The sequence below is a fragment of the Harpia harpyja genome, chromosome 18 (genome assembly GCF_026419915.1).
Source record: "Harpia harpyja isolate bHarHar1 chromosome 18, bHarHar1 primary haplotype, whole genome shotgun sequence".
In the NCBI taxonomy this organism is placed as follows: domain Eukaryota; kingdom Metazoa; phylum Chordata; class Aves; order Accipitriformes; family Accipitridae; genus Harpia; species Harpia harpyja.
Window position 1 is genome coordinate 24286837 of NC_068957.1, and position 143253 is coordinate 24430089.

General features: G+C 44.3%; 2 protein-coding genes and 1 long non-coding RNA gene across 5 annotated transcripts; 2 read left to right on the forward strand and 1 right to left on the reverse strand.

The window, feature by feature from the left end:
- The first annotated feature begins 1921 nt into the window (after positions 1 to 1921).
- On the forward strand, positions 1922 to 11363 carry HMGN5 (high mobility group nucleosome binding domain 5). Of its 2 annotated transcripts, XM_052813870.1 has the most exons (6): positions 1922 to 2187; positions 3649 to 3678; positions 4201 to 4230; positions 5165 to 5215; positions 9227 to 9370; positions 10680 to 11363. In XM_052813870.1, the coding sequence occupies exons 1-6, from the start codon at positions 2173 to 2175 to the stop codon at positions 10725 to 10727; spliced, it is 318 nt and encodes a 105-aa protein (XP_052669830.1). In that variant the 5' UTR covers positions 1922 to 2172; the 3' UTR covers positions 10728 to 11363. The 2 variants fall into 2 exon arrangements, with proteins under 2 accessions (XP_052669830.1, XP_052669829.1); XM_052813869.1 differs by lacking the exon at positions 1922 to 2187 and having other exon boundaries at positions 3607 to 3678.
- Positions 11364 to 35003: 23640 nt separating this feature from the next.
- On the reverse strand, positions 35004 to 40085 carry LOC128154057 (uncharacterized). Its single transcript, XR_008239224.1, has 2 exons — positions 39986 to 40085; positions 35004 to 37246 (listed from the first exon to the last, which is right to left on the reverse strand). It is a non-coding gene; the product is annotated as an uncharacterized LOC128154057 (long non-coding RNA).
- On the forward strand, positions 39949 to 104107 carry BRWD3 (bromodomain and WD repeat domain containing 3). Of its 2 annotated transcripts, XM_052814112.1 has the most exons (40): positions 39949 to 40182; positions 40315 to 40373; positions 40518 to 40547; positions 40900 to 40959; positions 49804 to 49954; positions 52420 to 52518; positions 59617 to 59777; positions 61613 to 61834; positions 63464 to 63564; positions 64276 to 64346; positions 65506 to 65606; positions 67428 to 67468; positions 71551 to 71655; positions 73777 to 73930; positions 74458 to 74592; positions 75455 to 75583; positions 75984 to 76209; positions 76898 to 77068; positions 78910 to 79093; positions 79612 to 79705; positions 80401 to 80550; positions 81376 to 81452; positions 82485 to 82662; positions 83262 to 83378; positions 83833 to 83940; positions 85269 to 85393; positions 85627 to 85709; positions 86129 to 86240; positions 86595 to 86656; positions 86747 to 86902; positions 87594 to 87714; positions 88500 to 88625; positions 88717 to 88795; positions 90393 to 90449; positions 90981 to 91121; positions 91384 to 91536; positions 94416 to 94579; positions 95146 to 95243; positions 95737 to 95895; positions 97168 to 104107. In XM_052814112.1, the coding sequence occupies exons 1-40, from the start codon at positions 40146 to 40148 to the stop codon at positions 97953 to 97955; spliced, it is 5385 nt and encodes a 1794-aa protein (XP_052670072.1). In that variant the 5' UTR covers positions 39949 to 40145; the 3' UTR covers positions 97956 to 104107. The 2 variants fall into 2 exon arrangements, with proteins under 2 accessions (XP_052670072.1, XP_052670073.1); XM_052814113.1 differs by lacking the exon at positions 40900 to 40959.
- The last annotated feature ends 39146 nt before the right edge of the window (positions 104108 to 143253 follow it).

Genomic DNA, 143253 nt, shown 5'->3' on the forward strand with positions numbered 1-143253 from the left:
CACTGCGGTCGGCAGTGCCTGGAAAATGCACCCCCCAGTATTTAGGAGGCCAGTCACAGACATTTTTGAATTTTATCAGCAAAATATCGTGGCATTTGATGGTTCTACATTGACCTGATGGAGGAAGGGGGAGAAAGGTGAACCTGTGGGTAGAAAACTGCTCAGCTTAATTCCAAAGCCCAGGAAGATAATAAACTATTGAAATCTAAGCACTTTGAGAATGAGGCAACGTAAAAAGTGACAAATCAAGAAGTCACTGTGAATTTGTCAAGAATAGGAGGAACAGCTGTTCAGAGAGCAGCACTGAAAGGGATCCAGGGATTACAAGGGATCAGAAAAAGAATCTGAACCAACATGGTGATGCTATCGCAAAGTCGGCAAATGCCACGCTGAGATAGGTTACCTAATTAACCTGATTATTGGATATAGATGTAAGGAAGAATGCGAGGTCGAAGAGTCCGGGGCAGCCTAAAAATGGTAAAAGGTTTAGAAAACACAGCCTATGAGATCATGAGGCCTATGAGAATTTGTTTAGTCTAGAAAAACGAAGTTTAAGAGAGAATATGATAATATTATGCAAAGTGATACAGTATCTAAAAATGTTAGCGTAAATTGATGCTTATGAATTGCTTTTTGTATCTGCTAGACACTGGGCAAAGGAACTTTAATTAGCAGCCGAAGTATGGTTTAGATGCTGGGGAAAACTTTGTGGTTTTAAGGAGAGCTGAGTGCTGCAACAGGCTGTCTAGGAAGACTGCAGAATCTCCTTTATCGTAGGTTTTTATAAAGAGATTAGACCGGCTTTTGGCAGGAATAGTCACACCTCAGAGCAGCAGCAAGTCTCAGTTGCAAAGTGCTTTGGTCCTACAGGTGGTATTAACGCACGCCTTGTGCTTTCCCCAGAGAAACAAGACGAAATGGATGGCGGACACCCCGGCAGAAATCCCAGCTAGCGAGGACGGACACACCGGCACGTTTCCCTCAACCCCTGCACAAGTCTCCAGAGTTCACCTTCGGGCCTACCTCAAACTCACAGGCCCACCGCCGGCAAAGATCTCCCACGCTTCGGCTGAGCTCCAACAGCCCAAACGGCCACCTGGTCCCCAAAATCCCCACCCGGCCCCCCCCCGGGGCAGTTTTACACCCTACGGGCACCCCGTTTTTACCCCCGGGAGGGGGGGGGGGGAGGCCGAGGCGGACAAAGGCCGCAGCCCCCTCGGCCGGCTGAGGTAACCCGCGGCGGTTAACGGCCCTTTCCAACAGGTACCGCAAAGGCGGGACGTGGCGGCCGCCTCAGCTCCCCCCCCCCCGCCCCCGACCCCAGCCCCTCCACCGGCGTCCCGGCCTCTCCCCGCCGCCCGCCATCGGCTGCCAGGCCGCAACGCCCCGCGGCATGGCGGCCTCCCCCCCCCCCCCCTCCTCCCCTGCAGCCCGAGAGCCGGAGAGCCGCCGCCGTAGGCGGCCATGTTGTCGTCCTGCGGCCCTGTGGTAACTTTCGGGGAAGTTTCTTTCCCGGCCCCTGGTGGTGGTGGGGGGGGGGGTAACGCGGGGAAGGAGGGCGGTGGAAGGGGAGGGAGCGATCTGCGGCCGCCGGGGCAGGACGCGGCCAAGGCGGAGGAGCTCGGAGAAGCGGCGGGCCGGCGGCTTGCCGCCCCCCCCCCCCCCCCCCCGGCTCCGCGTCGCCCGCCCGCCGCGGAGCCGCGCTCGGGCCGCCGGCTGCGCCCTCCCCGCGGCGGCGGCGCCGTATTCACCGCGCGCTTTAGGCCGGCTCCGCTGCGCAGACAGCGTAAAGCCGCCGTCCCTCCGTCTGCGAGCGTCTCTCGCGCTACGGCCGCCGCCCCGCCCCCCCTCCGCCCACGCCCCGCCTCCCGAGGCTCTGCCCGCCGTCTCATTGGCCGCCGCGGCCGTCACTCGGCGGCTGGGCCCATCTCGCGCTCCCCATTCATGCAGTTTGGTTGCGTGTTGGTGTATTTTACTGTTTGCAATAAAGAGGGGGGGATTTTTTTTTGTTCAGTTTCTGCTGCAATTAACTCTTGGTCCCTTATACATCTTTCTTTTTTTTTTTTTTTTTTTTTGCAATTTTGCAGAAGGGTTGAAACAGTTTTTTGGTGGTTACATTTATTTTTTATATATATATCTATATATTTTGCAATCAACTATTAAGGTGCAACTATGCCCAAAAGAAAGGTAAGTGCAAAAAAAAAAAAAATAGGGGAGACAGATGGGGAACGACGGGGAGAGATCAAAGCGGCATTCGCAGAATTATCTGTAAATTTTTTGCGCGCGCGCGCGCGTGTGTGTGGTGTGTGTGTGTGTGGAGTTTTTTTTTTTTTTTTTTTTTTTTTGCATTTTTAATTTTTTGTCCGTGTCCTAAAAGCGGAGCCGGGACTGGAGGGGTAGAGGGCTAGGGCGTGTGTTTTTTAGGGGTTGCTCGGCGCGGGCAGGGGAGCCTGTGAGTTCACTTTGGGCTGTTTTGTTTGCGAGGAGAAGGGCTGAGCAGTGTCTCCATGCTGGATTACAAACAGCCATAGTGCTGCTGCTGCCCCTATGGAGAACACAGGCAGGCAGCGCTAGGCACGGAGGGCTCTGCCGCTCGCCCAGCGCCCAAAACCCCGGGGCCGAACGGCTCCAACCCTCCCGGTTACCTCCGGGAGCATTTGAAGGCGGATCGGGCCATTCCCCGGGAGGATTTGGGTCTAAACGGTGCCTCTTTCTCCTGCGTTTGCCTTTGTTCTCCTTTTTTTTTTTTTTTTTTTTTTTTTTTTCCCCTCTCCCACTTCTTGTCATACCAGATGGTTGTGCAATGGTAATTTGGAGCCATTAGGCGGCGCAGAATTTGAAACTGTCCTTGAAGGGAAAAAAAAAAAAAAAAAAAAAAAAAGACCGGGGAAGGGATTCACCACCATAATTAGGAACTTTAGCTCGGCGGGCTTCCAACACCCCCCCCCCCCCCAACACCTCAAGCCCCGACCCCGCCACCCGCGGCCACCGAGACCGCAACCGGCCTCCGCGGGTCCTTCGAGGCTCGGCACGGCCGCGCTCCCGGCTACCCCGCGGCTGAGGAGGAGGAAGAGGAGGAGGAGGAGGCGGCGACGCGGCCGTCACCCCCCCTCCTTCCTCGCCAAACCCCCCCACCGGCCGCCCGCGGGGCTTCGGACCGGCCCCGCCGCCCCCGGCCCCGCCGACGGCGGGGCCGGGGGCGGCGGGGCCGGTCCGAAGCCCCGCGGGCGGCCGTTGCCGTGACGGGGCCGGGTCTCCCGTCATTGTCCTTGCGCCGGGCCGGCGACGACCTTGTTGTGGCAGGTAAATTGGCGGGAACTTTTTAAACGGCGGCGACGGCCGGGCGCGGTGACGTCGCTTCGGCTGCCCCGAGGCATTGTGGGAGTTGTAGTCCGTGAGGCGATGGCGGGGTGGGTTGGGGTTGGGGGTGATGCCGCCATGGATCTCCCCTCTCCATCCTGGCCCGCTGGGCCGTCAGGGGGAGCGGGGAAGAAGGGAAGCGGGGCGGTGCGGCTTTAGTCGGCCGGGTGGTGGTGGGGGTTCTCTGGCCGCCCCCCCCCCCCCCCCCCGGGCTCCCCTCAGGCAGGGCTCCAGAGCGGGCAGGGGATGGCGTCGCCTTCTCACCTCAGTCTCTGGCTTTCCTTGCAGGCTCCAGCTGAAGGCGAGGCAAAGGAGGAGGTAGGTGCCGGTCCCCCACTCCTCCCGAGAACTTTTAGGGTGCTCCACATAAATGTCTGCGGCCCCCCGGGGGTGGGTGCCGGCTCGGGCCCTGCGCCTGGGTTGGGGGTGCTCGGGCCCGGCCCTCGGCCTGTTCGCCTGAGGTGGGTGCTGGGGGTCCCGGCTGGAGGCAGCAGTTCCGCCACGCTGAGGCCATCGGATCCAACGGGAACGTGTCCCCTTGAGCCTCGCAGGCAGCGGCTCGGTGGCAGAGCCTTAATGGCACAACTCCTGGAAGTAAAAGAAACTTATATCGCTTGCCACCTCACTGGGGTAAAAGGGCGGCAGCGTAGGGTGGGAACTGTGGAACAAAGCTGCACTTCCAGGAAGTCATCGCCATAATGCCTGTAATTTCGTAAATCCTCGAATTTGTATGGGGCTTCATGGCGTAGTGCATGTGCCGTGTTATTCTGGGTTGCGGTTCTGGGAAAGCACTGCTTTACATGCTCTCTGAATTTTAGTGACACATCTTTCTTTACGTAGCCAAAGAGAAGGTCAGCTAGACTATCTGCTGTAAGTATCTTTATTTACTCTTTTAATATTACATCACGTGGGGTGTTACGGTCTAGGGGACAGTTACGGAGAAACTATTTGGTTTTTTCCCATCGGTATTGTGAAAGGCATAGCTAGAGTATTGGCAATATTTAAAAGTAAAATTCCCATTCTATGCTTCCGGTCCTTGAGTATCAACACATGACAGGCTTACTTTTAGACGTTTCACGTGAGATGCAACAGCTGTGTTAGTTAACGTGCGGTCTGGACGCATGAGTATCCAGAGTCAAGGAATATTGATTTCAAGATGCATTTGTTCTCTGTAGGTCTTCTCCGTACAAGTACCTGCTCATAGGTCTATAAGTGGCCTGCTCTCTCCTTATACTTGTAATTTGCCCATTGATTTTGCCGGCCCAACTGTTGGGTAAACTGAGACCTAGAGGGTGTAAAATCTGTGTCGTGCAGTAGGGTTCAGCCCAAAGTCGCAGCCTTAAACAGGCTCTTGGCATCCTTTTCTACAGACACATAGTGCACCCAGCCCTTTTTTAAGCCATCTTGGAAATGCCAAGTGGATAACGGTTGCTATTTAAAAAAGAAAGTACTTAATTTTAGTGAAAGCTAAGATGTGTATTCATATGTAGAGTTATGTCCAAATGTTAATACCTTTCATTTCTGACACACGCTTGCCTTCACAGCAGACAGTAACACCCAGACACAGTAATGATCCACTTACTACTCCTATCAGCATCTGTGCCACTGTAACATACGTGAGGAAACGCGGGTTTGGATAATGAAACATGCTGATCTGTCTCTGACGTTTACTCCTTTATACTACAGAATGAAGCAGACAGCTCTAAACTATTTTTTGTTGGAATAGTTTTCAAAAGTTAACAGCATATTGCTAAAACATTTATAGCATTCATCTGACTCTGTTTCTTATGTATGTTTTGTACAGAAACCTGCTCCGCCTAAACCGGAGCCAAAGCCCAAAAAGGCAGCACCTAAGGTAAGTCTTCGAGATCTCTTGAACTGAAGTTATACTTTTCTTTCTCAAGGTGTTTATAGGGGGAAAAAACCATCCACAACTAACGATTTTGGGTTTTCATCATTTTCTTGAAAGGGTTAAGATTGAATTATGTGAGTTAAAAGAACTTGAAAGATGTAAAGATCATTTTATCCAATGCCTAGTGAAGGAATGCGGGAAACTGAACAGATTTTAAATCAGTTGTGGTGAGGCTTTACTGCTTGCCTTGCAAGGCCATTCTGAAGTTTCGTGTAGTGCATTGTTGGGAAAACGATGCTTTGAATAGAGATCAGAGACTCAGAGACAGTATTGAAAATCATGCTTTTAATTACAGTTTCTTACTATTTTTTCATTCAAAGGCACTCTTTTCAGCTAGTAATCAGTTTATCAAATTTTAATCACTGGAGATAAAGTTCTACGTACCCATTTTCTTAAGCTGGATATTTTTGGAAATGCCAGAAATCTTGGCATACCTGACAGTATAGTTAAAAAAGAAACTATTTAAAGCTCCTTTTTGCTTTGGAGTAACAGTCTGAAATTTAAAAGGGGACAGTTCTGCAATCCATATGTGGTATTTCTTTATACCCCTTTCCTGTCACAGACTGCCCCAGCGGTCACAGTTTGCAGTGCTTTTTTTAGATGTCTCTGTAAATACTCAGATTGTATTAGGATTTTGCAGCTGGGGAGAAAAACAACAACAACAACAAAACTTTAGCGTTCTTTTTAACCTGTTCCCATCGTACATTTTCTTTTGTGGTTTTGGGTGGTCGTATGGACAAAGCACAGGTGCGAGAGATGCTTTAGTTGCAGAAGGGGATGACAGGCTGGGATCCAGGAGCTCTTTTCTGTATGTTTAAAAGGCCTTGCAGTTGCATATGGCACCGCAGATTTCCAGATGATGAAAACTATTCTACCTCCAAGTCCTTCTATATGGAGCATCAGAGATGTCATGAGAAATGGACAAGAAGGAGAACCCTGCTTGTCGGTTTGGGGATCCCGCATCTCAGCTCTGTAATTGCAGTGGTGTGCAGAGCAAGTTTTTTGCATCTGCATCTTGGCCGTGCAGCCAGATTTCTAGATCCCATTCCGGAGCGGCAGGGGAACCTTGGAACCCTGCTGCTCCACATTCCTGTGGTGCTCGCGCGGCTCGCACACTCTGGATTGCATCTCCTTCTGGTGTCTGCTGGTCCCCCGGGAGGAGGAGAGCCTACCGCTGGTGGTTGCTCTTCCAGCCCAAGTGGCAGAGAGCTGTCTTGGGGATCTAAAAGTCCTGGGTTCGGCCTCTGCTGATGACCCATGCAGAGGTCAGTGCAGTTGCATACGATGCACGTTGTTGGTATTTTCTTTTTTTTCAAGTTTGCTTTTTTATTTTTATGGAAACATCTCGGGCTTTATACACGGAAGCTGCGTTAACCGAATCTTAAAAGTTGTGAAAATAAACATTCAAAAGTTAAGGACTGTAAGTGATTGTCAAAACTTAGTTTGCTCCCTTCCTGCACAAGCTGTATGGTGCGGCCTCCCTCTGGGATCATACACGGTTTAGTTCTGCTGGGAGTGGTGCCTTGGTCATTGCCCCGCACATTGCCCCGCAGTTGGACTTGGAAAGCGTTGGTCCTCTGGCTTCTGTGGTACTAGTTTGAAGCCAGGATACTTGAGCTGCATTTTTGGCTCTCTAGAGCTCCTAATACTGGATCAATATCTGTGCAAAGGGGGATATAATAAGAATTGTGCAGGCATCTTTAATTCTGGTTTCCCTCAAATACGTAACCTTCAGGTTCTTCAAATGTTTTTTTGTGTGTCAGAATAGATTTCACCTTCTAAACTTGGCCATACTGAAAAACATAGAGCTGGGAAAAAAGTTTTATCACTTTATAAAACACACAACCTTATTACTGAATTGATGTTGCCATCTGTATAGAAAAATTATTCAGGAAAATTAATACAATGGTATTAGCTCAGAACTAGCTGAGAGGATGGAAGAAGCTTGGACATTGAAAAATAACGTCGTCTCCTTGGCTATTTTTTTTCCTGGACTCACTTGGTTGTGGAAGGGGGCTTGATCCCTTACAGAATAGCCGTTCGCTTGTCCCCAGAAGCCACGGATCTTGCAGAACAGAGCAGAGATCCCGGGATCCTCACTCACAGCTGTGTGCTGCGAGACACTTTCTCTCCGGTCAGCCCAGCCATGGAAGCCAGTTTCTGTGGATTCTCCTCAAAAGCTTTCTTAAGAGAGGCTTTACCAGCAAAGAGTGGGCTACAGAGAATTACAGTTTTAGCTCTGTTAATACTTTATTGACTTTTTTTTAATGGGGTAAAGGGAAAAGATACCCTTCTTCAAACAACCCCAAATCTTTAAAAATCCTTTATGGCTTACATTGGAAGAGCAAGTGACTAACACGCCTGTGCTCGTGAGTTTGGAGCATACTAGTGCTGCTGGAGGAGCCCTTCACAGTGGTCTACTTACATGTGCTTCAAAGGTCTGATGAGATCTGTTCAAGTGACAGAGAGCAAATCAGTACCATAGTAGTATTGCAATTCTAAATCTTACTGCCAAACAGTACCAGAATACTTGGGTGCTGATGTTACTGTGATGTTTATCTTTTTGCTGCCTCTCTTGAAAGTTGGAGGACTGTTCAGCCAACAGAGGGGGAAAAGAGCGAGTGGAGGCTTACTCTTCCCTTTCCTCCTCTGGTGACTCTCTTCTATTGGAAAGAGCCACTACATATCTCTGACAAGTCAGTCCCCAGAGAGGAGGAGAGGCTTGTCGAGAGTGGGCACAGCCCAGGAGAAGGGGGCTGCTAACACCATGTGGTAGTGGAGTTTCCCAGCTGGGCTGAAATCCCTCAGCAAGGTCAGACTGGGGAGTGGGAGGTTAGAGAGGAAAGAGACCCTCACCCACCTGAGTGCTACTAACCTCCTGCCTTAAATTTTCTGCATTGTTATAGGAGTTGGTGTTAATTTTGGTGAATTTTTAATCATCAGTATCATTGAAGAATCAGGTGACTTTGCCCCTTATACTCTATTTGAGTTTACCCTGAGCTAGCAGCTCATTTTTAATGTGAATTAATTTTGTACACTAATAAGCGAGGTGTTGAAATAAAGTATACTTTTTGTAACTTCTAGTCACTGAGACAGCTCCATCTTCTGAGTAGAGAGAGAGAGATATATCTTCAGTAATTACCTGTTTATCTTCACTTACCTGTGAGTAGTAATTTTGCAGATATTTATGGTTCCTTTGTTGGAACTAGGTTAATCAAGTGAGGAACTAAGCTAGTTTGCCTAGTGCACTTACTTATTGGCAGCAAGAGGCAGATCCTCGGAAGTGAAACTAATGAGAGTCATGCTTGTTACTGTATGGGGTTCTGACCTTGCCATATAGAAAACTATTACTACAGAAGTTGTAGCATCAAGTTTTGTTTTGGTTTAGCCTGATCCACATATAAAAAACTGCGCTTAAATAATACATGCAAAGTTCTCGTTGTTACTGAAGTGATGCTGTTGAGCCCCCAACTTGTCTATCACACAAATGGTTTATTATAGTAAGGAATATTTCTGGCAGGGAAGGGGGAAAGTCCTTTGACTACAGCTTTGTTACAGTTTTCTAAATAGGCATTAATAGCACATCTGAAGTATTCTGCTATTTCCACTAGCTGTACATGTTCTTTTTGTTCTGTGGTATGCCTTTCAGCAGCACAGCAGAAATACAGGCCAGTTCAACATTTTTTAGCTAATTTAATTGAATGCCTATTTAAAATAGGAATTCTTTTAACCCCAGCCATGGCTGCTTTTATATTATGCACTTCCCAGTAGCACATTCAGGACAGAATAGAAGGAAAGCACTTCTCCCTGGAAACTTTCCTCTCATCTTTGTCAATAGGAAGTTCAGCGTGTAGAAGCAGGTTGCGTAGACGGTTTTAGAGTTGAGTATGTCCGTGTGCAGATGTACGAGGTGGAAATTAGCATTTACCATATCACGGTCTGTTTTCTTAACAGAAAGAAAAGGCAGCAAATGATAAAAAGGAGGACAAAAAGGCAGCAACAAAAGGGAAGAAAGGAGCCAAAGGCAAAGATGAAACTAAACAAGAGGATGCTAAAGAAGAAAACCACTCTGAAAACGGAGATACCAAAACTAATGAGGTACTTTAGCTACAGTAAACATGGGAATAAACACAGATGTATTGGTAATACATCCGCAGGAGCCAACGATTGGGCCTCCTTGTCAGAAGGTGGTGTGTTTCACTGCCATCCTGTAAAGACAGACCAGCCGCAGTACCTGCACAGGGCAACTCCCAGGGAGAGCCTGAAAGAATAGCATTGTCCTTCAAACTCATTCCTGCTATGTGATAGAGCCCTTCCACAGGTGGTCTGTGCTATCGTAATGTCCCTCTCAGGGTTGGCACAAGAGCAATGCAGAATATTTGGGGAACAATAGAGCTCAGTAAGATTGCTATCCAACCCTGAGCTGACTTTGCATATCCTCTCTGGACTGCTGGATTGCCTCTTCTGCTCAGCACGGGTTGGTACTGTGCCAGAAATCTGGTTTTAAGTTTTACACAATTCTTTAAAACAATTCGTCGCCTCAGAACAGTTCAACAAGACATCTGCAAAATAAACTTGGTCTTGTCTCTTGATCTGCAAGCCTCTTTCTTACAGGTTCTTACTGTATCAGCTACTTACCTAAGAGCTGCCATTTTCTAGGACTAGCTACAAGCTTCAGTCAGCTCCCGATGGCCTTTTCCTAGCAGTTTTCTTGCTGGTAGTAGAAACGCAACGTTTGCTACGGGCTCCCTTTGCCCCTGTAGGCACAGACTAGCCTGTTGTGTTCTCTGTTACTTTTGATTTACGGCGATCTCTCTTCATGTGTTGACTATCATTATCCAGTTAATGGGTCGTTTATTCCTTCATTTTTAAAAGTAATTCAGGAGCTTCTTTGCTAAAAATTAATATGGGGCTAGTGTACTTCAAAGGATCTTTGATAGAAGCTTTGCAATTTTGATGTGTTGACTTAAAAAGTAATAGCGGACCTTTTTATAGAAAACAGGTGAGAACCAATTTCCCTGAAGTTTGGACAGTAGACCAGTATCGCGCTTTTATGTGTAATTCTTACACTTCCCTGTGACTTACGAAGATGAGGACTTGAACTTTCCCTAGCTTATGATTGATCCTAATCTAAAACACGTTCTAAACTTCTGCCTCTTTGGAGGCACTTAACATTCCAAAATTAACTCGGTCATCAATTAATACTCATCTGTGTTTGAATTTTTAGAATTACCAGCCGACATGCTGTTGTGTTGATATTTTCTGTAGTAGCTGTGCATTCTTGTCCATCTACACAAAATGTTGTCCATGTCTGTGCTAACAAACTAGTCTCTCTTTGATGCTTGTTGGAATGGAATCCGATTAGCATTACGAATAATATTTCTATTCTTCCCAAACACTTTTATAGGCACCAGCTGCTGAAGCATCTGATGATAAGGAAGCCAAGTCCGAGTAATGTTAACCCTGCCCTATATCTCCATCATTTGGTATCCGTACCTCCATGCTGTATTGTTAACAGAGAGGAATATTTTTATCAACTATTTTATAAATGCAGGTTTTTTTAGCATGAATTTAATTATGGAACATCTTCATCTCGGTTACTTGGGAATTAAATCCCTAACAAACAAAACAAAAAAAAAATCATTGTTTTTAAATTTTGTGATTGTAATAGTTTGTATGGTACATGGAAAGAATAAGTGGTGGTAGCTTTTGACTTCTGTCAGTGTGTCCCTTTTTGTGTAAGTCATGCTTACAGACTTCAGATTTTAATTTTACCCTTGTATGTGTTGTATGGTTTCTTAAAGTGGGGAGGTCTCAAAACAAATAACCGTGTTAAACATTCCAGTGGTTCTGTGGGTTGCTTTTATAAAGAAGGTGAGCTATTTTCATGAAAAACCTAAGAGCTGGAAATCTGTTGTTTCCCAAATGTAATTTTATTTTGTCAGTTTTGAAAAAATAAATAAATAAAAGTGTAATCATGTTTTTAAATGAAATACAAACATTTCTTTTAAAAGGGCAGGTTGGTTGTATGTACCCACTGTTAGGAATTTTGCTGGATTTATCTTAATAAAAAAGACTCCTCAAAAGCTGATTGTGGTTTGTTGCTTGTGCTGCAAACGTACTACTGGAAAGCTACCAAATTCCAGAACAGTTGCAGTAGTTCAGGGCCTCAGGCGGAGAGAACCTATGCAGCTAGGAAGCTTTGGGCCATAGCATGATTAGGGCTTGAGCCCCTGTCGTCTTCAGTTGTGTAAACAAAAATGACTTTATGGGCCAGCCTCTCGGCAGCCGAAATGGGAGTAGATGATTTCAGAGGAAACGTGCTGGCTTACACCCACTGGGAACTTCAGCCAACACTTTCAGATGAAGGCTGACCTTGTAAACTCTCGTTACTTACTCAAGTAAAGGTGGGATACTTGGTGTTGTCCAGTATGCCTCAAGTGTTATAGATGTTGTTATAAATTCTGAAGGGCATGGTCTGGTTTTCTTTTATGTGCCTATTAATTGATAATGATTTGGAGGGGGGTTCTTCCCTCTTAGAAATATTGCAGAGGCTTAGAGACTGCCACGTTTGCATCGAACCCTTAATAGTATAAAATAGTTTTCTGTTGGTGTAGGGATGTTTGTAGTCCTGGTTAAAGTGCATACTTCCATAACTGTTGTTTATAGTTTTCTTCTTTAAACGTGTATTACTCACAAAATGTTTTCTTGGACTCGCTTAGCTTCTTCGAGAATGATAACATGTATGTGTACAGAAGTGCTTTCCGTTAATGCAAGCTTTGTTATTCTGGGAAATGACAGCTAGACCAGACGGTAGTTAAATGGGGGTTTAGTACTGGTTTTACCGAGCCTCATTTTTGTTGCTACAGCTATTCTATGCAGCTTTATCAAGGACACTTCAAGTTTTCTTCTTAAAGCTTCCTTTTGTATAAAGTCTCTTCACATTCATGAGCAAATACATTATATATTTAATAAGAAGAAAAATGTCTGCAATGCAGAAACCTTATCTTTTGCATTAAATTGTTTCGCAGCCCAGAAATGTGAAATTCCAAGAGCTTGCATATTTTATCTCATATCCAAAACCTAACTCAGCATCTCAATGCATCGTGTCTTGTATTAAATGTGTGTTTCAGGATCAGTACCCCAGGGCACTGGCCACCAGATGATGTTTAATGTGGATTTAATTTTCAAGGCCTAAAGCGCCGGGGATTTTTTATTCCTGCTGCACCACCTTTCTGTAGAGCTGCTCTATAAAAGCATGAGGGTTAACTGGGCTAGGTCTTCCTCAGCAGTAAAGGTGAGAGAGTATTTAGGGGCCTTTTCCTTTGCAGTATATTCCCTTATTCCAACACAGCCTCGATACAGTGACTTTGGGGCATACTCTATAGTCTCTCCTGCAGTGAAAACTGATGGAGAGAAGTAGCTGGAATCCCTTGCCTGGTGGAAGTGTGGTGAGGTGGGGGTAAAACCAGAGATTCTGAATGCCCCAGTTTGAAGAGGATCCAACAATAGTTCAAATGTCATCCTGACACATGTAAAAATTATTTACTGAATTTAGCCTGCTTTTGAATAATGAAAGATGACTAGCAAGCACAGCAGCGTGCTTTGGACGCACGGTACAATCATTTTTAGGGTCTGACTGAATGCTGCTTGAAGTCGATGAGAAATACCAGTGGGCCTGTACTGCTTCAGGGAGGAAATGCATATTGGAATGAAATGTTTTATACTTGCATATTCCCCCCGCCCCCCCAGTTTCTGTAAAAGGGCTTAAAATAGCAAATCTAGTTCTGCAGGGAAGGTGAGCTCCTTCTCCGAATCTTGGTACCATTTGAACCATTTCTCTTTGGCTTCAGCCTCTAGTCACTGAGTGTTTCAAGCATTGTTATTTAAATAACAGCAGCCACTATGAATATGGTTGATATTTTCTTCTTAGCAAAGGGTTCATCCATATGCCAAGGTATAATCAGCCCGTCGTATGCTAATTGGGGTCATACTGTATGTCAAGTCATGTTTCTCCATTTTAATACGGAGGTCGTTAGACAGAAACATACAATTGAGTGTTTGGTTTTGTTTATTTCTTCCTCTTCTAGTGCCAGGGCGAGAGTTGTTCTTAATTCTATAACTATTGTTATAATCGGATTCCTGTTTCAAATAAGTACAGAAAATTGCTTAAGAACTTTTCAGACAAACCTCCTTGCTCAAATTCATAACTTTTCTGAGCAATGGGGTATTGAGCGAGTTGCACAACTAAATAGATTGCCTGCCTTCTGCCAAATCCTCCTCATCTGTTGGTCCTGATGTCTAGACACTGAATCAAAGGCTAGCTCCACGTCAGCTCACAAGCTTTGCTTAGTTCATGGTTGTCCAAAAAGTAGAGCTTTCGAAGGGAGAAAACTTTCTCGGTGACTGGTCAGTTGGGTATACCTGCTTCCAGGTTTAGTTGGAATAGGTGGAGAAACTGCCTTCACTGAGATCCTTGGCTGGCTGTTCAGCGGTGCTCTGGGTGCAAGCAGTACGTGTTTGCCTATTCTGATACTGGTTGTGAAAGATCTGTAGAATTGCTAGGCAGGCAAAATGGGCTGCGGGAGTTTGATTATCATTATTAATCATAACAATTACAGACCTTAGAAGATGCGACGTGGCAAACAGATTCATGAGTCTAAAGATAGTGATGGTTCTGAGGTGGTGTAATGGTATTTTTAGCTAGGGGAAGAGATTTAAAGTGAGGTTGGCAGCAACTTGCAATGGTGAGATGCCCACATAGCTCGTCAGTTACTGGACAACATACATGTACAACTGTTGACTGGGATTTTGCAGTGAAACCTGGTGAAAGGAGGCAATATTGCTGGTCATAATGTTTTAGATACTCATCATTGTTTGAGGTAGTTTGACAAACCTTACATCCTGTTTAACAAGCAGACTGTGAGCACTACTGATGCTGTTACCTGCTAAGCAGGAACCCTGCAAATCATTAAATCTTGCACGCAAAGAAAACCTGTGTGTCAAGGTGAGCGCAGTCTGTGGGTATGTCCTGCTGTGCTGAGTAGTGTTGGGCATTTGAGTGACCGGGGCCAGGCCCAGAAGGTGTGGTGGTGTCAAGAGGATAGCAGAGTGGTTCGGGTGGGAATCAGTGTCTGGGGCCACGTTATCCTGTCCAAATAGAAACACTGATAGCGTACAGCTGTAGAGTCAAGGTTAATATAGTGAGATGACAGTGAACAACAACCCAATTTTAGTGCAACGCTGAAGAAGGGATCATGTTAATGCTTCAGACCTGTCTTATTGCTAAGGAGGTTCATCATAATGATTTTATTTAGTAGCAATCATTGGACAAAGCAAGGCTCTTCACCAGGATTTTTGTTTTGTCATTCTTGCCAGGCTTGGTGCATTAAGATGACTCATGATGTAACTTTGGGTGCAAGCTCCTGGCGCAGCATGGAGCTGAGGTAACTTTAGGATGCCTTTAAAGTTTCAGAGAAAGTACTGAGACTTCCCATTCCTTGCAATAATGCATGTTCTTACAGGACCTCCAATAGAACTTGAGCGAGCATTTACTTCTTGCTTTGTCAGAACGATGAAAAGCTTAGAAAAACACCGCTCACCATCCTGGAAAGTGAGGTTTGAAATAAGAGGAAGCACCTCTAGACTTCTTCCTGGTGTCCATCATCATCATCAATGTGCTGGAGCAGCACGGGGGGGAGGAACGGGAGAGAAAAAGCATAGCTGCCATCAGCAAGCAGAAAATGAAAATCACAGTGAGGTCCTTGGAATTTAAAAAAAAAGGGTCAACAGGGGAAAGAACCCCCCACCCCCCAAACCACATACAAGGAGGGCTTTTGTCGGTACATCCTACATCCACCTTTGCTCCTGTGAATGAAGTGACTGCACGCAAAAGCCAGAAAATCCGACGGGTCTGATTTTCAGATCAAGAGCAACTCCCTGGTAGTTAATGGAGTTACATTGGTGTTAATCTGATGAAGTAGAAAGAAAATTGAATCCCCTGAATAGAAACGGATGGCTCTTCTTTCTAATTGTCCCAGTGGTGATGTTCCTTCCCCATGCAGCTGGCGTGGGAGCCCCTGCTCTGAAACCTGATGCCCTGGACGGGCTCCAGAGAGCCGAGAACACCCCTCGGGCCCCGCCGCTGCGTGGCTTTCAAGGAGCCTCTCATTTTGAGAGAACAATGTTAACGTGGCTTCTGGCCAGAGACCGTCCAGTGCCCGAAAGAGAGGGGAGCTGGTCGCAAGCGAGCGTGAAGGTGGGTGACAGAAGTCATTGGTGTCTCATTTGGCCACCGTCCCCTGCTTTTGAAGGAGCGCGATGAAGATTGGGCTTGGGCTGACTCGAGGGGATGGGGAGAGGACCAGTGTGCTGCTCCCACACCCTTCATCTGCCCCAATTTAGCTACCTCTGCCAACGCTGCTGGAAGAGGACAGCGAGGGGCCGGCGGGAGAGGATCTCGGAGGAATGAAACGCCGCCTTCCTCCTGTGGCACCAGCAGGGGAATTGCGTGAAACGTGTCAAATGGAAATATGTAAGTGATGTCCGAATGCATTAGCGTGAACTTCAGATTGACGTAACACCTGAAAGCAGTGAAATGAAGTAGGTGCTTATGTGATATAAAAGGAATAAAATCACAAATTGGAAAGCCCTGTTTCTAAAAGAGTGGAAATCAAATTGACACCATAAAGCTCTCAAAGGCATGTTAATACAATTGGACACATCTTAAACATTTCCAGACGTTCTTAAAAGAAGGGGGGAAGCATAAATAACACAGGCAAGAACACTGCACTGAAACCTAAAAATAGAGCGGTCAAGACCGCTTCTCCCAGCGTTGGCGTCCCCAGCGCGCAGCCGGCGGGTGCCAGTACCCGCCTGCAGTCCCGGGGCACGGCTTTTTGGTTTGCCGTTTGGAAATGCCTGCCTCCCAGCCAAGCGAGGTGCGTTGCTTTCATTAGGGATGAAGGGTAGCACAAGCCTGGAATTCGCAGTCAAAGCTGCTTGTGAGTTATCTGAGAGCCAAAACCCAGAAAAATCGCCGGGGTTTTGTTTGTTTAACATTAACAATTCGGGGAGGGGGTGGAAGTACATTTCTTGGAGCTAAAACCAGATGTGAGACATCTTAGCCACAAAGCTTTCTGGTTCTCTTCTGTTTGTTTTTCCCCCAGTAAGATAAAAGAAACTGCAGAGAAGGTTTAGATTGCGGCAACTCTCGGATTTCTTCCTGGCTATGAGGGTGCTGGCAGATGCTGCTCTGCGAGACCACAAATGATCTTTTTTGTTTTACCGATATGGGGGCCGCCGTTCCCCTAGGCCCACGCCTTGTAGTTAGAGGTAGGCTGTCCCTAAGCCTAGGACTGAGCCTCAGCTTTCCAGCCGGGCTGAAAGTTTGCTTGATTTGATTTCTTCCTTCACATAACCGTCTCTACCGTCACAGAGGTGCCAGCCGTAACTACATCGCCAAGTTGTGGTTCCATTTTGCACGGAAAGCATCATCTCTGCTCAGGAGGGAAAGGCTGGAGTCGCGTCTCCAAGCCTCAACAGCCCAGTCCAGGGGAAATCCTGCAGGATCTGCCTTCCCCTAAGGCCGCCTCCTATAAATCTTTCCATGCCACAAACAGAAATTTGCAAATCTAGGCCAAGCCTTCCCTGCTCCGGTTTCACCACCCATGCTGTTATAGACCGGTTATATCAACGTGGCTCTTTGGAGTAAACACTGACTTTTCTGCTCTTGTGTTTATGCCTCTGTAGCCCAGTGGGATCCTCCTCTGTACCTGGAGCATTACCCTGGGAGTAATTAAAATAATTAACAAGTGTAATTAACTGTTGGAGGGTAAAGGAGAGTTTTAGCACATTATATCAGCAACAATTACATAAATTACTCTTTTTGTCTTGCGAAGAATTGACAGACAGGGGAAAAAAGGAGAAGGGAGATGTATAGACTCACGCAGTGACACGGAGAAAGTGAATAGGGGTCGATGGCTCTTGTGTTGGAAGACAAAGCAAACAAAGAGGCACCAAATGAAATTACCAAGTGGCAGATGCAAAACGAACATATTTCACACAACGTGTAATTAAGCGGCAGAACTCATTGCCCAAATGGATCCCAAAAATCGTAACGGTTTAGTAAGTGATTAGCCAAATTCTTGGAAGACGACCCAGTGGGGCTGTCGAACACAAAGACATGTCCCCGGTGCAGGACGAGCCGAAGCCGCAAACCGTGGGAGGCTGGGAGAGGACCTGGAGCCGTCCCTTGGCTCTGCCCTTCCCCGTCACCTCCGGCCGGAGCTGGAGGCAAGGGGACACGGGCTTCTACGTACCTTTGGTCCGAGCCCCTCTGACCACGCTCGTGGCACTTCGAAAGGAGAAAAACTTGCCCGCTGTCAAACTGCACGTGTCTCTGGCTGTTGGTGGGGACAGACACACAGCGGTGACTTCAGCGTGGACGTAACCGAGGTACCGTGGACTGGTGAGCTGCTCTCTGTGCGTCCCTGCCGAGCCCCGTGCTGCTGGACCTTGGCTTCTCAGCAGCCGAAGCCGAGGAATGTGGCTGCTGCATGCGTGCCCCCGTGCAAGAAAAGGGCACCGCATTCTTCTGCTCTTTGCAAAACTCCTTCCCTAAACGCATTCCCCCAGGGCGGCAGGTTTGCTTGGTGCTGCCGTTGGCTGCTCTTGCGTAGGCTGAAGTTGAGGTGAGGACCACCGCTGGGTTGGAGGAAGGTGGTCCGGATACCCAGCTCTCATTGTTGCTCGATTCGGGCTCATGAAATATTGCCAACCCCCTTTTTGGCCCATCTTGGCTATAAATCTTTCTAGCTTCATTTAGTGCTCTAGCCTCTAGGTGGTGGTCATGTCTGAGTATTCTTGTGTAACTGCACTGCAAAACATAACTTGATCGTTAGGGAGGACCCTGTCAGTTTGAGGTTAACCGGCTGGCCGGGGGGGGGGACGGCACCGGGAGCGGGAGCGCGTACCGCAGCTCCTGCGGGGTGACGGGTGCTCGTCCCTGCCTGCCCCGCCGCCTCTTCGGCGAGGAAGCTTGGGGTCTGCGTGTCCCCATCCTCCGGTCCCCACCGTCAGGGACCAGAGGCCGAGTTTTGGGCAGCCAGCCTGCTTTCCCACGGGATGCAGCAGAACCTGCGGGTACCCGGCGGGATGCTCACGCTTTCCTGCTGCCGCGGTGATGGGGACGGTGGCTCGTGCCAGTCCTGCGGTGGATGAGAAGCAAGCAAGTAATCTTGTTTCATTTTGCACGTCCTACTTACTGAAGTATGTGAGCTTGGAGGAAAGGAAACAGCAGTTTGTAGAAATCCAAGTGGATATGAAGATGAGATCATTGCTCTGCTGCAGTCGACAGAAGTTTCTCCATCAAGTTTATGAAGGTGAGGATTTCATTTGCTAAAACTTTGCTAAAAATTTAATGTGCTGGATAAATAGTGATAGTTATAATTTATAATGAGAACTATGGAAAACCAGACCAGCTGACCAGTGAGGCGGCAGGGTCATCCCTGGAGGATATGGAAGTCAAAGCACAGCAAAGCCCTCCTGGTGCCCTGCTCTTCTTCCAGAGGTTTTCCACGCAGCACCTAGAACTTGCTCTTAGTTGTAATGTAGGCAGCATCGTACGGCATCGTCCTACATCTACCGGTTCTGCCTCAAGCGTGGCAGTTCGGCTCTGCTGCCTTTTTGGATTGAACTCCAATACCTTTCATACGGTCCAGGTCTCATAAATAGATGTGTTTTAATTTATTCCTTGGACTTTTCAGTCAATGGGCAGCTGTAACGACAACGGCAAGGCAGAAAGCTCGGTCTTGCCCTGGCTGGTTAAACTTGGGTAGCACCGTACCCTCTGCCATCCCCAGGGCTCTGGCTGCAGAGCTGGGGGCCAGTTCATTATAACACAGCCACTACAGCACTCACTGATTTATTTTTATTTAGTATAGCTCCTATTTATCTTCTAGGATTTGCATAAAAGAAACTTCTCTAATAAAACAGAGAGACCATACAGGAGCTGAAAGAGAAAAACCTAAGAAAAAAGGCTGTTGTAGAAAGGTCTCTTGCACGTCCAGCCCCACTGCCTCCTGTGTCACGGGAAATTCTGCGATCTGACATGAAAACGGTTGGAATCATTCAAAGGAGAGCCTATAGCTCATCTAGCATTAGCAATTTATTTTAAAGATCCCTATCTTGGCCTTAAATGGACTGCAGGTGCCAACTTGCTGCGCTGTCCTTTGATCTTGGGAGTCAAATTCATCCCATTTTCTGGCGAAGGAGCGTCTATTTTCATGTCCACGGTGAACAGTCGGGACACACACACAAGTATGCGGGCACTGAGCTCCCTAACTGGAGATGCACGGTCTGGTATCTGAGCCTTCAAAGCTGTAATTAATGGGTTTTCTTGCACCAAGAAGAGCCTGACGTTACATAAACCGGCCTGGAAACGATCTGCGCTGCAATACCACGAGAACACGGTCCTGCAAGCACAGCCTAATGAAACCCAGAGCAGTAAGCACTGGGAGTCCTAGTGCTCTTAGCTACGAACAACCGAAACAAAACAACCATCTTTTTTTCATAACTCTGTCGGCGTGCAGCTGCGAGCCCGGCGGTGAATTCGGGGCAGACGGCGTCCTGCCGGCGTTGGGCTGCCGTGAGCCGGGTCCGAGCCGCCGCTGCGGTCTGTACCAACGTGGGGCAGAAACGTTACGCAGAAACAAGCGGTTTAAAGTCGTTGGGAGACACATGCTGATGACTGGAAGACGTCTTGCTCGGTGTTTGCAGAAGGGGGCCCGGTTTGCGCAGAGGTCGGTGGCGGTTGCTTGCGTGCCGTGGTCGGCCCCTGGGGATGTCGGCGATGGCCGCGGTGCCAATCGATAAATTAAAACGGGTCTACGAAGGCAACTCACCGGCACGTTTTCTAAAAGCCAAATATATTTTACAGAGCGGATAATAATTGCTCCATATATCTTTTACAAGCCATGGGGTAGGCGATGCATGTTTTAAAAATGATCCAAACACATGTTTGGACAGCCAGCAGCGCGAATTGGCTTCGAGCCATCGCAGGACATGAGACGAGGAATATGTGCTGTAGAAGTTCCCCAATTAGTGCACTTGTTGGTTAGAGCGAGTAGTTGTAATCTACGGGGCCGATATGCCTCATTTCCAGCGGCTCCGGCTTTGCAGCGGGGTTTATGCCAGGGATGGAGATATGCCTGGAGAGCCTCGCGCGGCGTCACAAACCCCTCGGTGTTACGTGGATTGGCAATGCTTCGCCTTTTATCCCTAGAAAGCTCCAGACCTAACTTAAAATTACTTTATAAATATGATTCAGCACTATCGCCCCTGGTTTTGACCCGGGAGATGTACCCGCACGCTGCACAAGTCGGGAGCTGCCTGGGCTGCGCGCTGAGCACCTCGGGCGCTCGCTGACCATTTTCCATTGAACTTGTTTAGGCAGACTTTTTGTTGGGCGAAAAAAGAATAAAATTGCCTTTTCAATTTCCTCTCCCGCGTTGCAGAGCATCACGTTTCCGTGTTCCCTGCTTGGCCTCGGCTCATCCCATCAGGAACATCAGCACCGCGGGAACAGCAAACCCCCCTCCAGCCACGTGGGCTCCCAGCCCTGGTTCTCCTTCCCAACCCTGTCCCTGACGGATCGCTGTGCCTTGCCGGGTGCTCCCCTCGCTCCCCGTGGCTGGCACCCGTCTTCTCCCCAGCCAGGACCCGAGCCAAGCCGGGATGTCCAGCGCCGGCTGCAAAGTCTCCCGACGTCAGCATCCCGGGACGTCCTTGGGAGAGCAACAATGTGCCCATCGGTACAGCAGCAATGGGTGTTATTTACAATATTTTATTTAATATGTAAGATCTAAAAAATATTTTATAAATATAATATATTAAATATACATATAGATATAAAAATATTTTATAAATATAATATATTAAATACACATATAGATATATGTATATAGTGGTTGTAGGTCACATTTTTTAAAAAAGGAGTGACTCCGTGGTGGATGCTGAAGGCCCTATTTGATGTCCCAGCACCCAGGTGCCCCCAGGGGCTGTGCCCCCCCTCGGCGGGTGCCCCCGGGTGCCCCCGCAGCCGCCGCTGCGTCGGCCTCTGCCCCGCGCCGGTTCTCCTCTCCCTCGGCGAGGTCGGTTATTGGTTTTGGTTATTGCCTGGTCCGAGCCCTCGATTCTCCGTCTTGCTTCAATCAAGATCTGCGTGACAAAACCATCGGCTCGAGCTCATTTTGGTGATCGCTTGCACCAGGAACCTTACCAGTTTCATCAAAAGCTTGGATGATTTTAGGGTCTAGGTTTTTATTCATTACAGCATTGGCCGACAAAGCCCATTACATCATCCGTTTGGAAGAGAAATTCTCCGCAGCTGCTTGTGTGGTGCGGGGAGGGGGGGGTCGTTTAAAAAATAAGACAGATTTTTATTTCTTTCTTTCAGGGCAATTTTCCTCCCAATTGCTGGAAAACTGTATGCTAAAAGGCTTAAAAAGTGGAAAAGGGCAGCACACAGCAGTTTGAACCATTCTTTTTTTTTTTTTTTTTTTATTATTTCCTTTCCAAAGACCTAGGGGGGGAAAAATAGCCCCATTACCCCGCGCACCCAGCCAGGCGTGAAAAGCAAAGCCAGTGTCATGGCAATGGCAGATGGCACGAAGCGGGAGGGAGGGCTCCGTCCCCGACCTCCGGACGGACCGCGCTCCTAATTAGCTCTGGAGCAGACAGTAATTAAACCTGGTGGTAAGGCAAGTGATTACTTTTCCTGGATGGGTGCTTGCAGGGGAGAGCGGGCAGGGATGGGGTGCGGGAGCGGGGCTGCCCCGGAGCTGGAGCCGGAGCTGGAGCTGGAGCTGGAACCAGTTCTGACCCCACATCAATGCTGGGAAATCATTTTCATCTCGCTCAGCCCTCCTGCGCTGCCGGGGAGCAGGGAAACTACGGCAGCTACTCCTTCGTGTTCTCCAAATGACCACAGGCTGCATAAAATGAAATAAAATGTGGCGTTGCCAGGAAATACTGATGGAAAGGAGAGAGGCAGCGCCTGGACTCTGTGCCGATGACATTAAAACGTGACATACTCAATTATTTAGCATTGTTGCGGCACCTAACTATTCAATGCACCTCCTTGAACTAGCCCAATGTCAGAGCCGTACCTTGTCTTTCCTCCTCAGTTGTTTTGGAGTACTTTGTTATGCTAGATAACCTCATTTCTTTTAATCCACGTTCCTTGGTTTGCTATGAAAGAAGCAGCTGGAAGTAAATTATTTTTGTTGCTGTCGAAATGGGTGCAAAGCTCTCACAAAGCGGGATTTATAGAGTGAAATGCACACGCAGTAGTATGAAAAAATATTTAAAAGTTCTTCATTCACTGTAATCAAAAGAGTACTCGGGGAAAAATCCATAACTTGATAGCTGTGTGTCGCTGGATATCGCCACTTCGAAAAACGCAGCATCCCCGCATCCCGGGCTGCGGAGCATCGCAGAGCCGCTGCTCCCCATCACGGTGACCCCGGAGCGGGGTGGACAAGCGACGTGGTCCCACATCCAGCCCCTGCCAAGCCCAACAAAGTATTTTCTCTGGTGTCATTCTCGGGAACAGCTTTTTTTTTGCAGCAGCACCAGCAGAGCCTACAGCAGCTGCGCGGTCCCCGGGCTTTGCAAACCCTGGATGGAGCAGGGGCTCGGTGCGGCTCCGAGGATGCGCTGAGGATGAGGAGGGTGGCCGGGGAGGGTGGCAGCGGGAAGGCGATGCTCTTCCTCGGTACAGCTGCACCCGGCGAGGGACGAGGTGTTAATGCTGCCAAGGACCCGGCTGCAGGGTCCCTCACCCCCCCTGCCCCAGTTCGGTACCACCTGCCAAAGCTCAGGGAGGTTCTTGCTTAAGGATATCTGGTTCCATTTGAAAAAGGCACTGTGGTTACAGTCCTCTTGCTTTCCGTGGAAAATCTGGCAACAGAGTATACCCAAAGCTCAGGAAGCAAATAAAAAAGGGAATTTGACTTTTTTTCCTTTTTTTTTTTTTTCTCTTCCAAAGTATGACTTAAAATCCACGATTGGAGGGAGCTCACGATTTGGCTCCGAATGCCGGGGCTGGTCTAGCGGAGCGGGAATGCTCCAGCTGGGCAGGTCCCGCATGGAGCCGGGGCTGCTGCCGGACACAGCTGGGGATCCCGCACGGAGATGCTCCATGGCCGCATCCTGCTGGGGCTGCTGCAGCCTGCCTTCCGCTGTGCAGCCCCCGTTCTGGGCGGGGGAAAGGGCTTTTCCACAGAAATTATTGGTGTGCTTTAAAAAAAAAAACATCAGGGTATGTGCTCGGGAGTAGAGTCATTTGTATTCCAGAATAAAAGTGCGAATTGTGGTAGAGGAGTCAAAGGGGAAGAGTTTTTCTGCAGCCCCCGGCGCCCCAAGCCCTAACTTCAGCCGCACGCCTTCCCCAGAGATCAAACCAGCTCATTTGGAAAATTCTCTTTCCAAAAGTGCCTGGAGCCCGGCTGGGGAAGCTGGGTGTCCCGGAGCGGCCGCGGACAGACGGGGAAAAAAGGACGGACTTGTTTGGGAGACCTAAATGCCAGCTGGGAAAAAGCCTGACGCTCCAGTTTCCCGCTCTAGGTTAGTCCCGGTCCCCCCGCCGCCGCGGTCCGACCTTGGGAGATGCTCCTGCCCGGAGCTCACACCAATCCTTCAAAAGGCAGGAGCTGGGCTGCTCCAGCGAGCACCCGTGGGGTTGGAAACTCCTGGGTGTTCAGGGCGATGGGACCCATCCTGCACCCACCCGTGCTCGTGCCTGGGGAGCTGCGAGGAGAGAACCCCCCGAGGCGGGAGGGGAGGCCGGTGGAAGGGGAAGGATCGCAGCGAGCTCCGCAAAGGAGCTGGATCTACCTGGGGAGGAGGACGGGAAAGCGGGGAAGAGCGGTGGCTTTTTGGGGAGGGAGAGATGACGGGAGGAGTCCTCTTATTCTCCCCTGGGAGAAGCCGAGTGAAGCAGCAGAGCATCGAGGAAGCGCTTTATTATTTTAAATATATTTATTTTTGCAGCGGCACATCACCGCAAAAACTCAAAGTCCAGGCTTGCTCACGCGGCCACATCTGCCGGCGATTCCTGCTGGGGTGTGCTGGGGTTTCCTCGGTTTTTATGAACGGGCTGAACTTTGCCAAACAAATGGGAAAAATCGTGGCTCTGCGGAGCCTTCGGCACTTTTTTACGCATTTCCAGTCAGATGCTCTGTACCCAACGCACACCCAGAACGCTTGGGTTTTGCGTAACGCTGGCTGCCTTTTTGCTTGGCTTAAAATAGCTCCGGATCTCCCATCACCCGCTGGAGCACCAGGTACTTCTCTCCATCTGAATCATTACCAAAGTCCCTGGGGATAAGTATGATTTTCAGAATAACATCCACCTCTTGCAGCGTATCATCTGGATCATCTCAAAATCAAATGTCGCCAGATCTCTGCTTCCTAGCTGAAATGCCGGACAATTTTTATTTCATTTTTTTGTACCGGCTTAGTCAAGGCTTGCTGCAGGGCTGACACAGGGGTGCTGTGCTTTCCCGTGGCCTTGCGTTTTACCCTATAAATGCTTTTTGCCTTTGACAAGCAGGAGAGGAGCCCGCCAGGACAACTCCTGTTTGCTGCCAGGGTTTGACCCACCAAGGAGGTGCCGGTGCTGCTCCAGCTCGGCGCGGCGCGCAGCCGTGCCCGCACCACGGCACGTTTCCCATGGAGGTTTCCCTGACATTGCGACGGTCAGAGTTATTCGCTCCAGTTTAAAAAGCGGCCAGGATTATGAGAAAACTTGGGAACATTTCACCAGCAGCGCTGTGGCTAAACCACCGTGGTCCCAACCTGGCTGGGATGCTTGTGGGATGAAAAGAGCCAGGGAGAGTTTGGCATGCCCAGATAAACCACTGGATTTCCACCCGTTGCTCCTATTTAATGCAGAAACGATGGCAAAACAAACCTGGCTGGAGCGAACAAACATAGAAACGGCGTTAGGGACTGTTTGAAAGAGATCAACACTATGTCCGTGAAAATTATTTAGCAATCATTAGTCCCTGCTCATTGCCTTGAACTTCAGATATTAATACTCAGGATCTCACGTCTGTCAGAATAACTTTTAGTTACCAGCAACTACAGGGTTTTCCCGCTCTGTAGCAAATGCATATTAACTTCTGTCTTTAATGGGGATTTTTTAATACAGGAGAATAAAGACAGAGCTGATGGGCAGCGGCAGCGAGGGCCGGGGCTGAGCATGCTACGGCAGATGGGGGGAGCCAGCGGCAGCTCCTCGCTATCCCCAAAGCAGCCTACATCTGCTCCTAATGATGGTTTTAATAGCCCGATTTATTTCAGTTACTAGAGTAGAGAATCTTAGCAAATTATGTCAGATGAGTGGGCTCTTTCTTTTCCTGAAAAATAACCCCCCCCCCAAAAAGGAGGGGGGCAGGCAAGCTGATTGGCACCACCGCACTAAGCCTATTTACTATACAAAGGGGATTTAACTCCAAATTTCAAGCGTGATTTAAGGCTAACGCTAAACATGAAAATGGTGCTAGCATCACGCTATTCAGAAATGGGTATAAAATGCGTTGGAAGGCTAAGTCACTGATTTCTTGTCCGTCCTTACACTGAAAAAACTGCCCTGTAATGGTAATGTGCACGAGGTTATTTTTTTAAAAATCCAAACAAATAAGAAAAGACCCAGAAAACTGAGGCAGAGCTCAGCTGCCAGCCTGGCCCTCGCAGTCAGATCAGGTGTGCTCTACGATGAAGACGGGCAGCATCCACCACAGAAATGTCCATGAAAGAGAAGAAACCTCCAGCGAGCGCAGCGGGGGATGCTGCCGGCCGGGGAGGACCCACAACTTGTTCCTGGCTCTCCTCGCTTCTTGCAGTTGCACCAGCAAAGCCAGGAAAGCAATTAGTTTAATCATCTCCTTTTGGGGTTTAGAGATCAGGGGCAGTTCCACACTAAATTCCTAATGATGATATTAATTTTTTGTTGAACGTGGTGCTTCTGCCACTCGCCTTTCCTTTAGGAAAGGCATAAAACAGCAATTGGGTTTCTCTACGGGATCGGCTCGCCCTGAGATGGGGCCGAGAGCCCCTCTGCCTCTCGGGGAAGTTGCAGAAGGAAGGCAGAGCCGGGGAAGGACAAGCAGAAATGTTTGCAAAGAAAGCGTGGGCTTGAAAAGAGATGCTTAGCAGAGATGCTCATCGAGGGATGTCGGACTTCGGGCGTCGGACCTCACGCAGCCCATGCAGCATCTGTCCCACTTTCTTCCCCCGATGTAAGAAACCCTCGGGACTCGATTGCTCACATCGGGAAGGGACACAGCTGGTGTCAGCAAGGGAATCCCATCTGCAGGGGGGACCGGCCGAGCGAGCTGCCCGACGGCAGCAGGATGACCTGAAGGATTGCAGAGGTAAAGGGAAACACGTGCCGGCTCCTTTCCAGAAGGAATGCAGGGGAGGCTTCCCAAACTGGGATGAGAGATGTCCCATGAGGGAGATTAAAATCTCAGCTGGAGCAGAGACTACAAAGATGAGGGCAAATCAGGAGATGCAGCTGCAACACCTCCACCTGGGACCAGCGGGACCACGGGAAGCGGAGAGCATCGCCGCCCGGACAGGGACATCCCTATGGTGATCATCCGCGATAACCTGAAGGTGACAAGGAGGCCCCAGGGGCTCGGACGGACAGACACAGCACCCGTCTTCAAAACCGAGGAGCGGGGAACTACAGAGCAGTCAGCCTAACTCCGATACCTGGGAAGGTAGTGGGAAAAAAATATTAAACAGTCAACTTACAGAGATCCTGGAGATTAATAAAATGACAAAATAGCAGGCAGTGTGGATTTGTCGGGAATAAATACTGTCAAAGCAAACTAATTCATTTTTTGACAAGATAGCTGGCCCAGTAGTGAAGGGAGAAGCAGTGAGTGTATTGTGTCTTTTGAATGGTTTCTGACAGCATCTTACACAGCATTCTGATAAGCAAAGTAAAGACAGAGCATATATTTATATATAAATACACAGGGCATATCTTGTAAATACACAGAACATACATTTATAAAGAGGTGACGGGTCAAGAAGGAGAAAATCACTGAAGTCGGCGCAACGTGCTCCTCTGAGGAGGAAAAAACGCAAGGGGCACGGACTGAGCCGCTGCGGTGACGTTGCGGTGACATTGTGGTGATGCTGCGGTGATGCTGCGGTGACGTTGCGGTGACATTGCGGTGACGTTGCGGTGATGCTGCGGTGACGTTGTGGTGATGTTGCAGTGACGTTGCGGTGACGTTGTGGTGATGCTGAGGTGATGCTGAAGTGATGCTGCGGTGATGCTGCGGTAATGCTGAGGTGATGCTGCAGGGATGCTACGGGGATGCTGCGGTGACGCTGCGGTGATGCTGTGGGGATGCTGTGGGGATGCTGTGGTGGTGGAGCACGTTTCCAGGAGCTGAAGATGTCTGTGCTGGGTCTCCAACCAGCCGAGGCCGTGATTGACCACCGAGAAGAGGAGCATGCCTCTCGGTTGTACTCCGGGGCTGGAAACTCTGCGTTTGCAGTGAATTCACAAAAAACCTTACATCTGCTCTTTTTTATTCCCCGGCTTATCAGGTACCTTTGGCAAGTTGGCTTTGTACAACATGCTCTACACAAGTAAGATCAGCCTCTTCTGAGCCGTAAAGACACCAACCCGCTACCACGTGTTGAACACCAAAATGCACGGGCACAAAGCTTGGGTTGAGCTAGATGCCAAGATGGGACTTTGGTGCGGTTCTTTTGGGTTTGGAAGAGTTACACCATGTCATACAAACTGTAGACCTGGTATTTCTAACACAATCAAGGCCCGCCCTGGCATAAGAAGCTGAATTTAATAGCCCATGGGCTGCTCAATGGCAGCAGGACGTTATCCTCCATCACCTGCGGGTCCTCAGCATCACCTGCCTTGGCACCTCCCTGGTGGGGCCACGTCTCTGACCGGGGGGGTCACGATTTCACCCCCAGAAACAGCCCTTTCCACTTCAGAGTGAAGATAACGTAACGAGGCAATGCTGCTAGGTACGGCCATGAGGTCGTGCAACCGCTAACCCCAGGAAAATGCTATTTCTTGCGGTGCCGAGTGTCTGTCTCCCACGCTCACCTTCCTTGTTAACTGTGGCTCTCACCGAGTGCGCTCAAGATACTCGTATTTTGGGTTGCTACAATAATTATGGCTGTTGTATTGGCACATCTATTCCCTATTCCCTCTCTGTTGCTACAAAGATCTGTGCTGGTGAGCCTTCATACCATATCGGTTTCCCAGAGAGTTTTTGAGACAAAAAAAATGGGTAATTGGATTGTTTCATGAATTTCCATGAACTTTATTTATTTACATTTAATCCATCGAAACCAAATATGAAATGATAGAAACTTCATTTGATTTTGGCTTTCTTCCTCACTGGCGAAGTTCATCGGAGAACCCAAGTTTGCTTCGTCTATCCGCTGCTCTTCAAAGCCCAACATCTTCTGCACGTGATCCGTGGGCGACTACAGTTTGGTCCGGAGCGCTGGCACAAGGGTGCACCCAGGGATGGGCTGGTGGCTGTCTCCTGCCCGCGGTGGGACCCTGGGGCTCAGCTCAGCGCAGGGGATGCGCGGAGGCCGCTCTCTGTCCTGCTGCGACACTGTCATCTGCTCCATTACCTCCTTAAAACCTCAGGTGAGGGAAAGAGCGAAAAGAAAACTCCGTGTCCAGCGTCGCTAGATGGAAGAAGATATTATCCTTCCCATATGCAAGGAAAGTTCATTTAAAGACAAAAAAGAAAGTGCTCGGATACACTCTTGTGTCCACTTATTAAAAAAACCCAGGGATTTCCTTCATTTCATCTTAACTGAAAATCATCCACATCAGCAAGCGAGGGGATCTTCTACACCAGCCTGGGAGGAAAATTCCTCATTAGTGGGTTTGCTCTCATTCCGGCTTTATTTCAGCCCAGAACAACACACTCTTCCTGATACAGTGACGACCTCAGGCCGTTAACCATCTCCCGCAGACGTGCTTTACTAGAAGATCGGCCGAGGCAATGCTTTGTTCCTTCAGGGATGCCCGGGTGTCGCAGCCAGCCCTGCTCTGGGATGGAGCCGAGCCGAGGTGGGACACGCTCACCCCCTGAACGTGAAGCTAAAGGGCAGTTCGGGCATCGGGGGGTTATAAACTAACCCAGTTTATAACACTGGTGGCATCCCCTGGGGAGTTTCTTGTAGTGCTGGAGATTTGGTTGTGTTCAGTTTCGTTTCATTGCTGATTGATAGAAACTGGATTTCTTTTTTACATCTGCATCAGCGTCTGGTAATAGGTCAAGAGTTCAGGAAGCTAAAAAAAAAAATATAAAAAATACAGGGTCTTTCTTTATCTGTTCCCTGAGCGCGTAAGGTTGCTTTCCAAAGCACATTTTATTTAAAGGTGAGTTATTTTGTTGCCATAGTAATATCAGTCAGGTTTTGAACCACTGCCGTTTTGGTTTTCTTCCAGGCTAGACTTGTCACAAACGGTCAGCATCCCAAGCCCCTTCCCGGCCAGCGGCTTCCCACGGTGGTGCAAAATACCTTGAAACTTCAGCTCCAATCTGCACGACGAAGCATCACTGCTCTCTGCTAAGACACGGGGAGGGGGGACACGGGACCCCAGACGGTCAGAGGGAAGAGCCGCGCGGGGCGAGGATGGCCGGGACCAGGGCAAATCGTGGACCAAAAAAAGGTTCCTCTGCTCATTTCTTAGCCTTCCTCCCCAGCCCTCGCAATAAGACTTTGAGAAGGTCAAATATAACCCGGTGGCTTTACTAATTAGCACTTATTAACAACACTCATCTGGCTGTGGTGCCGCTGTGCTCGGCGGTCCTCCTCCGGGCTCTGACGCGGGCAAGAACAAACCCGTGTTTGCCCCAAAGTGCTTAAAATCTCTGCAAATCCTATTTGTTGCTACCCAGGTGTCTCATTTCTTTACCCCAAGCCTGATAAATATATTTATTTACTAAGAGAGCTGTACTGAAATAAAGACTTTAAACACGAGGGTCTGTAATGATGTTAAGAAAGATGTAAAGAAAAGGGGTTCCCTGGTAAGGAAATATTACTGTGGTCATTTGGGTGAAACGGGTTCTGTAAATGTATTGGAAATTAATATTTAATTTTATATATTTATGTATTAAATATTTAAACAAATCATATCATTAACATATTAAAATTTTTAAATTTAAATTGGAAATGCTTTTTTTGCTATAATTCATTTAATTAAAGCAGGCACAGTGTGCCACATATTAGCCTAAAACCTATTACATGGGTGCCAGACCATATATGTGACTGAGAGCCTGGGCGCTTGTTCCACTGCACAGTCAAAGCCGTTCAAGCAAAGCAGTCTGAAAGGATTGTTTGGTTTTTTTTTTTCTTTGTTTTAATTTTGAATAAACCATTTCCAGATTAACAAATCAAGGCTACGTGCACGTAGAAGACCTGAGACCCATGTAAGACTTCCAGAGATTGATGCATCTGGATAAATCCAGCACAGATTAAAGCAAAGCTTTCATCGCACAAACTCTCTCCGAAACGAGCAGGATGCTCGTGACGCTGCTGTCCCCGGGAAAAGGACGGAGCCGGGAATAGCGGGCAGTAAATAACGAGTGCCAAAGTCAGGCAGAACGATTTGGTGGCGGCGGCGCGGAGGCAACGGTCCTGCGCTGTACACGGTTATGTTGCATCTCTCTTTCGCAGGGGGAATTACCGAAGCCGAGCCATTCCGGGAGCATTAGAGCCGCGGCAGTTTCTGCGGTTCATAAGATTACCCACGGCTCCGCCGCTCCCCGATAGAAAACCCTCTGAAACACAACGCTGTGCCTAAACACAATAGCAGTCAAGAATAAAGCAACAGCCTTAACAATGAGTTTCTTTGCTTTTATAGGTTTTAGCGAAGCCCATTGTGTTGTTTTAACACCCTTTTTTGTATTTAGATTTCTAATGTCTTTGACTGGGGGAAGGGTGGAAGGGGCAACCAATTTAATTCGATAATCCCCCTAAGCCTTGCTTAACGCAGTCACTCTGGTTTGCGTCTGTGAATTTTATAGTGGTATTTTGGGTGGTTGCAGCATTGCACTGGAAAAGGTCCCATCATTTATTTTGCAGCTATTCGAGGGAAATGGTTCCCAGTGCCGGGCAGCCTGTTCATTAAATCCATATTGTCAAACGAAACAAACTCTGTCCCCCCAGATGGGGCTGGACCTCAGGGCTGCCATAGAGATTCCTGGATAAGGTAGTTCCTCAGAGTCTGGGTGCAAATTGCCAAATTTAATATTGAACCACGAGCAGGAGACTTTAGCAGTTGGTGAAAAATCTCATTTTTGGCTGAGGAGGCGGGTGGGGCTGCAGGGAACAAAGCAAAGTCCCCAGCTCAGGGATGCCTGCGTCCCCGTGGGACGGTGCTGATGCAGCAGGACGGGTCCTCCTCGCTCCCCAAACACGACCGTGGCTCACGCCGTTTGCCCTCAGGGTGGACGGGAGGAAAGTTCCAGCAAGAGTTTTTGTCCTGTTGCTTTCTTCTCCCGACAGGGAGGGAGTGCTGCAGCGTGGGTTGTTTTTCCACATGCTGATAAGAAAGACAAGACTCTTAAAGGGTAGCGAAGCATCTCACGAGCCTCTGTTCTCCTTAAATTCCTGCGCCGGTGCTCAGCTCCCGGCGTCTCTCTGATGTTTGCTCGAACCTGATGCATTCAGCCAGCAGTGAATAAAAACCTGTGCCGAGAGGTTAGCATCGCTCCCGATAGGATTTTTCCCATTTAAGGGTGCACTGTATCTCCCAAGGAAATGTTCCTCAGCTGCTCTAGAAGTATCTCAGAAAGAGTCAGCAAAGACAAAAAGCACGAATACAAGGGCACGGGGAGCTGGTATAGTTGATAAGCAGCAGCAACAAAGTCAAGGTGGGAAGAAGGGTTTGGAAGAAAGGTCAAGGTCTGAAAGATGTTACGTTTAGGAAACGAAGTCACCCAAAGAGGAGAAAGGAGCCAAGAAAGGGAAAAAAAAAAAAGAGACTGAGATCTACTAGACTGCCACAGAAACCGAAGAGAGAAAGTTGTCCAGAGAGGCGTCAGAAAACACGTGGAGAGAAGAGGATCCTCAACAGGAGAACGGCAGGATCCTTTAGACTTAATGGAGAATGTGGAGAATAAACAGGAGATGCCTTTTTTCACCTCTATGGTCTGCACAATTGCCTTCCACACTTATCTCATTACAATCCAGCGATAAGAATGAAAGACCATGGGAAAATAAAGACCGATGACAGAGTTCTGTCTTTATGGCCACCATTTGCCTTCACAGCTTCACCTCACGTCTACTGGCCTTGCGTGTTATTTTCCATCAGATACCAGCCCAGCACTCTGCCACACAGAACTCGGGGAGTTCACAAACTCTGAAGAAAAACTCTTTTATTGGTGTAAAAGAAACGAAAGGGAACAGCCGAAAGGGCAAGTACTTGCAGGTGTTGAAAAACACTTCACCAGAGATTAAATTAAATTAGACCTTCTATCAAGAAAAGCTTTAAGGGACCTTCCAAGAATATAAGTCATCTCCAAATGGAGATGACAGAGAAAACATATTCTAGCAGGCTACATCTCAAGCCCTAAAAAGTTAAGGCCAAAAAAATAAGAAAGGGGAGATTCTGAAAATTGAACTCCTGAGGATATCAGAGGGAAGGCTTTTCCCAAAGATAAGAAGCTGGAAGGCTACAGGAGAACGTGTATGTCCACTAAATGATGGAAGTACGAGCACTAAATGAAATATGTGGGTCACCGTTTACTACAGAGGAATTTATGGAGGTTTCCACATTAAAGCCTTTCTTTATGAGGTATAAGATGGAGAAGTCATCTCAAGCTGAAGATCACTAGAAGATGCTTTAAACTGAACAAATAAAAATAACGGGAACAAAATTCCTGTATGGGACAGCATTTTGAGAGTTCCGGAAAAGTGCTCAAACGTGAAATGGTCAGCCTACTTAACCCTAGTTTGAAACCCCTTGTCTAAATCAGGCCTGAGATTTAAGGACTAGAAGGACAAACGAAACTAAACTTTGATGGACGCAAAGTCATGCGAATCACTACAAGCACATAGGAACGGGCTCTGACCCACTATCGCTTGCTGAGAAGATCTTGGCATTGCTGCGCTGACGTTTTCATAGAGCTACGCACAGCACTCGAGGCAGCTGGAAGGCAAACAGACCATAAGGAATTATGAGGGAGGACACAGAGAACAAATAAAAACAAGCGTTGTTATGGCACTGCACGAGCCCGTGGTGTGCCCACGTGTTTCCACCCTCTCTTCGCAGGATGGATACCCAGAAAAGGTGGAAAAAACACAAGGGGAGGGAGTAGTGGTCTGCAAAAATCACCTTGTGGGGTTGAATAGAGTAGGGCTTTCTTATTTGGAAGAGATGCCTGAAAGAGAATATGAGAGGGGTACCTAAAGAGCACGGTGAAGGGGGACGACTTCTCCTTGATTTGGTTTTAGTTTTGTCATCTTGGTGTTACTGCGTGACTCACAGAGCCCATTTCGTTTCCCTATCATCAAACTGGAGCATTAGTTTTATTAGTGACTTAGAAAGTTTATTATAAACTCACACTCCTGTGGGCAAACTTACACAAGATAGTTTTCTAATCCCTCACCTCATGCAGTAATTCATATTTCATTTCTATTTTTTATAAGACTGTATTTAAAAAGTATTAATGAGCTTATTTACACTGTCTACATGTTATAGATATCAATAATTATAAAAAATACCTCAAACCGTTTTTAGACTTCTTTTTATTTCAAAAAAGCAGCACTTTTAAAAACTCTTGCAAACCCTGCACGCTCCTTCACAAAAATAGCAAATATTTTTGTAAAACTGACAGACAGAATTAAAACATATAAAGCCCCTCACAACTTAACAGAGAAAGGGTATGGGATACACAGGGACGTAATTCTATTTAAATGATACACTTAGCTGAGGGAGTTCCAGTAAAATTTGCACGTCCAGCTATGCGGGGAGAGAGGTGATGAATTCCCAGTCGCAGTCGGACACTCTGTGCCCAGGCTGCGAGGCTACCGGACGCTTCTAGGAGAAGTGAAAAATGCAGGACTGGGCCTTAAAATCCCCCCAAATCACAAACCAAACATCAAAGGATTATTTTAAAAAATTTAGCAAGATTTGAAGTTGCTGAATTAGCCCCACTAGGAAATATCAGGTGGCATTTCTGGGGCGAGAGCCCCTTTGTGCATGGCGGCCCCCCAGCCCGGCAGCAGCCGTGGCCATCTCACGCCAAGGGCTCTGCTCGGCAGCTGGAAAAGGTTGGGAACAGGGAACTCGATCCCAACCAGGGGGCTCCTGGGGACACAGGGTCAGAATCGGGCCCTTCGACAGGGATGTAGCCGCCCGCAATTGTAATACCAACAATAACAAAAACTACCTTGTCACTTACAACTACTAGTAATTTTCCTGCTTATACAACTCGTGGGGTTACAAGCACTTTCAGGTATAATGTTGAAATTCAGTGATGCTGAATATATGCTGGAATACCGACATTATTTACCTGGTCCTTCTGCTTACAGAGCTATGGGTGTATAGGTACACAGATCACTGTTGCCCATTTTCATATGCATTTCATACATATTTGAAATTTTGCATTTCTATGCAAAATAGAGACACAGATAAATGTTTACACAATACTCAGAGTTAATTTATTTGAAAACTAGGCAAATAATCGGTTCCCACAATTGCAGCAGTGATGTACATACCGTCTAGCCGATCAACAGCTAACACCAGTTAATGGCTGCCATAAGAAATATGAGATATGGATCGGTCCACGGAGTAACAGATGATACTGTTCCAGGCAGGTGGCATTTTAGGCTCTAGTGAATGCATTTTAAGATTCTCAAGAGGAAGAAACACCGTATTTACATCATGCAGAACACATAATCTATCAACTTAGATGAACTATTGTAAGAGAGAATTTAGAAACAAAGGAGAGCGGCGTCCTGACTATTTCTCGATAGCCTTTCATATGGGATAGTATTGCACCCAACTCTTGGGTAGCGGGCACCATCTAGAGGAAAGATTGGTATGATGCAGCAGGCAAATTACTAAATTTTTAAAAATAGCAAAAAACCTAGAGCAGATCTTGCGGAATATCTAACAGCTATTTAATTATTATTCAACAGCTCTCATCAAGGGGGGGAGAACTGCAGGAAGGAGTGGAAATTTGGAGATTTGTCCCACAAGACAGGATGTTGATTTGCACGCAGGAGCTCTGTGCTCAAGCAAAACCCATGACTGTAATTATTGCTAATTATTTTGCACCTCGTATTTTTTTTTAGAATAAATAAGCTATGATACAAAGATTTAATTTTGAGGTTGCTGTATTTAGATATCATCTTAAGGTAAACCTTGACTTTTGCTTACAACTGCGTAGCACAAGGCACCGATTCCTAAGTTCCTTCTAAATAGCACTTATTTTTCTATCAGTTAAACAAAACACTGGATTTAATTTCTGCAACAATTTCTATCCTTGTTCACCATTTAGCTCCATATGAAAGGCCCAAGATGAGCAGGATGTACAGGGAAATGTGCATGGAAAAGACTCAAAAAAAAAAAGCTGAAAATGCATAACTTGCTCTAGTGTTTAAATCCAAATGGATTCAGACATACGTATTCCCATCTGCGTTTACTGAAAAGGAAAGGTACAATCCAGGTACAACCCAGCACACCTGCACAATTCTACTCTAAACTGTCTTTTTTTGATTTGCAACTGTACATTTCTGTCTGGCTGTGAAAAACTGCGATCATGTTTTCACACTGTGTTAAAGCAGAAGTCAGAATTTGACTCATCAGGACAGCATAACGATAAATAAAATGACACACACACATTTACCTGGTGTTTCAAGCTGACTATGGGGAAGTTCATTTACTTCTGTAGTCAGATTAAACAGGGGTGAACTCTGCTGGCTTGCATTTACTCTCAACTACAGCAATAGGATGTGATGGACCATTTCGCAGAGGAGGTACAGGCTGCCAGTGACCCAGGTAAGAAAAGCGCCCTGAGTGCAAGCACTGGTGCAGCCCTGGGCGAACCAGAAAGAGGCAAAAAGCTGAAAAATGGTTTACTGTTAACTGCCGAGAGGTTTCTACAACACCAAGTGGGTGGAAGCGATGGGTATTTGAGTATCACCGGTTTCTACTCCTAAAATCCTGGAAAGGCTTTCATTTTTACTTATTTGTTTCTTAAAGAGCAGTATGGAAAGAAACTGTTACAATCCAGCTTCTTCCTTAGAGCATCTCTGCTTCTGAATACCTCTGTTGTTCATTAGTGAAGATTAGCACACCAGTTTGTACGTTCTTCAGTACTCGGTGCCACTGCTTCTGTTGGCATTTACATAATAGAGTTCTGCTTTGCAGAAAGATGAATAAGCACAACCATAAAATCCTGCTTTCACCAGGAGATTTACTATCATCCCCCAGCATGCTGCTTCTTGGATGCAGAGGATCCAGAAAGAGATGAGTCACGGAGCTGCAAGATCTGCCTGTGGCTGCAGTGTGCTGTGGAAACGGAGCTCCCGGGAAATGAAAGCTACGCTCGAGGACGGGCATTACCCACCAGACAGGTGACTCCTTAAGGGGAAAACCCGGGAGAAGCGGGAAGAGGTATCGATCGCAGTCCTTATAGCAGCCTTAGGGAGTAACAAAGCAACTGGGAAAATGTTAACCATAGGAAGCTGAGCTGCCAGGGAACCAGCAACATGGGAAGAGGCTGGGGAGTCACCGCAGAGCAGTAAACCACAGCCACGATCCGGCTGGCGGAGCCTGGCCAAGGGAAGCGTTACGCAACGGCTGTTTCGGGCATGAGTAATGCTCTGTTTGTACCTGACCCGAAGGCAGGATGCCGTAGCCTTCGTACCTGTACTCTGCAACACATACATAACAAATAGTTGGGTGATTACTAACGCGCGCCTCTCTTGTCGATGCATGAACCTATCGGAGCTGCGATGAGGGTGCAACACGGAGCGCTTCTGAGCGTTGAGCTGCAAGGTTGCGTATTTCTAAGCACGTAGGCAAACAGCACGGGGCGAGGCTTCCAGTCGGAATGGTGTGGGAAGGACACAAGCGAGGGACAGATAAGCTTACTTTGGGAGCATTTGCTATCCCAGGCTTTCCATTTGAGAGCCCATTTTAGTTACTGTAGAAATTCCCATCGGCTCTAGATAGGCCCTAAAAGAATAATCCTGCCTATTGCGGTGGTGCAGCTTCACGTGTTGCCACCCCCAAGCTCAAATAAAAGCAAATCACGAGTAGAGAGATTCAGTAAGGCACCGACCCAAACGTGCCAAGGAAACACACTGTATTCATAAAGAAATACATTAGGTAACTGTTAGCACTAGAATGCACCAGGATGTGGTGCTATATGCAGTATTTATGGTGATGTGTCCTCTTTTGACACAGAATTCTATTCAGCTCAGAAAGACTGATACGTACTTTCAGGGCATATTATAAAACATCACCCGTGGTTTTTTCTTTGCATTCCCGTCATGCATAAAAAGATGAGCTTGCAATACTCAGTTCTGAAGACAGGTGGGAGAAACATTACCTCTAAGGGTAGTGAATATCAGCATGCTCTTCTCCTAGCTGCTAATTTATTTTGAGAAGTGCAGTTTTACACCGTATCTCTCACAGGAAGCACCCGTGCTGCAACTTCAGGGGCTCCCGCGTAATGCTGGAAAGGTGGGAGAGTTGTTACTATCAAAAAGCCACTAGAACTGAGGTTCGCAGCTTGGTAAGGCAGCACCTCGCGTCTCTGCTAGTGACGAACCGATCAATGAACCTGCCTTAAAAAAGATTCCAAGAGCTACCCTGGTGAGTGATTTTTTTTTTTTTTAATACATTTAAACTCTCGTTAGCAGCTTGAGAACTTTAGAGAATGAAGAAGAAACAAGGTCTACACATCACCCAGCTAATCCGAGCTCCTGGCACAAAATAAACAACTTCCACAGCCGTACAAAGGGGCAGGTGAATGCAGGTGAATTATGTGGAGCAGCTGAACGTCAAGTACCCGACTCCTTCTCCAGAGAGCTACTGGCGCTTGGTCGGGTACCTTGAAGCATCCTGAGAAGAGGCTGCCAGCAGAAAGAACTCTGAAACAGCACTTCACAGAAAGCCTAGTCATGAGTAGGTGCACGGATTTATTCTTAATGTTTCAACGACATCGATTTACGATGATTCAGCTCTCGGTATTCAAAGCACGAAGACAAGTGGTCTTTTTTTTATTTTCCAGTTATGACAGTGATTGGCACACTGCCAAGGCTCAGGGAGTTCCAATACCGAGCGCCAGGTATTTATGGTGGCGAAACACAGTTTTACACTAAAGAATGCCGTCAACTCACTTAGTATGTTCTAGCAACTTATTGCTAAGGTGACGTGAATTTCTGGAGCTTTGACAGGGCGCTTCCCAAGAAAAAAAAAATTTGTTTCCCTTAAGAATATCTACAGTGACTGACATTGAACCCTTTTTTCCTTGAAGAGGACAGGTCCCCTAGCAACCGTATATTCATTTCCTGGACACTGGGAGCAAACAATTTTAATTTGGCTCCGGAAGGCACCCAGCGCCCTCCCTTCTGTAACCCTGGCAGGACTACAGCCCTTGGGGCAAATCGCCGACTGTACATGCCGAGGCGAGGACACACTGGTAACAGCCCACTTCAGGCCAGATGCGCAACGGCTCCTTTAGTTATCGAGACACTTCTCAAGCTTCCCAGCGCCAGGTGTCCGTATCTCGACGCTCTGTCCTGAGCACCTCTGTCTGCGTTCATGGCGGGTTACACGGTTTCACGAACACCGCCAAGGAAACGCGTTTTTCTGTGCCTCCAGCAGATCACCGCACCGCTGTCCCGTACCTAGTAACGCCTCCTCGGACCATTTTCCTACAGCTAGGCCCTTCTTAAGGGAAGCCAGCCAGGCCTTCACGGAGAGCAGCCCTGCGTGGCCTCCGTACCCCTACCCCCCCCCGACAAGCAGCTCCAAGATTCCCGAATCCCTGCCTTTTCTTTTCAAAAAAAAAAACAACCCAAAAAACTTAATTCTCCTCCGGGCCTCCATTTCCCAGTCGCTGCCGGTCAGCAGGCCGCCTGGAGGCCTTCACAGCTCCCACGCAGGGGGCCGGGAGGGCTGAGGCACGGAGCCGGGAGGGCTGAGGTACGGGCGGACCACGGACAGGCCCGCCCGCCCCCGTCACGGCGATCGCGGCGAGAGGAGGGTGACAAGGCCCCGCCGCCATCCCCAGCCACTACCCGGAAGTGTCGCTCTTGAGGCGTCAGCACCGCCCACCACCCTCTGCCGCTCAGGCCGCTGCGTCACCGCCCCTCCCTTTCCGGCCGGCAGCTTCCGCCCCGTCCCCTTCCTCGCGCCTCCCGCCGCCGCTTTCCTCTCTTCCCCCCCCTCCCCCGCCCCCCCCCCCCCCCACTTCCACTTCCCGGCCCCGACCTCGCGCGAAGCCGCGCACCGCCCCCGTGCGGCGGGCGGCGCGCGCTGCACCCCCCCGCACACCACCACCACCACCACCACCACCCCCCCACACCCCCCCCCCCCACCCCCCCCCGTTCGGCGGCTTTGACTCTCCCGGGCCGGGATATCTATGAGGCGAACGACGATACCATGAAAGCCGGGCGGGTGGTGGATCGGGGTCAACGCCGCGTAGGGGGAACGGGGGTTTTCTCTATGGGGGTTCGGCCGTAGTAAAGAGCGGCGTCTCCCCGGGGCGCGATCCGCCACCACCACCTCCTCCTCCCTCCCCCTCGGGGCCTCCTGAGGAGGATGGCGACGGCGGCCGCCCCGACCCAGCTCGAAGCCGGTGGGTATCGCCAGAGCGGCGGAGGGGGGGGGACGGGACACGGAAGGACGGACGGACGGGGACGCGACTGCCCTCCGCCCCGCCGGCCGCCCCCCCCCCCCCCTCGCGTAACCGTGTCTCCTTCTCCCGCAGAGCTCTACTACCTGATCGCCCGGTTCCTGCAGTCCGGACCCTGCAAGAAATCCGCCCAGGTGAGCGGGGAGACGGGGGGCTCCGGGACCGGGGACGGGACGGGGCAGGAGGGCGGCGGGGGGGGGGGGGGGGGGGGGAAGCGGGTGCGCTGCGGACGCCGGACTCACGTCCTTTGTGTGTCTGTGTGTCCGTCTCTCCTCCAGGTGCTGGTGGAGGAGCTGGAGGAGCACCAGGTAAGCGCCTGCCCCGGCAAGGACGGGGGAAGCCCTCGGGACGGGGGGTGTGTGGTGGTCGTGGTGGTGGTCGGGGGGGGGTGGGGTGGTGTCGGGGGTTGCCCTGTCCCCGTCTAACGCGGCCCATCTCCTCCCGGGGCTCCGGGAGACCCTGCGGGAATGCGCGGGTGCCCCCGCTGTGGGGGGCAGCGGTGGAGGGGCTCCTCCCCGGGGCGGGCTGGCACCGGCGGCGGCGGGCTGGGGGGGGGGGGGGGGTTCCCCTCGCCCAGCCCGGGGAGGGGTCGCTCCGCGTCGGGCCGGCCCGGGGGGGTCTGACGGCCGCCTCCCGTCCCCTCCCTCCTCCCTCCCGCAGCTGATCCCCCGCCGCCTGGACTGGCAGGGCAAGGAGCACCGCCGGAGCTTCGAGGACCTGGTGAGCCAAGTTTCACTCACGACTTCCCCGACAAGTTCCCCCACCCCCGCCGCCGCCCCGGGCGCCGCTCCCCGTCCGTCCCGTCCCGTGGGGTGTCCCCCTCCTCTTCGTCCTCGTCCTCGTCCTCCTCCTCCTCCTCACGCCCGTCCTCCCTCACGGGGCTGCGGGCTGAGCCCCGCCGAGGCCGCGACTGCCGCCGGGCCGCGGGGGGTGCGGGCCGGGCCGGACCGGGGGTGACACGACACGGACACACACACACACCGGGACGGGACTGGGGGGGGGGGTATGGCGGCGGCGGGGGGGGGGCTGCTTGGTGCCGTGACTGACTGCGACGTGCTATTGTGGGGCCGGGAGGGTTATCTGAGGGCACGTACCGGGACCCAGCCCGGCGAATGGCGCCGCGTCTTACAAGCCGAAGAGCGGCGGGAGGCGATGGAAGGCGGTAGTTGATTGGCTGCGACGCCGCGGAGGAACTGGCAGGGATGGACGGGATGGGGCGGGGGGCCGGTTCCCCGCGTCCCTCGCCGGCCGCCGCTCCTCAGCCGGGGCGGGGGCGGCTCTCCGCCCCCCCCCCCCCGCCGTGGCCTGACGGGCCTCCCCCTCCCGGGGATGTCGGGGCGCTCCGGCCGGCTTCTGGCAACCCCCGTGCCCCCGCCGCCTCACCGACAGGGTGTCGTGTGTCCCCCCCCCACTACCCCACCCCGCTCCGGGCTGCCGGCGAGCGGCGCCGACAGGGCCTCGGGGCTGACAAGGCCTCGGTATCCCCCCCCCCCCCCACCGCCTCCCACCCGCCCACGCCCGAGGGGGAAGCGTCGGCGTGGCCAAAACACAGCGGGCACCCGTGGGCTGGAAGAAGGCCGCCGGGATCGGGTTCCTGTCATCGCCCGGCCCCGGGGGGCGGCGGGCAGCGCCGGGGCCTGGGCCGGGCCAGGCCGGGCCGGGCCGGGCCGGGCTGGGGGGGGGGGGGGGGGGGGGCGGATTACATGTCGACGTGCGGCCGGGCCCGTCGCCGGTCAGAGCTGCTGGTCTGGTTCAGGGATTCCTGGCCTGCGGCGGCAGGCTCTGGTGCAACCCTGCTCCTCACCGGGGCGGCTGGGCCTGCTTTAATATACCTTAAAAAAAAAAAAGGGGGGGGGGGGGATTTTTAGGAAATGTGACGTTGAAACTATTAAACGCCTGTGAAATATGTGGAGTGGCTGCGTTTGCTAGATACAAACCATAGGAATATCTGTCATTGAGAAAGGTCAGCTTCCCTCCGTGCTGCCAAGGGGCCGGCTGCGTGGGGATGGCCCTTCTCCCGTGGGGGGGCCCGGAGATGCGCGTGTTCTTACCGGCCTCCGCGTGAAAGCAGCGGGACTGAAAAGTCATTTCGATTTGTTTCCGAAGGGTGCGGATGGCCTTGTTTTCATTTCTAGGAGCTCTGGGTAATAACGTATGGCGGTGATTTAGCAGTTGGGCTGCTGTAAACTTACTAATAGCTTTTATAATATTGATAAACCACATACATTTGATCATCACTGTCTCCCCACCTGGAAGGAATTGAAAGTACCATCTCGCACAGTGCAATGGTGATGTGGGATTTTGACATCACTGTTGCTCAAACTGCTTTGTAGCTTGCTCAAGAGTCAGTTTTCCACTCTAGCAATATTGTAGGAGCTCAGATGCAGATGGGAGAGCTCCTTGCGTCAAGATGAGACGTTTGTACCTGCTGGCTTTTCCTTTCCAAAGTGTATTAAGAATTTAAGAAGAATGTTATGCTTCATCATACCTCTTGTGGATAATTCTGGGACTGTATATTGAGTGAACAGACACGGAGTAAGTACTGCATTCAATAAATTTTAATGCTGTACGGTCTTCCTTGAGAACCTGAAATCTAACTGTAGGCTGTTTCAGGCTTAGCTTGTGACTGCACCCGGTACCCGAGAGGAATATTAACAGTGGCAGCATGAAGTCTGGTTTCAGACATACTGGTTTTGCTTAATCAGTTACATTAATGTATATGTTTTTTCCTTTCATTCTATGGGGCACGAATAGAAAAGCCTTAAACCCTTCTTTTTGTGTATTAGATAGCATTGTTGAAGCTGTGTCCTTTTCTTTGAAATTTCAGAAACGGGAAACAAACTGGTGTAAAGCGAGTCTTGGAATTAATGGGAAATTGCTTCTCGCTGTATAGAATTATCAAAAATAAGTATAAGATTTTTTTTTCTTCCATCTTAAACTAATCAACAGTGATCAGTCCTTTAAGATTGCCTTTTTTTTCTGGTATTATTTAACTGTTTAACATGATTTACAGTAAGGAACAGGACTCTAAAGGAATCGTTACAGTGAGACAGGTTGGTGCTGGGTAGGATGAACTGAGCTTCTCTCTATTAATCCTCAGACTGAAGCTTTCACTGTTGAGGATGTTGAAGAAAGGCCTTTTTTCCTCTCCTTGTTTAGGGTCTCTGATGAATTTGGAATTTGGACCTTGGGTGCAGATGATTGTATATTAACCCGAACTACTCGACTTCAGGGCTAGCTAGATGTCTGAATGTCTGGTTTAGAACAAGGCCAGGGTTGTGAAGAACACAAATAACTCTGACCTTCATTTCGGTTATCTCAGTCACATAATGAACCAAAAATAAATTACAGATGCTAGCAATTGAAGATAAAGTGTTTTTCTACCCGTTTCTCCTTTTTCAACACTTACAGACAGAAAACCAACTTCAGTTACAATCTCTGCCTAGTGTTGCAACTACACTGGTCAGGCAGGCCTGAGATAATCGAACCCAATGAGAGTTGAAAAACCCAGAGGAGTCTGATTTTTTTTCTTTGTTTGTTTGCCCAGTATTCTGCTTTGGCCAATCTGACAAAGTATTCCTTGTTCTAATTGCTGAGGTTTCAACTTTATTTTCCATTCTCAGTTTGACTGTTCAGGTTAGCGTTGGTATTTTTCAGAAAATAGACCGATACTCTTGCTATTGAGTATGTTGTTATTGCTCTTGGGGCTTTTGGAAACGATAAAGATGTAACAACCAAATCGCCTACTAGGTGACTTTTATCTAGGGAATGTTTACTCCCACTTCACTCGAGCTTTTAGTCAAGATCTGAAAACTCTCTGTTGAGATTTCTTTTTCTTTTTTGATTTGAATTTGGTCTTTGACTTTAAATGTCAGGTACCGCAAGGCAGAAGAGTAATTTAAGACACACTAATAAGAATCGTACCTAGCGAGCAAAACCACGCAGAGAATACTAGTTTATGTGCATTTGTGTTCCCTTTGTCTTTTCCGCTTATTTCTACTTTGGAGTACTTTTTATTTGCAACATGTGGCTGCCTGTCTAGGTAATTGTCCAGGTGTACTCCAGAGCGGTTTTTACTTTGTTACTGACTGCCGGTGGTCTTGAGACATGAAACGTGTTTGTAAAGGGGAGGGTTCTCGCTCTACTTATGAAGGCCTGAAGTATGTCAAACTTGCACGCAGTTAGTACTCCTATTTTAAATTAACTGTAGCAGTTCAGTGCGGAGTCAGCAGTTGTACAGACGAGTCAAGCTGAACCGACTCAGATTATCAGAACAGTCTCCAGTGGCCTGCTCTTTGAAATTATCTTTCTTTGTTCCTGATAAAGATGACTGCCTCTGGTCTGGTTTTCAAGAACTTTTTGATGGGCTGTCTCTTCTGGCTCAGCCCGCTTTGGTCTTGGTGCTGAAGATAAGTGTAATTTCAGGAAAAACAGAAAATCAGCTATTGTTGGACAGTGGAGAATTTGCATCCGTGAACGGCTGTGCTGGTGTGGAACAGCTTATTGGCTTTGGCTTTGAGTTTCTGCCTTGCCCATCTGCATTGATCTAAAACTAGCTATGAGTCTGAGGTGCTGTTATTTATAGATATTGCCAATCCCAGCATTAGCAGCAGAGAGATGTTACGGTTTTGTCACCTCAGGAAAATGTCATCTGGTAGCATGGTAGTTCCAACCTGTTCTCTCTGGGGAAACCGAGTGGATAATGGCATTTTAAATTAATGTGTATTTGCATACTGTTGGCATCTTGTGCAAGTCCGGTATCTGAGCTTTCTTTTGCTGAGATTCCATATTTGAGGTGTTGAGTAATTTCCTGCTTGCTCAGCTGCCTTGGTCCTCTTGGTCTCCTCTGGTGCTTCTTGATACAGTTGTCAATTGATTCTTAATTGATTGTTATTTTGGCAAATGAGAGAAGTGTCATACAACTGCCTAGAGGTTAGAAATCTGCTGCTGATGCACAACTGCCTGCCTGCCCACATGGGACTGGGTACGAAGGCGTCTTCGAAGGTCTGTGTTGCTGCCTGCGTTGCTTCCATTATGCAGCTCTTGCATCAAGTTTAGTCTGTGTTTTGAAGCAATGTTTCGCTGGGCTTCCCAAAAGAGGTGTTTCAGAGCTATCTGGTTCCGATCCCTGGGAAGACAGACTTCTTATAATAAGTAGTAATCACAAAGAGTCTTTTTGTTTGTTTGTTTCCTGTTTATTGAAACCTTCCTTGGAGGAGAAATTGTTGGCAGTCATACCAGGGAATTTTGCTTGTTTGCTTCAGGGATCAACAAGCTTCTTGCCTGTGGTCTTAGCTGCCCAGTGAGGACCCTTTGCTCAGTAGTCTTTGAGATTACATGGTAATGCTTCCAACAACAGAAGCATAAACAGGTTTTGGAGTATGACTTTCTCCTAGCCCTGGCGTGACTTCACTAATAGTTCTTTATTTGCAGCTGCTTATCACTGTAGCGACTTATTTGCATATACCAGTTCAAGCAGTCATGACTGCGTTACATTCACCCATGGTTGTTTACGTAGATTTTTTTTTTTTTTTTAAAAGAAGGGATTCGCTTTGCCCAATTCTTGAAAGTTTTTAGATCCATAAGACCTGTATGGTTACTGCATCAGAGGACTCTTCTGTGGTGCTGTGGCGTTCTTGTGTTCTCACATTTTAACCTTTACAGGGTCCTTCACATCTTAAGGCAACGAAACATTTTTCTCTTAATAGTTTATCCCAGGGTGCAGAACTTGCTCTCTCTTAGAACTTTTCAGCTCTTCTGCGTTATTTTAACATGCTCTTTTAAAAGCTCTTGTTAAGCATGGTTTTGGCCTGTATTACTTGTCTCTAATTTTTTCTAATTTTCTAATAATTTTCTAAAATATTTTCTAATATTCTAAAAATATTTTCTAATATATTTGAGGAGGTGATAATACACTTGCCGTTGGTTAATTTTGCCATATGGGGTTTGGACTAGCATACACTAAGAGGCATGGCTATAACTGATGCTGAGCTTTGCCTTTTCCCATCCTTCGTTTAATGAAAATCTGTTTTGGGAGACTTTGTTTTTCTCAGCTGCACGTTTGCAGCTTCATGTTTTGGAAGGATACTTAAAATCCATTTACAGCTATCTCACGCAGAGGTGAAAGGAAGGATTTTTGTTTGAAGTTCTTTTGGGAACCTGAAAATAGAATTGCTTGTTTTGCTCTGGGCTGCAGTTTAAGCATTTTATCTCCAAGTTATGGAAAAAAAATCTCCAGGAGAATTTGCTGCTATTACTGCCTGCCTATGTAGCTATTTGGTGATAGCAACAGCGATAATATTCAGATTAAGGGCCACTTATTTGGGCTGTTCTGTCTTGTAGAAACATGAAAGTGTGCAGGGAAAGAAGTATGGTACAGCCTTTCTTCTGTAGTATGGCGTGGTTCTGATTGCAGGTGGCAAATCTGGTGAGTAGGCCATGTTAGTAAAGCGAATGGTCACTTTGATACGTGCCTGGTCTGTGTGATATGCTCCATGTTAAATGTCGCTTAGAAAAGTTTACAATCTAATAAAACCATGTGCTAAAATCTAGATGCTTCAGCAGCTCACTTGTGCCGATTTAACTCTGGCTCCATGACGGATTTGCCAATTTTTCTGGTCTGGGCAGCGATCAAGCAGATGTCTGGTACCCTGAGCTGCTTAAGGTCTGGATGTCCCAGGCAAACTGCCACCAGGCATGTGCAGATAACTGCCACGTGCTCCGTGAGTCTGGCGCATACATCTTTCATCTTTGAATGTTGGCCGGTCCGCACAGGTGTTGATGGTCGGTCTCTTTGCTATTCTTTATAAAACTGTGGCTTAATTTGCGGATCTTTAAGCAACAAAATGTCTTTCCGTTTCTGAGTAGATGCACTGAATTACTCAGCACTGCTTGTTGAATAACTTGTGCTCTGTCTCCACAGTAGGATATTTGCTGCCAGGCTTAATTCAGCACCTCTCTCTAGACATAGAATAGCGGCGATACTTCAACACTAGCGAGCTCCCGAGTGAAAAGGGAAGTGCTTTGCTGTATTACACTAGGAGAACGGTTTGGACTTTCTGTGAAATTTTATATTTCCAGAGAGTGATATGGTTTAGGTTTTTTCCTACCCTAGAAGCAAAATGTAAAATTCCACAGCTTCTGGATTGGTTACTCTTTTTAATCTTTTAATCTTAAGCTTGATAAATTGCTAGAATTGGCAGTTGTTGACCGAGAAGCATGTTACTAATTATCAGAGATGTAAAAAAAGAATTTCGTACTCAGATTTTATTAAATTACAGATTCTCTCTTTAGAATTGCCTTTGCTTCTGATCCTCTCAGATCCCTTACATACTGAAGGGAGGCTAGTGCAGGATAATAAAATAATCTGTAGCTTTAACACACTTATAATATTTCAGGAATAAGTAAGAACAATAGGCAAATACAAAAGTTCGGATAATCCTTTTATCTCATTTTGACTTCTGTTATATCATGTAATTTACAATGAAAGACAATTCATGCTTATACACCAAACTTCACTGGCTGTACAATTAGGAAGGTACTAATATAATTTTGGAACTCTATGATTTTGGGGCAGGGTCGGGGAGAAGTTAGAATGGCTGGAGAAACCAGCCAGTGCAAGAGAGCAATCATGGGGTCATTCCTTGACGCTCACAGTATGAAAAGTCATGGAATGGGACCATGTTAATGCAGTCATCAGGTTTATCTTTCCTGCAGAGGTACGATTCTTCTGTTTCCATCAAAAGGCCAGAGCCATATCTTTAACATGCAGTGACTGAAAGGATGTGTGGGGAAGCCTGTCTCTCTTCTGTAAGAGATGCCATTCGGATTGGAAGAGTTTTGTGGTTGGGTTTAGTTAAATGATAATTTGTATATATCATTAGAAAAGCCTTTCCTTTTTTTTTTTTTTTTTTTTTTTTAATTTAAAATCTTATTTGTGGGATGGTGTTGATCCTGCTTGAGATGCAGGTGATTACATTATACAACACATGACTCACTGCCTTGAGCCCCGTAGCACCACTGCTGTTGCCCAATTGGAACGAACGATTTCCCAATGACAAGTAGTAATAATCTGTTTGATGACATAGTTCAGCGAACAATGTTTTGGCAGCAGGTCTGAGTGAAGTACTTACCTTTTCCTCCTTCCCGATGCGTGCCACTCCCTCTGGTGTGCTGGGGCAGGAGCTGGGCATATCCTTGGGGTCTGGGTAGGCAGGATACCTGGGCCTATCAGATGATGCTCTGCTGTTGAAAGAAGTGGTCCTGTTCCTTCCTTTCCACCAGCTCTGACGCTTCCCTGAATCACAGTCAGCTTTGCTAAACCTGGCAGAAAACCTTTCCCTTCTTTTGCTGGGTGAGCGTTCCTAGCCAGGGGAGCTGAAACAGCTCCCTCCGCAGTAGATGAGTGCCGGAGCTGATGCAGAGGGGAGCTTGGTTGTGGTTTTAGCCAGGCTGGGGAATCATTCTGGCTCACTGCAGCTGCACAAAAACTTGTCCTAGCCATCCAGGAGGGAACTGCCCTGTCACTGGACACATATGAAGTGGTCATGCAGGAGAGAGGGGTGTGCGCAGGCACATGCCTGCTATTATTTCTTTACAATGAGCGCTGTTCTGGCCCTTTCAGGTCAGCTTTAGTATTATTTGGCATTAGTTTGTGGCTTGGTAAAACAAAAAAACTGGTTTATGACGAACTCTTTCTTCATAATATTGCAACAGATACAAAAGTTGTAAATAGTTCTAATGCAACTATTCTTTCCATCGTCCATCACAGGTAGTTAAGAGCTGAGTGACGTGTTACTGTCGATCTTTAAAAAGGAGATGGGTGTAGCTGTATGTCCTGTGTCGAAGGGGCTAAGTAAGCTCTGATGTTGGGTTTTTGATGCCAGCTAGTAAATATAGTAGAAGTCAGGCAAGTGCAGGACATTCTGGATGATGAGGCACAGTTTAGTTGCTATTTGAACAGACTGTCAGAAAAACTATTGTCTCTCCATAGTTAACAGTCTTGGTCTAAAGGGAAAAAAGAAGAATGTTTTCTTGACGTGACAAATTAGGAGCCTACATGTGTGGGTCTTCAAGATACCTACTCCCAGGAGCTAAAAACTGGAGACTGGGTATTGCTTTTAGGATAATGTTTAGGGTTTTTAGGCTTTAGCACGTGTGCTTCTTACAGTAATGTGAGTGTCTGGCAAGGGTGTTTCAGCTAAGCAAGAAATGTGAAAAGAATGAACTGAAGGGTAAAAAAGGCTTAAAAAAACTCCCCAGGCAGTACTTTGTTTGATCAGAGTACTGCACTGGGAACTCTTGAGTTTCAGGGGTTTTTGTTTGTTATTAAGGGGTATCCTAAATCACGACTGTAGCTACTACCGCCTGAAATTTCTGGTCTGACTTTTTCAACACTCCATGTCACTTTAAAAGACATCTTTGGTGTAATTAATTTTGAGGGGGTTTTCAGGGGTTTTAGACTTGATTTCAGTAACTTTAACACTTGAATATGAGCCAAACAGAGAAATACCAGTAGAAGCAAGAATAAAACAATATTCAAACATCTGCGTTATTTATGTTTAGGTGGCTGTCAATGCACACATCCCTCCGGATTATCTTCTTAGGATCTGTGAGAGACTTGGACCCCTTTTAGACAAGGAAATCCCACAGAGTGTCCTAGGTGTGCAGACTTTGCTAGGTGTCGGGCGCCAGTCTCTATTAAGGGCCGCAAAAGGTAAGATTCTCAATTTATGTGTGATTGACTTTTATTTTAATGATCAAACCCCCTTTTGTTTCGATTCATATTGTGGTGTCTGTGTATGTCTGCATGAACCCTGGTTTGTCTCCTATGCTTGTCAGCTTTCTTGTTGCAGTCTTGCTAAAATGCAGTTATTGCTGGCTCTGTTACATACATGTTTCCTTGGTTGAAAATGCCATCTTAAGCAGTTCTTGCCTACAGTTGCTTGATCTTGCTACTTGCTTCCTCTACCTCTCCTCCCCAGTGTGCTGGACTGGTGTTTGTGTAAATGGTGTGATAAACTGGATTAGAGATTTGATCCATCTGAAGTACAGCCATTTTTTTCATTTACATATGCCTGTGTCTAAAATAACCCAGCAGTCTGTATATTTTGCTGGGCTGTTTTTCAGGCTGATTTGTTCCATTTGTTCTGTTATTTGATTCCCTGGCCACGCAGGCAGCTGTGTCGGCTTCAAGGGCAGGGTGGCATTTGGGGCAGCAGTTAGAGGGTGGGAGAAGGCGAGACTGATTCTTCCGTGGTAATTCCTGTTTGTCCTTGCTTCAAGTTAATTTGAATGAAAGCCCCCTTTCCTTTCATGAATAGAGCACCAGTCCTACTCCTTTTGAAAAACTGCTCTGCTTCAGATAATGATCCTGAGAGCACAGTTTTGTGTTAAAACTAAACAGATCTGAGAGCCATCTGCTATTGAAAAGAGTGGTTCCTCCCTTTCCTCCTCACTCCACGTCCCTGCCACTTCGTCCCTGTAGGAGCCAGAACTTACTTGATCCTGTGATGTGCTGATTCAGAGAGCTAAAATGTTGCAAAATTTGTTATTGCTGTTGTAGTGAATTAAATTAGCTCTTGGAAGGATCAGAGTGCTGGAGGTGGCACAGGCAGCCGGAGCATCGTTCTGGGAGAGGAGCAGGGATGGGAGAGCAGGACCTTCCTGTTTCAGTGGCAGTTGAGCACTTAATTTACTGCATGCTGTGAAGTCACACTCTGATGCTAACAAGGACTGTAGCATTCTGCTGATCCACTGGATATCACCTGGAGGGATGTGCTGTTTGCAAACACATTTCCTTACGCAAAGTTTTGGGGCTGAGTCTTGTTTGGCCTGTGCTTTGCTGTAACAGGGTGGAGAACTTGAGGTTTGCAGGGAGGTCTGCAGAGAAACATTTCTTCATTTCACATTCAGTTTGCATCTTAGAAGAAAACAGCAACAAAACGTAAAGAGAAAATAAACATTTTTGTGCAGGGAAACAGAAGTTTCTTAGGCGAATTAGGGGACAGAGGCTAGATGAATCACTGAAAGATGCAGTGCTTCCTAAGCCGTGTGATAAATTCATTGCAAAGAGATTTCTACTAGATTAATGGTGCAGCTTTTTCCCCTTCAGAAAAAGGTGCTGCGATGTTGTGCCATTTGGTGTGTAAACCACGCTCGCTAATATGAAACAGCATACCTTTTTCAAAGTTGAAATACATGGATTTCCGCTCCCTCTAGTTGTGCATCAGTATGAAGTTTCCATTTACTGTTAGTATTTATAGGTATTTTGATCTATTTTAGAGAGCATCAGTGCTGTTTTTAATGTGTATGGTTGTAATACTCTGTGGTACAGTTTGGATTTTAATCAGAAGGTGCTCTCGGGAGTCTCTTTGAGTCACGTAAGCTTGTGCACTTCATATTCAGAGATCTAAAGGGTGATACACAGATCCACCAATCTGTGGCACTATCCTTCTGTTTCAGTCCTTATTCACCATGGAAGCTCATTTCTCTCTTTCCAGATGGCCAGAAATGGAAGAAGTCCAGGTCTAATTTCTGAGGCACTCTGAACAGTCTCAGAAAAATCACTATTGTTCTAGAGAGAAGGCTCTCTGAGGCCAGTTGGCAGCAGATAGCTGGAGAGTCTTTAAAGAAAACAGTCTTCATTTTAAAAACAATTTTTTTGGGGGGGTGGGGTGCAGAGGAGAATCTGAAACAAGGGCATATTGCCACCAATTGCAGGAAAACAGATATATTGAAAAAAATCTCACTTTTCCCACTTTCAGGGAGCAAATGTGTGCGTGTATGCGTGTTCTCAAATGTACAGCTCATAAGAAGAGGTCCTGTATGTGTTGGGATTGCCGAAGGACTAAAAGCATGCCGAAGTTCAATCTTGTCTCAATACAAAGTGCACCCGCTTTTTTCCATTCTCTTTTTCTTTCCGTCGGTTTACGCTCCCTACTCACCAAAATGAAGCAAAAATAAGCTGAAACCATTTACCGTTATATTGCTTAGGAACTAGAAATCAGAGTAGCAATCTCCTTTAAGTGTTAGATCTCTGACAAACTATTTAAAAAGACAAAATTTCATTTTGGGATGCTAGGAGTGGTGCTTGATGCTCTTGATTCTAAGAAGAATAGGTCAGCTGGACCTGGTTTGGCCGATTGTTTCACTAACCTGCTGTTAATCTTGCCGGTACAGACTTCAGACATACGCTATGGAAAGGATCTGCATTTGCAGCTCTTCACAGGGGCCGGCCTCCCGAACTACCTGTAAATTATGGGAAACCACCGAACGTGGGTGAGTTCTGAAACATACATAAGGTGTTTTTTGTTGGTTTTTTTTTTCTTCTCTGTATTTTTATTACTGTTCCAGCTGAAAGTTACTCTTACTGAGTGAAACACTGGTATGGGTTTGCATTAATGGCTTTTTTGACATTTCACTGTGAATTAGTCTGAAAAAGGTTTCTCACTGACAGCAGAATAACCCTTTTCGTATTACTTAGGCTTGGATATTCCATAATGTGTGTACACATGTTAAAACATTGCGGCCAAGTTGAAAAGCTTTGCACGTTAACTTCCTGTTCAGAGCTCAATGTGCTTGAGTATTTTTTTATTATACACCTACATAATATGTACATATGCTTATAATATTGAATAGGCATGGTCACAGGAGCATGTAGACGATCTTTTCATTCAGGAATCTTAGCCAGAACACAGCGCCTGGCTCCCAGGGAACTTTTTTGACTCAAGAATTCATTTTAGTTCGATTATGACAGAAAACAGACGGCTTGCAACATCCCTGTTCAAAAAGGAAATAATCACCAAACCAACATTTGTATTACTTCAGTTTCACTTGTCCACATAGTTGGATAAAGAGCTTGTATAAAGCATAGATATACGTAGGCATTCAGCTTACATATCATCAAAGAGCTTCTCTGTTTTGCTTGAACTGAAAAGTATTTTCCTTGTATGGTCTGAACTTTCATTAACTATTTTTATAGCAAACAAATTTGATTCTTACAGGCATAAATATAAGTCCTGTTGGTCATGATTTGTGTCTTATTAGGGTATTTGATCTGTATTTACCATGTTAGTGTTTGTGCAAATATATAGACTTTTCCTGGTTTCTTAGGGAATCCATTCACGTATGTTTCTCCCATCCCTTTGGAGACGTAGGGATGATGATGGCAGTCTTCTGTTTCTACCACGTCTGTTCCTCTATTTGTGCTTCTGCGCTTTCTCTCTCATTACTAAAAATTGATCTTTGTCAGACACAAAAGTGACAAAGCCTGGGCTGTTTGTGGTTGAAATCGATAGCACGCTTTGCATAAGGTCTGTGGTGTTGTGGCAGCAGTGTGATGGAATAGCAAAGTTAATTATGGGTCTTCTGTATGAAAAAGAAATGGCCATTTGCCTGGAACTAGTGCGTAGGGAACTATTGCATTAGTACTTTTCCTGCTTTTGTCAGATAATTTATGAGTCATACTGTGGACGTTAAAAAAAGAAAACTATTTCCATATATTAGTATGGTTACTTCTGTACACATCTATGTATTTATTCTTTTAGGCTGGTTCTGCAGTTATTTTATTGTTAGCAGTTGGGCTGATGGATTACCAGTAGGCTAGATTATAGATTTATTGCACACACTCAACTTCTGTAGTTGTATTTCTGTAAGGACTCCTGGATCAGTTCTTTCATAAGAGGAGAATCAGACCATGTGGTTTTGGAATATGCAGTATTATTAATGAACCATACTAGCAGATTGGACTTCAGCATTTGTCATGCTTTCATGACAAAGGTCTGCACTGCTTGCTTGGTGACTGTTTAGTGACTTAGAGAACAGAATGATTTGTTGATTTTGGTGTTTTCCTATGAATCATTTTTTAAGAAATGCAAAGGTGTTATATGGAAAAGGGTCTTTTATAGCCAGGAATGAATTTCTATAAGTATGGGTTCTGGGAAGAATACAGTCCTCCTTGGTGTAGATACATAAACTACTAGTAGGAGAGGAAAATGCATCTAAAGATTAAAATAAGAAGTTGACTATACTTAAGCTGTACAGGAGGCAGGAGTTTGGTTTTGGGATTTCCCATTCTTAATCATGAAGTGGAAGTCACAAAATTCTTCTGTGTATATTTGTGCAAAACGGGTGCATTTTTCTGGTGAGTAGTGACAGCCACAGATCCTGCAGTGTGTGTGTGTGTGTGTGTCTTGTTCTAAAATACAAGGTGAAGAAGTATTCCCAGCCTCTTTAATATTTTGGTGTAATTGTGAGTTCCCATAGTGTGCTGGCTTAGATTGAGTTTTCTGGAATTACTTGCTGAAGTAGTTGGGCTGAAGTAATAGACACCCATAATAATTTGTGTTCACGAGTGAGATGTAATGATTATGTAATTGCCAGTGTAGACTGGTAAATAAGGTATAGAACTAGCAGCTAAAAATATTCTTACATTGTTTCCCTTCCAGTAATAAAGATTTAAGCTTACCACCAGAAGTGTGTTTTTCTGCTGTGAGAATGGGATTACTTGTGGTTGCCCTCCCAGCTGGAAGAGTCGGTAGCTGCAGTGGTTTGCCTTTCCATCTGGTTGGGGTTGGGATGCGACCTTGTGATCTGTACTCCAAAATAAAAGGTCATGGACAGTGGAACTGGAGCAAGAAATCAGTGTTGCCTTTTCCCAGCATGTTTGTGCAGAGCCAGGAATCTTCTGGCTGGGGGAGTCTCCGAGAAAGTGCTGACCTGTGGAAGTCGTTCTCAGGCACATGTTGTTTGTGTGTTGAGTCTTGGAGGTCTGTGGTGATCTGCTGGGGGAGGAGAGGAAGGGAAAAATGCTGTCGTAGCTTTATGCTGCTGACAGGATAACAAGGTGAATACAGTGATGATGGTCTTTTAGACTGTTTCTTTGCAGGTTTTGCAGTAGTGGTATGTTTAGGACACCCTTTGTGCTCTTCCAGTCAGAAAGCTGAAAGATCGGTCATACAGTACCTCAGCAATGGGAGTTACTCACATATGATAAACTTGCTTTTGAATACTACTTTGATTTTGTCAGGACTTTTTTTTTTTTTTTTTTGGCAGGCAACACAAAGCAGATTAGAAAGAAGGTGGTTTTCCCTCTTTTGTTGATTACCAGAGCTGTTCTAACCCGAGTATGAAAATCTTTATGTGGGTAACAGTTGTTAGTGAAAATAACAGAGAATTTGAAACCAGAAAGTTCATTGCGTAGTCCCAATGAACAAGCAATTCAGCTCTATGGAAATTTACAGTCAAGGTGATCCAGCTACCTTAGGCCTGCCAAATAGCAGTGCTCTGATGAGGTCAGAAATCAATGATGTTTCTCTGCTGTAAATGAGTTCCGTGAGGTCAGCAGCTATGAAAGCTGGAACACTTTGTTCTTTTGGTGCTTTTACTGGGTCTAGCTGTCTTTGTGGCCACACATCCACTCTCTGAGAAGATATTTTGCATGTGTGAGCCAACTGTGTTTATTTCCCAGCGTTCTTACGAAATCGAGACTTGTGTTTCTTCTGCACACTGTGAGTGGTACCCAATCTTCATGCTTGATCAGGCCCTGCGATGAGGTCACAGTTTACTCATCCCATGACCTGGCTATGTAAGATGTTATGTCCTCTTTATGAAGTTGTAGTGCTTATTTCAGAGGGTAAAATAGTATGTGAAGTCATCACCATTGATACTAGAGAAACTATTTTTAAGACAAATGTTTGTACTATTATTCTGTTTTCTATTTTTTGCTTGCAAAAACTGGAGTGAGGCAAGGGTTTATAGGGAGAGGAAGAATTGAAGCAGTTTGAAAACTGCTGCAGCTAGGTGACTTTGTCCATGCTGAAATCTTTTAATTCCTTCTGAAGCTGTGACTTAACTTTGAAATTTGTGATGCCTGATGATTGTTTTTTAAATTTCGTTTTCACTGATGGGTTATTGTTGCAGGGTTTTGGTTTTATCCTTCCTAGGTGAGCTTTCTTGCAAGGGTTTTTACATTTGTGCTGTTACTGCTAGTAGAATGGATTGTGATTCAAGAATTACTGTTGTACAGCGTGTATGGCTCCCCTCTGCCCCCTGCAACTGTGCCCATACTTGCACTAAGAACTCTAATTTTCCTGAAGGTGTGATCTTCAAGGACCAAGGACTGTGAGAAAGAAAGAGAAAAATGCATGCATTTTACCATGTCACCCTCGGTTAGTACGACAGGTTGGCAGTTCGAGGAAGCACTGGTGTGCGTCTGTAAGCCAGGGCTTTCCCCAGCATGCCAGGAGCTGGCTCTGCTGGTGCCGAGGTGGGAGCAGGGAGAGAAAGCCCACCTCTCATGGCAGCATCGGAGGCATTTCTGCACCGAGGTAGGAGGCATTTCAGCAGCTGGAAGTGAGGAACTTCATCTGAGAAGGTGGCCCTTCTGTTTGTGGACAAAACTAACTTACTTTTTTTAACAAGAAGGCTAGATATGCTCACTTTTTATGTGAAATAACATCAATGCAGTTTTCAGAGTTTTTCCTGGCAGGGAATAGTGAGGGGGTAGACTTGGCAGCTCTTACGCCCAGTATAGCATGAAGTACAGCAGCTAATTAGATAGGTTGCTAAAAGTTTTTAGGGCTACTATGTTGCTACTTCTCTGTGTGGGAATTGGGTGGGTTTTTAGTGCTTTTAGGCCTTATGAGTGCAATAACTTTATTGTACTGAAGAAAACAAAGTTCATGGGGATTTTTGTCATGTGTGGGTAATTCCCTATTTAGATATTGTGTATTAATCTTCCACCAAAAAATAGGAGAACTGGAACTGGGGTGGTTTGTTTTGTTTCGTTGCGGGTTTTTACTTTGCAGTGCCTTTGAAGGCAGTGATAGTTTATAAAGTGTGGGAAGACAAAAATCTCAGTCACAGCTTTGCGTGTGTGGCATAGGTTTCTGGTATGCCCTAAGCATTTTTATAGTGAGGATCAGATACATTGAATACATGCTACTTTTTGTTCAAAGATGCTGTTGCTTTGATAAAGATGGTAGTTCTGTATTTCTCTGAAACTTGTGATTGAAGCGTTTCATAAGCAGTGCTTTTTATTCTTTAATTATCCATGGGAGACTGAGGAGTCTTGTCCCCATTGTGCAAATAGGGAAATAGACACAGAAAAAAGTGAAATTACTTTCACATCCTCTGAAGCTGAACTGATTGCAAGTCTGGGAATCGACCGGAAAAGTTAGGCGCCAAGGGCCAAATGAAAGGCTGTGTGAGTTAGGTGCCTGACTATTCGCTGTACCTTTTAGAGTTTCCTTCATGTGATTTACAACAAACAGCAGCGGTAAATTTTCAGAAGGATTGCATAGGAACACTGTAGTATGCAGAAAGTATTGTGATTATTGGGAATATTTTGAGATGCGAGTATACCTTTTTGATTCACGCAGTTCTTTGTGTGCTTAAAAAAAAAAGTGTTCAAAGCCATCTGAAATTGTTTAAAGGCAGATACACTGTTATTATTTACTTAAGTGATTTAAGCATTGAAAGGCACAGCAGAGTTACCATATTGCTAAACAACTACATCTCTGTGTTGTCGTAACAGTGTCCACAGTGTGGGGGAAAGGGAGGTGTAATATTTTTAAGAACTTAACTTTTAAGATGGCATACCTAAATAGTAAACAGAGTAATGTGTAGGCAAACCTGACGGTACCTTTGTACAGCATTTATCACTACAGGATCTCTGTGCCTTCCTGTGGGGAAAAAGGGTTAAAGATTTCATTTTTACTTTGCTAGGGGAGACAGTTTCATGTAACAGTTCCTCTGTAATATCAGGTATCAATTGAATAGTAGGTTAATAGTAAATTAATTTGGTTTAGTGTGTTTTGCTTTTTTAGTATTGCTGAATATGTGTTTTTACATGAAAAACAAATATTGACTGAAGGTGAGGTCACGCTGGGAGCCTGACGACTTTTGCAAGCATCTCCACCTTTTATGGAACTTTTTTTTTCTCGTATGTAGTGTTTCAGTTGCATTGAGTGATTAAAAATAGTCCAAATTTCAGAGCATAAAACTGAGAAATGAAAATACTTTCTGCAAATCTGGAAACAATTTATTTTCCTTGCCCATTTATCTCTCTGCTTGCATATAAATACTTCAATTGCGTAAATTTACAGAAGTGTTATGGGTTAGTAACCCTTTGAAATGATGCTTCTTGACTTTGTAGATTTTTTTTTTTAACGTGTTCCATAATCTTTTTTGTGTAGATAGGCAATGATACGATGATACAATTAAGAAAATGGGTCAAGTTGTTCACTGTACTTTTAAACTAAAGGACTGAAAGGCACTAAAGAGCTTCGTGCCGCTCCTGTGAAGCCCTGCCTACTTCAATGTGCAGTAGACAAGATAAGGGGTTTCTTCGGGGAGCCTGCTATCGCAAGGACTCAGCAAAACCCACCGATATAGCAATGTTAGATCCTTAAGTGCCATTGAAGAAAAACTCTCAAAACTTTAAAATCCAAAGTTCAAGTGGTATAAATTAGGATAGGTGAAATTCAATACCCCAAATGATCTCAGATTATGCATCAAATCAAAGATTAGAATTAGGATCTTTCTGTATTCTACAGCCATAAGGCAGCAAAGGCACATGAGTGCCTGTTTTCTCCTTTTCTTGTCTAGTGGAAAGATTCATAGTTATCATCAGTGAAACTGCTAACAGTGCTTTTTTACATGATGTTTTTCTGTATTTAGATTTCAGGCTGTTCTTGTAAGCACTCCTAGGTTTAGCAATATGAAATAATTTGTTGTTGTTGCAGTTTTTTCTTGTGCTTGCCATTCTTTTGACTGGGGCTTTTTCCATTGGTGCCACATATTTCTTATTCTTCAGTTACATTGCCATAGAAATGCATCGATGTTGCTGCTGCTGCTTATAATGAGAGAGGTTTTGTGAGGAACACGTGGAAGACCATTGACCCTCACGTATGATCTGGAACTCATTTCAAAGAAGGATTTTGATCACAAAAAAAGCACTTAAACTATTATTATACTCCAAAAATAAATTTGTCGTAATTGTTTTAAGGAAATTATATGTTACTAATACCATGTTTGCCAAATCCATACAGAATAAATGTACCTGTTGCCTGTTCATGAATTGAACACTTGGAATAACTTCTAGCTGTGATGGGAACTCTTTATTTTGCTTTAATTTTTGTATAAGAAAGCAGGTGCAGTGTGTGGTGTGGTAGATGTTGAAAGGCTTCATCAGCAGTGGGCTTTCTTTTTACAAGACTGTATAGAATGTTCTGATAAGGTGGAAGGGGCTCCAATTTATGGATTATAATAATAAAGCTGTTACCAAATATTATATTTGATTTAATATTTATTTACTTTGAGCTCTGGTCAAAATTAATGTATTAGTTTTCCTCTTGTTTTGTTTTTCTCTCCCAGTAAATATAATTTCTGCCAGGCAATTAACTGGATATGGACGTTTCAGCCACTTGTTCCCAACGTCCACCTACCAACACATGAAAATGCATAAGAGGATTTTGGGACATCTATCATCTGTTTATTGTATAGCCTTTGATCGCAGTGGGAGAAGAATTTTTACAGTAAGTTTAAAAATTTTACTTTTCTTGGAAGATTGCTTTGCTTGGTTTGATTTCTTTCTTTCTTTCTTGAGTCCTGCAACAGCCTTTTAGTCACTGATTGAGATGCAGACATGGCTTCCAGAAAAAGAAGGGAAGAAAAATCTTTAAATGTATGGAAAACCCATCTCTTTCTATGCTAATTTTCACTTTTCACTTGACTTGGTATTTTAAAATTGCTCATGGCTCTGGTAGACTGAAACTTAGTCAGCTATTTGCTTCCCCATGTAGAACCTTACAGCAGGATTGTTCCGGTCCAAAGCTTGCAACCCTCACTTGAGACGTGCTCATTCTTCTTTATTTATCATCTTTCTTGCTGAATGGCACCTGCAGTATTCTGGGATTTGGATTTAATTTGCATGCTGCTTGCTGGGTTAAATCTTAACACTTTTTTTAAAACTACGTTTTACCTTTTGGTAACCTTGGAAATGCTGGCAATCCTTTCCTTACATTTCAGTAAAAACTTGTTGATGAATAGAAGACCTCATTACTTCATCTGCAATTTACTTCTCAACTAAATTTACTTTCTAGAACTTGTAGTACGTCAGTGAATATATGAATATTAGTTTAAGTTTTTCTCCAGAATATATTAACATACATTTCTGTGATACTGCCCTTGCTTTTTGTTGTGCATATTTAAAAATGAACAGCTTTTTCAAATTAATAATGCATCTTTTAACTGTTAATGTTAATCTCTGTCTTGTCTTTGCCCTTGTCTCTTATCAATAGGAGTTTAGAAACAGATTATCTGGCAGGCTAATTGTTGTCTTTGTGTTCTTGCTAGCTTCTCCACTCATTATAAATTGGTCAGGTAGAGATGTTGTTAATGATAATTACTCTGGGTCACAGTGAGGGCCCTTCCATTTTTGTTTATGCCATAAAGAAATCTTTCTCATCTGCAGTTATATGAAGAACTGAAAGTGATTTGTGTTCAAATTTAGCTGCAGTTAATAAAATGTAATTTAAAGTCAAATGATGTTGATACTGCAGTTAGTTTTATTGTGTTATGTTCCTGAATATATAGTAGCAATCCTAGCCCCTAGTGTTAGTATTCTTTGTAGTATCTGAATAGTGGAAAGGTCTGTGAACTGTCTAAAAATTCTTGGTAATATTGGGATTGAGTATGAAATTAGGTAGCTGCTACTATAAGTAAAAATATTTTACAGTGATATGCATTGGATATGCTTTTGAATTGTGTCCTGTCCTGAACTGAAATCTCACTGACATAGCATTTCAGTTGCATGTGATGTTGCACGGTTTCTTTCTTTGAGTGGTCCAACTTTCTTCCGTTAACAGAAATTGAACCTCATGGTACAGCTGCCTTACAGCTTCAGGAGCACAGCAGAGGCTCTGAGATCCCTCAGATGCTTAAGTGCTCTTTTTCCTTAGAGCTTAAGTCTTATGATCACTTTGATTTTACTACTGGCTTGATCTGGTTCACACAGATAAATAGGTCTTTTGGTAGTATGTAATGAAACATTTTATCTTCTTAAATTTACTTTAATTACTACCGAACTGTACTGAGAGGAGTTGTATTAACAGCAGTAATCATATCTTAGTATGAAACATAAGACAGTGGCTTCTGTTTTAAAAATATCTAAATCCCTGACCCCACAAGGTGATTCCCAAACTCAGGTAGTTGTGCCTCTGTGGAATCCCACTGAAGTTGTTCTTCTGGCAGGTTCATGACGCAATAGTGCTTTAGATACCTGTTTGTCTACAGTGCACATGTGTATTACGCACACATAAAACATGTATGTTATTTTATATAATCTTTGGAAATTTTTGTGTGCCATTAGGGGTCAGATGATTGTTTGGTCAAAATCTGGGCTACAGATGATGGGCGCCTGCTCTCAACGTTGCGAGGACACTCAGCTGAAATTTCTGACATGGCTGTTAACTACGAGAACACGCTGCTTGCTGCAGGCAGTTGTGATAAAGTAGTCCGAGTATGGTGTCTTCGAACCTGTGCCCCAGTCGCAGTGCTGCAGGGCCATTCAGCTTCCATTACTTCCATACAGGTAAGGAATGACATTTTTTTCCTAAACCCTTGAATTAAAATGGTACTAAGAGATGTGGCTTAGCAATCGGGGATCAAGTATATCTTTTCATCTCTGGCGCCTAGGTTTGCCCCAACTCGAGGGCGTTTTTTCCTGGCAAACTCAGTCCTGTGCAGTGGCCAACAACTGCCTGAGGGGATGATCCTGCTTCTTCCAGCTGCCTTTAACTATGTGGTCCCATTGCTGCTTCCTTAGATCTAGCAAATGCATGGTTACCGAGAGCATCAGATCAACTAGCTGAGCCAGGGAGACATGGCTGGCATCTCTGGTGGTAGTCCTTGCATAGCGGTTGAACCAACAGTCGTGTGTTCGCAGAGAATGTTTATATTCCAGAGGAATACTGTCAGCTGAAAATCCTTATTCCACATTGCTTATTTGCTCGTTATCTTAGCCTGTACCATAAAGAGCCATTCTGGACATTGTACCATACATAGACACTGCAGCAGCTGCAGTACAGGACAGATCAGGGTTTGCAGAGAATCTGTGCTTGTGCCCATGCAGTTTCAGTTGTGTGGCAAGTGCCCAGTGAGCAATAGCGGAGCAGGGCAAAGAAAAAAAGACTAAACTGCCAGCACCCAGTTGTCTAGTGGTGGCACAGTCAATAATGGCTAGTAATTTGCAGTTTATTTGCTTTAAAAAACCCACAACTGCCAGGCAGAAACCTCCAACAAAACAAAATTCCAGGATAAAAAAGACAATCCCTGCAATTTCGCAGGTTATGCACATAGAGGGGAGAACACATGGGGAACGAGAATCCCTCTGTTCTGGAGCCCTGCTGCCTTAGATTCATCACAGTCTTCTCCAACATGCCAGTAGTCCCTGGGAGTCTCATTTCTCCCCCTCTTGCCTACACTTCCAATTTCATCTGATTTTCACTATGCCACAAGTTAGTTACTTTAAGGTGATTGTTTTGGAGACATATTTTACAACCTAGTTTTGTATATTATTTGTTAATGTGATATGTTAATGCATCACTCACAAGCTTTTTGTAAAACTCTGGTAATTTAGAGAATAATCACGATCAGTTATGGCTTTTTGAGGAACCAGTGCTTGATCCCTTTATCAAAAACCAGATAGCCAGAGGTTTAAAGGTATTGCTGCAGTTACGAAATTAAAGTGAGAGACTTTGGAATGAAAAGATTTCCTACTCCTTAGAGAGGCAGAGGAGAGGTTCAGGAAGAAGGAGGGAGTGGAAGTCCTACTGTGCTGCTGGTTTTTGTTGGGCTTGGATGCAGGAATCATTTTTGTCTTTGTTACCATATTTGATCCAGTCCTATCACAGAAAGAAGTAATTCCTCATCTTGTTGCCCCATTAAAAGGGTCTAGGCTTGTTTCATTTCTCCAATTTACTAACTTTTGTGTGGTAGAAACAAAGACTTGCTAGTCAAAATGTAGGTGTTTTCCATTTCCTCAGCTTTATTTTTATGGAAGCTCAGATTCTGTGATTATCCCTCATACTGCTCTCTGTACTCCCGGTGAGAAAGCTAATATGTTCGTGAAAAAGATTCGTATCAACATCCATTTACAAGTTTCCAGCATGTAAGGGGAGAAAGAAATTAGTTGGTTTAACTGTTACAACTTTATTTTTAGTTCTCTCCGGCAAGGAAAGGAACAACACGATACCTCACTTCTACTGGTGCTGACGGAACAATCTGTTTCTGGCAGTGGCACGCTAACACCATGAAATTTAAGTAAGCCTGTTTAGATAATTATAATTATCTTGAATAAAGGACGAATTTATTTTGAGTTTTAGCATGGAGAGGAATGCTGAGATAATTAAATAAGGGCATGTTCTTTCTCAATAAACAAGTTTCTCGGGATATGTTCTCCCATAGACACGCTGTGCAGGAGTGCCATACCAGTGTGTGGGGCAGGGAGAGCTTTCAGGGAGTCTATGGCATTACAACCCATAGGGGAGGCAGAGATCAGGGCTATTATTTCTGGGTTTTGTGCTTTGCAAGCCAGTGTTGTGGAAGAACTTTCAGCTTTTACGTTTAGGATTAAATCCTTGTCCAAAATGTACAGGCAGAAGAATTTATTTGCTTTTAATCAGAACACCACACATATGTAGATGACATCAAACTCATACTCAATAGGGAGTAAATGTTATTAGACTAACCGTTCGCCAGGTTCTGTTTTAAATAGATTTGAATTGGTGAGTATCGTGATAAATAAGTTAAATACTCTTTTCAATTTAGAAAATGATAGTTTTCTTACTAAATTAAGGAAGAAAATTACTAAAATGAAAAATAAGTTTTAGCAAGCTTAGGTGAGAATTCTGAAATAAAGAGACTTAGGATGGGCCAACTGACCTTAACCTGCTGAGCTGCAGTGCACTATTCTTGTTGAACGGCATCGGAATAAAGTAATGAAAAGTAAAAATGTTGTGTTGTTGCATATAGGGATCGCCCTGTAAAATTTGCAGAGAGGTCCAGGCCTGGTGTTCAGATATCTTGTTCATCTTTCAGTTCCGGTACGTATGCATTGTAAGGTAGCTGAAAGTATTTTATGAACTATAATTCCTTTGGTGACAGGACCGTTACTTCTTTTTTAATACAAATGGTATTAAACCCCTTTTCAGTTAATTATAGCACTGTCAAATTGTGATTGTTTGAAATTTTCCATGCTAAGCATCTGCCTCAACCTGCTTTTTCTCTCTTTTTTTTTTTCTATAATTTAAGATAAAATGTCTTGATTTACTTCCAAGGAAGACTATGCTTTCAGTCTGTTGTTTTGCACATCAGAGATTTTTCTTTGTAACGTCCTTTCAAGGTTTTATCTTGTAAAGTTTTTGAGTGAAAAGTTCTTGAAATCTGGCAGACAGGTGGCCTCTGTTCGAAGGTTACACTTTTGCTAATCTTCCAAATTTGGCTAAGTTCTGGGAGGATCATTTCGATGTATTTGAAAATGTTAGCTTAACTGACATCCTTTGTTGTGGCTTTGAATTCTCAAAAATAGTGATTTTTAGAAACAAAATTATGTAATTTCTCATTAATTTTTGCTATCTGAAATTGAGAGCTGTTCTAGAGTCATGTGAGCCTTGCCCACAATCCTTTTTTAAAACCAGAAATCCTGAAATAACTAAAACCATTTCAATGCAGTAAACTACACAATAGTGCCCTTTTTGTGCAAAATTGTAAATAGAACAAACATTACAAGAAAATAGCTTAATCACTGACTCCTGATTCAGCCATAATTTCTCTGATGTGTGTCAAACAGATGTTGAAGGTGTGCTTAAGTATTTTCTTTGATATTTACCAGTGAGAACATGAAACTATTCACCATCTAATTTTCCACATAGGCTGATGAAGAACGCTGTGTTAATTTCTGAGGCAAAGCAGAATAGTTTGTTGGATGAATGTTGTAACTTGCAATATTCTCTTCCTTTGGTCAGAAAGGTTTGCAACTGGAAAATATTGTAGAGCTCATAGTTCAAAGCTGATATGGTCTGAGAAAATATAGATCAAAGCAGAATTTGTCAGAGTTAACCGCTTTGTTCAGGACATATGTTTTGATTACATTGAAATTTTCTGTTTAAAACTGTAGTTTGCGGCTTTGACAATAAAGCAGTAATTAAAGTCAGTTGTTCCTTGGATGGCTTTTCTTCTCACAGAAAACACTGTCTTTCTTAGGTGGCATGTTCATTGCAACAGGTAGTACTGACCATGTGATAAGAATTTATTATTTGGGCTCAGAATCTCCGGAGAAAATGGCTGAGTTAGAATCTCATACGGTAAGAGACAAATTGGAAAGCAAATCTTTTTTTCCCCGGCTTTACCTTATTTCAGGAACTTCGATTTTGTACATCCTATTTGACTTGTTTTCTGTCTTTAGAGCTGAGCTGGCTCTCAACACTCTGGTATTTAAATGCCTGAAAATTTGTGGTATGTTTATTTTTAAATTCCTCTGAGGCAGGAGATGTGTGCAAAATATGCTTTATGTATTTAATTCCCCCAGCAAACTGAGGGACTAGATGATTTTCCCATATTCTTGAAGAAAGTCTACGTTGGAATGAAGAATTAAAGCAGTTTTCATGCATGATGTGAATTTTCCTATTAAATTTACTCTTGAGTATTTAACTTTAGTTGTGACCACAAATCCGCATAACAAGAAAAAACAAAGTAATTCTGGTTTTAGAGTGTGCAGTCAAACTTTGGATCATGATGGTAATTTCATTTAGAAAATAAAGCAAGCTTAAAAGCATCCTTTCTCAGGTAATGCAGAAGGGTTCTCGTAAAAACTCAAACTATTTAAAATATCTGTACAATGACTTTCAATGATAGTTTTCAAGTTCGAGTCTTGATAGCTTTTATTAAAACTGTTGAATGTTTCAGTTTTAATGAAACCCCATAAAGAAGCATCACTAAAGCAATATCAAATCTTTCTTCATTTCTTAGTTGTTACCGAGAGCAGGTGATGATTGCGTTATTTATTATGTGCATGGTAAACAATATATCAGAAAGGCAAGCTTATAGCAACACTGATAGGGCTGTCACTTGTGAGGAGTTCAGAGCATTTGTCTTTGAACCTTAATAGCCCAGCTGCCCACCTTAACAATATTTTATGGATTAAAGGTGAGGTCTAAATTGATTCACTGAACTTCAGTGGGAGTCATGGGTGTCACATTTAAGTCTCAGACCTCCAAACCAACAAATCTAACAAGTATTTTGCTCACAAAAGAAAAAATGTTTTCTATATTCAGCAGTTCAGATTTGGAATAAACCGTAATTCCTTTTATTTTTGAAAGTCTGCTCTTCTTCATACCACAGACTTCTGTCAGCCCACCCCTGAAAAAAAATCCTGAACTGGGCACTTGGTTATCAGGAGCTAGAGAGGTCAGTGGGAGTGAAGATAGCAAATGCATGTAGCCAACACAAGTATTTAGCAAAATAAAAAAATTGCAAAACCATGTCTAAAACATAACATTTGTTTCTCAACAATTTAAAAGTGGAAATAAAGCCAAGGTTTGCATTTTTTTGATGAAATGTTTTGATGCACTTTAACATTAGGTCTAAAAATTGCAAATCTGCTGTGATTATTTATTCGGTTAAGTGATTCTTTCTCCATCTTGTTGAGTGCTGTACCTACCAGGCCTTGTGAGCTCCTGAGGTTCCTTATTCCTGCTAACTCTGTGGAGCCTAAAAGGTGCAGAGTTCCCCAGGCAGAGCTTACCCCGGGGTGTGTACGGTCCTGTGGCACTGTGCAGGAAGACTGTGCTCAGGCAAGAACAGAGCTGCTGCAGCTTCTTCCTCCTGAAGGTCTAAGTGTCAGGGAGACTGAGTCAGAAATCGTTTCTGTCTCTGGGCTACTTCTGGAGCAACACGAAACCGTCACCTCTCTGAAGTTTTCTATTTCAATGTTTAACACAATGTGTCTGGGCAAGTTTTAGCTTCAAATGTGACTTTTCTGTTCTTGAATTTGTAAGATAGTATGTTGTAGGAGGTGTAGGGGAAGATGCAATTTGCTAAATAGAAGCTCATCGTTAAGATCTTTTTGGATGAGTGTTTCAGCTTACAAAGCACTTACAACTATTTTTTTCCTCTCTCCTATTTAGGACAAAGTGGTTGCAGTCCAGTTCTGTAACAATGGTGACAGGTGAGTGGCTGTCCTGGGATTTTGACATGAGAATTATGGTATTTAATTTTCCAAATAACTTGTCAGAGAAAATTTGGTGCAACAGGACCAAATGGGCTCTGATTAATCTAGACAAATTGCTTAAAGTACATTGCGAGATGTGTGTCATATCCACAAACTTGGACTTGCTGCCTTCGGCTATAACAACAAAAATGTTCTGTAACTGTGCTTTTCTTTTGTATTTTTTTAAACTGAGCAAATTGGAAACCAAATTTTGTATCCTTTCTGTGTAAGAGTGTCTTACTTCACAGGTAGCCTTGTTAAATACAGAAAGGGTTACTTCTGGAGTAAGAGCATTATAATAAATGTACTTTGAAGCAAAAGTTAGAACTGTTACACATACATGGATGGTCAGACAAGTAAGTCTGCAAGGAGCTGTGGTCTGATCTTCATTAAAGGAGCCTCTGTTGCGAGGTGCTTTTACCTGGTAAAACATCTGAGTATATTCATTGTTTATAATGGGATCAGGGATTTGGTTTCTCAATTACTTTTCTTTCTTATTTTTTCTTAACTAGAACATCAGGTTAAATGTGGGGGAAAAAAGCTTGTTGGCTTTATCATTTCAGTCCTGTTAGAGCAAGATGAAAAATAAGCACATACACGTTTGTTTCTGTGTGGCTGTTGTTTGAGTTAGTGACTTTTGGGCATCTTTTTCTGGAGCTGCAGGAAACAAAAGGGGTAACATGGTGACTGTACCACATGTCTGTTTGCCAGCCATGGCCAGTGCTGATGGCCAAGTTAGAGGCAAAGGGGAGGCCAAGCTACCAATGACAGTAGCACTTTTGGTAGCTTTTACATTCAAAGCAGATATATTGCCTTGTTTCTGTACTGGGGCACGGATGAGGAGGCCACTTCTTTACCAACTGCTCTTGCTCTGTCCTCTCTGTAGTAAGTAGTACGGGAATGTGACACTCTGACTTCCAAAAAAGTATGCTCTTAGATTAGCATCTGAGCAATGCTGTCTGCACTGACCGAAAGCATGTACAAACTCAGTGCAGTCATTTATGAAAAGAAGATAAACATGAAAGGGGAAATAAGACTTGGTGTGTTGTCAGAAGTGAAATGGAAGGAAATCAAGGAAATAGTGGCATCTAAATGATGAGTATCATGCATAATGAAAACAAGGAACTGTAGAACTACCTTTTATCTTGGGGGGTTTTGTTTGGGGGTTTTTTTTCATTACTTCACTGTGCTCTTATTTATGATCCATATGAGAATCATGTTGAAGCTGATAGTGTTGTTGATAGATTATGTATATGTTTGGGTTTTTTGTTAAAATTTACTTGTCTTGCATATGTTATCTGTATCATTTATACCAGCTGGGGACCAGAAAGCAGCCAGCGATTAGCATAATTTGAAAACATTTTCCAAATAATATGACATTGCTGATATGTTGCTGAAACATAAGGCCATCCACCCTTTACTATCTGTCTCATTTAATTCCTTGGTGAATGATTTCTTTTGCAAGTCCCTCTCTGGGCACATTGAAAAAGAAAGTTGTCTCTTCTGGTGCTCAAGAGTTCTGAAAAATGTGGGAAGAGTGTTTTCATAAACACACTCAAAATTCATAAGAGCTCAACTTCTGTGAGGTTCTAGAGTGATAAACATGATAGGATGAATAAACAGGCCCTCATCCCTCAGCTTGTACTTTAGTAACTCTGAAATTGCCAGAAAAAACCAACCCCAAAAAACCTGACTTACTTCCAAGGGGGAATAAGCAAAGAATAGCTCTTCAATGGGATGTAAAGGTGCAGTTGATCCTCACATCCCAAATTTGGATCCAGGAGTAGATGCTTAGTAGATAAAATTCCCCTGCTTAATTTGTCTGCATTTGAAATTAAAACTCTCCTTTACACGTGTTCTTCTCATTACAATTGTTTGGCTTTTTACAAGGATTTGGATTTTTTTTATGTAATACTTCAGTAGTGTCCTACCATATTTTTGTGGTGTCTCCTTGCAACCCACTATCTTTGGTCTTCACTGAGTCACCAGTACATCTGGATAGCTTAACATCACCAAGTGTCACGTTCAATGGGTTAATCTTAACATTTCCTGGAGTGAAGACTGTGTGAGTCTGTGTTCATTTATGTGACTAATGATGAGCTACAGTACTTACTTTGACTAGTTTCTGGAACTGAGTATATGGGACAGTTACTCTACACGCACATCACATGCTCTCTGAACTCGCAGTCCTTGGTTAATTGGTCTGCTTTATTATTCATAATAATTTACTTATCTCTGATGACATACCTGGCAAATATGTGAATTTCTAGGCAAATATGTGAATTTCCAGTTAATTGGTTTAGATGATAACAGTAGTCATGTGGTCTTAAAGTTTATGAAGCGAACCATTCCAACCTGCAGAGCTTTCAGTTTTTAAAACTGTGCTAAGTCAGGATGCTATCTCTTATGCAGCAATGAAAGTCAGGATGCTCATGATAAAACGTATAAAGGTGCCTATAGGCATGTTTGTGTGTCAAACTTCTGCAGCACAGCTGTGTTGGAGGGTGGCGTGACAAGCTTTGATTAGTGATCAACATGTTAATGTAAATGAGCTTATGCCAGCTTTTGCTCATATTCCTTATTTTGCTTGGCAGGAGGTTTAAGGGATATGTGCAAGCAGGAGCCTTCCAAGCAAAACTGTAGCTTTGCCAGTGGAACTGCACCTGTACTTGGAGATCTTTGTCATGTAAAATTATGTGGGAATGTACTGCTATAATTGTACTAACAGTTCCTTCCAAGCACTGTGAGAGCGCAGGTCTCAGTGGGGGTATTAGGTCACATAGTCACTGAAAATTATATGCTATAGTGATGCTTTTAATGGAAAAGTGATAGCTTCCTTTTTTATCTTAATATAAAGAAGTAAAAACAAAAAGAAAATAAACTTGTCACAAGCATTTTTTAACCGTTTTTCATCATGATGAAAAAATTCAGATCAGGGAAACTGAAAAGGGGAAACAATCTCTTATTAAAATAAAATTGAATAGGCTTGCCTTTTACATGTAATTTTGTATGTAAAAGGAATATATTTTTAAAGGTGTTGGCCATCCTATGAAAATGTATTACTTGAGGAGCTTTTTTAAAAATTCTCAACAAAAATGATTTCTGTGACATTGATAGCCAAAGCATTATGATATAGCTAACTGCATTTGCTGGATGCTTGAATTTTTTAAACAAGGAGGAGTTTAAAAAAGAAAATACTCATATTCAACTTCACAGGCAGGGCTACCTACTTGTGTTCAACTTGGGTATTTCCCTTCCCTGTCTTCACCCTCTCCCTAAGTTAATGTATTATAATTTATGCTAGACTCCTGGCATGCAGTTTTTCTTTCTTTGCTGCCACTATGAACTGCTCCAGAGATTTGCTGATGTCATTAAAAAGGGAATGTGCAGCTTGTATGAATTACGACATTGAAGTCATTCCAAGGCCATCTGCTAGCTGTAACCAAATGTAATTAATGTTGTGGGATATAAACTCTTTTGTACCGTACAATATCTGATATGAAAATTGTAACCTCACTGTCTTTTAATTACATTCTCTAGATCAGAGATGCACAAACAATATAAAGAATAAGTGTTGAAAAAAGATTAAATACATTCTAGCTTCTGTGCTGGTGTGAATGGGTGTGCTCTTGGCTTGCCAGTGTTCTGTAGCTGCCTGTTTCCTGTGGCAGTAGTTCATGGATATTTTATGAGTTGTTAAACACGCCTATGTGTGGGCATATATAGAGTAAGACAAGTATATATATACCTGTGTACATGTGTGTGTGTGCACGTTTGTTGCAGAGTAACATAAAAGTAAGTGCTTGTAGTGATGTTTTCTAAGGTGAATGACAAGTCCTCTGCCAAGCTCCTAAATATTCTTGCCACAGGATTTAGCATGCCCACACTGTTCCTGAGGATGGAAAACTCCATAGCGAAGCTACTGAATAGTGAGAAAATAAGATCTTATGATGGGCATGTGGGTATTAGACCAAAAGCAGCGGTGACTTATCCTTATTCAGAATTTCATTACTTTTTTTTTCTTTTTTTTTTTTCCATAGCTTAAGATTTGTCAGTGGAAGCAGAGATGGAACAGCAAGAATATGGCACTATCAGCAGCAAGATTGGAAGAGTGTGGTCCTGGATATGGCTACTAAAATGACAGGGTAAACCAAACTGAAACAGAATACGCTTCATAGCCACGTTTACACAAAAACCAAAATCTTCCATCGTATTGAAAACTATTTATTTACTTCCATTTTGAGTTAATTTCAGTGCATGTTTTTCGTGTATTGAAAATGCCGTGGCTCTATCTGTTAAGTTACACAGTTAATTAGGCCCCAAAAGAAAAGATTAATACATTGGTAGTTCCCTACTCCAATAGTTGCGGAATATTTAGTATTTTATATACAAAGTAAGAATGTCAAACAGAGTTCATCTCACAGAAAGAGGTTTTAGTAGAACCTCATTGATCACATGCTGATATGCTAATATATATGTCCAGCATGTTTCTTAACATTGTACTTTTCCTTAAGTTTTCAAGTAAGAGGTGAGATATGGTGATTTGGTTCTCAGGTTCAGTTAGGGTTTCAAGTTTTTCTTTTTGAGATCCTCAAGTGACTTCTGTAAATGGCCTTGTAATTGAATATGCACAATAACAAAAAGCAGAAATGGAGAAATCTATTAGGCATTTTGCTTTGCAGAATTCTTTATATTTCATATAGTTACATTTTTAATAAGTTAGCTGTCTGTGGAGGGTTAACCCTGGCTGGATGCCAGGTGCCCACCAAAGCCATTCTATCACTCCCCCCACCTCAGCTGGGCAGGGGAGAGAAAATACAACAAAGGGCTCGTGGATCGAGATAAGGACAGGGAGAGATCACTCACCAATTACTGTCACGGGTAAAACAGACTCAAGTTGGGGAAAATTAACTTTATTGCCAATCAACGAGAGTAGGGTAATGAGAAATAAAACCAAATCTCAAAACACCTTCCCTCCACCCCTCCCTTCTTCCCGGGCACAACTTCACTCCTGGATTCTATACCAACCCCCCAGCGGCGCAGGGGGACGGGGAATGGGGTTTACGGTCAGTTCATCACATGTTGTTTCTGCTGCTTCATCCTCCTCAGGGGGAGGACTCATCACACTCTTCCCCTGCTCCAGCGTGGGGTCCCACCCATGGGAGACAGTCCTCCACGAACTTCTCCAACGTGGGTCCTTCCCACGGGCTGCAGTTGTTCATGAACTGCTCCAGCGTGGGTCCCTTCCACGGCGTGCGGTCCTTCAAGAGCACACTGCTCCAGCGTGGGTCCCCCACGGGGTCACAAGTCCTGCCAGCAAACCTGCTCTGTGGGCTCCTCTCTCCACGGGTCCGCAGGTCCTGCCAGGAGCCTGCTCCAGCACGGGCTTCCCACGGGGTCACAGCCTCCTTCGGGCATCCCCCTGCTCCGGCGTGGGGTCCTCCCCGGGCTGCAGGTGGAGATCTGCTCCACCGTGGACCTCCCTGGGCTGCAGGGGGACAGCCTGCCTCACCGTGGTCTTCCCCACGGGCTGCAGGGGAATCTCTGCTCCGGCGCCTGGAGCACCTCCTGCCCCTCCTTCTGCACTGACCTTGGTGTCTGCAGGGTTGTTTCTCTTACATGTTCTCACTCCTCTCTCCCGCTGCCGTTTCTGTGCCCGCTGTAACTTTTTTTTTCCTTCTTAAATATGTTATCACAGAGGCACTACCGCTATCACTGATGGGCTCGGCCTTGGCCGGCGGCGGGTCCGTCTTGGAGCCGGCTGGCATTGGCTCTGTCGGACATAGGGGAAGCTTCTAGCAGCTTCTCACAGAAGCCACCCCTGTAACCTCTCTGCTATCAAAACCTTGCCACAAAAACCCAATATGCTGTCGAAGTATGATTTGGATTTATTTAGCACGTTCTTGCTCATTATAGAATTTACTCATATTAATGACTGATAAGAAAAATGCCTTGTAGGAAAAAACTTGATAGAACTGAATTGCTTGAAAGAAAGAATTGGGATAGGCAAGGGTGATCGCTTAAGAAGAACAGAAAAGAAACTTGTCCTTTTTAAGGAAATAAAACTCTATAAATATTAGTGGTACTGAATATTTTCTCTATCCGGTTTTTACTGCTACAGAAGCCATCCTTCATTCTCCTGCATTAGCCAGTAGTCACGGTGGTGGCAGCCATGCTGTCCCTAATTTCATACTGAATTAGCACTGTTAAACGTTTCTGTATGTCGTTACTGATTTATTTCTTCTTTAAATTATTGATTTCCTTAGGAACAATGTAGCATCTGGGGAGGACAAGGTGACTAAACTGAAAGTTACTATGGTGGCTTGGGATAGATACGATGCCACTGTCATCACTGCAGTCAACAATTTCCTTCTCAAAGTGTGGAACTCGTCCACAGGGCAGCTTCTTCACAGCTTATCTGTGAGTAAAATTCAAGTGGGTAATCCCAAATGGTTATAGTTCAACTCTGAAAATGATTTGAGGCTAAACTGCATCATCATTCCCCCTGATGAGGAGTGTTTTGTCTTGAAGTATGCCACCTGTCTTATATTTATTGGGAGGAGTATGTATCACGGGGAAAGGAGCTGATGACCAAAATGCTGCTAGACCCTGGTGATTGCTGGGTGACAAGGGAGCCCTTTGAAGGCCACCATTTGTGCCCAGATTAGAGGGCCGCAGCTGTCCTCGCTGCTGATTTCTTCCTCCTCCCCATCCCTGTCCATCTCAGCTGTGCTGAGCTGCAGTCCGAGGCACTTACAAAGTGGGCAGAGATAATGCCAAGCCTCTGACAGAAATGTTGACTAAGTACAGTTCTAGTCTAAGATCCAGTAAATTGAGCTGTCATGGATGACTACCTGAACTGAGATGTCCTCACACTAAATACTAGCGTGTTTGGAGATATTACATGGAGAAATATTACTTTCTTTTTCACCATGCTTTCATTGCAGGGTCACGATGATGAAGTTTTTGTTCTGGAAGCCCATCCATTTGACCAAAGGATTGTACTTTCGGCAGGTCACGATGGAAATATTTTTGTTTGGGATATAGACAAAGGAACAAAAATTCGCAATTACTTTAACATGGTAAGAATGATCAGGGAAGGGTTGGGGTTTTATTTATTTATTTATTTGGTTAGTTAGCTAGTTAGTTATTTCCACAATTGTGTAAAACTGATCTTAAGGCAAAAGCAGATTTCATTATATACCTATTGTGACTAATGTTACAACAGGATTAGGGGAAAACTCCTACATACTAAAAAGAAAACCATGTACTCTTCAGTAAGCAATATCAAGGTATGTTTTTGCATATTGTAAGTGTAGCAGCAAGTCTTTCATGGGATCTGTTACATCTGAATATTATTCATGTGTATGGGCATGGTTATACCGTGCAAAAGATTATAGTGACATCCAGGGTAGAGCAATGAAAACCAGTAAGCCTGCGTGTTGTAGCACAATGCTGTGGTCTGGGAAACGGTATGGTTGGCTCTGTGCTGCATTTATCTTAATGCGCCCAGTGCCAGGTTTGTTGGTTTGGTTCCAGTGCTGAGCAAATGCAGCTGTACTGCTTCAGGACCTGAGCTAGCCTCTTGGCACTTGGGGCTGTGAAACCTGCTTGTACGGAGCCATGTCTGAGATCTTTGGTGCAGGCTTGCCCTATGTCTTCCATTAACATAAAATGTAGACTTCTAGGTCATTGTTTCAGAACATGCATTAAAAGTTGTACTGAAATTTCAGGACAAAGAGAAAATGCAAGGTTTTACTTCATTGTTCAGGGGAGCTTTAATAATTAAGTGGAAAAAATATAAGTGCACATCAGTCTCGAGCAAGATGAGAAATTACACCGAATTAGGATTACATACTTTTTGGAGCACAGGTGAAATTTTTGTAAAAATGCTCTTGCAGAGAATGCATGATTGTGAAAGGAATGCTCTGTGCTTGTATACAGATTGAGGGCCAAGGCCATGGAGCTGTTTTTGATTGCAAGTTCTCACCAGATGGACAGCATTTTGCCTGCACAGACTCTCATGGACATCTGCTACTATTTGGGTTTGGATGCAATAAATATTATGAAAAGGTGGGTTAAATTCATTTTAAACTCTTCTGTGTCTTGACCTAATTTTGTCTTAGAAGTATTTGTGTTACAGTTTATTCTCTTGCCCTGCCCCAGACAAAATAGTAATTAGATCGTCAAGCAGTTGCTGTTTACCTTAATCAAAAAGATTTAGACAAGAGAATCTCTAGACAGGGAAACAAAGCATTAACTTCTATCTGTTCACCTCTGTTGGCATATTTTACTATTGAATTTTTGCATCAGGCCTTGGTAGTAAACCACATTTGTGGTAGGAATCTGTTCTCCGTCATAACATTTCTTCTGCTGATCCTAAGTGTAGGAGTTGTGGTATGGGAGCCATTCCAAAGCAGCAAGACAGCTGCAAATGGCCATTGATTTATTTACTAGATTGCTTGTCTTGCAGATTCCAGATCAGATGTTCTTCCATACGGATTACCGACCACTGATCCGTGATGCAAATAACTATGTGTTGGACGAACAGACTCAACAGGCTCCACATCTTATGCCTCCTCCATTCTTGGTGGATGTTGATGGAAATCCTCATCCCACGAGATTCCAGCGGCTGGTACCAGGGAGGGAAAATTGCAAGGATGAACAACTTATTCCTCAGCTGGGATACGTAGCTAATGGTATGCTGTCTAAAACTCATGCATAATAAATGTATTGCACAGTATTGAGCACCAGCTCAGTAGGATAGTGCTGTAAGGATTTGTTTGTTTCAGTTGTCTTCTCAAACTAGTGGTTTAAATTCAGTATAGAGGTAGAAGAGGAGATAGGGTGGCTTTATGGCATAAAGGAAGTGTATGGAATTACCCTGACTGGAGGCAAGATGAGGAGACTGCAGTATTCTGAAATCTGTGGACTTCTACCAGGTGTATGGCAGCATGCATGAAGTATTGTCCTATTAGCCTCAGTGTAACTGTGTATGTGAGTAAGGAAGCAGGAAGGTAAGAAAGATATTGAAAAAATAGCTTTTGTTTCTTAAAACAGGTTTTTTCCTTGTAGATATAAACTTTTGCAAAATGCTGGTCTCCAGAAGAGATCTTCCATTATTACCTACTGAAGCATTATTTCTTTCTGCTGTTTTTAAGGGTTTGTGTTTATATTTTATGTGTGGTCTTTTATTTTAGGTTTTTATTATAACTTCTCTTTTAAACTTTGCCTCCATTTATTATATGAGAGCAGAAGACCAACTGGTGATCAGATGTTTTGCAGAGCAGACAGACAATTGTGCATAATTTTAAGTTTGATTGTTTCTATGGTGTTTAGTAAAACAGAAATCATTTTGTAAGCAGTTGTGGCTTTATTCCTGTCAAGGTGATGGTGAAGTAGTTGAACAAGTCATCGGGCAGCAAACTAATGACCAGGATGAGAGTATCCTTGATGGAATGATCAGAGAGCTACAGAGGGAGCAAGATCTGAGACTAATTAATGAAGGAGAAACTCTTCCAAACCCTCCACTCAATAGATCCCACTCTGTCAATGGAGGTAAGTGTCCCTTCTTTACCTCCATCATTTCTTTTCCTAAAGCACCGTAATGTACTAATCAAAATATTTTAGTGTAAGTTCTGGGACTATGTCTTTGAGGATGCTTTTCTGTCTTGTTCTTACACACCTTGTTAACCTGTGTGGAGCACTTGGACATTCAGCTGATGCTAGCAGAGGAATTAAAAGTTTAAGGTGCAGCTGAGGGCACATAATGGTCTGACTGGGCTGTATCTGATTACCTAGAACTATTAGACTGTAATTATTCCTGTTATAAACCTTACCTAAAAAATAAACATAAAGTTCACTGTGTTGTCTTGATATCAGTCACCACAAAGATGATACTTTGTAACTGCATAATGTCAAGATAACAGTGTATAATTAGAGAATGTCAATGGAATACAATGTTGTGACAGACTAATGGCTTCCTGTTGCAGCATAAATGCTAAGGCTGAGCATCAGTGTTTATAAAATAAATGTGTCTGCTCTGTCTTAGTGTTTCCTTAGAAAGCTTGAGATCATTCTCCTGGTAAGTGTTCTGCTGCTGTGATTTTATTTTTAATACACAAAGTGATTAAAAATTTAGACCAAACTCAATCAGATGTGAACAGCTGACTGTGAGGCAGCTTACTAAGTGCAGTTGATGTAAGAGAGCAGATGCTGTGGACTTGTGCTGCAAGTCATCCTGAGCTTTTAAAAAATTTACATCTGCTAATAAATTAGTTCTAGGTTAAATGACTGATTACGCGTTTGAATTAGATTTCCTGGCAAAGCTCATTAGGATTGCTAGATTTGGAGTTGCTTGTCTTTAAATTCAAGAAGGAATAGGAAAAATACTAGTGAAAGATGCTGAAAATACACTTGCTTTGATCTAAATTGGTATTGTCAAGAAGGTGGCCTAGAAACCAGCTTCAACTCACAAGAAGTCTCTTCTGCTTCTTATGGTAGGTTGATGTGTTGTGCAGTCCCCGTTTTCAATTTTATTTGTATGTCCCTGTAGTTGTGTGAAAGGGAATCTCCAGGTATGAGTGGTATAGAAATTAAAGTAGTTACCTTGTAGAACTTCCATTGATCAGTGACTTTCCTACATGAACTGCCCATTTGTGTAAGTTAGGGTATGTATACAGTACCTGATATTTTAATAGCCAATATTTTTATATAGGTTTGCACAACCGTGAATGCAATATATTCATGTGGTGAACTATATATTGAAGCATGTGGAAATTGTGTTGATGCATTCCCAAATGATGAGATAAATTAAGGCAATGATGCCAGTGATTCTGATATTATCAGCCTTTTTGTCTCACTTTGCTACCTAAAGTGTCTGTTTTCTCCTGAGTATGTCACACTGTGTTGTACCACCTGACGAAAAGCCCAGAGAAGGAGCGGTGCCTGTGGCACAGTAGATAAGTGTTACAAACACAGCACAAATGGAGGTAGAACAGAAACCTTAAACCTTGCAGCAGTCTATTATTTTAGATGTCAACATCATCTCTTCCTGTACAATAGAATTTAAGATTCATGATTTCAGAGCCTTTAAGCAGTTGGCAAGACTTTGATTTGAAGGTCACTTAAGTGCCTTTAAAACTTTTCTCATGGATTATATTCTTTGCTTGCCTCAGATATCTCTAACATATAGCAAGCTACAGTGATGTTACAGTAGCATATGCATCTCCAGTAGTCCGAGGCAAATACACGAAAATGTTCATCTGAAGCAAATGACAAAGCCACTTAACGTAGTGTTGTTTATTGCCAGAAAAGAATCTCTGTTCAGTCCTTAAACTTTAAATTCTAGACTTTATTGGTGGCTTATAGAAGTGAAGAAAAATCTTTTTCTTCCTTAGCTCTTCGAAGTCCAGGTTTGGATGTTACATCTCCACCAAACGTTGGTCTCCGGAGAAGTGGTCAGATTGAAGGGGTCCGGCAAATGCATCACAATGCTCCCCGAAGTCAAATGGCAACGGAGAGAGATCTCATGGCATGGAGCAGGAGAGTTGTGGTGAATGAGCTTCCTCCAGGCATCAGCAAGTAAGATCTTAAGTGAGACAGGGGAAAAAAGATTAAATTGTGTAATGTTTAATGATTCCTCCCTACACCTGTTATGAGTTTTAACAAATGATTTTTCAGAAATGTGTTGGCTTTGGGGGGTTGGTTGGTTGGTTGGTTTGTTTTGAAATCCAGATGTTAGGATTAGAGTGGTAGCCTCTGCTGGAGAGTTGAAAGTAGTAATTCCTTCTCTTCACAATTGAATCTTTCTTCAGTAGTTCAAATACCACATTTGTCTGAAGCTTTATTTAAAAAAAACCTTGAAAATAATTTTAATACATTTCAGTTTACTTGAAAATAATTATGCATGCTCAACTAACAAGTTTGCTTCCTTGACTTGTGATTCCAGGAGTGAAGTTTTTGTGAATGCTGCTAGGAGGACTTTTGCACAGATTTCTTATGGCAAGGGAACCAGAAGTATTTTAATGTGTATATTAATGAGACTGTCAAGTTATATGGTGATTTCTTGAATAAAATGGATGTTTCCTATGTATAATTAGGGTCCAGGAAGAATGTCGAGCTGCCAAAGGTGAAATTGAAATTAATTTATACACTGTTGAAAAGAAGAGAAAGCCATCCCACACCTTACAACGGGTGAGTTAATTCACTAGAAGAGAGAACCTGGGTGTGAGGCAGTTTCGAGCAAAAAAAAAAAAAAAAGACAAAACCCACCAAGCCAATTTTATTAAATGATTTAGAAGCTCAATAATACTAATTGTTTCTCATGCCAAACCAATTTTATTAAATGATTTAGAAGCTCAATAATACTAATTGTTTCTCTGGCTCTCTGTCTTCCTTCTGTAACTGTAATTTGTCTGTCTTTATACTCTAATATGCAAATAGCAGTGGTAAATCTCTATCCTTAAAGCTTTGTTAGTGGGAAGATGCTGGGAAGGGAAAAGAGCAGAGCCACAGTGGGTGTTCAGTTTGACTCGTGGAAACTAGGAGAAATATTAGAGGTGCCATGCTTTTTTAAGTGGCTAGCTTTTATCTTACCCAGAGATTGCAGGTATGTTTTAGAAAAAATGATATTTCTCCATAACTTCCTTTCTAAGGACTGCTACTTTAAAAAGTAGAATTGATATTGAACCAAAAAACCACACCTGTATGTGCACTGAAACGAACCACAAGTGTGTAAAAGATATCTTTTCAATTCTAATTCTAGATTTCCTAGTTGTCATTTGTAAATGGGATACAACAGTCACTTTAATGAGGCATCTTTTAACTGTGTAATTCATTATTAAATCTCTAATCTTTTTCTTTCTGTCCCTCCTGTCCCATGATAAAAGAACGATTACCAACCAGGAAGTGGAAGGTCTTTGAGAAGAAACCAACGCAAACGCCAGCATGCCTACCAAACACGCTCCACCATAGAACACAATCAGCAAGGAGCAAGTCGAAATGCATGTGCACGGGAAGAATCAGACAGCTCCTCAGAGGTCTGATATATCAAGCGATTCTTTCAATAGGTTCCGTGTTCACAAATAGCGTGGTTTGACAACAGATGTGCTGAGAGCGCTGTTACCATTAAGGCTTCAAGTTTCTCCACGTAGGAAGAAACACTCAGATCATTGACTCTTTTGGATTTGTGGTGTTACTGTAGTATGTTGATCTTGGAAAGTGGAGGATCATTTACCTCAATGCCCGTACAGTATTCAAAACTAGCTTAAAACAGGTTGGGTATTTTTGGAAATCTGAAACATTTTCAAGTAAATTTAACTGGGTTGTGTTAAACCACTTGCTATTTTGGGATTTCACACAGCACATATATTCTAGGTCATATTCAGTACTTTGATTTCATCTTCATCTGTAGACTGCTGTTGAAAGAGATTGAGTATTGGTATTAATCATTGATATTGGCAAGGGAAGAACTTAAAATATACCGGTTTAAATATAACTTGTTCTCATTAAGCATGCAAAGTAAAAAGAGACTGAACATTGTCACTTTGTAAATGCGTTAAACGTACAGAATAGCTATAAAGCTGGTCACTTGACACTAAAATTTATTAATCAAACACTTAAATAAGAACTCATTGTATGGTTCTAATACCATTAAAATTCACATCTCTTTCTATAGGAATTACATAAGCATGTAGTATAATATTAATTAAGAGACAGAAAGAAATTGTGGACTTACTTTAAGCTAAACCAGTCCTTAAATACAAAGCTTTCCTCAGGTGAGACAAGTCCTACAACTTGCTTGCAAACAAAAATGATACATTTTAAACTTGGCCCCAAAGTGAAAGCTTCTGTTTTTAATACAGGAAGATGAGACTGTTGGCACAAGTGATGCATCTATGGATGATCCTGTGGCAGCATGGCAAAGTGAAAGCAGTTCCAGGTAGCTTTACTGGTCTCTTAATTGTTAACATTAGCTTATTAAGTAATTTAAGTAAGACATAAGTAAGACTTAAGTAAGTATTGTGCTACTGTGACTACAAGTCAGTACAGATTTGTTACACCTTATGACAGATGGAAGCAAAGTGTCTAGTACACTTAGGTAGTTTAAAATGGTAACCAACAAAATTTGTGGAGTCTGTGAACAGACAAATACTTTTATGAGTGACTAAGTAATTGTAGAAATTTTTATAACAGTATTTAACAGAAAACCAGTGTGAAAATTTCTTAATTTTGAAGACTGACTTTTTTTCCAGTCCTTCATGGAGCATTTTATATTGTAGTTTTTTGTGGGTTTGGTGTCCGTGTTGCGTACCACCCCCCACCCCCCCCCCGCCCCAAAGTCAAGAACAGTTTTGAAAGACCATTTGTAAGAAAACTTTGTCTTTAATTAAGAACTGCTTGAAAAAATCAATGCCAGTTAGTCATATGCGATAGAAATATTGATAGAAGTGCATATATATCTTCTGTTCATGCTTCAGTATTTCCAACTTTTTCTGTTGTCAGTATGTATTTGTGTACAATTTTTACAGTCTCTTTTCTTATTCTTAATGTTATGCTTTTAGGGCTGGAAGGGCCATCAGCTAATATAAATACTGTATGTTTGTTATTTGGATATTAAAGGAGTCAGAACTGTATTTTTAGAAGAGTGCTCTAGTTTTCTAAATTTTTCATGCATTTGTGCAGTCAGTTCTTATGAAGTCAGTCTATGAATCAGTGAAATAATTAGTATGAAAATAGGTATCAGCCATAACTAGTTTTACTGTGAGTTTGCAATTGATAAAATAATTTGCTGAAATACATAAATTAGAGGGCACTGAGGTTTTCTTTAAATTCACATGAGAGAGAAATTTTGTGCTAAGCCTGACATCTGTTCCACATAACCAGAAGAGCAGGTTGCATGTTTGGACCTTTCACTCCATTGTGTGAAAACTGAAGTGCTGTTTTCTTTCTTACAACTTTTTATTATCTACAGTGATTCATCAAGTGAATATTCTGACTGGACAGCAGATGCTGGAATTAATCTCCAGCCGCCAAAGAGACAAACCAGGCAGGCAGCTCGGAAAATCTGTAGTAGTTCTGAAGACGAAAATATGAAGGGAACAAAAGGACTAGAGCCCAAACGAAGGAAACTTAAACAGCCTAGAAAAAAGGTCAACATTTTAAATTTTTTAGTGTCTTTTTTTACTTTATGAATATAAATTTTATTTTGAGTAGTTGTTTTCAAAGTAAAATTTTTCACAAAAAGTATATAGGAAGAAAGAACCTATGGATAGCACAGGAATTGTAGTACCAGTGGTACCAGAGTATTTTTGTTTGTTTGTTTGTTTGTTTTGCTGCTTTGTGACATAGATGTACTTCCATGTTTCACGCAGGTGGCATGTTTTCTCCCAGATTTATGCTCTTCACTGCAGTTAGATTTACTCCGAGGTGGTTTTGTTGTAAAATTATAATGCACCTGTATTGTATCTACATTGTCAGATTTCTTTTTCCTAGTATTTTTAAAGATGTTTAGAATATTTCTAAAGTAATATAATCTCTTCATTTATGAATGTTTTAACCTTCTATTATGTTTTTAATGAACATGTCTTATTCCCTGCTGTTCAGTTAAAGTTTTTAGAAGGTTGACATTCCAGCATTTGCTTTGCCCTTATATCTAGTTATCTTCAATAAGTGCTGTATGATCAGTTTTTCATATGTTCTGCCACAGTAATTACAGCTTGCATTCTAAATTTAATGTAATATATTTAAGAAACCAAGTGGACTGCTTTCGATGGAAGGTGAACCCAGTGAAGAATGGCTTGCCCCACAGTGGATCTTGGATACTATACCCCGCCGCTCACCTTTTGTCCCACAAATGGGCGATGAGGTAATAAGTGTAGCAAGTCTGAAATTCCCGCCTACACTGATGAGCTTGTTTTGGTCAGGACTATTATGTCTAGCAATATTTTCAGTGAATCGTGCTCAAGATAGGCTGAGTTTTGATAACTTTTTTTTTATTCTTAGGCAATCAGTTGTTTACAGATAGCTGTCCTATGTCTCTTTTTGTGCACATGTAACTTAGGAGTAGCAGGAAGAATTGATTGTGCATCTTCAGACAAACCTGCACACTTCTTAATGATCCCAAGTTTGAAAGCACATAGCAGGTGTGACTTTGGGGGCTGATATCAATATTTTTAAGGAGAAGAGTGCTTTATAATGAAATATTGAAGTGTGCGGTATGTTCTGAAAGGGATGATGCCTGATGTGTTCATAGAAATTTTAGAATAAACAGGAAGAGAACTATCAGTAAAATAATGGGGTTTTTTATATTTTCTTTTAAGATCATATACTTTAGGCAAGGCCATGAAGCTTATGTGCGGGCAGTAAGGAAAGCAAAAATTTACAGTATTAACATGCAAAAACAACCATGGAACAAAATGGAACTCAGGGTAAGTTAAACAAATACTTTCAGAGCTGAATGTCTCTGTAATGTTAAATTGACATTAAAAACCAGTATGAAAAATATGAAGAAAGCATCACTTTAAAATGTTAATATCAAAATTAAAATTGTAAATCTTAAAATTAGTGTTTTCATTAACACAAAGCCTTTACATGTGTTCAGTTCCTGATAGGAAGCCAGAAGGATATTAAAGAATGTGAAAGTTTATCTAGTGTGGTATTCTTGCCTGATGGATAAAAAAAAAAGTAGAATATTAAATAAAAGAAAAAGTGAGAGCAGTTAAGCACTGGAACAGGTTGCCCTGCTTTTTTTTTCTTAACGCTAATTAATTCAGAACCCACCACTCAAAAGCTGTTTGTAGTTCTGTCAGCGCTCTACAATGACCTGAACATCTAGGTTCTATTTATTGTTTTTAATGCTATGGTAAGAAGTAAGACATCATGGTGCAAAGACCTAAACGTATGCATAAGCTCTGTTAAAGAGTGGATCTAGCTAAGCATATAATTGTGTATGTTCTTAAATTCTTGGAAGGGCAAGACCAGATCTTACAACATATGCTTGGATAGATACTAGGTTTACATAGCTATGTTGATTTTTCTTATCCTTTTACTTTGAACCCCTTAGTACTCAATCCACAGTGTTGCCATATTTTTTTCTGCTTTACTCAGATTTCATATCAAGAGAAGAGCACATATATATGCTAATGTTCATATATGTGTATGCCAGTGGTTCTAGTAATGAAAACAATTGCTTTACTGGAAAAATACCCAGTTACTGGTCCTAGGTATTCAGGGATTCTAGCTGTAATCTTCAAAGGCATCATCAGTTTGTAAGGAAAAGGAAATAGCATTTCACTTAGGATAGAGAGAGTCCTTACCACCAGCTTGACAGGATGTGAACATAAAGGCTATTGTTGAATTTCCGCTTTAAGAGGAAGAATTTCCTTTTATTTCCCCTGCATGTTGCTGTGCAAGGGTGAGAGGCCCTGGGTTTGGTCAGGTATAATCTTTGGTGCCATCAGTGTGGTTAAAACCAGAGTGGGTAGGTTCCTTAGAACCTTATTAAAAAAAAATGATTTGTGGGTATAATGTTCACAAATCTACCAAGGGAAAGGGCATCTTATGTCTTTTTTGTTTTTCTTTTTGAGGTGACTGTGATTGATTTTTTTTAGTATTTGGAAAAGAACACTTTTATGGGTGAAATTACCTGGGCTGTAGAGTGGAAATATATTTGGTTTTTATTAATGTTTGGTACTTTAACATGGATGTTTTTGTTAGCAAGTTAAAATAACACTGTTCCATGCTTATTGATAAACAGGAACAAGAATTTGTGAAGACTGTAGGAATTAAATATGAAGTTGGGCCTCCTACGCTCTGCTGCTTGAAGCTTGCATTCCTAGATCCAATCACAGGCAAAATGACAGGAGAATCATTTTCCATAAAGTAAGTAACTGAAATGCTGATGACATTCTTCAAGAGATTTTCTTCCGGTTTAGAAGCTTCCCCCCTCTCCTTTCTTTTGTCTCTTGCAAGGCATGATGATGGCGTTAATTAGTTATTATAGCAAACTTGGAAACAAAATGCATGAAACTTTGTTTTTGGAGACTCTCTGTATTGTACATGTGGAACTATGTTTATGGGTTATAGAAGCAATTTTTTTTGTCTATTTCATGAAGGTACCATGATATGCCAGATGTTATTGACTTCCTTGTGCTGCATCAGTTTTATAATGAAGCCAAAGAAAGGAACTGGCAAATAGGTGACTACTTTTTTTCCACTTCCATATGTTTTGCAACATTTCTGCAGCTGTTTAATAGGATACAGCATCTCTATTACATGATGTAAAGGACTATACCACACATGATATTACAGCAATCATTGGAAACTTTATTTGACGTTTGCTGCAATTCCTGTAGCAGAAAAAAGAGAGAAATGAGAGAAACTGTTACGAGGCCTGTGATAGCAGAAGCAGCTACTGTTATACTATGATTTGATGCATGGAGGCAGCTGTGACTAATTACTAGAGATGTGAAAGCCCTCCCTTAGGGGAAGGGCTGTAGTGCAAAATGTAAGAATTGAAGTAGTGCATTTATGAAAGATGAAGTTGATTCTCTAAAAAGAAGTATTTAACAATTATTTATGTTGTTCTTTTGCTGAATGCAATCTTTTTCCTTACAGGGGATAGATTTCGCAGTATAATAGATGACGCTTGGTGGTTTGGAACTGTGGAGAGTCAGCAGCCTTTCCAGGCAGAATATCCCGATAGTTCCTTCCAGTGCTACTGTGTTCAGTAAGTATTTACATAGCTGTAATGTATCACACACGTTTACGTGCTCTGGGTCTTCTAGATGTTTACATGCAACTTAAGCGTGTACCTCAAGAACTAGGATCCTTTTTTCCATTTAAAGACGTAATCAGCCGCTTTGTTTTTATTTAATTATGACCTTATTCATAAAACAATGCATAAAACAGCAGTGCAGTGAATATATAGGAGATACAAGAGAGAAATAAGGAGTTGGAATGTAGCAAGTGACAAGTCTTGTTTCTAATAGGCATGACCTTTTTGGTTTAAGTCTGGTAGAGAAAAAGTGTATTGTTCTATTCAGCTCTAACTTACGCATTTGAATATATTTTTTTTTAATAGCTGGGACAACAATGAAAGAGAGAGGATGAGTCCATGGGACATGGAACCAATTCCAGAAGGAAGTAAGTGTGTATTGAATTCATGTCCACATACAACGTAAATAGTTTTTTGCCACTGCTAGTACTTACTGTTGTTGAATTCTTCATATTTAGCTGCTTATCCGGAGGAGGTTGGTGCTGGAGTTCCTGTGACTCCAGATGAGCTGACAGCTCTTCTCTACAAACCCCAGGAAGGAGAATGGGGTGCCCATTCCAGAGATGAAGAATGTGAACGAGTAATCCGGGGGATTGAGCAACTTCTTTCCCTTGGTATGTTTGGAGAGAAAAGGTGGAAGGATTACGAATACCAGTGTGGCGGCACATGACTAAGGAGTAGATAGGATGGAGTGTTGGGAGTTGGTGTGGAGTATTTGAAATGTGCCAGCTAAATAATTGAAAAGAGCCTTTTAAACTTCATATGGTGTCCTTTTCAGTTATACTCCTTTTTTTTCTGGGGCTTGACCTGCTTCCTGTCAGGTTAATGGGGATTCTCAGTGGGTCATATCTAAATATGAATGAGCTTAACATTGAATTAAACCTCTGAAAAAACAACCAAAAATCGCTTGTAACTAGTTTGTAGCCGTTCAGTAGCACACTAGGATTTAAATTCTACCCTATATTTATACATAGGACATGCCTGTATACTTAGTTTATGTTGCTTGTTGTAGTATTCCTGTTGTAAGTGCATATGCCATGTTGCTTTTTAGCAATATGGTTGGCTGCTGGCATGCAAATCTCAGATGCAATACTTAAACAAAAAATGCTTTTTCAAGAGTAGTTAACAGATGGTACAAGAGGAAGAATCCTACCCTTTGGGTAGGGACATATCCAGCTGTAGATCTGTATTGCTTTTGCTGAATTCTTAGAAGGAAACCCAGAAACCATTATAAGGAGTCTAGTTATAACTGCCCTTCTGGTATCTTCTGAGGCATCTAAATTATTTTGATCTTTTGTCTTTCAGACATTTCTAATCCCTTTGCTGTTCCGGTGGACCTTAGTGCCTATCCCATGTATTGCACTGTTGTTGCTTATCCAACTGACCTCACCACGATCAGGAGGAGACTTGAAAACAGGTTTTATAGGTCAGTTGGATTTTTATTTGTTTGTAATCTACATTTACTATAGCCCCATGAAGGACAATATGTTTAGCTGAATACTATGTAATGCCACTTCAGCAATATATTTCTTTGATGAGTCAACAGCATAAGATCAGATTCTATTTGGCCTTCAGCAAAGTGAGTCTTCCTGAATAATTTCTTTTGGCCACATTGTTAAGGCAAAAGCTGGTATATCTGGATCTGCGTCTTTTTTGTGTAACGTATGGAGCCTTACTCTCTGGATGTGTTTGAAGGCAGAGCATATTTGCTTCATCTGTATCTCTGCGGCCTTTGAACCAGATGCTTTGCTTGTACTGCAGTTGCCAGAAGTGGGCTAAGTAGTGCTGTAAACTAGAAATCTCAGTTTTTCTAGTTAACTTGGGGATAAATAATGTCCTGCTCCCCCCCCCCCCCCCCCGAAGACCACTTTATCTCTAAGGCTTTCTCTAAGTGGGAGCAGTCAGCAGTCGTCTTCAGTAGGGTTGTTTCCTCTTTTCATTCCATTCATTGCTGATTTGACGAGGGACATCTTGTTTCCACAAAGCTGTCGCAGCCTGGCACATTGGGCCAGTCAGCAGTATGTGAACAGAAACCACTTACCTTGGTCTCTAGCAACCTGTTTCTCCTGGATCTGAATTACCTGATTCCTTTTTTTACCGAGGAATCCTACTGAACTCAGAAGAAAAAATAATGTACACCTTCCTCACTACCCCTTTCCTGTTTTTTTTTTTTTGTTTTGGTGGTTTTTTTGGTTTTTTTTTTATTTTTAGAAGAATCTCTGCACTGATGTGGGAGGTACGATACATTGAACATAATGCCAGGACTTTCAACGAGCCAGACAGTCCTATAGTCAAAGCAGCCAAAATTGTAACAGATGTCTTACTCCGCTTCATTGGGTAGGCTTTTGTTTTTTTACTTTATAGACCTGACATCTTGAGTTTCTGAGATAATCAATTATGTATTTTGGCTTTTGTTACTGTCCTGCAGGGATCAGAGTTGTACTGATATATTAGAAATATACAACAAGGTGAAAGCAGAAGACCTAAGCAGTACTGATGAAGAGGAGGTAAGACCATTAAGTCTGATCCTCAGAACTTCTTACCTTTTTAAATTCAGCACTTAGAAGAAATTTGAGCAAAGGTTTTTTTTGTTGAGTTTTTATTTTATGGGTAGTTGCACTGACTTTTTGAGATGAGCCTATTTAGGCCATTTATGTTGCTCACCTGGGGCAATAAGCTCCCTTAAGTAAGTAAAAATGATTCTTGGAACTGCCTATATTTAATCTCCTCTCAGTACATGATGTTTTGTTGTGTGAGGAAGTATTAGTAAGTAAGGGAAATATGAACTGGAGCTGTTATTCAGTCTGCCAAAGCCAGAAGGACGACAGCTCTCCTATTGTCAGTGAGGCAGCAGAGCTGGTTTTCTTGTGTAATTCTGTGTCATTTCCTGTCACTTGTACCTTGGAGTGAAATGACAGGTAGAAACCTGGTTAGATATCACTTCCTGTAACTTTTTCTCTCTCCTTACACCTTCTCCCCTTAAATGCAGTTTGTAAACATTTTTAAATTTGCTGCAGTTTCTGTTGCAAAAAAGTGACCTGTTACAACCTAAGTCACCTGGGTTTGTTTTACTTTTACAGTGTTGCTTTCTAATACATGAGCTGGTGTAAGATTTAGTTAGGAGGATTCTTCCCTCCTCCCTTCCCCAAGACATACTCCATTGGTGCAGTTTTGAAATATTTAAGTTAAACCTGATGCTGCTTGAACACCTATATGCTTATGGCTGGTGCTATTGTCTTAGATTTGTATTGAAACTTAAAATCTAGACTACAATGTCATAATTTAATTACTTTTGTAAAACTGAAGATATAATAATGGCATCTATTTTTACAGACTATTAAAAGAGTATTTTGAAGAAAATGAGGGATTTCCATAACTTAAATAGCAGACCCTCCTTTCCCAACTCAACCTTCTTGTGTCAGTTGTGAAGCTCATCTGTTCCATGTCAAGCAGTGATCAGAAGTGTCCGTAACTGCTACTATATCACCTTCCTTTCTCTCCAGCCTTTCAAAGAGCTGGTTTATAATATGTTTTGGTTTATAGTATGTTTTAAAATAAGAAAGAAATTACTTTCATATTCTTTGTAGGAACTTTCCTGTCATCTCAACATTATTTATTTTTAATAACTGGTAGAAAGCTGTGTACAAAGGAGGTTTTGTTGCAATTTCTAAATCCAGATTCTGAAAAGAATATTACATACACTTGATGTAAGTAAGTCACTACATGAAACCTGAATAAACTCAGTACAGCTGCTCAGAGCATGAACATTTAGGCAGTGGAACAGAGCTCTGCAATACTGGGACTTAGCTGAGTTTTAAGGACTGAAAATAAGCCATTCATATTTCTCACATGTTTATGTATAATTTTTATGGAAGCAGACTTGGAAAAGAGATGAAACAGCTCATCCACCTAATTTTTAAAATTTTTTTTAAGTTACGTGACTTCTAGTTTGAAACTAGTTTCTGTTTTGCTTGAACCATTCATTGCGTTTGAGTAGTTTAAAATTGGGGGTTTTCGTTGTTGGCTGGCTGGTTTTTAACCCTTTTTCCATTGCTGAGGGTGCATACAAGCATGCATGTGTGTAATCATTAACTTTGCCTTTAGGTGGCAGAAGTAGATGTAGATTCAGACGCTCCGGGAACTTCCTCTGGAAAAAGACGAGTGAGTAAACATTTCTGCTTGGTCTAGCTTGTGAAGGGAGGTACACCAGGTACTGAAACACTAATTTAGGTCTGGAATGGTTTAAATTTGTCATGGCCAGTAGTCTGTAGGACTAACTATGTGAATTCAGTTGCATGTGTATGTAAGTGTTGGCAGACTAAGGAAGTTACTGTGCAGAAAAATTTACTTAATTGCTGAAGAATTTTTTTTTTTATTTGACTTGAAACATACCTAGAACAGATTCAATTTTCAGTCAAATTTGGATGAAAGCTGATAAAAATAACAAGGTTGGATGTGAAATATTGCATACCTCTCATGGGTTTGAGTGTTTATATATTACCAGAAAAGGCATATTTCTGCAGTTTGCATACTGCATATTGTTGTGCCATCATCTATGCTTTAATCTTACTGCAATTCTGGTTTTAATTGTGAAAATCTGCTTTGAATCAGAACACTGGTAAATTAATAGGAACTTAAAGTGAAAAATTTGAATATTCTGAAAAATGACAAAATACATCTGTTTCACTGCAGGTAAGACGACGAATAAAAAGACAGCCCATGAAAGCAAGTCCTGATGCTTGGAAAGAGCAATGCAAGCAGTTGTTAAACCTGATTTATGAAAGAGAGGACTCTGAGCCCTTTAGACAGCCAGTTGATCTCTTCTCCTATCCTGTAAGTACAACTTCCATATTCAAAATTAAAAAAGCCTATTGTTTATCCTTTGGCAAAACATTCATGCTGGGCATGTTTCTAATCTCTCCCTTTATGAGCTGGAATGCACCATGTTCTGTGCACTGATGTTTTCAGAGAATTGTCTGCAGTAACTCTCAAGTAGAAATAATTACTTGAGAGCCACTGTTGTGGGTGAACACTTAGGTGGTTTTATTGCTGTAGGATTTGACAGCCTTTATTATTTTCTTGTGTATTCTTACAGGATTATAGAGATATTGTAGACACTCCTATGGACTTCAGCACTGTGAAAGAAACCTTGGAAGCAGGAAACTACACTAGTCCCTTGGAATTCTACAAAGACATTCGTTTAATATTCTGCAACTCTAAAGCTTACACTCCTAATAAAAAGTCTCGAGTAAGTAATAAATTTTAATGCCTTCTTTAAAAAGACCCTGGCCCTACATGAGTACAGTGCATGAAATAAGGTCTGCATTTGAAGAGGAAAGCACTGCATTGTGAAATAAAAATAAGTAGTATATGTCAGTTCTAGGACTTATGGTTATAAATTTGCTTTGTTCTGCTCATGGAGATCACTTCTGAATTTCATTTTCATCTGAACTTCCTGAACTTAAAGCTTCTGAGAAATTGTATGGTTACTGTTGCAACTATTTCTTTGAATATTTGCCGCAGAAAACTGATCACCAGTTGCTTTTATTTTTTCAGTAATTTATTCCTGGAAACAAGGCTATCAGCTTGGTAACTGCAGAGAGAGAGAGAGAGAGAGAGAGAGAGAGAGAGATCTGTTTTTAATCTACTGTTAATGCAAGTATCATGCAATATTTCTACTACCGGAGGAGATGAGAGCATTATGACACTTAATTTTTTTCTAGTTTACTTAGTATACTTGGCAAGACTTTCGCACAGTGTTGCCTGTGTTCCTCAGGTGCCAATCTTGCTTTTTTCTGCACGCAAGAATAGGAATCTGCTTAGGCAGAAAAAATGGATTAGATTGGAGCCCTAAGCAGGATATGGCAAGAGGGAAAGGGGAGATCAAAATGTTAGAATATAGATATTTTTATATGAGCTAGGTAAAATGACTACTAAGTGTATGAATGATCATGTAAACATGGCTATGTTTGATATGTGTTCCTGTGCAGTACATTGCCTGTCAGCTTTTCCTAAGAAGCTAAATGATCAAACAATTCTAAAATTCTCAAATGTTTTAATGATACGTTGTTTATGCTCAAAAAATCACAAGTTGGCATGAGAACACAGATGCAGTTTTTACCACTGTTGATGCAAAATAGAATTTGAGTGGTGGATGTCTTCATAATATAAAAAGCAGGCAGAATTTTTACCGTGTTTCCAGACACTAAGTTGTAATGACCTTATTATAAGGAAAAGGCTGCATATTCAATAAGATGCTTAAGTTGTGACAAAATCACATCTCTGAAACATGTCATTTAGCATAGATAAGTGTGCTGGTCTCAAAATTGCCTAGTATTTCTTGCGTAGAAACAGGAACACTTACAGACTGTTAAGAAATACGTGCCATTTGGGACTAGACTGAGATACTATTACTTGAAGCACAATAATACATGGAATTTAATATTACTGTAAAAATTGTGTGGGGCACCTAACATGGTGTGACACGAGATTTTATTATGCTAGGCGCTGTCAAGCAGGAGAAGGAGCAGAGTGTGCTGCAAAGAGCTTTCAGTGCACGTGTGAACGGTGCTAGATGGGAGGAAGCAGGAGGTTGTGTGACCGTACCTGTCGCTTGAGGAGTAATAATCTTGTGTAAACTGGATGATGAGAGTAAGCTTGAAGTAGGATGATGCTGTGGGAGGGGGGAACTCCAGCCATGTGTTAGTGAGCGTGAGAGAAAGCACAGAGTTGCCGTCGTTGAAGGTCAGTTGAACTCTTGGTGTTGAATGAGGGCTGAAAGGTGGGCTGTGGGTAAGTGCTGAAGATGAAGACCAGTAACTGTTGCTTGCTTTTATAGAAGGGCAATCAGTAGAGGATTGCAAGAAGACAAGTAATTTGAGTGTGTCTTATGTGTGCTTGGCATCAGAGTAGTCTTGGTGAGTTATTTACTGCTGCGCGCTCCCTGGGAACTTCCCTGTGTATTAATAACTGAACGGCTTGTGAGTCAACTCCCAAATTACTTAAACAGAGTGGCCCATCAATATCCATTTGCTTAAATACCGTGAAGTGCCTCAGTGAGGTGATCCTTGCTGGAGGGCTGGGGCACGCAGCTGGGCCTTCTGCCACTGCAGGTTCATCTGCTGCCAAATATTGGCCAACATCCTGAGGTTTTCTAGCCCATTTTACCATCTTTGCAACAGCATCTTGAATGGAGGCAAGAAGGGCAGGGTACTACATGCCAGAGCTAAAGAAAGCGACATTGCTAAAATAAAAAGGTCTGGGCAAAAATTAAGTTATATGAATGTAAAGAAAACTCTATATCAAAGAGATGTTATATTCAGACAGACTGCAAGAAATGGGAAGAGGTCTGAGTATAAGATGCTGATAACATCTTGATGGTGTTAACACAATTTTCAGAAGACTGGATGCAGCAGAAGGGTATGGGTGTGAGGAAGGAATCAAGAACTTTGTTTTATTTATGCTGAGTTTGAACTATTAGTTTGTCATAACTCAAACAAATCCAAGGTAAAATCTTGAACAGAAGTAAATACAGTCTGAAATACAGAGAAATAGCCATGAGTGAATTTGTGGATGAGGCTACACGGAGGGAGGGAAGGCCTAAAAAGAGGACAGGAACATGGTTTAAGCATTTTGACATCTGGCTTACAGAAGTTGGGAATGAGGACATTTTAGTTGGCTTCTGTGTGCAGCTCTCTAGGGGCGGTGTAAGGACTTGTCACTACAGAGTTAAAACAAAAGACAAAAGGTGAGGGGCAGTGAAGTTCAATTGTTTTTCTCCTTGGTACTTCAAGTTATCTAATGGCATGCTTCCGTGCTTTATGGAGATTAAAAAAGGAGGCTGTATTTCAGTAATCTAAATAGCCTTTTTCCTTTAACTCTGTAAATATTTTGTACTATAAGTAAGTAAATCCTTTTACGGAAACACTTTCTGTTGCAAGAATACGCATACGCCACGGAAGGAAATTATCTGTAAAGAACCTCATAGTTGAACATCACCATGAATTTTACTTTTGTGCTACAAAGTCTGGGCATCTTTGTGATTCTCCGCCCCCTCCCCCCCCCCCCAACACCCAGTCTTCTAGTTATTCAATTTCTAATAAGTACAACCATGCTTTCTCACTCCAGATTTACAGCATGACACTTCGACTATCTGCCTTATTTGAAAATCACATGAAAAATATCATCTCTGAGTACAAGTCAGCAATGCAATGTCAGAAGAGGAAAAGGCCACGGTACCGAAAACGGCTAAGAAGCAGTAGCAGTTCACCTTCAACTAGTAGAGCATCTAGGTAACGTAACAATAGTGAGGCTTGCTATCAGTGTCATTTGAGATGACAGTGGTAGACATGCCTTCATGAATAAGCAGTCAGTAACAGTATTGCTCATTTCCTGATGCAGTTGTTCTTTTGGGTGATAGAATCATGAGCTCAGATTCCATGCTCAATTTGTAGTTTGTGCACAATTCTGGTAAGTGAAAGACTATATGATGAGAAGTATTCCCTCGGGGGGAAACAGAAGACCCAAGTTTCTTTTTGCCTTCATTTAGTAACTGTTGAAAAAAGTGTTGTATAACACTTTTCTGACTTCTGTATGATACATTATCTAAGTAAACTGAGTATTTGTTTTAAAGGGTGAGATAAAATCTTGTCCTTGCAGGCTCAGATGCCTTTAGCAAACAGAATGATATTCTAACTATTTTTAGTGTTACTACACCTGTGCAAGAACTGGGAAAAAGAGATCACTTCTGTTAAGCGTTTGCTGCAAAAAACAGGGCACTTTGCAGGGGAAATTGATTTTGTGTTTGAGTCTTTTGGTACTAACAGTTTTATCTCTTTGGGATATTTTGTGTCTTCAGCCCAAAAGGGAAACAGAAGCAAATGAAGATTCAACCTAAACCCAACCAGAATACCTCACTGCCTTTGACTAGGACTAGTTCTTCCGTTTCATCTCATGGTGAGGAGAAATTTTCTAAAATGCATCCTTTCTCTTGCAGCAACTTGTATGTCCAGATTAAAGCTTATATGCATGAGACACATGCAAAACCCACCTGTTGAAAGAGCAAGTAGCAAGGTCATGGAAATATGTTGTCTGTAGATTGTGTTAGCTGAACTTGGCCCTCCAGCTGTCGTTGGTAAGTTATTGTTAAGGGTCAGAGAATAGGGAACCTGGGTCTGTCCTTGGTAAGAATTAATCTAGTGACAAGAGCCTGGGCTTCCTGTATACGGGCTTCTCTCGTACAGCAATTATGAATACAGTAAGCTTACTTTGGATTACACCCCGGAGGAATCTGTCTCTTCATGACTGCAGAGGCAGCTTGGCAAGGTTAACCTCCTGACTTGGGCTATTAACTCAGGTGATACAAAACCTCCCTAGAATGCCTTGCATTACAACCCTGTAAGTAGAGGATAAAAATGACTCTGTCACATTAGTGGTGTCCCGTCTAAAGTTTCAGATACAGCAGAAGAACCCCTGGGTTCAGCCACTGGTGAAGAAATGGAAGGTCAGCCATCTTCCTCAGGCTCAAATGCACAGAACCGAAGTGGAAATATCATTGATCCAGGGAAAAGTAGGCCAGTCAGGAGTAAATCTACACCAGTGAAACAAGGTGAGAAATAATAAGTACTCTGTTCTTTGAATGACTGGTTTCACTAGAAAGATGTTGCTTCTGTCTGATGCTAACAATATTCTTGCCTGAGTCTAGCATTATACTATTTTCCCAAACCATACTAAAGAATTTAATTTACTTGAACTTACTTAGAAGATGAATTGAACTTCTTACAGTTCTGTGGTCTCTTGTCTGAAGTGTGGCACGCACGTGATGCCACATGCACTTCAGTGAGGTCCTTTAAAATTTCTCCAGATGGAAAAGCTTGATTGCTCTTAAACTTCTTGAGAATTACAGTTCCTTCAGGAGTTATAAAAAGCAAAGCAAAGCAAAAGAATCCCCACCCCAAAACCTTGTCCTTTTATTAATCAAGTGGAAAGCAAAGATGAAAAAAGTTTTTAAAAATTTAAATATTTTTATCATAATCAAGGCTCAGTAGTTGTGATTAGAAGGGAAACACTGTTTGAAAACTGGTATTTTGTCTCTGGGACGTGTTAATCAGACTTTCCACTGAGATAGGCATTGAATGAGCATTGGCTGAAACCCTGAAGCCTTTGTCAAGTCTGTACTACCGTGCTGTAGCAGTGTTGTATGTTGCAGGTTAGCTTTTCGTATCCCGTGTTAAAGAAGATATTTAATCGTCATTGTCAGATTCGTAACTCTGAAAACATACAGTATTTTGGGTCCCAAGCCAGCAAGATACTTTATATATTTTTAAGTTAAGGTGTTCAGCAATGCTGGTGAGTTTTCTCAGGTGATTTATTGTCTTGAAATTGTGCTTGCCACAGGTTTTCCCTGGACTAAGCCTTTTGAGAACATGCATTTGATGGGGAATAAGTACTGCTTGCAGAGTGTTATTTCAACGTATATAGGTTTGAAATGGATTTTAGAGTTTTTCCTGCCTTGGCACCCTAGGTAGCATTCACCTGACTAAATGTTAGATGTTTGTGTCTAACCTAGTCACTCTGGGCTCCTTTTATTCACTTCCCTTTTATTCAATTCACTATTGTCCTTCACTGAACTCCTAGTCAAGAGAGTTTGCAGTCCTTGCTTCCAGATAAGATGAACTGTGTTTACTTTGTCTGATAAATTTTCCCCTTAGAGCACCTGTTGGTCTCCACAGCATATAAAGGTCATCTGTGGTGAGTAGCTCGGAGCTGGATCATCCCCAGAGCACACCTCAAAGGCAGATGAGGCGAATCCCACTTGTTGTATCCTGTCTGGCTCAGGTGTGATGATGATAACCGATAGGGTTATTTTGTGTTTGCTTAGATCACTCTCCTGATGGACCACTTACAAATGGTGATGGCAGAGAACCTCGGACAGGAGTCAAGAGGAAGTTACTAAGTGCATCAGAAGAAGATGAGCATCTGGAGGAGGCGGAGGAAGAGGAAAAGAAGAAGAGAGAATTAAAGGAAAAGTCTGGTTTGTCTTCATCAGAAAGTGGGGAATCAGGATCCAGTTCAAGTTCTGAAAGCAGAAGTGGCTCCGATTCAGACTCTGAATCAACATCTAGAACAGATCAGGATTACATTGATGGAGACCATGACTACAGCAAAGTTGTGCAATCCAAAAAACCCAAAAGAAAAATCAAAAGAAAAATCACCGGTGGGAAACGGAATTGGCAGGGCAGAGGGACAGGGAGGAGGGGTAGATGGGGGAGGTGGGGGAGATGGAGTAGAGGGGGAAGAGGTGGTAGAGGTGGAAGAGGCTGTGGCAGAGGAAGAGGTGGCGGCAGGGGAGGAAGAAGAGGCCGAGGAGGCAGAGGAGCCTCACGAGGAGCCACCAGAGCAAAACGTGCCCGAATTACAGATGATGAATTTGAAAATTTGTTTGGAGGACAATTTGGTGAAAACGTGTTTGGAGGGCGATTCAGTAGACCGCCTCGAATCAAAACAAGGAACGAGGGCAGGAGAACTGTCTTGTACAACGACGATTCTGATAATGACAATTTTGTGCACACCGAGGATCCTTTGAACCTTGGTACTTCCAGGTCAGGCAGGGTGCGGAAAATGACAGAAAAAGCCAGGGTCAGCCATCTCATGGGATGGAATTATTGACAGATGAAAAACTTTGGAACAATTTTAAAAGAACTTCAATGGCCTTCTACTGCAGGGATTTTACCAGAAAATCTACCAAGCAAGTTGTGCGGGGACTCCACTCACGTTTCACAGTGGTGCTTTTCCATTATGTCAGTTTGCGTTTGTTTTAAAACTTCAGATCGCCACACTTCATTGGTCAAAACAAGCCTTATTCATTAGGCCTTAAATTACAGAAATTCTTCCCCACACACTACAAGTTCATCACATTAAAGAGGCTTCCAGCTTCTCAATAAGAACATGACATTTTGAGTCACGATTATGACTTCTCTCCCTTGTTTTGTTTTTGTATTATAGAAATAGCACCTTCTTACAGAGTTTTTATGTGGTTTCTGCCATAAATCCTTATACACAGTAATAATTATAACTTTTGCACAATACACCAATCCTAAAGGCAGCTATAAAATGTTTACAGTTTCTATATTGTAAGAAGGATCTGGATTATTTTAATCTTCCCAGGCCAAACGTTCATGAATTGTGCTGAACTGAAGTATGTCTATACTACAGTTACGGGGGTCCTGATGTGCTTTCTATCGGTTCTTTATTCATGTAAAAAGTGACAAAGGGTTGGTGCCTTGTAAATATGTAGCAAACCTTTGATGTGGTGTGTCCTATGTGTGCATTAACTTTATTAAAAAGAGAATACTTGAGAAGTATGAATATCTAGACAAAAGGTGCCAAATGCAAAAGTTACTTGCATCTATTTTCTTTTTGTCCTCTCATATTTTTATAGTATTAATAGAGATTGTGCAGCTAAGGGGTAACTTCAACATTTGAAAGGTTCCTCCTCTTCAAAGCATAACGTGATTTTTAATAGTAGCTCAGCTACCTCTATTTACAACTACTGGAAACTGAAAAGAAAATAGATGCTATTATTCAGTACGTGTTGAAGAAGAGGCAAGAGGGAGCATAGAGGGATGGAATTGCTCACAAAGTTGTAGAGTAACTATATCTCCATTATATTGACACAATGAGAAGAAATCTAAGTAATTATCAGAGGTTTCAGAAGCATAATGTTTTCGGCAGAGGGTGATTCGTTTGTGCAGACAGGCCGAGTGTCTCCCACACGTTTCTGCTGCCACTTGCTCGGTGCAAATCTGTGTTTGGTTTAATTTGCCCCTTGAAGGTGATGAGGGAGCTGAACGGAGCTCCGGTACCTCTGGTGGCTGGCGGTACGGATAAGCTCCCGTTCGCATCCTCCAGGCGGACTCTTGTATCTCAAGCTTCCAGAAGAGAATTCGTGTTGCACTGTACTCTTGTTATCCTGAAAAATGCTAACTTGAAAACAGAAATCATTTTGGTAGTAGTAGTACAGTATGTGACGACATTTGTAGTCTTGCTTCTCGGTGAACAGAAACAGGTGTTTGGCGTGGGCCGAGCTGGAGATGAGCAGCCTCTTACTTCGTAGGGTCTGGCTGGAATATATATGGGACTTCAACTTCCTCCCGTTGTCTGAACGAATCTGACAGTTCTAGCTTGGTTAAGAGAGTGAGTTCGATTACACAGAGAGAACAAACGAAAAAAGAGACCAGAAAGTTTTGGTGGAGTTTTTCAAATTTTTTTTTTTTTTTTTTTTAAACTTTCATTCAATATCCTTAAGTTCTTCTGTGCACAGCTTGGTCAATAATTCTGGAAAACCTCAGGCAGCAAAGAGTGACCCATGTATATTCTCAGATGCAGAAGGAATTTAATTTTTGACTTTCTATATTAAGCACTAGCTATTTTATCTCGCTTTCCAAAAATTCTAGTTAGATGCAAAATGACTTGAAAAAATGCAGAGGTTTAGTTTTGTGATGGAGGAGAGTATATCCTAAATTGCTCAGAGCGTTAACATGAGTTTATGGTACAGTACAAAAATCACACTTTTAATTTTTTAAGGAATGTTTTGAATCGGCCGTAATCCATTTCTGGACTTGATTCAGTTGTGTTTTGATGGGGAAAAAAAAAAAGTGCAGAGGCTCTCTTAGTTCTCTATTGGGCTTTAAAATGTAAACACCTGTCCTATCATCTCTCTCATAAATATGTATATATATATACACACATATATATTTATAAGAAATGTATTCTTTCTTTGACTGATTGGTCCTTCTACATATGGTAACCAGGTATAGCATGTGTGCATCAGTTCATAGTCAGAATCATACCCCTTTTAGATCAGTCCTGTTGAGCTAATGTAAACACTATGGTTTCTGTTCTAAAGCCTGAAAATCTTGAAATGCAAAAGAAATGCTTTTCATATATTTCTGACTGGCCGAAGATCCACTTACTTATTTATTTTGTGTAGGGGTTGGGGAAGAGATAAAACACGTGGATTCCAGAGAAATCATTTTATAAGTTTGTGTATTTTAGCAGCAATTAGAATAATATTAAATATGTTCTTAAATGTATCTTTTCTATGTAATGAAGTACTGTGAAGATAACAGTGAAGCATCACTTTGCTGTGGCGTAAGTATTAATCACATGTGTTACATGATTAAGAGCTAGACAGCAGGGTGTGCTAGAACAACAGAACTATTGCTTATTGTAAAAAAAAAAAACAGCTTTTTTTGTGCATGAGAACCTTTTATAAGCATGAACGAAATAACTTGGTTTTAGAGATGTTATTTTTACTTGGTTTCGTATCTGGATTCTTTCTCTGAGTTAGGCAATTGATTTCTCATGGCCTCATTCTGTGGAATAATCATAATTTTGTAGTAACTTTGACACTTTCTCTCAAAACTCAGATCCTATCAGGAGCCACGTATGGTTGCAGAAAACTTAGTATCAACCCAACAGGTGCCGCGGAAGCAGTAAAATGATTTAAACCTTGTACCGTCTCGCTCCCTGATCCAAAACCTGGGTGCTCAGCCAGCATCTCCTGGGGTTGCCGAGCTCCTAGCAGGCTGCACTGCCCGGCGGGTTGCAGAGTCAGGACCGTAGTCTCTCTCCTTGCACTTTTAACAAAAACCTCCAAAACTCTGCCTAAGAGAAGGGTTTGAAGGCCAGATTACGTGTCAGATTCCTGAAGGCTAACGAGGCGTGCAGGCAGGCCAGGGGTTCCTCTGCTGCTGTCGGATTAATTCTCGGGTATGGGTGCTTCGAAGTTTTCTCTAGATGTGCAATCTTGCGTGCTCCCTCTCCCGAGTTGCCGGGGCACTCGAGAGCATTTGGAGACACCTTGGAAAACAGGGCTCGCGCCCCGAGGGGCTTCCCTCGCCCGCAGAGCGTTAGCCCCAAGCGCTCCATCCTCTGTGGAGACGGGGCTGGAAGTCGTGGGCATCTTTGTTCTCCGATTTCTCCTGGCTACAAATCCGCTGTCCCTGTAGCGCTCCCATTTCTTCCCCGACCAGGGCATGAATGACGAAGCTTATTTTGCAGTAGTGATGTGCTGTTGTCTCAGTTCAGCCCAAACTTCGCCTGCGTTTTCTTTTCTCTGTCACCTTTTGTTTTTCTTTGCCCTGCTCCACTTTTCTTCTTTAGCTTCCCTTGGTTGCCCCTGTAGGCTATTTATGATGCTCTTTTGGAAACTTGTGATGTCTTGATGAATTTTATTTCAGCTAGACTGTAAGATTCAATTCTTTCTATGCCTCTCTTTTCCTACGACTTTCCATATTTTTTATATCTGCCTTACTTGGTTTACTAGCAACATTCCCAAATTGCCGGAGGTGGATTTAACGAAGATGGAAAGTTTGAGGGCTGGCTTCTTGGCTGCTCTGCGCCTCTGTGGCCATCCATACCCCGAGTGGAAATGCTGCCCGATCGGACGGGGCAGCACGTGCCTTCCCTTGCTCCGATGTCGGCGGTCGCAGGGAGGCACGGCAGCGGGACTGCTCCCCTTGTGCTGCCTTACACACGGCTACGTAAAACAACACTTGGTTCCACCTGGTATCCCTTAACACGTGTGCTCCGTGTCTACTGAGTTACTCCTTTTTTTTTTTTTTTTCCCCTTGCTACCTGAATTGCAGTTAATGAAACCCTTGTAGAAGTTGCGCGCTTCCAGCCTCACAGGATATTTCTGCTTTAAATAACCCGTGAAACTTTTATGTTGGTGCTTGAACTTAGATGGGTCTGGGTAGTTTTATCACTCCTCTCTAGCTTTCTATCACTCCTTTCTCTGTAAACTAAGCAGAGGCCACCCCACTTAGCCCAATCAGCCCCACCCTGCAGATAAACAAGCTAAATATAATGATGAAGAAATAATTTGTGGAGGATTTTTGGCTGCTTAAAATTTTGCGTCCTGTCGCGTTATTTTAATTTTCCCTGAATGTTTTCCTAAATGTACACCTCGGCTGCTTCTCCCGCACAAAAGCGGAAAGACTGTGTAGTACATAGAGCACTGAAAAGAACTGACACCGGGTGCGTAGTAAAGAGAGTTTTCAAGTAATTTAAAAAATGTGGAAGGACCCAACTACAATGTATTGCTTTTGACAATGTTTGGAGGCTCTCTTGACTGCAAAAAGCAAGATGAACCTTGTCAAGCATTTGAAAAGGCTGCTCCTGGGTGTCTCTGGAATGTTTCTGACAACCGGTCAAAATCACACAGTATTAACATGAGAAAACAAGTTTAAATCACTGATTTTGGATAAGAACTTGGTTAATATTTCATCTTTAATCTGAGCAGTGAATGACAGGGAAAACTGAATAGCTGTAGGTTTAAGGATGTCTTGTCAGCCCTGACTTGGAGTGTCCTGCTATCATTGGTCTGTGTCATGAATTCAATGTTTTAAAAAATGTATTTGTGTGTTTACATTTCTTGATTTTATTTTTTTTTAAAACCATCATGCAAAGTTTTATAAAATGCTAATTATTTACATGATAGACTGAAGGAGCAGTTAACAATCCAAGGATAAATCTATATTTAGTATTGTAGGGAGCTGTCATTGTGTTCTTAACAAGTATGTATTATAGAAAATTACTGCGCATGTGCGATAGATAATTTTCAAATATTAGTATATCAGAGGTTTACACATTGAAGAAAAAAACTCCTTTGTGTACAGTAAGTAACAGCCTGCAAAATTTAGTCTAAAAGTTGTCTTTTTTAGTATTAGAGATGCAAAGACCTGTTGGAAGCTTGTACATTTTTAATATGTCATGTTCAGCCCACAGCAAACTTACACAACTGTGCTATGAATCCCTGAAAAATTAGATTTCCAGTGGAATTGCTGTCACAGCCTTAACTCTAGTATTATAAAAATGGTGCTTAAATACATTTATGTGCATGGATGTGGGTACCTGATAAGAGTTTGTGAGAATTTAAAGTGAAACTGAGCGGCGTAGTGCTGCACTTGCGAGTTAGTGCTCCCGGTAGATAACCGCAGCCAGATCTGGGAATTGACAAACATGTAAATATTTGGAAAATATTTAAACCGGTGAACAATTAAGAGCAGTTTCTCAGTTGGGGTTTTTTTTTTAATTGGCAAGCACTGCATATCTTCCCTATCTCTGGGTGTGTGAGAAGCAGACAGGGTGGCGAGAGGAGCTGCTCCGGAGGCCGCGGGAGCCGAGGTCCTGCCCGAATATTCGCAGGAGGGGTTGGTGTTCCCGCCTGCCTCGCGGCTGCACCGCTCTTCGGCGGATAAAATCAAAAGCCTCTGTTTCTTTTCCTAAAAAGGCCTCCTCAGACAGTGGCGGCTGCTTGGATATATTCAGAAATCAAGGTCTGATGATTATTTTTCTGTAGAAATACTAATACAGGCTATTCATTCCTCCATGAGTCATTATAGCAGACTTCATTTAGCAACACCAGTTGATGTCGGAGCGATGAAATTCACGTGATTTAGGCTCTACAGTTCATGTTCTGGATGATTTAAAAATACTTCAAAAATGCACAAAACTATTAGAATTATGTCTACTTTCTATATTGATTTTTTTTTTTTCAGGTGATATTTATGCCCATATCTTCACATCCGCTATCTCAGGTCCCTTTAAATGAATACTTCAGGGATTTTGATGCCACTTGTTGGCAGACCAAATGTAATATTTATATGCAATGAGCTGTTAGTTTTTGTATTGTACAAATGTAAATTTGTAAAGATTTTTTTCTAGAGTTTTTTTGAAGTCACTTATGTAATCTAGGATGTTTCATTTTCCAGCTGTGGGATTGTCTTAATAAAAAAAAAAAAGATAAACTCTTACTTTGGTTTTGCATTACTTACTAAGTAGTTTAGACATTAAAAAGACCAAAAAACCCACCAACTTTAAAATTGAGTTTTCAACGTAAAAAGAAAATCACTTTTTGATTCAACTGGATAATCGTATACTTATAAAAAAGGAAACTTTTATAAACTGGATATAGAAATTTTATAAACTGTGCAGATCTTGAGCAGGACAGGACGGAGACCCTCACCTCGGCCAAAGGCAAGGGCCAGCGCTCGCTGGGGGTCTGTCACCAGTTCATCATCTGACCCGGCTCCAAAATACCGTTTTCCTGGGCAAAAGGAGAGGAACAGGTAATGCTTTCTTGGGAAACCACGTGAAAAACGCTGTCTGGGGCGATAGGTCTGTGCAGAGCCTCGCCGAGCAGCACCGGAGCGGATGACGAAGAGGAGGAGGAGGAGGAGGAGGTTTCTGAGTGAGGTCCCTCCCGCCACCGCGGGATGCGGGTCGGTTTAGGTGGTGAGATTCAGCTCGAGGAGGAGGTCATACCTATTTTTAAGGGGTATTTAATGCTAAAAAAAACCACCCTACCCCTTTTTCATCACTGTTCTTGCCCTCTTGTTAACTAGCAGCGATAATATTGTTTAAACAGGGGTTTTCCTACGCAAGCGGTGCCCGCGGCCGGGGCATGGACGGCACCGGGTTTGGCTTAAAGCTGCCTCGGCGTCGTGGCCAGCGCGGGCCGGCCGCTGTCCCGTGGGGCCGGGGGTCTTGGGGCTTGGCCGGAGGCAGACGCCGACCGTCGCCTGCAAGCGGTCCGATCGGAAAGTTCGCGACGGCTGACGCTGCGCCGTCCCAAACACGAGCGGGGAGGGGTGGGGGACTGCCGGGGGGCTGCCTTTCTCGCGCACGCTGCGCAAAGGCTTTAAAGCCCTTGCGTCCCATCAGGCACAGAGGGTTTAATACTCAAAAATAGCTATTACGAGGCATTCAAGTAAGGACAGCCTCCCTGCGGTTAGCCTGTCCCTTGCCGTTCAGCTTTCTTCCGAGCCTATCCTGCCATGTATTGCTCTCACAAAACAGTATTTTGGCTTTTCCCCTCGCTAATCTCCTGACTTATTTGACATTTCATTTTATTGCACCGATTTAAATGGGCCAAATGGCAATTCCTTTCAGATGTGAATGAATATCTTCTTTTTAATGCAACGCTCATACTCCAGGCCCCAGGAACAGAAGGGCTTTTTTTTTTTTTTTCTTGGCCTCATTGGTTACAGAGAACAAAATTAAACTTGTATTGCACAGATGCTGAAGCCTTCCTGCTAAGTGCATCCATCAAATGGTATTAGCGAGAAGAAATTACACTGTCTTCAGAGCTGCTTTACCTTCGTCAAATCACCCTCCGCTGTCACTCCCATAGATATTATATCATAGGTGTTACGTACTTTATATCATCATATGTTTAGGTCATATACGATAATGCGCGTTATAAAATACGTGATGTAAAATATCGATGTGGTAGAGAACAATTCAATTATTCTTCCAGTGCGCTTTGGAAATGCGTTTTGTAGAAGTGGGGTTTGTTTTTTTTTTAATGGCAATTTTTGCAGATGTTTTAGAATTTAATTCTGACTTTTATGCATTTCAGCAGCGCGCGGACTAAATACTACCTTGCCCTGACGTGCAGGACAGCGGTGTCATCCCAACGCTCCTTTCCAGCCTGAAAAGCCCCGAAGCACCCTCCTTCCCTCCACTCATCAGCTCCTCGCACGATGCTCCGTGCGTGCAAGGCGCTGCCGGCGACGCCGGCGCTCGTGGGGCACCGTCCGGCTCTCGGAGCCTTGCCCGCCTTGGCGGGAGGGGGGAAGCCGAGCTTTGCCTCCATCCCGTCTTTTCGATTCAAAATAGGCACTGAAATAGGGTGACCTGTCCTTTTCTGGGTATTATATCCTCAGCCGGAGCCGCTTTTTGCGGCACGGTAAGAGCTCCGAGGCGGACTGCGGTGTGCGTTTGCGTACGTGCCCTTTCTTCCTTTGAAGCTGTTCGAAGACCTTTTTTTTGGGGGGGGGGTGCAGGATGGAGGTGCCCCCTCCTCTGCCTCCGGGATCCCCCGATTCTGGCGTTGCTTTCTTTCTCGGTGAATAAAAGCCCTTCGTCTTAAGACGGCGAGGACCGGGTGTTGAGCCGGGAGAGCCTCTCCGGTGCCGCAGGCGCTGCTGGCAGCCATCCCGCTCCGGCAAAACCCTTTTCCCCTCCCCGGCACGTCGCGGTGGGGTCTGGCCTGGCGACCGACGCAGGACGGCCTGCCTTCCTCCATCAATATATTTGTTCTGGTGCCGGCAGGGAAGGTTTTAAAAGCTCCCGCTGACGCACGGAGCTCCGGCCTCGGACCTCTCCTCCTTCCCGGAGCTGCCGATCCGCCGAGCACGAGGGACCGACCGGCGAGAGCATCGCCCGGGAGAAGCGAGGCCTCGCCGCCGCCTTCGGGCGGGCGGAATCGGTGGGCATCGAGCCGGGGACGGAGGACTGGGACGGACTGGTCCGGACCCCCGAGACACCCCGCATCGTCGGCCGAGACCTGGAGGAGCCGACGGCAGCTCCTCGACCTGGAAGCGCCCATGGCGGAGCTGCGCCGGGAGGGTTTTACGGCGGCTCTCGTGGGTTTTTCCGTCCCCCATCCGCGCGAGAAATGGTGTCCCGAGAGGTTGCCGCCGTCTTGTACTTCTCGTGCGGCGGTGCGGGGACCCTGCGCGCCTTGTGCAATGGGGCAGGGGCTATGCGCAGCTTCCATGGCAGGATGGGGACCACACAAACCTTGCGCGATGGCACAAGGACCGTGCACACCTTGTGCAATGATGCAGGGGCCATGCACGCCTTGCATGGCAGGACAGGGACCATGCACACCTTGCATGATGGCACAAGGACCATGCACACTTTGCACGATGGCGAGGGGACCAGGCACACCTTGCACGGCAGGATGGGGACCACACAAACCTTGCACGATGGCACAAGGACCGTGCACACCTTGTGCAATGATGCAGGGGCCATGCACGCCTTGCACGGCAGATTGGGGACCGTGGACACCTTGCACGGTGGCACAAGGACCATACACACCTTGTGCAGTGGTGCAGGGACCATGCACGCCTTGCACGGCAGGATGGGGACCATGCACACTTTGCACGATGGCACAGGGACCATGCACACCATGTGCAATGGTGCAGGGGCTATGCACGCCTTGCACGGCAGGATGAGGACCACACAAACCTTGCACGATGGCACAAGGACCATGCATGCCTTGCACGGCAGGATGGGGACCATGCACATTTGCACGATGGCACAAGGACCGTGCACACCTTGCATAATGGCACAGAGACCAGACTTGTACTGCAGGACAGGCACCCAGAGCACTCCAGTGCCCAACAAGGAAAAGCACTTTTAATACTATGAAGCCTAGCTTAAAAACTTTAATGGGTTTTTTTATTATTATTATTTAAAGGAGAGAGGAAAAAAAAAAGCCTGTTGAAGTTTTTGGCACATTTGTTGTTACGTGGGAGGGGACCTGCTGGCTCGGTGCCACCACGGAGCAGCGTGAAGGCTCTTCCACCGCATCTGAATCCTTGTTCTCCCCACTTTCTCCAATTTCTACTTCCTGGGTGTTTTTTACATGCATTAATGTTGCGTTTTCATCGGGTTTGGGCTGGGTGCCCTGCATGGCTCACCCCGTGGTGTGACACTGGGAGGGGGGTTACGCAATCGATGCAGTTTTTGGGGAGACTGCAGGAGACGGGCTCGCTCTTCAACCTGCACGTTGCCAAACCGGCCAATATCGCACGTGTGCTGGAAACTTGGTGTGACCCTTTTCTCTGGACCCCGTGATACCACCTGAATTTCCCAAAGCCTCTCAAATTAGGGACTGGGACCTGGTTAAGTTTCTCGGGAACCCTTCACGGAAGGTCCCTTTGTGTCCTGGCAGTTTCTAGGGTCAGGTCCCAGCTGTCTTGGCCACCTTTAGGCTTATTTTCCTCTTCTGGCTGAGCCTTAATAAAACAATTTCTCAGTAACCTCTTGAGTGTAGATGGGTGAATTATTTCTTTGCAGCTGGTAGCCCAAGGCTAACGAAGAGCAGAAGCAGAATGACTTCTTGGTGTGTCTACTGGGTTAAATACTTATGCATCTAGAAAACTTAATTTTCAGGCTGATGAGTGTACCTCTTTTCCCTGTATGGATACTTTCTGTTGACCTGGAAGATTCCCAGCGTCAGGAATGTCCATCCTTGCGAGAGCGGTGGTGCCCCGGGGAGCCAGGCTGAGCGGTCTCCGCTCCTGCCTGCTTTGTCTTTGTTTTTTTTGTTTGTGAGGTCTAAATGAATATTACTTTTTCATTCAAAACTTGATGAATGGAAGTTACCTCTTTATTTAATTTTCATTTGAAAAAACCCACAACTTTTTATCTGAGAGAAGAAATGGTCTTTTTTCTATAGAAAATTAACCTCAATGGCAATCCAGGATGGCGAGCACAGCAAGGATTTGTGATTTAAACACCTGAATTTTGTGTTTCTGTCTTCCCTGGAATTTGTAGAAAGCACAAGTCAAACAGCACCGCTGCCGTGGGAGTGCCAGGAGGCACCTGTACGGGTGATGGAAGGATGTAGCCGGGACATCCCCGCATCCCGGGATGCTTTCACTGCCCAGGCACCCTGCGAGCTGCATCCCCCTTTCCCCAACACATCATTCCCAGGCAGCGCTAAGAAACCCACCAAAACTGTAGTGGTTTGCGGCTGGACCGTAATTTTGGTGTTCCTTGCCGGTGCTGAGGCTGGGGATGTGCTTGGCTCCCAGCACCGTGCGGTGGGGAAGGAGGGGAACCCCGGGAATTGAAGCAAACAAAACGTTGCGGAGCTGCTCGTGAAGTGAGGACAGGCACTGACGGAGGCCAGAGATTGCGTTTGTTGCTAAAAACTAGATGCAATCATGTAATTAAAGGTGATATGAAAATGCTAACGTACAAGGGGAGCAAAGGCAACCTTAATTATGCCATTTCCTACGCACTGAGTCTGAACTCAGCATCCCGAACGGTGGTACGATGGGACGAAGATGGGAATAACTATTTCATCAACGAAGCTTCATGGAGAAGTGGCCTTCTCGTGGTTCATTTCTCTCCTGTTTGTCCAACAACCCCAGAGGAAGTTTCCTAAAGTGGAAATCAAATAAAGGCAGCAAGCAGAAGGACGAGCTTTATTCACACTTGCCGCGTTATGGTGCGGTGCCACGGTGGCTCCTGCTCCCAACCAGCCTCTCCAGCGCGGGGCAGGGACCCGCCTCATGTTGCCAGACCATGGGAAACACCCTCTACCTAACATTAAAAAAACACATTTTATGTGCAGATGCAAAAGCAGCCTCCTGGGAAACACTGAAAACTCTTTACAGACTCTCAGGACATACAGAGAAGGAAAAAAACCCCCAAACCTCAGCGAGGTAGGGGAGGTGGCAAATCCAAATGCAGCATAACTTATATTTAACCACGTTTTATGCAACGCCAGCACGGCTCCGTGCAAACAACCTCTCCGGAGAGCGAGCGCCAGCCTCGGGAGAGACCTGGCTGAGCCCTGGCTCGGGTCACTGGGCAGCAACCAGTGCCAGCAGCCCTGCAGAACTGGTTGAGCTGCTCAGTAAATGATTATCCATAAAGCGCAGGAAAAAAAAAACCCCTGCGTTATCGTCAGTGCTTTCAGCCAGGGCGTATTCCCAGGGGTTTTCATGGAGCACGACCTCCTCCGGAGCCCGGCGCCGAGGTGATGGTCCCCGAGCGCTGGCTCCTTTGCTGGTGGGGCTGCAGCACGTTCTTTCTCGCATATACAGGATTAACAGGAAAATATCCCTGATCTGTGTTACGAGGACCGGTGAGAAGTTAAAGAAGTAGGAGAAAAAGAGGAGAAACTTTGCAGCTCGGAGCAGATCTTTCCATCGATGGCTTCAGCGGTTTATGAGACTTTATGAGTTTATTCATCAGGTTTTTTTCTGATGCTTGGTTGCCTTTCATTAAATACTGCCCTGAGATGGAGATGGATTCCTGCAGAGCAGAGTGATTAATAATATTGTAATGTGGGCATGAACATTCGACAGGATGGGGAATTTTCCTTTCTCTTCTGACTAAAGGTTGGGACTTCATTTTGAGCACATTTGCTTTATGAATATTCCTGGAGATAATGAAGCCAAGGTGGAGGACCTGCTTTCATGATTCAAAGAATATACATGAGAGGGCTGTTTTAATTATTTCCCAAATGAGCATCATAAATTTAGGAAGTTCACATTTAAGGGGAAAATTAAGAGAAAGCCAAACATGTTAAGTTAAAATCAGGCTACCCAAACCCCTTAGCTCTGTTCTGTAACGACACACTCAGAATGAGATTCATTTAAAGAGGAACTTTTTAGTAAAATGTGTTAAAAGGAGCTGGCTTAAAAGTACAAAGCCTTTAGAACGGTGCTGGCAGCACACACTGCTTTTCACTTGCAAAGTGTTTCAGTTGAAGAAATGTCACTCAGAAGAATTTTTTTGAAAAGTATAAAATCTTTTCCTAACATTGAGGCAAGCAAATAACTCCAGAACAATTTAATCACCCTATAGAACCTTTTTTTTTAAGGCGAGGTAGATTATTACAGGTTAACAGTCTGTCGTTCCTGCTCAGAGACCCCGGGAGGACTCCTGCATTCCAGTTCAAACACTGAATTTTTATCCCTTCAGCACTGCTGATTTTTTGTGTCACAACAAATACAGAAGAATTTCTTGTAAATGCAGCTTTTTAAAAGCCTCCTGAATGTTGAATAGAACGAAGATCCCTGAGTTCTGTTCAATTCGCAGCATCTGTTTGGCCAAACCTCTAGACATACATGTTTATTGGCAGAAGTGGAGGGGAAAGTTGCATCAGTGTTTAGGACTGTAATTCCATTTTGCTGTACTCCAGTTGCCTTTGAATAACACACCCTGGCACGAGAGCAAGGATAAATTCTTAATTCAAAATATTTATATAATTTAATTCAAGATGAGAGATTTAATGAATTCTATTTTCGTTTTCCTCAGACTATTCCCATTGAAAACCATCACCCAATATTTCCATTTCCAGAAATTCTCCAAAAAGTGGGGGTTTTGTTCAAAAAGGCTTTGTATACCAAATCACACTTGGTATTTTTATTTCGAGTGTACTTAACGTCAAATCAGAAATTCATTCTTCTGTGTGGGCTACCAAGTTATTGTGATGCTTTAAAACACTTTTTACATTTCATTCACCAATACAAAAATGTGTCAGCAGTTTAAATTGACTTGATTTGTTTTCCCCCAGTTTTTCCTGTATTTTCCAGTGAATCAACAACTCTATTCATAGAACTCATCAAATACGTTCTGCCGCTGCCTGTCTTTGAAAAAGGCGGAGATCTGGCTCACAAGCCTTTCTGCAGGAGTAAGGATCACTGCCAAGAAATTCAGGGGAGCCACTTCTTGTCTTTCTAGCAACAGGTTGGAAACTCCATCCTTGGTTTTTATTGGCAAATTGGGTTCATTTCAGTGTCGTTTTGGTACTTACTTCAACTGGATGTCTTTGGTGTCCCAGCAGCCTGATCTGCGTGGGCAGCATGCAGCAGGTCGCATCTCAATTTTAGATCCTTTTTAAGGGCGTTTCTCTAACAGGCATGAAATAAGTTGTGTTTTCCAGTGTTAAAATATTGCTGTCGGATTTGCCTGGCAAGGATGAAGTTCGACATCCACGCCTCTTCCTGCAGTCAACCCATGCAAAATCTACCAGAAATAATTTAGGATGAAGCAGTTCATGTTTTTTGCAGGTGTCCCTGTCTTAGAAACTCCACTCCTTTAGTTTGTTGACCTGCAGTTTTCCGAAGAAGAAGTTTTGCTGAAGTTTTCTCCAACACTGCCTTCTAGTGGGTCTTCACGGATGTGTTGCTCCAACTCACCGGTGTAGAGGGGAGCACCGCGTGTATCAGCATTTCAGACCCAAGTTTGGGGGAATAACCAGGACCTTGCTCAAAATTGCTTTGGTTGACCAGCTCCGAGCAGTGTTCTTCCACAGAAAAGCAAATTTGAAAAGACTTAAGGAAAGGAAGATACCAAACTCCTGCCGAGGCCTTGTCTGACCAAGGGCGATGTCCTCGGTGGGAAATAAGGAAAGGAAAGAACACAACAATCAATGATGCTCAGTGAGATATTCCAGGTGTGAGGTTTTGGACAAAAGGTCAAGTTTAAATGGGGGTTGTGGGGTGAGTGGAGGGGGAATTTGGCAAAGCTCAGACCCAGGGATGTGCCACTTGTTTATTCTCTCTCCAGTTTGGGGGTGAAAGCCCTTTCTGAGCCCTGAAAGGTGGCAGCACCACGTCCCCGGGACCCTGAGCATCCCTGCGGGGACGCAGAGTTAACGGTGACAGTAGCACTGGGGGTACGTGTGGGTGATTGATGGCAACCCTCTGCCTCTTCCCAGTGAGAACAAAACAATTGTATTTTTTTGCGATTTGCTTTGTATTCAGCGCCTTTTCGGCTTTTATATTTTTTTAATTAACAATGAACCTCTTCCCATTCATTCGGTAAAATTGCACCGGCAGAGCCCGAGCAGCTTTGCATGAGAAAGATGCACAATGAGCTGTTGTGAGAGGAATGGAAGGGAATAATCATCTTGGGAGCACTCAATTCAGGCACCAGGTCAGGAAAAAATGGACACGTGGAGAGCAGAGTCCTCACGGGTCCTTCTTGTGCCATTAAGCTCTGAAACTGGGAGAGCCTTGCCCCGCTCTGTAAGCCCAGGCTGCAGGAGATGGTCCCCGTGTGGGGCCGGGGATGGGGGACCCGAGGGCTGACCCTGCGCCCACCCAGGTCCAGGAGGTCTCCTAAGGCTCCTGCCCACCCTGCGCTCCCGAAAATGCCCATCTCTGTGGCTCGGATACGGTTATGCCCAAGGGAAGACACTTGGTGCTTCCTGAGCTCCCCAATAAATCCATTTATTATCTATTAGAAAATCAGAATAGGGGTATATTTCTTTATTCTTGTTTCCCTCTGTGTTGAACATTTCCTTTCATTTTGTGTGTCGATCTTGGTATGCAAAGCACTTTTTTTACCGTTTTCTTGAGCGAGGCTGTGTCAAGAACATACATTTTGATAATTCTTAGGCAAAAAAATATCTCCACAACTCCACTGACATAAATGATGAACTGAAGTCTTTCAAACTGATCACTAATGAACACACAATTTTTCCTTAATTTCCTACACTGTCATGAAATGGTTGTGTCGCTAATTAATTTTAAGCAGTAAAAACAAGTCTTGAATTTACAGCAAGATTTATTTTCGGTTTAAGGTAAGGTGAAACTCAAATCTCATATTAACAGTGAGTAAGCTGACTAGATTTTTTTTTTAATACTGAGGGGAGTAACTTCTGTTCAAGTTACTCGAATCATACTTCTCATAGGATTGTGTACTTTTAAAATTCCGTATTTTGCGGTTGTTCATCTAAAAGGGTGTTGCCTATGTTAACAAGAAGGTTGCTCCCACAGGCAATAATGCAAGGCACAAATATGCATGTTAACAGCCTGTCCCAATCCTTCTGCTTCTGTGTAAAATCAGGGGAATAAATCAAACCTGGGATTTCGATGGGGCAATGCAGTAGTGGGGACATGCAGAAACCAAGGAGGACCAGATGCTTGCACCAGCGCAGCCCTGAGCCGCCCTGCTTGGCTCAAGCTGGATCAAACCATCATGGGAACAGCGTGATGGGCAGCTCAGACTGGAAATTCCTGTTTACCAGAGCTTGAAGCCTTGTTTGCACAAATCCTTTTGTTTTTCTGAGCAGAGACCTAAGAAGTTCTTCAGTGGGGCTGATTTACGGTCTCTGCTTGGCCGGGGGGGCAAAGCACTCATGGTGGGAGAGAGAGAAAAGAGATTTGTGACAATTTATTATACTCACAACTCTCCCATCATGCCACTTCTGAATGGAAACAAGTCGCAGTCTGCCAGGATCTCACATTAGCATCAGATGATGAGATGAGTAGATAATAGCTTCTTCGGGAATGATTTGGTTCTTAACTGCTATTTCTAAAGCTTCAAGACAGATCCAGAGGACGGTTTGATATTGTCGCCAGCAATCTGCATTACTGGAGCACTCGGAGGCTCGGGAGTGAGTCACGCACGGGGACGGGACAGTGGCCGTGGTGTGATGTACACGCGATGGCAATGCCGTAGCTTTTCTTTGAAACGGGGTCCAGAGTCACCTTTGCTGCCCGTGGAGTGCGCAATATTAACCAAGGCTTTAAATGGCCTCTGTAATTAAAGTCCTGGTGCAATCCTAACTTCACAGGTAGTTTTTCATTTGGCTTTTCAAAGCAAAGCAACCCCTCTGGGCTTTGTAATTTGGATCAGTGTCTGGTTTTCTGAAAACGGGGTTTGTTTTAGTAGTCTTGTCAATCCCTATGCAGTCTGGGTAGCCAACCACTAAAAAATTTCCATTAAAAATAGAAGTCTTAAATAAAGCCTTTCACTCACTCCGAATACATAATTTTTCAGGTTGGATTAACAGTGAGAGGGAATAAATGGGCTATGAATTTCCTTTAGAGAATTGCGTTCCTGTTCCCTGACATTTGAGGATTCATTGCCCAAGCATTCGGGCAGGTAACCTGGAGCCCCTGTGTCCTGTCCCAGCCTGCGGACACCAGTTGCCGGAGAAAAGTAACAGCAAGCATCATCTCTTCAGTGCAGCTGCATCCCTGAAACGGCCTCAGCCCACGGCATTTGCTGCGTGCGTGATGCTCCCAGCTCGAGGGGACGCGGTTCTGCTCCCTCCTATGGGACCAGGCACCCACTGCCGTTCAGCCTCCTGGAAATTACCCTTTCTAAGGTATCTCCCCATTTCTGCCCAGGCTCCTTGCCTGCTCTAAACAGAATTCAGATTCAGTGCTTCGCTCCCAGCTTATTTCTCCTTGAAACCTTCCTTGGATATGCTCATCGCTGTTTGTACACAACCCGCTTTTTGTCTTTGACGGGTATAAATCAAGCGCAGACAAAGCAGAGTAAATGCCACAGTTCTTGGCTGAACCCTCAGTGATTTGCCATTGTAACACATTGCAAAACAGCGTTGAAAAGAACTCCTGTTGAGTCACGATACACCGCGTGCTGGAGCAGTGCAAGGAGAAAGGGGGTTGGTGCCCAGCGTGACTCCTCGTGCCTCTCGACCGTGCGATGTTTGCTGGGGGAGCTGCATTGCATCAGCGGCTTTTTGGGTTTCATTAAAGGATGAGAGCTGCTTTCCGTCCGAGCTGGTTTTTTTTAAGTATATAGGAACGGCTTGCAGCTCATCCTTGAAGATTTCCATCCATTTAATATGTATTTTTTCTGTACTGTTTTATAATGCAGAATAAGCTATTTCTATAACTTATGGGAAAAGAGGTTCGCGGGAGCACAGGCGTGGGAAATGAGGTTGGCAGAAGCTGAAAGAGAACATCAAGTGCCACGGTGGTTTTCACTGTAAAGGATCACCAGCAGCTTTAAAGGCAGATTTTATTTGAGAGAAGGAGGCTAACAAGGTACAGCAGACACAGAACAGACAAAAACCTGAATAAGGAGGTCCCTTTGAGCGCATATGTCGAAATCCAAGTACCAGAACAACTCGCTCCTGACGTCAGTGTTTTATTAGTGAGAGTAAACAGGAAAGCGACGGGAGCCAACGGGTACAAATGATCTGTATCACAGAAAACCATTCCCCATCTCAGGCAGGGGCTGGATATTCTGGTACCTTAAAATAGAGCCAAGCGAAGGCATGAGTCACTTCATCCACTGGGCAGAAGAACAGTTGCCAGCCAGCGGGGTGGGAGACAAGTACCTGGCATTGGGCTTTTTTCTATCATTGTTACTTTATTTAGCTATGCTGCTTTAAATGCATGCATTTCCTAAGAAATACAGATGACATACGAATAAATAAAGTTTTCCAGTAATATTATCAGATCCTAACATAACGTAGCTCCATTCACTTCTTTGCTATGTATGTGGCTTCAAAACTATAATGAAAGATATTAAAAAAAAAAAAAAAATCCCCCCTAAAAATGTCAACTATAAATCCCCTCTGAGCCGTGGTACAAATATTTGCTGTACCTGTGTGTGAAACATGAGTATTTCAGGCTATGCTGAGGCAGCAGGTGACCCAGGGATGGGGATGCAGCAGCAGGTATTCGAGGTGCGTGACTCGCCGTTTTTGGCTGCAGGGAAGAGCCTTGCTCCCTAATTCCAATTTACACCCGGTTTCAATGATTTATTCTTGCTACCAACGTCTATTTCCAGCTGTGCAATGTATAAAAGAAAATCAGCCTGGAGCAATTGCAAGCTTTTTTTTATACCTTGATGTACGCATCTTTTTGGGTGCATTGCCTTTTGGGGGGGGGCTGACTCCCATACAGACACTGGGTGGGAGCTGTCGGACTTGCTGGGCACAGCGTGCGGAAGGGGTATCGGCATCGGTCTGGCATCTCAATGTGGTTTTCAGCCTGAGCCGCAGGTAGTCTCATCGCACAGAATAATTACCAGCTACTTAACCCTGTGTGGCGGTGTGCTCCCCACACCACCTGTATTTCCCGTAATCCGGCTCGGGTGGTGAGCACCAGCGGCGGTTGTAAGGGATGCGTCTGGTCGGGATGGCTGCGTCTGGCTCAAAGCGGGTTCAGAGGAGACGGATAACAACACAGCAGCCAAGGGCTAATTCGAACAATGCGCCCACCTAACCACAGCGCTGGTCAATGTCTGTCTCAAGCCGAATTTGGAAGAAACCAACCCCTGTAGTCGGTATGTAAATACGACTACGAGTCAATTATCTTACTCCATCCCCCGTGGACAGCCCAGGGCATGCCGAGCTCTCCTGCACGCCAGGATCTCCCCTGGAGCAGGGACACCTCTCGAGGTTACTCCTCGAGGTTAAGAGATTCCTTGCCGCAACGGATTGTCGGTAAGTGATTAATAGCATGCTGAACTTCGAAATCTCAGCTAAGTCACGTAAAGGATTGATTGCGCATGTATAATCCTTTAGACATAAACCGTTGACCAAGTCTGGAACTAAGTCTGGGTCCAGTCGCGCCTAAAGTTCCCTCTGAGAAGGCTTTAGAATGCAAGGGGGTCTTTTCTGGACCTCCTGACTCAACGGGAGGGTCTCCCCGACAGCTTCGTCTGACCCTGTCCTCTATGCAGTAAATATACCAAGTGAACCATGCCATCGAATCTTGTTAAACCACTGTCGCATTTAATATCAAACGTTGTTAAATTGCTGTTTTGTATCAATGAACATATTGCTACTTCCCTCTTACAAGTGACGTGCGTCACTCCATCCGCGACACCTTGATGTTAAAAAACACATTGAAGTGGCAAGGGCACATATGTGATATTTTTTCAAAACAGAGAATGGTTAAAACTTACTAGAACAAAATGAATTTGATTGACGTGTATTTGCAGGGTAACAGACTTTCTTTTATCCCTGGCACCATCAAATGTGAGCAAGATATTGCAGGTTTTTTATTAGGGGAGTCTTTTTTTGTTGCTTTTACAGATGTGCACATTAGCATTCATTGGCAAAACACATCTGTTAGGAGACCCCGCTGCATCTTGAAAGAGCAGGCTTTTTTCTCTTTATTCCTATGTCTTTGTTGTTAATTATTATTTCAGAAGGCAAAAATATGTATATTTCCTTCCCGTTTAAAGGCAGCCACAGGCTCGGGGTGGTTCGGAGCCCTGCTAAAGAGGGAAGGGGTAGCTTATGGGTGCTAATATCAACTTCTGGGACTCCGTCACCCCTTTTACAGAACAAACACACAGCAAGGGGCGCGTATGGCTTTTGCTCATCCTTGCTGTGTTGCCTAAGTATTCTTGCTGCGGCCGAAAGCTGCGATGTGGGAGCACTGCCTCCAGCGAGACCCGCTCCTCAGCCCGCCTGCCCTTCGGCCAGCTGCCAGCCCGGTCGTAATCAGAGCAAGTTGTCCCCTGCTGTCAGCAGGAGTGGATTCATCCTGACTCATACCTGCGCGTCCAGTTTGCGGGGAGGAACACAACAGCGACGCAGTCGGGGATGGAGGCAGCGTGTTCTCCCTCGAGTGGGTACAGTCCCTGCTTCCTTCGCTGAGCACCAGAGACCGTGTTTGTCCTCTGTATCGCCGCACCGACTTCGACGCGTGGGTAGGGGACAGGCAGAGTCGTGCTCAACGTAGGGATTTTCAAACGGTCCGCAGATGTGCCCGTGTCCCGATCCAATGTCGGGGAAGGTTTCGATATGATCCCAGGAGCGAGATTAAGACACAAACGAGGTCAAATGCCGTATAGTCAAAAGAGCTTTTATTATCAAAAGTATCAAAAGTGGAAAATGGTGGCGATAGGATAGAATGGAAGAAAAGGTAGAAATCAAGCAAGCAGTCGGGATAGGATTGCTAGGATAGTCACCACCACGGATCCAGCGGCGTCCCGTTGGTCCTCAGGCAAGCAGTTGGCGGTGGGAGTTGCAAGGACGGATCCAGCGGCGTCCCGTCGGTCCTCAATCTTCAATTCTTTGGTGATGAAGAAGGGCCCCCACAGCTTGTCTCTACAGGTTTTTATAGGGCATATTTCGGTGATGTCATGAGCTGCAGGTTTTGTCTATCACACGACCTTCGCGTGATTGACACCAGAAACCAGTATCTTATCAGCTCCAGCCCGTTTCCTCCCCTGGATGCCTCAATGGCCTGGTAATCGTCCTTATGGACAGAGGAGTGTCCTGCTTAAACAGGCCATCTTAGAGACAAAGGGCTCGAGATAAGCAGTTCACAGTTCCTTGAGATGACAACCCAGTCCCTCACACCTAGCAATCTTTGAGGCAAATGGTTCAAGATAACAATTCAGTCTCTTACAGCCCGCCAGCTGTGGGCACATCCCGCTGAACCACAAGCTTTTGCCCTGAACGCAGAGCTGCGGTGCCAGCTGACGTAGCTGCTGGAGTTGCCCTTTAGCGCTTGTCCTAAGACATAAAAGAAATTCCCTTTTTCTTGTTGACCCTCTCTAGAGTTGGGTTGGGGGCGTTGAGCATCCTTGCATCACCCCCCATCCAGCCCAGCCTTTCCCCACACAAGGGAAGGCACCGACACAACGTCGGGTCTCCCCAGGGCTGTTGTCTCTGCCCGTGTTCCCCACGATGAGCTCTGGGTCTGTGACCTGTCACCGTGGTCCACGGCCTGGCCACAAGGCTGGAAGCCGCTAATCCAGGTTTTCTGGTTTAGTAGTTTCTCTCCTTGCAGCGTACGGAAACGTATCCCGATGCAAGTTCTTTCGGATCGAGCGGACTCCGAAGCAGGCACGGCTGGGAGGGTTTGCCGTCGTGACTCCTTGGTTTGCTCCAATGGCTGCTTCACACGGTGTGTTTATGAATTTGGACTGGAAAAGGTTGAAGACCTTTCCTTGGTCTTCTGTATTGAAAAGTCTGGCGCCATTTCCATGTCCTCATTTTGACTTAAAATATGCATAATTTTTTCTCTTCACAAAAAGCTAAAGGGTCAAGCTGAACTTTATTGTAACAAACAGATTTTAGAGTGAATTTTACCTCCCATTTGTAATGACACAAAGCCATTTGTAATGAGAGGCTATTTTAGAGCTCAAGTGTGCTGTCTGGATTAGAGGAGTCTGTCTCTGAGATGTACCCTGTGACATTTGCATTTTATGGGAAAAAGAGGTGGCCTCTCTGTCCTTCAGGAAAGTCCCGGTATTTTTTATGGTTCACAAAATTAGGGCAAGTGAGTGCCATCATTTCCCTCATATTTCTCAATAGAGGATCCTATTTCCAAAATGTTATGACAGCAATAAACTTGAGACCCATAGAAAGCTTTGGAGACACTGGCTGATGGCTAGTGAACTTCTGTTGGTGACTTTCAGATGAAATTGTGGGCAGAAAGCAACAAAACAGGAGCAGTCAATATCATAAAGCATGATTATTAAAGTACATCATTCTGTGGGCCACAAAGAACACTTTTTACTTGTATTTAATTTCTGATAAGCAGTTAAAAGCTTATGAGATGTGAATCAAACACAAAGTTGGAAGAGTGGAAGAGTGGTTTCCAAAAGTAATCCTCTTTCTCCTCTCGTGCGCTTGGACGACACGGTGTAGACCTCAGCGAAGCCAGGCCCTTAGACCCTCACTGCCTTTTTGCCTCCAAGCTCTATTCTTCAGAAGGTGGATATTTCTGCATTTAATTCTGATGTTGTGCAAATGGGAAGAGAAATAATCACGGCAGTGCCTCTCTGAGGGTCGAAGATGACCTGTCAGCAAGGGCTGCAGGTCGGAAGGCTTTCCATGGCTTTCCACAGCTTTCCACACTAGGACAGTGTGACTCTGCAGTAAAAAGACTATTTTGCTTGCTATTTTACACTCAGCTCAACTCTGAAAGGGCTACTTTTTAAATCATTTGCCCAATTTTTTATATGGAGCCTGCCAGGCTTCAGAATAACTGAAGTGGAGAATATTAAGAATAGAGGAGCAGGGAAGATAAACAATCTTGATAGCACCGTACATAAGCTGCTTGTTCTGTGCTGGAACAGGAACATTCAGGCACTTTTTCCAAAAGAAGCAATTAGCACTTTCTAAATAGCGATATTATGCAGTCAAAAAAAATTGCTGTGTTTACTGCTGTTGGGAATGTATTAGGTTTATTCACTACAACAAAATGGATTTTGTTTGTGACAGATAAGAGATAAAAGACTCGAAAACCAAACTTCACTTGAAAGTTAGTGAATATATAAATCCAAGTGAAGGAGGAAAATAGATTGGTTAAGATGGACAGCAGATATTAGTTAGGTTTGCTACAGAAGTTTCCATAGATTTTAACATTTCCATAGTTCTGGGCCCAGCATCCTCAGAGATGAAATGGTTCCAGACGTACTATTTCAATATGTTGCACCCACCTTCATTTCACAGGTAGTGGACATGTGGTACGTATAGATGCGCTTCCTATGAGAACTATATGTAGTCAATGGGATAACACAGCAGTTAGGACTCCCAGAAAGCATCTGAGAAAGTTCCCCCATGAGACTAAGCTCAAGGAGAAGGTATAAATGGTTAAAGCAAAACGCAGATTTAAACGCGACCTGAAATATGGTTGAAGTTAATCAGAACAGAAGTGAAAATTCAGGGCGGTGCTTCACCTCTCCATCACTGAAGGTCTCGCCTGGAGGAGGCCCAAAGCAGCAGAGCCCTGTACTTGCTCTTCTAGTCCAAAAACCCTGAAGAACAGACATGTGGCAAGTTGATCTCCCGGCAGCGTCTTCCTCAAAGCTCACAGAGTCAGACAGGGCAGGGAGGGCCCCTGAGCATCTCTGCTGCTCTCGCATCAGGCCCTGGGGAGCTGCACGGTCCTCTGGACGCAGCCTTCGCCCAGTTCCTCAGAAATAGTGGGATCCGCTCTGTCCTTCTGCTGGCTTCCCACCTACACCACGAACACCCCCCTGTAGTAGATGCTCCTTCCCTGCCCGCTCTTCTCCTCGCTGTCTCCCCTACTTGTGTCCTGCTTTATCTTTGCTCACAATTCCTTTTCCAGTAATGTCTCTCTCTGCCTTACAGTTTTTTTTCTAAAGTAGTTTCCATTGAAAACTCTGTAGCAGAGACAAATGAAGATGCAAAAGCACCAAAGTACCCTGCACCATGCCTCTCTCTAACCTGTTTGCTCTATCCACATACTTTTTAGCTTCTTCCACTCTTCCTCTGTCGGTTTTTGAAGGCAAGGGGTAGCTTCAGGATTGGTTCTTTTTCCTGTAAATGTCCTTAGGCAGAAACTTATTCCGTGTGTCTGAAAGGTGCCCATCTCATCAGGCTCCTACTTTTGAACTGACCATTGGAATATCCTCACAACATGGATAATAATAGGCAACACCATCATCTGATCATCATAACTAAATTACCTTTGGCTTTCTAAACCCTAAAGCTCCGACCTGCAATTAGAATTAAGTGACTAGGCCACTTCAGCACACCACATCTGCAATGCAGATGGGATTTGGTAGATTATAACCATCAGCAGCGTACAAAGACCATGGTACTTAAAACCCGCACACTTAGCAATGGGTTTGATTCAACCTTATTAATAATAGCAGCAGCAGGAAATCAAAATCATAGCAGTGTTGATTGGAAGGGTCCTGTGGGGCTCATCCAGTCCAGAATCCTACCGAGCACCCGGTTATTGCCAGCGCCAGCCTGGGTCAGCTGGGGCTTTGCTCAGCCAAGTCTTGACAACCTTCAGCGATGGAAACTTCACAGTCTCTGGGGAAGCCACCCCTCTGGGGGTCTATTAAACAAGTTTCTATTAAAAGTTTGGTGGATACTGGGAAAATTCCAGTGCAGGTTGGCTGTAGCCTGGGACTTGAGCCATTTCCTCTATTTTTGTTCCATTTTCTTGTATTTTAACCATGCCTAGTTAAAGTCTAAAAAATGGAAATAGCGAATCGAGCAGATGTGCATCAGTATCGTTCGCAGGAGAAAAATACAGTATTTTTTCCTTTTGTCTCAGAGTTGTTGAAAAAGCATTGGAAGAAGATTTTGAAATAGGCACACCATATATATATCGCCATACAAGAAAGCATGCCCGCTCTCTTGTGCTGTCACATAATAGAGTTAAAAAGAAATAAGTCTTATTTCCATACTGAGTCATTGCTTGCACTTTGTTTAGCGACTGTTGAATCAAATGTCGTTTCAGCTGGTTGTGAAGCAGGGACAGGTGCAGAATATCGTCTTTTTGTTTTTGCGGCAGATGCAAGCAGAGGAGAGAGCAATGTGTTTCTCATCCATAAAGCAGCAACAGAATAATGTTAAATTAAGACTAAAACATTTCTGATGAATAAAGGCAGAAGCACTAAGTTCCAGGAAGAAAATATGTTCCACAAGAAACTGAAGTTTTCAAACTTGCAAAATATGAATTTGCTATAAAACCAGACATTTATAATTTATTTTAATGGTTTTGCAACTTACGTGGCAACTGAAAACAGACTCAGTAGGGAAAGGTCAGATTTTTCTTCCAGTGCCATTTATGCCCCTTTATGAATCGACTTGGGCAGCTGAATGCAACCATGAGAGCAAGGAAGGCTTTGAAGAAATTCAAGCTACACGTGCTGTTTTCTCAGCGGTGAAACGGACACAGCCACCGCCTCGTCTTTTGAGCTCTCCTCTGCTCTGCAGATCCCGTCCTGCGGCCGAGCAGAGGGCAGACGGGGCAAGCGGGGCCAGCTGGGATGTGCAAATTCCCATTTCTGGGGTGCTAGCCTGGTTTTAGCAGCCGTTCCTCCCCTCCCAGGCTGGAGGAGCAGAAGGTGGATGTTGCTGCCGGCACGGCCGCCCACGGTGACTTCCACAAAGTCGCTCAGCCCGGCACATCTTTGTGCCCGGACATCCAGCCTGGACGTCAAAAGCTTTTTATAATTAATGGGTATGCAACATTGATGAGCAATCCGTGTCCTCTCCTCCCCAGTCTCCATCCAGGGAGGAACCAGAAGAGCTGGTTGGACCTCTTCTTGCATCCACCAGCAAAACTGTGGGTTCCCGGGTACGTGGGAGGTATTATACAAATATACGGACCTCGGTGCCAGCACCGTGCCCAGCACACAGCTGGGTGGTATCCTTGCACCCAACGCGTTGGGCCGTGGCTATCATCAGAGACATTTCTCACCATATCCCCCATTTCTAGTCACCAGCATCCTAAAGGAGTCAGGCAGGTGCTGGTTTTCTCCTTCCAAGAACATTTTTAAGGTCTTGAAATGTCCCTCACCCATATCGGAAAGTTAAAAAAATTCAGTTTCTTTCAAGTGTTTTCACCATAATCTGTTTTTTCGCATGTATGTTATTGCTAAATGTGTCTTTGGTTGGTTTGGGGGTGGGGTTTTTTTTCTTTAAATGGCTACTTCTCGTTTAGAAAAGGCTAAAATAAAAGTTTTCAGCAATTTCAAAGTACTCTCTTGAGGAAAGCAATGTAATGAATAAAATTAACCACGAAAGATTTGATTAACTGACAAAAAGGTTTTTGGAAAATTCCTGAGCAAATCTAACACTGGCAAAGCTGGAAGATGCTTTTCACTCTTGTGCACTAAAGCATCCTTCTGGGTTTAGGGGCAACCAGTTTTGGGGCAGGTGGATGCACAAGCACGGGCTTCGGAGTGATGGACAACCCGAGTGGTGGTTCCCGGCGGGCTCCATCCCGGGGTTCACATCCTGCCTCAATTTATCTGGCCAGGGATAAACCGTGAGCTGTAATTTCACCCCAGTTCAACCACTTCATCGCTTTTTCAGCCGGCAACACGCAGTGTCCCAAAATTACTCTCCTGTGTAGTGACAACACATGCAGCCACTTAGCCGCTTGGCAACACCGAGGATGCTGACGAGACTTCTCCAGCCCATCTGCCGCGTGGCTACCAAGGACTAACGTCTCCACCGGTGATGACACAAGGTATTATTTATGTGTAGATTCACACGTGCTCCTTCTGGAACAGCCACGGCAGATGGACCGCTCCGGAAAGCTACAAATCCCTCACTTAGACACCTCCTGAGCTGAAGGATGGAGAGTGAGCGTTTGGGCAAGGGATGCTGGAGGAGATAGATGAAGGCTGGAGCCATGCCTCCTCCCCATACCCTGCCCTGCAGATGGGAAAGAAAACCTGGCCGAAAACGGGGGCAGGTCTGAAGATGCGTTTTGGAGGAGAAAAAGTGCCAGGGAAGAGGAAGGAACTGGGGGCAACACGGATGGTTTGCAGGGAGGCTGCACGCTCTGGCATACAAGGTGCAAGAGAACGACGGGGCTCCAGTCCTGGCTCGTGAAATCAGCCTGCGCCGTCGCCGTGCAGACCCACCACACCGACCAGACGGGGTCCGCGCCAGCCTCGGTCAGCTTCTACGGCAACCGGTGGTTAATTGGAGAAGGATCCACGGGCTGTCATCGCCCAGCATATTCTGAAACAATGGCTGAACGGCAACCACTTCTGCTTTTTTTGCACGCACCTTTGCTAATTGTCTGAGTGGTTTAATCCGGAGTAAGGCAGGAAATAGCTGGAAATTGTTGTGATATCCCGAAAATATAGGTGAAACGCCAGTCTCGACATTTTGGGCACTAAAAATCTTCATTCGTTTCCTCCAAGCCCCGGGTTCTCTGCACCACACTTGTGCACTTGCACGCTCGCACGAGCCAGTGCCGATGCCACCCTTCCTCACCCAACAGCAGCGACAACCTCTTGTGGACACAACCGAGAGGAAATTGAGAATGCCCCCCTCCTCCATGAATTAAAACCCGCACCGACGCGATTTCAGCGTGTAATTAGACTGTGAGTGAAGACACCAAAGGCAAAACCCCGTCTGCCTTTGCTGACGGTCACGTCTCAGTGCACAGATGAGAGCTGAGCCTCCCACTCAGCTTCACCCCGAACTGGCTCATTTCCACCAGCCTCCAGTGTAATTAAAGTATTTTATGCATAGTAATGGTTGCACTAATTAAATGTTGCTGTTTATTATTAAATAATGAAACTCATTAGCATATGCTGTGCAGCTGAGATGCTCGTGGCTGAGCGCTGGTGCCTGGCTATGCCGGACTCTGCCCAGGTAACCTGTGAATTCACTGCTCCGACACTGGAAGATCCCCATTTTTTCCAGTTTGTGCTGAGGGTATTAAAGCATTTTTACTTGTTTGGCCACAAGGATTTTAAATTGGGAACATTTTAATAGACTGTGCAGTGAAACATCCATATGCATGCTGTTCTGGGTCACTTTTGATCCCTTTATAGTGTTCCATAGGCACTGGAAAAATCTGATATCTAGCACATTCCCAAGGGGAACATTTTTGCATTTGTACAAAACTAAATTGATTGCAAGCATGCAGCCAGTACTATGACAAATTTAAGCTTGTTATTTTGCTGGTACATCATATAACAATGTTTTTATGAAAGCTGTGTTGTCGCTACATGATAATTTTCAGATTTCTTGAGCTAAGCTGAACAGCAGTGTATTAAAGATTCATATATGTTGAAATATTCCCTGTATAAAATCTTAACACACACCCAACACTAATTTAAAACGTTCCAGCCACTGGGTCAAAATAGAAGCTGGGAAAACCCACACACACACACGACAGTGCTGAAAATCCAACTTGTTTTTACCACTCTGTTGCACATAGCCCCGGTGAATCAGAAAGCCCTGTTTACTCCTCATTTCATGTGGTTTATTATCAGAGGGCCCAGCTGGGACCACTGTGGCTAAAGGATTGTCAGCATTTCCATTACCACCACTTTATAGCTCGGCCATAAAAATTTACTCAGAATTGTGATGGTCCAAGTCTTTGCTTAGGAAGAAATTTTTTCCCTCGAAACTTTAAAGTGATTTAGGAACCATTAAGTTTTACGAAGGCGAAAGGAAAATAAAAAAGTTTGACTTTGCTGATGGTAGATGCTTTTTTATACCCTTCCGAAGCAGGGTGGCTGGCAATAGCGGACGCTATGGGCTGGTCTTTCTTAATCGCTTGCTTGCGACCCCCCTTCGCTCTGGAAGCCCGTGGTCGGTTTGGCAGCCGGCGATGCTGGCACCGCCGTGCATGAACGAATGCAAACCTCGGTGTTGGGGCTGTCCTCGCTGCATGTGTTTTATTGGGGGGCATTTAACAGCAGGAACCGGGGGGGGAAGCCAAATGTGGCTCCCGGAGTGGGCTGCATGACCTCAAAACTGCTCAAGCTCCTCCCAGCTAAACACAGGTTCTTTGGAAAATAGCTTTATATCAGGAGCAAAACGGGGCAAAAATGTGGGGTTTTGCGGTAGGTTTGTTTCTGGACAGCCTGAGCACCGGGGCTTGTGCTTCTGCTTCTGCAGAAGGGCAGGGGTTGAGCTGGGGTTTACACCATGTGCAATGTTTCCCTTTATGTTAAGGCTGGAAACAAGCCATAATATAGTGCCTTGAAGCTGCACTGAAAGAGGGAAAATGGAGAATGATGAAAATTGGAGCAAATGCCCTTTTTCTGAAATCCGTCACTGAATACAAAAGAATAATTTTATTTGTAAAATGGCAAATAATTTCCATGTTGGAAAGCATTTTGCTCAGACAGTTTGCTAGCAAGGAAACAATGCCTACAATTCATACAATAGCCAAAGAATACATGCGTTTGAAAGAAAAGAGTTTCAGAGACTCAGTGCGAGCATGCTGAATGCTTCTTTAATTCAACACACAGCCTTAGAGCGCTTGAAATGGATCATTGCAACACATTATGCCATGCCCTGAATCAATAGGTTAAAGCTTTCCCATTCACTTTGTACTGTTAGGTCAAATGAAACTTATTTTTTTCTTCAAAACCACCTTCATCTTTCTTCTGTGCTATCAGAGAGGAAGGAGCTCCCTGTGACCTGTTATATTTGAAATTATTTCCTATTTGATAGAGTACTGATAGGTGTGGGAACCTATTCAGTGTTCAGCTCCTCCCGTTGTGAGCATTGGGAGGAGGAGAAGAGGTTCGACCCTGCTCTCCTATTTACTTCCCACTAGAGGAGCCCATTGCCGCCCATTAAATGAGGTTAGAGGCCGACTCAAAGTGCACGAATTATTCCTCTTGCTACTAATAGCCTTGATACTAGTAGAAAGTCATTTTGTTCATCCCTTCCCAAGCAATCCAGGTCCTAGGGTTGCCTACATCAGGCACACGTTCGAGAAATTCCTTACTACGCTGACATTATCACATGGACGAATGCCAGGGCGCCCAGGCGAAGCCCATCTTCTAGCACCGCCTGAGACCTCGCCAAGAAAATAAAAATAAAAATGAGTATTATGCCTGGCAGGGAAGGAGAAAAGTCGTTAACTGAGCCAGGCAGCAGCGGGGGCTGCCAGGAGGGATGCAGGGCTGTAGCCCATCCAGGGATGCAGATCGTGGGCTGCGGCACATCCAGGAGAGCTCAAACGGCACACGGGACACAAGGATGAGAGGAATTGGCCTCAAGTTGCACCAGGGAAGGTTTAGATTGGATATTAGAAAAAATTTCTTTACTGAAAGGGTTGTCAGGCATTGGAACAGGCTGCCCAGGGAAGTGGTGGAGTCACCATCCCTGGAGGTGTTCGAAAAACGCATAGACGTGGCACTTCAAGACATGCTTTAGTGGGCACGGTCGTGTTGGACTCGATGATCTTAAAGGTCTTTTCCAACCTCAACGATTCTGTGATTCTGTGAAATCAGTGGCACGGCTACCACGCCGTTAAAAGGGCTCAAACCCTCCGCGGAGGAAGCACAGAAACCGCCGAGGCTTCCAATCGCTTCAGCAGGGAGAAGGTGAAGGAGTACCTGCTAGGTGGGTAATCCAGCTGCGTGTCCCAAGTTATGGATTATAATTCATTATGGACTATGTATATAATATAATATGCAATATATAATATATATAATAGTATATAATATATTGTCACATGTATATTCTGCTCAGCATTGCTCATAGCTGCAGTGTCCCACCTGAAATTTATAATTCTGAGCAGATTTTTGGGAAGGCTGGTGAGAGGAGTTGTGCTGCAGAATTAAATTGATTTCTTTTTTAAAATAGACTTTCCTGGGGCTTTGCTTCTGCACTAACTACATGTGAGTGTGCTGTACCACTGAAGTGTGTGGGGTTTATTCTTTCTTTAAATAAAAAACTAATGAAAATAAGAATCTATAAAGTTAGAGGGTTTTAATGACTCCGTTGTCTCTGGAGAGATGCAGTTAGCTCTGTCTGAAGCATTTTTATTACCTATAGCTGCAAAATACGTCTACGCTCACAGAAATGGCTACATTTTAGTTTAGTAGCATATAGTGGAGTATTGCAATTATTTGAAAGACAGGTTGATATTCTATATTTTTATGTACAATTCAAAATGCAGAAATAAATGTCAAAACTGAAAAAACCTCTTTTTGCTTACATAGCATAGAAGCAGCCTCCGTCGGCGCCAACACTGTAACAGTCAGGTGGGAGCCGATCTCTTATCTTAATGTGTTTTTCTGAAGACTTGGCAAAAAAATGAATTTTTAAAAGATTTTCCTTTATCCATACATCACAGTCCTGCATCCTGGTAAAACCTAAGCTACGTGCCCTGAGCCATTAGGCTTTGGGAGTTGATCATGTGCCAAGATATAACAAACATCTGAATATAAAGAAGAAATAGCAGCTAGACAAAATACAAGAGTCAGGATTACTTTTGCTAGTATTGTCACGGGTATCCAGACGGCTCAGGGAATTAGGGAGTTTTCACAGAAAAGTTTGGGAAAGGTTTGCTGCGGAGTTATTGTGCTGGCAACCTCCTTTGCTTCAGTACTGCTTTACTATTTTACAGCACACAACGAATATACATGAATGCATTATTTCCACTACTATTTCCCTTAGGAGCCGACAAGAAACTTAATGATTTTTTTTTTTTTTTTTAGCTCACAAGATTTATGTTGCTTTCAGCAGTCAAGGCTGTATATGCTAACACAAAAAGCAAGCTCTGCATTCAGATACTGGGCTGTCACTTTGGTCTGGTTCTGCACCACGTGCCTGGTCAGTCGTGGTCCTTCTTCATCGCTGAATAACAGGCTTAAAAAGTACTGTTTTGTAGTCACACCTCAAAAATGGGCAATAGGAATATTAAATTCTGCAGCAGGATTTTATTCCCTGGTTTTAATCTACTTGCAATCCTCCGGTTCCAAACGCATGTGCAGATCCACGCATCCATCCTGGGCCTGGAGGCAGGCGGGCGCATCCGACCTGCCGACATCCCGCTGATGTCTGCTCTGTTTATCGCCATCAGCAGGGATGCTTCTCTGCCTGTCGAGTTTCTTGATACATAATTGGATCAAAAGCAGGTATTAAAGGGAGTATTTCAGGATGGCGAACCCATGGCCCTGAGTGGCTTGGGAGAAGCAATGAGGACGCTGTTAATTGGGGAATTCCCAATTAGAGGATCTCAGGGTCAGCAGACCTGTGTGGCAAAGAGGAAAGAGAGGGAATAGGCTGAAACTGCAGAGCAGACACTCCGCAATAATCCTCTGAAGTAATTCTTACCCTGACAGCAGTCAGGGATGCCGTGCTGAAAAATTAGTAGTAGATGGCACTGGTTTTTCCATAAGGATTACGGGTAGGGACAGGATGGTCTAGTGACATAACAGCATTAATTGGATCGTCTTTCAGAGGCAGGGAAAATTGTGCAGATGGAAAAAAACATGTGGCTTATAAAGGTGGTTTATAAATACTTACCATTTACATGCTTTAAATAGTCTTGTCTCAGCAGAAGAAGATACGAGGCTGCAGCCCTCCACTGCTCTTCACTGCGATGCTGCGAGAGCATCAATACTGCAATGGGCTCCACAGCTGAAATGGAGAGAGAAGTGCCACTGCTGACTGATAGTTAACAAAAAAATTACCGTCAATACCCATGTTTGGAAATACTTGGGAAAGTCTCGGGGCCGGCTGGCTGCTCGCGCACACAGAGCTCATTTCGTGTCCGGCCAGGCTGGAATTTCTCCTGCTCCTTCCCATCCATCATGATTTTATCACTGTAAACTCAAAAAGAGTTAGATTACTTCTGAATCGATCCCCAATTAATTACCTCTGCTGAACATTGTACAAAGGACCAACTTTTTATCTCGTTCTCTGCCCATGTGACTGATACGCTGGTAATGGAAATCTTTGCCTACAGGCAGCGTATTTCAGTAACGACGGCAGCCGAGTCTTCTGCTGCCTATAAAACTCAGAGAAACTCAGAGATATTGCTTGCGTTTTCCCATATTCTTTTTTTTTATAGATGTCTGCATCCAATCAATCATAACAAATGTCTTCTCTAAGTTCCTTGTACATTTTTTAAAGGTCTGAACAGTGAAACTCCTTAAGAAAGCAATGGGAACGTGATTGTAAACTGGCAATTAGTGGGAAGCAACACTCACTTATGATTTTTTAATAATTTCTATGAAACATTAAGAGTCATATTGCTGAAACCTGCTTATTTGTCTTGCACTGGGAGCTCACCAGAAGCACTTATATTGCTAAATTGACCAGCAAGCCACATTTATTGGAGTAATTTAAAATGAAAAATATCAAGTGACTTACTTATAAACTGCAGATGCTCCGGCAGAGGCTTTTACATTTGTTAGATTTTCATCTTCCTGCCACGGAAATCACAGTTAAACCCAACAACTTTAATGGCAGCAAATCGTATCCCTGTGGCTTATAAGCAAATAGCAGGCAGAGCCGATTGGTCAGAAGCCTGAAATATTTGTGGTATTATGAGGGACAAAAAAAGGACTCAGTCACCCCTGGAGAAAGAAGGGTCAAGGAGCAGCCCTGGTCCTTCCTGCGTCTCTCCAAGGGTCTCACCCTCCAACCAACAGGACTTTTTCCACCAAGTGAAAGGAAATAAAACCACCTGTAAGTCGGAGGATCTTGTCTCTCCCCTGCTTTTCTGAGTCTGCTAATGAGAAAGCTAATTATTCCCAATATTGGGGTACCAAGGGAGCGGACTGGCGGGGGCAGCTTCAGGGCTGGGCATTTCATGAGGCATCCCAGTGAAAACTGAACAGAACCAACTTGAATGTCTGGTCCTGGCTTGCAGTTGTTCCCTCGAGGCTGTTTCATGCCCTCGGTGGAGGAATAAATAGTTAGAGAAACAGATACAGGTTCACAAATCCTATTATTTATTTTGGGGGGCCTCTTAACCTCCTGTAATTCGGTGGAGCCCGTGTAAAACAGGGATGCTGCCTACCAGCTTAGGAGGGTTGTGAGGCTTAATTAAAAGTCTTTGAAATACTCGCATAAAAGACGTTGAAGAGCAAACCACTAATGTAAGCAGGTTATTTAAGGATTACTGAACGCATTGTGGTCTGGAAGATCAGTTGAAACTTGGGACCCCCATGGAAAAAAAAAAGGAAGTTTTGGGAGCTGTTGGAAATGGGACCTGTGTCCTGGTCTTCACCTGGAGCTTAAGCTGGGAGGATGACGGCAAAAATTCAGTTGTTGTCTCTTGCTTGTGGCCTTTGCAGTCTGGACCAGACCTTAAATACTCCATTACAGTAATTCTCATCTGAAAGAAAAACGAGTCTATGATGTTGTCTATATTGGCTCGTCCCTTTGAGGAGTGGAGTTAACAGCCTTTGAGCCGTAGAAAAATATATGCCGGGGTTAATGACTTCTGAATGTCAAAGGGGGGTTGTGTTTGTGGATGCTGCACAGCAGCTAGCTTGAAACGTAAAGTCTGGCCTAAATCGGCATGTATTCAATTAAACTTTCCTTAATGCAATCAGCAAGTAAGTGGCAAAAAATAACATAGACCTGATGAAAAATGTTCACCATGGCTACAGGACTAGCTCTGAAATGCCCCCCTGAGCTAATGAGCCATCAGCATGTGAATTAGTCTTTTACAGAAGCAGCTCTCCGCACTTGTTTTTGCGATGTGGCTCCCACGAGGACGTGTGAAGCTGTGTCCCTGGCTGGCACTGCCACCGAGTACTGGGGAAAGGGGAAATATTTCACCTTTACCAGGGAGGCAAAGACTTCCCTCAGGGAACCGGCATCCTCCAGTGTGCTGCAACAAACCTTCTAAGGACTTTTGAAAGTTAGAGTCTGTGAAATAATGTTTCTTTGCATATAAGCCCTATCATTAACTTTACAGGAGTCCTTTCCTTTTGGTGGAAAGAAGGAATGTGTCTCACTGCAAAGCATCTTCTTCTTTCAAAAGCATCTCTCCATCCCAGTTCAAGGATTATCGAACAAGGAGCCTGAGCGACACACATGACTTACCACTGATAAAGCCAAAGATAGCTAATAAAAATAAAAATTAAAAAAAAGACCTTTGGATCAGGAAAGAGAAAAAAAAAAACCAAAAACAAAACAACAAGCCAAACCAGCAAAATCATTCTGCGTTGGCATTTGCAGAAGTCTGTGCAGAGACAATATTTGATCCTGGCTTTCTGTCGGGATGAAGTGGGTTTGGTGGAAGATAAGGAGGGATGTGACCACTTGAAACCAGCATCTGGAAGTGGTGCTTGGCTGAGACGTGTTGCGGTCCTGGGCTGAACTTAAGCATCAACCTGCCTTGCAAAGGTCTGTGCAGGCAAGGCAGAGAAACCATAGCAGCAAAGAGGAGTTTGAACATTAGTTTTCATTGCCTTTTCCACCCTGAAACCTGCATTTGGAAGCCTGAAGAGAGTTACGAACAAATGGAAATTATGTTTGATAACAAGGAATATAGATGAATAGTGTTTTATTGTAGTGCTTTCTTTCACTTAAATATTACCGGCTTATCAAAAGAAACATAGCTGTAGAAAAAATACCCGTGTAGTAGAAGGCTGTCAGTTGTGGCATGTAGTGATTTTTATCAATTGATGGATCAAAGCCATTTTCTCTGAAGAACAAACTATTCTCACCATGCTGGGGACATGCCCAGAGGATTGGCTGCATTTCAACGACAGAAGAGCGTGTTTGGGTTTGCTCTTTCCTCCTGTCTCAGCAGGGCTGGGCAGCCTCAGCCCTTCCCGGTGCTCAGTTATCCTCCTTGCTCATAAATAATTGAGTCATACAGAACAGACAGAATTTACACACGTATTCTTACAGATGCAGGCATTCTCCACTGGAAAAAAACAGTTTAATTGCACTTCCATTTTATTATTTGATCTCTTTACTGTTTATAGTGTAAATAAGGAAGACTGGGATTTTGGAACAGGCTCCCGAAAACCTCCGTTAAAAAGCCGTTACTTTAAAAACAATGTTTGTGAATTAAGAGCTCCAGAAATATGGTTATTTTCCTTGGCTGTTATAAATACTTCATGAAAATGTCTACTCTGTCAAAGAGAATATGAATTTGCTGTGTTGAACAGAGCCGCAGAAATGCATATTAAAGATTCACAAACTAGACCATAGGCTTCATTCAAGAGACTCTTTCTCATGATTTTTTCAGTTAATGGTTTACTTCGTGGACATGAGAATATTTGTATCTTCCTTTGACTAAAAAGCTGGTTTAAAGCACAGCTTGATGGTGTTATTCAAACAGATATGACTTTCAAAGCCGGCAATTAAGAACTCGGGATTTTGGCAAAGGCGTCACATCCCCACTGCTGAAATATTCAAGGCTTTGTGCTCGCACTGGGGTTTGTCCGCTTGCTGAGGAGAAAACACGGGATGTCAGCTCCGCAGCTCACCCCAGATGCCTTGCGACGGGGCCGTGAACAGCTTGTGGGTCAGCAGCACCGGGCGCCCAGGGGACATCTTTTTTCCACGTCTCCCTCCTTGAATACAAAATTAAGTAGCCGAGAAATGCTTACACGTAAATGAAAAAAAAAATCAGGGCTTTCAGGCGGGCAGCCTGGAGATTATTGCATTATTTTCAGGCCCTGTTGCTTGGGTGGGTTTATGGGATCGCTCGGCCCCACGCCGCTGTGGGGTGGGCACCTTCTCCAGCCCCACGGCTGAAGCCAGGGCTCGTGCCGGGGCTGCTCAGCCGCACGTGGTAGCGCTGCTTATCTGCTACGCTGCTGTTTTAAACGGTACATGACATTTTGAGTTGTATTCTAGCTATCTTGGGGATCTCAGAGGTGCTTATTTTTACAGTAGCTGAGCGCAGCGAGTCCTAAACGCGTGCGTGTTGTGTGTAACACAATGCATGCATATTCTAATTAAATCCTGAATGCTATTTGTTTATTGAAGACTAAGCTAGAGCTATATCTGATTTTAACTTGCCTAGTTTTTTTCCCTAACAAAGCGTGATTTATTTGAATGGATCCTGCAATCAATTACTCAGGGCAGTGTTCCTCTCTGCAGTCATTTGGACTGTTCTCTGTCTTCCTGCACTTACATTTTTTTTAAGGAAAATGAAATCTTCCACATGCATTAGCATAATTTCTTGTGAAAGTGACTGTGCTAAAGTCATTGACTAATGCAGTTTGCAAACCAGAATATTTTTCAGGGAGATTACTTCCTTTTGGGTAGATATGCAAACACAGTCTTCTTTTTATTCAAATATCTTAGGAATTATCAGTGAGAAATGAGTTTGTGATTGTTCCTGAATCATTATACAAACCACTTGTACACTGACTGCATATTGAGAGTAGTTATTTATAACACTTAATGAGTCAACTCAGCAAAGGTCAGATAATATAAATGGTGCTACTGGATTCATGCAAACAAAATTCATTAAGGATTAACATCTGTCTAGTAGTAGAAAACCACGAAAGGAGCTACTTGGCCTTCACTAATTTCTTTAAGATAAACATCCTTTAGAGTTTTGTGATATTTTATCTATTGTCTGTGTAGTACAGATCCAAGGAGCTACCAAGTATCGACTGGGCTGTTTTAAGGTCAAGCCCTGGGTTTTTATGGAGCACCAGGGGTTGAGAGGTGATGAAGCAGAAGCCCTCAGCTCCCTGGCACCGCTAAAATTGGCAGCCTACGGTAGTCCAGGACCCAGAAGAGGAAGGTGCCCTCTTTGGAGGGTGTCTCTGGCCTGATCATCATTGCAGAAGGTGCTTTTAACATATTCCAGAAAGCACGGGATAATCAAAAGCCAAATCTGGCAGCCCAGAAACAAGGCAAGCTCCCAAAGAGCGCAGAACTGGACCATGAGTAAACCAGGAGCTGAGCTGAAGTAATGGCTCTTCCAAGGATGCTCCTGCACTGACACAGAGATCCGAGAGCTGGAGAGGCTTTAGGATGAGGGGAAAAGGTGCTTCTTGAAGAATCATAGTATACAGCTGGTTGAATAGGGGTATCTGATGACAATGTGACACAGTTAAAGTGAGAGAAAACACGCCAATAGGAAAGTATTCTCCATGCGTTCCACACTACACAGCTAAATAAAGTAAAAAGTGACAATATAAAGGTATTTTCAATGATCGCCACACTATACACTTTGCCATGTGGACGATGTCAGTCCTGCAGCAAGCGTAAGCCAGGAAGACTTTGAAACCATGGTGTATCTCCTCTCACTTCATACAGCCCACGAGCGACCAGTGCCCACGGAGGATTTCTCCGAGCAGCAGCACTCCTGCTTTCCCATTTCACCACGCAGGATCTCCTTGTGCCTGGAAGTTTCCATCTGAGTAGCAAGGAAAAGCAGGTTTGTTGTCGACTTGACAACATCCCATTAAAATTCAGCTGGAGGTGAATCCTGCTTAGGTAAGATGTTTGGTGGCATCTCACCCCCTTGCACATATCTCTTGTAGGACTGATACCCTCAGGTACAACTAAAGAATAAGGCCTTTATTACCACAGACGGGGTAAAAGAAGAAGAGATAAAAAGGGAGAGAGAGGTAGTCATTATAGGCTCAACAGAGGAGTAAAGAAATATTATTAGTGGCTCGAATGACCTGTCTGCCCCAGGGCATTGCAAGTCCGCCAAAATAAACAATTGGCCAAGGAGATGTGAGTAAATAGACAACGTAAAATTTGTGTTCTTTCAGTTTCTTTGTATTTAATGAATGTAGTGACTGGACTTCACAAACAGGCTGTTTTGGACACTGTGTTCAGCAAAAGACGTCAGCTGAGCTGCTTTGAAAAAAACAGGTTGCAAAGCGTGACCTGCTTCAACACTGCGAAAGCACTTCTCCTTCCTTGCAGACCAGCAGGACACACGGCTTTCGTAAGAAACTTTACATTACAACAGAAAGTTCGGCATTGTTACAGTGGTAAAACAGAGGAGTCATGAAAAGCCACGGTCCGGTTAATACCATCAAGAAACTGTGCCTCTTATTATTGATGTAAGTTTATAGTATCTGAAATATTTGGGGAAAAGAGTTTCAATTTCATAGTGAGGCTGTTGGAATAATCAGGAAGGTCGGTGGGACAATCTCCGTGCACTGTTCGGCACATGCAAACATCCCGCTGAATCACAGATTTGCCGTGTGGGTGAGCAGAGCTGGTGGCCCAGGGCACAGTCTGCAGCACCAGCTCAGCCCTGGGGTGCTCTGCCCTGGCTGGGGCACCTCTGCCTCGCCGGTCCTGTCCCTCCTTATGCTTTTTGGTTTGGTTTTCAATGATTTTTTTTTATGATGTGGCCAACTGGCTGGATTTTTTCAGAAGGTAAATATATTTTCACGCTGAAATGGCAAGTGACCTGCATAGCAAAACTAGGTGGAGGGAGTGTGATACCCTCCATTTGGACTTTTCCATGGACCCACAGTGAATGCCTCCTGCCCTTGCATGGCTCCTTTGCCTGTTTGTGAACCCGTATGGCCTTTGGCATTAGCCGGGAAGCCCTGAAGTGGAGGTGTCTCATCCTGCTCTGCATTATTGGGCTGCAGCCAGCAGCGAGCAGAGCCGAGGTGGTCCTGGTACAGGTGGCTTGGGGACCGGAGCATCCCCATCCCAGCTCTGCTGGGCACAGACCCGAGGACAACACCTTGAGCTGGCTGGGAAAAACCACACTGAAGGGAGACGGGTGGGCTAGGGAGGTGCGTGGGGCTGGAGGTGGAGGAAACACGTTTCTCAGTTGCAAATGCCCACTGCTTTCCCAGAGTTTCACTAATGGCTGAGAAATTCTCTCCATGCGTTTGTCTAATTAACCTACAGGCGTGTGAAAGTCGTATTGTTTTCACAGTGGAAGAGCTGTAAAATGTTATCACCCTAGCTGTAAAACTAAGCATCAGACTCTGGTATCCCCGTCAGCACAAAGCCTCATCCTCTCCATGGCAGCCAAAAAAATGAACGTCAAGGCCCGGACAGCGGAGCTGGTGGCAGCACTGCCCACGGGCTCCCCGCCAGGATCTGCTGACTCAGCACCGTGTCCTACACGCCGCGCTGATGTTCCCGAGCGCTCCTGCCCAAGTGCCGAGGGAGCTACCATCTGAGAGTTGGCTTTGTTTCCCTGAACGGTTTCCAGCTTGCATCTACTATCCACTGACACAGTTCAGGAGCACCAGGGCTTTCAGGAGGTGCCGAAATGCTGTTTCCTCGTAAAGGCAGCACACGTTCCCTTTGAAGCAATTCTAGTCCCCTTTTATCGTTTCTTTCATTCAGCAGAGCAAAACTTTGGCCAGTCTCTGGCAGACCAGTGAATATCCCTTCCTGCACGTATTCCCATCGGCAAAACTGGTTAGACACCTTGAAATCTTTTTGGAGCTGCTCGGGATACAGAACAGCTATCGCCGGCCGAGGGATGGCTTAGGCAGGAGGGAGTGTGCATATGACTTCATGATCTTAGAGGTCTTTTCCAAAGTTAATGATTTGATCTGATTTGATCTGACGTGACTGTTTCAGTAACAAAGCCCTGCTAAATTGCAACAGGTTTGTCAGTGCTGTGCTTGGAGAATACGGGAGGTTTGTCTGCAGATAATTCACAATGTAATACAGGAACGTATTAGTAATCAAATAATTGGTTAGAGGTAGTCCATCCAGTAATTTATGGACCACATTATAGAGCCTTACTCCTGCCGAGACAACATTTAGTTACAGGAGTAAATGATCGCCTGTGTAGGGATGTCAATCTGCGCAAGGGAAGAGCACGAAGGAGCCACAGCTCAGGTTTGGCCACTGCCGGCTCCAGAACTGCTCCAACCAGTTTTGCTCCAGCACTGCTCAAACCGTGGGAAGTTTTTAGTCTAGTCCCATGATTCGGCTTCTTACTGTTTATGTTTACTCTACAAAATAATAAGGAGAATCCTGAATCTCTGATCATCACGGTTAAGCAAAAAATCCCAAGTCTGTTTTAGAAAAAATTTCCCTTTTTTTTTAACATATCTCTCTTCTCAGGTGTGGCAAAACCCCGCTGGAAACCATCAGCTTCATCACTCGGCCAGCCCATCCTCTGAGAAGGGGAGCCAAGCTGGTGTCCAGCATCCCGCTCTGGTCACCATGACAACATGATTGCACAGGACACTGAAAGCAAAATCCTTCGGAAACCTCTGGAGCTCAAGAGGAATCTAAATAATTATCACTCCGGACTTCTGTCACCAGGGACAACTGCAAAGGACCACGGTGACGCACGCTCTGATGTCAGCTCGGAGCCCCAGTGAACCCACCATCGGAATTCACCGTCAGCGGCGCGGCTGCCGGCTTCTGGCCGCGTCCCCGGTGCTATCGGTGTCACGCAGGGAATGACAATGAGCGGAGGAAAGGTCTGCGCCGCGTTAGGACCCAAAGTGCTAATGAATGTTAACAGCTCGTAAGAGAGCCCCGGCTCCTGCATATTAATAACGCACCCAGAGCAGCGAGGTATGATTGTGCAATAGAAATAATAATTGCAGTATTTAAGGGAAGATAAATAGCTAAGCTAATGTGAAAGTTCACTTCATTTGCATGGCGTAATTTTGCTTTTTATCTTCGGACGCGCCATGACTAAACGCGGGATGACAGGGAAAATGCAGAGGTGCAGATGACCCGTCATTTGCAAGTATTAGCTTTCTGGGTATGTGGCCGTTAGTATTTGAAACGGCTTTTCTTTGCGAGGTGGTACAAAGCGAACGTTGGACCGGGCACGCTGTTTCCCCTGATGGCTCCAGATGTTCTTTCCGCCGGGTCCTTCTCCTGTCATCTGCGGAGTGCATCTGCCCCACTGCGGGAGATCGGATTCATCGGGCGCTGCGAGGCGGCACGTGGGAGTCGAGTCGAGGGGGTTTTTTGGCCTAATTCTGACTTCAGGTTTTAAGAGCGGAAGGCTTTTTAATCAGAGCAATGGTCACAAGTGGAAGGGCTTTCTGCAGTGGTTTTGAGCATCAATAACGATTCATTTATAAAACTTATTACATGGGTTATTTGCGTAACAAGTTCAGGCAGTGTTTGAGAGTCACTGCAGCTATTCCAGGTTAGAGCAGCTAAATTTCAGGGGGGTGATGATATCTCCAGCAACACAGACTCCTCCTGACCTTACCGAGCCAGGACTGTGCCCTCAGCCCTAACACTTTGCTGTTTGAAGGGGCTGGTGTGCATCTTCACTACAGACATTACAACACTGGGCTTAGGAGATGAATTTTGGGGTACATTACAGCTTAGCTTCCTGCAAGAAGAAGCAAAGACCAGAAAAATCAGGGGAGCAGACACGTTTAGGAGAAGCCCAGATCTGAGCAGAGAGCATTTTGGTTGTGGGAGCTGACTTTTTACCCAGCTGATGCTGAAGAATTTCAGCAGTTACTCCAGCATCACCTGCATCGGGGGTTTTTTGAGCAAGCAAAAAAGTAAAGGTTGCTCTCTGCCCACTTCATAATGCTCAGCTGGGAAATCCCAAGGTTGTGAAGCAGAAATAATTGGATATAAAATGACAAAGCGGCATTATTATATATTATAGACTTTTTGCTGAATCAATACACGTCAGAAAGTATTTTGCAGCCCAGAGCTACCAACAAAGAAAGTTCTCCGTGGTATTCCTCTACATTTAATGGTTTTTTTTTTCCTTCTGTGTAGACTGCATCTGTCAAAGGAGCCCACACCTCCTGGAGCAGCAGCCACAAAAGAGCAGTATGTTATAGAGGAAGGCGATACCACCCTTCCCTGCTAAAATTTACTCTGCTTAACCAGTGCGCAAAGTACTTGGCCAGCTTTTTTTCCCCACAGAAACTCAAGAGAAAAGCTTTAAAGCTTTAGGGTGAACCTGACAGATGAGCAGGTGTGCTCACCAGCAGTATTTTAAACCCACATTATTTGGATAATCTGGGAAAACACTGCTGTTTGTGCCTAGGTCCCCTCTCCTCAGTAAATTTCCACCCTGATTAACAAATGGCTTTACTTAAAATAGCATTCTTCCTCCGAGCTCCTCTCCGCACTGCCGTTTTGCATCTAAGCCCTCAATTAAGCAGGGCAGTGGAGCTGGTCGGTAAAAAAGAACCCGGCAGAACCAGTTGCACGCCCGTGACATGCTCAGCGCAGTGGTCTCATCCTGCCAGGCACCAGGGGACCCTCTGAAAAATAACTAAAGGCAAACGTCCCCACTTCCCCCCTCGGCTGGACGCTGCATCAGAGCAGAAGTTGCTTTAATTATTGTTTGATGGCCCAAGGCACAGCTCAAACAGCGTGGGTGCTCCCCGACGAAGCTGACGAACTGGCAGAGCAGGCGTGTTGCCGCACAGCTCTCCAAAAGTTTCCTCTCCTGCCTGTACCGTTCATGCCACTGAGACTCACCTGTCTGCTCCTGAACAACCCTCGCTTTACAACCAGGAGCAAAGCCAGCCCTATTTCACTACTCGGAGCCTCCGCAGAAGCTCCCTGCGGGCGGGGGAGAGGGGTCTCGCCTCAGCGCATCTCATTACCAGCAGATAATGAAATGCAACAGCCCTATCAACACTACAGAATTATTATAAGAAATAAAGTTTCTTTAGTGCTAGGTAGTACATCAAACATAACCTCAGCTCCTGTGAGCAAAGGTCCCCGGGGTGGTGCAGGCAGGAGGGAGGGCAGGATACCCAGCACCGGAGCTGAGCACCCACTCTGTTGTTTAACACATACAGGTGACAAATGACCTGACTGTTAATTAAAAGCTGATTATGTTCTGCAAGAAATTGCTACCAGGTGTTCTGGGTAAATAAAAGGAGAGGCTGGGCTAGTGCTTATATTTAGAGAGGAGGGGGGGATGGCTGAGTGTAGCTGTTAGGCAATGGGCTCTGTGGGTAGATCTCTGCCTTCAATTTTAAGCAAATTGTATTTATTTTATTAGACCTTTCTTGCTGGTGTCTTGGGTGTAGTGTTGTCTCCTGGTTGGTACTGCAGGCAGATGTCCTTTTCTTTTTCCTCTGGGATCCTCTTATTTGAGCAGATCTGAACATCCTCTGGTGTGTCTGTCTTCCTGAAAAAAAAAATCCAAGAAATCAGGGAAAAATTTAACCTTAAAATAAACCTTAAAAAAAGCTGGCTATGCTTAATGCTTGCCTCTAGTTACCTGCCGGGTGTAACACAGCCAGTGGGTTGGGGCTGTTTTGCACCCCGGGGCAGCAGCGGGAGCGTGGGAGGAAACCCTCTACCACTCAAATCTGGTGTGGTAAAAATGCCTCTGTGCTCTAGGTGAGGTTAAAAATTGCATTTCTGCTCTACGTGAGCTGAAATGACCCTTCTCCATAGGGTGCATAAACCTAATCCTGCTCTAAATCCTCTGAGTTGTCAGAGCCCCCAAAACCTGGGCAAGGAAATTTTTTAGGGGCAGCGGTGGGGGAACTAAACCATGGGGGCTCTGGGGCATGGGGGAAATGGCAAATATCCCCCCAAGTGACAAAACAGCCCCCAAACTATCCCTGGCTGGCAGAGGTAATACCAGGGGTCATCGCACCCACCTTGGCAGCTCCTGTTTTCGGGACCACAATCCACGGGGCTGCCGCCTGCAGAAATGCAGCTGCTCCAACCAGGTCCCATATACTGGAAAATTAACTATTTCTGGCAAAAAATAGCCAGAATTTTGGAAACACTGGCTGTTACGGACATTTGGTTGTGATTCATTAACGGATGGGCAGCTGTGTCCTTTTTGTTTTCCTGCTTTGGTGATGGTAGAAGTGTGACAGATCTGAGCTATTCCTGGGTGAACGACACCTCGCGAGTGGAGTTTCTCACGAGCACCTGAAGTGGGTCTGAATAACACCTACAAAAAAAGAGGAATGTGAGTATAAAGTGGCATGGGTGTGTCTTGGTGTTTGTGCAGACATGGCACTATATATGGGCACATTTAATTTTGTAAATAATATAAAAGAAAAATGAGGTTATCAGGAACAAAAGGCAACTAGCTGGACTTATAATAATATCCCAGGGCAAATTTCCTTCAATATAGGCAATTCCCCTGCTCTCTGCCTTGTGCAAGCCAGGAGCCGTACATACGGAGGAGAAGCTTTTGGGGAGCAGGGGGGTCGGGGCGGCTGCGGTCCCGGTTCCCACGGCCCCTCCTGGGGGGGGACACGGCCACTCGCACCCTTCCCCTGCCTCCTCCGTGACCGCTCGTGGGAATTTTCCCTCTGCCTCCAGCCGGAGCAGGCAGCTGCGACTTGGCAAGAAAGCACGCAGGTCTGCTGCTTTCCACTGGGTTTCATAAATCGCATTATTTATTGCGACAGCTCTGGTTCCCTGTTACTCCCCTGTAATGAAAGTCCACTGTATTCATTTTACTTCCCCCTCGGCATAAGTAACTATTTATGTGGTGAGTGTAGGACTCTCTCATCATAAATGTTGTGTGTTACCCCAACTATAAGAAGTTTGTATACTTTTATGGTCCTTAAAATGTGCAGCAAGGGGAAAAAGGGGGACTGGGAAAAATCACCCTGATTT

What these genes read in the sequence shown, in the direction of transcription:
- HMGN5 (XM_052813869.1), top strand. Translation starts at nt 3,607, where the DNA reads ATGGCGTCGCCTTCTCACCTCAGTCTCTGGCTTTCCTTGCAGGCTCCA. An exon ending in AAGGCGAGGCAAAGGAGGAG is followed by an intron (nt 3,679 to 4,200) that starts GTAGGTGCCGGT and finishes TTCTTTACGTAG; the next exon opens with CCAAAGAGAAGGTCAGCTAG. An exon ending in GAGATACCAAAACTAATGAG is followed by an intron (nt 9,371 to 10,679) that starts GTACTTTAGCTA and finishes ACACTTTTATAG; the next exon opens with GCACCAGCTGCTGAAGCATC.
- BRWD3 (XM_052814112.1), top strand. Translation starts at nt 40,146, where the DNA reads ATGGCGACGGCGGCCGCCCCGACCCAGCTCGAAGCCG. An exon ending in GCCGGAGCTTCGAGGACCTG is followed by an intron (nt 40,960 to 49,803) that starts GTGAGCCAAGTT and finishes ATTTATGTTTAG; the next exon opens with GTGGCTGTCAATGCACACAT. An exon ending in GCAGTACTGATGAAGAGGAG is followed by an intron (nt 88,796 to 90,392) that starts GTAAGACCATTA and finishes CTTTGCCTTTAG; the next exon opens with GTGGCAGAAGTAGATGTAGA.